Here is a 144,179-nt window from a genome sequence, read left to right as displayed (position 1 = left end):
AATGACCAATGTCTTGACGTCAGGAGAGTCACAAAGTCTAAGCTAATAGTCTGGGTGGAGAGAATACATTTGGGCATCGGTTAGGCCACACCCGGAATCAATTTGTCTTTTAGGAGGTCTAATCAGAAAGGTTATTAGGAAGACATAGATCGCAAGGAAAAAAAGCCCAAAAGTTATTTCAAACTATCAAGTTTCTAGACACTGCTTGCTCAAACCTGATTTATGTAAATTATTGCCTCCCCGCTACATACCATTGTGTTTTAGAGAGGGTAATAAGCAAGTGCCAGAAACCTTATCTGGCAGTGCGTGATATGAGTTTAGAAAAAGTAGTCTGTTTTTCTTGCCCCCCCAAGAACAGCAGCCACTCTTGATTCTTAAGGCCCCGTCTCACATAGCGAGATCGTTAGTGAGATCGCTGAAACGTCACAGATTTTGTGACGCAACAGCGACCTCGCTACATGTGACACATAGCGGCAACCGGCCCCCCGCTGTGATATCGCTGATCGTGCTCGAATGTCCTGGGCCATTTTTTGATCGTTGGTGTCTCGCTGGCCAGCGCGCATCGCTGTGTTTGACACCATAACGACGACAAGCAACCTCGTTGGCGACTCAGAACTCACGCTTATCGAGGTCTGAGTCGTCAGAATAGCTGCTGTGTGACAAGGTCCCAACGACCGCCGAGGTCGTTATACGGATCGCCGTATCGTTGCTGCGTTGTTGAATAGATCTGCCTGTTTGACAGCTTACTAGCGACCATGTAGTGACGCACCAGCAGCGATCCTTACCAGGTCGTATCGTTGTCGGGATCGCTGGAGCGTTGCTATGTGTAACAGGACCCTCAGGCTTTGTCTGAGATTGCAGTTCACCCGCATTGATGTAAATGGGGCAGATCTTCATTACCGGGCAAGGCCTAAGAACAAGAGTGGTGCAATTTCAGAGAAAAATAATGCAGGGAAAGGACTATTAGGGTTTGTAATTTTACATAATTGACAGTCGCTGTTTTTTATACCTACAGGTATGGAATGAATTGCTTGATCCAGTTTGAAGACTTTGCAAATGCCAATGCCTTCCGGCTGCTCAACAAATACCGCCACAAGTACTGCACCTTCAATGATGATATTCAAGGTAAGGAGGAGGTGCCTCGGATAGACGTGTAAGGACTGGAAAAAAGGGATGAATTTATTGCAATGTCTGTGTGGCAGATTCTCAAGAACATATTTCTAAGAGGGGTGGAGGCGTGACAACCTCATTTATTCTTCATTTCGGTAGTGGTTGTCACCAGTTATAAGCAGGACAGAGTGACCAATGGGAAGTCATTTCACTCTGCACTACGCAAAACAATGTGTACCTCTTCTTTCAAGTCAGGTAATCATAAGCACGCTGACGTGGGGCGGCTCTGCCAACGCTGACGTGTGGGACACTCAGTCCGACACTGACTTGTGGACGATGCTATTGTGGGCCCGGTGGGGCCGACGCTGACGTGGGGCTGCTCTGGCCGACGCTGACCTGGGGCCGCTGAAGTCACGTGAAGCATTAGGGCTGCTGCTCCACCCGCACAAGATCCAGAACATGTTGAAGATGGAGGTTTTTAGTTGCGGTGATCTTACAGCGCTGCCCACGACCGTCCAGTCCAGACCGAGAAAAGTAGGTTTTAAAAACTTTATTTGCAACACGTTTCAAAGCAGTTACTGCTCCTTCTTCAGGCAAGCGTAGCAAATAAAGCTTTAAAAACCTACTTTTCTCAGTCTGGACTGGACGGTCGTGGGCAGCGCTGTAAGATCACTGCAACTAAAAACCTCCATCTTGAGTTCTCCTAGGTAGTGATACAATATACCTCAGTGCAGTAGTATGCACTTATTGCTATTTATAGGATCATTTTTTATACTGATTTATCTGTTGTTATTGGATATATACTGTGAAAAAAGCGTGCTGGAAATCTGTCGCACGCAACTCCTGAAGTGCCAGGTGGGAAACACTTCCGCTCTTCAGCATGTAAAGACTCTGCTGCCCCCCATGGAAGGCTCGGTAACATGACTCGGCATACTCTGCAGCCCCCCAGTATGTTGTATTTTTCTTTTCTTTTCAGTAGAAGCGTTACATTTTCTTGCTGCAATTCCTCATTCTCCTGTACAAAATTATATTTCCTGGTAAAGCACAATTGTATGGGTTTTCCTGTAGTGATGATACGTAGCTGGCACAGTAGTTATTATAGTGTTACAATACCGCTGTGTGGACCGGAGTGTAATGTCCATACAGTTATGTCATTTTAAGAGAATCTGTCAGCAGGTTTTTGTTGTTTAATCTGAGAGAAGCCTGATTCCAGCGATGTGTCACTTACATGAGCTACTTGCTGTAGTTTTTCTAAAGTCATTGTTTTATCGGCAGGAATTTATTACAAGAGGACTACCTGGCCTGGTGCCATTACAAGGTTTATATAAAGCAGTAAATCACACTGCTCCTGTTATTCAGCCCTTGTGTTTTGATCAGCAGCTCATACAATATGAAGGGCCACAAAGCCAGTATTATGCCCTCACACAGCCCCTCATGCAGAATGATGGCCCCACACAGCTCACTTACACAGTATTATGCCCTCACACAGCCCCTCATGCAGAATGATGGCCCCCACACAGCCCACTTACACAGCATTATGTCCTCAGACAGCCCCCATGCAGAATGATGGCCCCACACAGCCCACTTACACAGTATTATGTCCTCACAGACAGCCCCCATGCAGATTGATGGCCCCCACACAGCCCACTTACACAGTATTATGTCCCCAGACAGCCCCTCAGGCAGAATGATGGCCCCCACACAGCCCACTTACACAGTATTATGTCCTCACAGACAGCCCCCATGCAGAATGACGGCCCCCCACACAGCCCACTTATACAGTATTATGTCCTCAGACAGCCCCCATGCAGAATGATGGCCCCCACACAGCCCACTTACACAGTATTATGCCCTCACACAGCCCCTCATGCAGATTGATGGCCCCCACACAGCCCACTTACACAGTATTATGCCCTCACACAGCCCCTCATGCAGAATGATGGCCCCCACACAGCCCACTTACACAGTATTATGTCCCCAGACAGCCTCCATGCAGAATGATGGCCCCCACACAGCCCACTTACACAGTATTATGTCCTCAGACAGCCCCCATGCAGAATGATGTCCCTACACAGCCCACTTACACAGTATTATGTCCTCAGACAGCCTCCATGCAGAATGATGGCCCCCACACAGCCCACTTACACAGTATTATGTCCTCAGACAGCCCCCATGCAGAATGATGGCCCCCACACAGCCCACTTACACAGTATTATGTCCTCAGACAGCCCCCATGCAGAATGATGGCCCCCACACAACCCACTTACACAGTATTATGCCCTCACACAGCCCCTCATGCAGAATGATGGCCCCCACACAGCCCACTTACACAGTATTATGTCCCCAGACAGCCTCCATGCAGATTGATGGCCCCCACAAAACCCACTTACACAGTATTATGCCCTCACACAGCCCCTCATGCAGAATGATGGCCCCCACACAGCCCACTTACACAGTATTATGTCCCCAGACAGCCTCCATGCAGAATGATGGCCCCCACACAGCCCAATTACACAGTATTATGTCCCCAGACAGCCCCTCATGCAGAATGATGGCCCCCACACAGCCCACTTACACAGTATTATGTCCCCAGAAAGCCCCCATGCAGAATGATGTTGCTACACAGCCCACTTACACAGTATTATGTCCCCAGACAGCCCCCATGCAGAATGATGGCCCCACACAGCCCACTTACACAGTATTATGCAGGGCTGTGGAGTCGGAGTCGGTGCTCATTTTGGTGGAGTCGGTGTTGAAGTCGGTATAAAATGGACCGACTCCGACTCCTAGAATATATAATAAATTGAGTACAGTAGTTCAATGCAGAATGTGCTGAATATTTTTTCATAGGAATTTGGGAAAGTTATGAAATGTCCTATAAATGACTGTTCTATTCCTGATCTAAGGCTACATTCACACACAGCATTTTTCCTGCGTTTTTTGAGGATACGTTTTTCAGTTGCAAAAGCAGATCAGCTTTTTAAAAAACCGCATCACCTGAAAGGTTTTTGAGCTCATAGATAATGTTTTCAATAGCAAAAGCAGATTAGAAATCTGCTCTATGTATATATCCAGATCTGTCTATCCATATCATATCTGTACCAAAAAGAATGAAAGCCGGATAGCACACAGACTAACACTCCTTTTTTTTAGCACCAGTCAGGTACACCTCATAGCTGCCCAAAAGGACGCCCAGGACAGGCATTGCTCGTCTTCAGTAACACATCAACATCAATTGATAGTTGGAATAAATAGACTGCATTCATCACCACATCTTCTTAAGGTGCAGGCTTTATTTTCAAGTGTAGGGGTGTGCAGTATGAGGTTCTGCAGCAGCTGAGGTGTGCAGTATGAAAATCTGCGGAACAGTATGAGATTCTGCCACCCCCCCCCAGGTTTGATCCTGGCAACGCCCATAGTGTGAATGTAGCCTGAGGATCTAGGCTTTATCTTAGCCGAGATAAGTCATAGTATGTGTGTATGTGTGTATGTATGTGTGTATATATATATATATATATATATATATATATATATATGTATATATACACACACAGTACAGACCAAAAGTTTGGACACACCTTCTCAATTCAAAGCGTTTTCTTTATTTTCATGACTATGAAAATTGTAGATTCACTCTGAAGGCATCAAAACTATGAATTAACACATGTGGAATTATATAATTAACAAAAAAGTGTGAAACAACTGAAAATACTGTATGTCTTATATTCAAGGTTCTTCAAAGTAGCCACCATTTGCTTTGATTTCTGCTTTGCACACTCTTGGCATTCTCTTGATGAGCTTCAAGAGGTAGTCACTGGAAATGGTTTTCACTTCACAGGTGTGTCTGTCAGGTTTAATAAGTGGGATTTTTTGCCATATAAATGGGGTTGGGACCATCAGTTGTCTTGTGCAGAAGTCTGGTGGATACACAGCTGATAGTCCTACTGAATAGACTGTTAGCTGCTTTTTTCTTGCCATAATACAAATTCTAAGTAAAGAAAAACGAGTGGCCATCATTACTTTAAGAAATGAAGGTTAGTCAGTCCGAAAAATTGGGAAAACTTTGAAAGTGTCCCCAAGTGCATTGGCAAAAACCATCAAGCGCTACAAAGAAACTGGCTCACATGAGGACCACCCCAAGAAAGGAAGACCAAGAGTCACCTCTGCTGCGGAGGATAAGTTCATCCGAGTCACCAGCCTCAGAAATCACAGGTTAACAGCAGCTCAGATTAGAGACCAGGTCAATGCCACACAGAGTTCTAGCAGCAGACACATCTCTACAACAACTGTTAAGAGGAGACTTTGTGCAGCAGGCCTTCATGGTAAAATAGCTGCTAGGAAACCACTGCTAAGGACAGGCAACAAGCAGAAGAGACCTGTTTGGGCTAGAGAACACAAGGAATGGACATTAGACCAGTGTAAATCTGTGCTTTGGTCTGATGAGTCCAAATTTGAGATCTTTGGTTCCAACCACCATGTCTTTGTGTGACGCAGAAAAGGTGAACGGATGGACTCTACATGCCTAGTTCCCACCGTGAAGCATGGAGGAGGAGGTGTGATGGTGTGGGGGTGCTTTTCTGGTGACACTGTTGGGGATTTATTCAAAATTGAAGGCTTACTGAACCAGCATGGCTACCACAGCATCTTGCAGCGGCATGCTATTCCATCCGGTTTGTGTTTAGTTGGACCATCATTTATTTTTCAACAGGACAATGGCCTCAAACACACCTCCAGGCTGTGTAAGGGCTATTTGACCAAGAAGGAGAGTGATGGGATGCTACTCCAGATGACCTGGCCTCCACAGTCACCAGACCTGAACCCAATCGAGATGGTTTGGGGTGAGCTGGACCGCAGAGTGAAGGCAAAAGGGCCAACAATTGCTAAGCATCTCTGGGAACTCCTTCAAGACTGTTGGAAGACCATTTCTGGTGACTACCACTTGAAGCTCTTAAATAGAATGCCAAGAGTGTGCAAAGCAGTAATCAAAGCAAAAGGTGGCTACTTTGAAGAATCTAGAATATAAGACATATTTTCAGTTGTTTCACACTTTAATTATATAATTCCACATGTGTTAATTCATAGTTTTGATGCCTTCAGAATGAATCTACAATTTTCATAGTCATGAAAATAAAGAAAACTCTTTGAATGAGAAGGTGTGTCCAAACTTTGGTCTGTACCGTATACATGTACATGTATACAGTGTATTACATATTTACAATTTATTACAGTTTTTTGTGTTCTAAAGTGGTATTCCAATAAACAGATATTATATTCTATCTAAATATCTTGATTATTGGATCATAGAAATGATTAAATGTCTGATGTTCACATTGTACTACAATAAATTTTTCACTTAAATATAAGCAATATATGTGGGAGTCGTGGAGTCGGAGTCGGAGTTGGAGTCGGTGTAAGGGAAATTGAGGAGTCGGAGTCGCAGGTTTGGCTTACCGACTCCACAGCCCTGGTATTATGTCCCCAGACAGCCCACATGCAGAATGATGGCCCTACACCGCCCATTTACACAGTATTATGTCCTTAGACAGCCCCCATGCAGAATGACGGCACCACACTGCCCACTTACACAGTATTATGTCCCCTGAAAGCCCCCATGCAGAATGATGTTGCCACACAGCTCACTTACACAGTATTATGTCCTCAGACAGCCCCCCATGCAGAATGATGGCCCCACACAGCCCACTTACACAGTATTATGTCCCCAGACAGCCCCCATGCAGAATGATGTTCCCACACAGCTCACTTACACAGTATTATGTCCTTAGACAGCCCCCATGCAGAATGACGGCCCCACACATCCCACTTACACAGTATTATGTCCCCAGACAGCCCACATGCAGAATGATGGCCCCACACAGCCCACTTACACAGTATTATGTCCTCAGACAGCCCCCATGCAGAATGATGGCCCCACATAGCCCACTTACAAAGTATTATGTCCTCAGACAGCCCCCATGCAGAATGATGGCCCTACACCGCCCACTTACACAGTATTATGTCCCCAGACAGCCCACATGTAGAATGACGGCCCCACACAGCCCACTTACACAGTATTATGTACCCAGACAGCCTCCATGCAGAATGATAGCCCCCACACAGCCCACTTACACAGTATTATGTACCCAGACAGCCTCCATGCAGAATGATAGCCCCCACACAGCCCACTTACACAGTATTATGTCCCCAGACAGCCCCCTATGCAGAATGACGGCCCCACACAGCACACTTACACAGTATTATGTCCCCAGACAGCCCCCATGCAGAATGATAGCCCCCACACAGCCCACTTACACAGTACTATGTCCCCAGACAGCCCACATGTAGAATGACGGCCCCACACAGCCCACTTACACAGTATTATGTACCCAGACAGCCTCCATGCAGAATCATAGCCCCCACACCACCCACTTGCACAGTATTATGTCCCCAGACAGCCCCCATGCAGAATGATGGCCCCACACAGCCCAGTTACACAGTATTATGTCCCCAGACAGCCCACATGTAGAATGACGGCCCCACACAGCCCACTTACACAGTATTATGTACCCAGATAGCCTCCATGCAGAATGATAGCCCCCACACCGCCCACTTACACAGTATTATGTCCCCATTCAGCCCCCATGCAGAATGATGGCCCCACACAGCCCACTTACACAGTATTATGTCCCCAGGCAGCCCCCATGCAGAATGATAGCCCCCACACAGCCCATTTACACAGTATTATGTCCTCAGACAGCCCCCATTCAGAATGAAGGCCCCACACAGCCCATTTACACAGTATTATGTCCCCAGACAGCCCCCATGCAGAATGAAGGCCCCACACAGCCCACTTACACAGTATTATGTCCTCAGACAGCCCCCATGCAGAATGATGGCCCCACACAGCCCACTTACACAGTATTATGTCCTCAGACAGCCCACATGCAGAATGATGGCCCCCACACAGCCCACTTACACAGTATTATGTCCTCAGACAGCCCCCATGCAGAATGATGGCCCCACACAGCCCACTTACACAGTATTATGTCCCCAGACAGCCCCCATGCAGAATGAAGGCCCCACACAGCCCATTTACACAGTATTATGTCCTCAGACAGCCCCCATGCAGAATGATAGCCACCACATAGCCCACTTACACAGTATTATGTCCCCAGACAGCCCCCATGCAGAATGATGGCCCTACACCGCCCACTTACACAGTATTATGTCCTCAGACAGCCCCCATGCAGAATGATGGCCCCCACACAGCCCACTTACACAGTATTATGTCCCCAGACAGCCCACATGTAGAATGACGGCCCCACACAGCCCACTTACACAGTATTATGTACCCAGACAGCCTCCATGCAGAATGATAGCCCCCACACCGCCCACTTACACAGTATTATGTCCCCAGACAGCCCCCATGCAGAATGATGGCCCCACACAGCCCACTTACACAGTATTATGTCCCCAGGCAGCCCCCATGCAGAATGATAGCCCCCACACAGCCCATTTACACAGTATTATGTCCTCAGACAGCCCCCATTCAGAATGAAGGCCCCACACAGCCCACTTACACAGTATTATATCCTCAGACAGTCCCCATGCAGAATGATGGCCCCACACAGCCCATTTACACAGTATTATGTCCCCAGCCAGCCCCCATGCAGAATGAAGGCCCCACACAGCCCACTTACACAGTATTATGTCCCCAGACAGCCCCATGCAGAATGATGGCCCTACACCGCCCACTTACACAGTATTATGTCCCCAGACAGCCCACATGTAGAATGACGGCCCCACACAGCCCACTTACACAGTATTATGTACCCAGACAGCCTCCATGCAGAATGATAGCCCCCACACAGCCCACTTACACAGTATTATGTCCCCAGACAGCCCCCCATGCAGAATGACGGCCCCACACAGCCCACTTACACAGTATTATGTACCCAGACAGCCTCCATGCAGAATGATAGCCCCCACACCGCCCACTTACAAAGTATTATGTCCCCAAACAGCCCCCATGCAGAATGATGGCCCCACACAGCCCACTTACACAGTATTATGTCCCCAGGCAGCCCCCATGCAGAATGATAGCTCCCACACAGCCCATTTACACAGTATTATGTCCTCAGACAGCCCCCATTCAGAATGAAGGCCCCACACAGCCCATTTACACAGTATTATGTCCCCAGACAGCCCCCATGCAGAATGAAGGCCCCACACAGCCCACTTACACAGGATTATGTCCTCAGACAGCCCCCATGCAGAATGATGGCCCCACACAGCCCACTTACACAGTATTATGTCCCCAGACAGCCCCCATTCAGAATGAAGGCCCCACACTGCCCATTTACACAGTATTATGTCCTCAGACAGCCCCCATGCAGAATGATGGCCCCCACACAGCCCACTTACACAGTATGCTGTCCTCAGACAGCCCCCATGCAGAATGATGGCCCCACACAGCCCACTTACACAGTATTATGTCCCCAGACAGCCCTCATGCAGAATGAAGGCCCCACACAGCCCATTTACACAGTATTATGTCCTCAGACAGCCCCCATGCAGAATGATGGCCCCCACACAGCCCACTTACACAGTATTATGTCCTCAGACAGCCCCCATGCAGAATGATGGCCCTACACAGCCCACTTACACAGTATTATGTCCCCAGACAGCCCCCATGCAAAATGAAGGCCCCACACAGCCCATTTACACAGTATTATGTCCTCAGACAGCCCCCATGCAGAATGATAGCCACCACATAGCCCACTTACACAGTATTATGTCCCCAGACAGCCCCCATGCAGAATGATGGCCCTACACCGCCCACTTACACAGTATTGTGTCCTCAGACAGCCCCCATGCAGAATAATGGCCCCCACACAGCCCACTTACACAGTATTATGTCCCCAGACATCCCACATGCAGAATGATAGCCCCCACACAGCCCATTTACACAGAATTATGTCCCCAGACAGCCCCCCATGCAGAATGATGGCCCTACACCGCCCACTTACACAGTATTATGTCCCCAGACAGCCCCCATGCAGAATGATGGCCCCACACAGCCCACTTACACAGTATTATGTCCCCAGACAGCCCCCATGCAGAATGATAGCCCCCACACAGCCCACTTACACAGTATTATGTCCCCAGGCAGCCCCCATGCAGAATGATAGCCCCCACACAGCCCACTTACACAGTATTATGTCCCCAGACAGCCCCCATGCAGAATAATGGCCCTACACAGCCTACTTACACAGTATTATGTCATCAGACAGCCCCCATTCAGACTGAAGGCCCCACACAGCCCACTTACACAGTATTATGTCCCCAGACAGCCCCCATGCAGAATGATGGCCCTACACCGCCCACTTACACAGTATTATGTCCTCAGACAGCCCCCATGCAGAATGATGGCCCCCACACAGCCCACTTACACAGTATTATGTCCCCAGACAGCCCACATGTAGAATGACGGCCCCACACAGCCCACTTACACAGTATTATGTACCCAGACAGCCCCCATGCAGAATGATAGCCCCCACACAGCCCATTTACACAGTATTATGTCCTCAGACAGCCCCCATTCAGAATGAAGGCCCCACACAGCCCACTTACACAGTATTATATCCTCAGACAGTCCCCATGCAGAATGATGGCCCCACACAGCCCATTTACACAGTATTATGTCCCCAGCCAGCCCCCATGCAGAATGAAGGCTCCACACAGCCCACTTACACAGTATTATGTCCCCAGACAGCCCCATGCAGAATGATGGCCCTACACCGCCCACTTACACAGTATTATGTCCCCAGACAGCCCACATGTAGAATGACGGCCCCACACAGCCCACTTACACAGTATTATGTACCCAGACAGCCTCCATGCAGAATGATAGCCCCCACACAGCCCACTTACACAGTATTATGTCCCCAGACAGCCCCCATGCAGAATGACGGCCCCACACAGCCCACTTACACAGTATTATGTACCCAGACAGCCTCCATGCAGAATGATAGCCCCCACACCGCCCACTTACAAAGTATTATGTCCCCAAACAGCCCCCATGCAGAATGATAGCTCCCACACAGCCCATTTACACAGTATTATGTCCTCAGACAGCCCCCATTCAGAATGAAGGCCCCACACAGCCCATTTACACAGTATTATGTCCCCAGACAGCCCCCATGCAGAATGAAGGCCCCACACAGCCCATTTACACAGTATTATGTCCTCAGACAGCCCCCATGCAGAATGATGGCCCCCACACAGCCCACTTACACAGTATGCTGTCCTCAGACAGCCCCCATGCAGAATGATGGCCCCACACAGCCCACTTACACAGTATTATGTCCCCAGACAGCCCTCATGCAGAATGAAGGCCCCACACAGCCCATTTACACAGTATTATGTCCTCAGACAGCCCCCATGCAGAATGATGGCCCCCACACAGCCCACTTACACAGTATTATGTCCTCAGACAGCCCCCATGCAGAATGATGGCCCTACACAGCCCACTTACACAGTATTATGTCCCCAGACAGCCCCCATGCAAAATGAAGGCCCCACACAGCCCATTTACACAGTATTATGTCCTCAGACAGCCCCCATGCAGAATGATAGCCACCACATAGCCCACTTACACAGTATTATGTCCCCAGACAGCCCCCATGCAGAATGATGGCCCTACACCGCCCACTTACACAGTATTGTGTCCTCAGACAGCCCCCATGCAGAATAATGGCCCCCACACAGCCCACTTACACAGTATTATGTCCCCAGACATCCCACATGTAGAATGACGGCCCCACACAGCCCACTTACACAGTATTATGTACCCAGACAGCCTCCATGCAGAATGATAGCCCCAACACAGCCCACTTACACAGTATTATGTCCCCAGACATCCCCCATGCAGAATGATGGCCCCACACAGCCCACTTACACAGTATTATGTCCCCAGACAACCCCCCATGCAGAATGACGGCCCCACACAGCCCACTTACACAGTATTATGTGCCCAGACAGCCCCCATGCAGAATGATAGCCCCCACACAGCCCATTTACACAGAATTATGTCCCCAGACAGCCCCCATGCAGAATGATGGCCCTACACCGCCCACTTACACAGTATTATGTCCCCAGACAACCCCCATGCAGAATGATGACCCCACACAGCCCACTTACACAGTATTATGTCCTCAGACAACCCCCATGCAGAATGATGGCTCCCATACAGCTGTCCATGCCTGATGATATCCCCACACAGACCCATTGCACTGAATAATGTCTGAACACAGACCCATGCAGAATTATGTCCCCACGGTGCCCTGCTTCACAGTATTATGTCCCCTCATAGCCACCCACTCAGAATAATGTCCCTACACCCCTCTTACACAGTATTATGTCACCACCCAACCCCCCTTGCTTAATGACGTCCCGAAACAGCCCCCTTACACAGTATTATGTCCCCACACAGTCACCCACTTTGGAATATTGTCCTTATATAGCCCCCTTACACAGTATTATGTCCCCCCCCCACAGCCCCCTTACACAGTATTATGTCCACACACAGTCACCCACTTGGAATATTGTCCCCACGCAACCACCTTACACAGTATTATGTCCCCACTCAGCCCTCTCCTCAGAATGTTGCCCTTTATACAGTAGAAGGACCTCCCTCCTATTCCCCCACAGAATGATGTAAAAAAATGAAATTAACCTTCTCATCTAACTCCGATCTGCGCTGTGTATCGAGGTTCTCCGATACACAAGCTGAATGATGGTAGAGGGAGCTAACGGCGCCATGTTCCATCATTATGTGCACCAATATTTGCACCCCAAGGATGCAGCTTTAAGTGAAAGTGAAACACCAGGCGGAGGTCAGCCACGTGGTGCGAGATACCACTGCATTAAAAGCTTTGATTGTTTTGATCCACGGGCTGCATCAGAAAATCCAAAGAGCCACGAGACCCTCGGGCCATACTTTGCAAGGTCTGGTCTTGACTTACTCCCAAGTAGCATCCAGGGCTAGAATACTAGGTTTGGATTCCTCTTCAGGTGGGGTCAAACTGCAAGTGAAAGATGACCCCTATAGGCACCAAGGATGGACACCCATGAGAACATTTAAAAAAAATAATTTAAAGGGTTCTCAAGGACTTTTCAAAGTTTCTGAGATCACGGTTATCCTATTACATCTAAATAAGTCTTACTTATTCCTCGTATGCTCTGCAGCTCCAGTGGGTTCTACCTGGACCACCAGTATTGTCGTTCTGTCCATCAGTCACATGATCACTTGGGTCAGCGATGCACCACAGGTTAAGACGACTATAGGATGGGACATCATCACTTACCGTCCAGCGGTCACCTGACTCCTGCAATCAATCACAGATCGCAGCGATCAGATGATTAATGGATGGGATGTCATCACTTCTAGTCCCGGTAGGGACCACCAAATCACCAACACTGTCAAGCGGTAATGAATGCTCATTTCTTTATTTAACTACCCTTCTGCTTTTCCAAATGTTGAAAAATCCTAAAAAAAATAATATGGATGTGTGTCTGGAGTACCTAGAGAGTACTGGAAATTGTCTCCAGTCAAGAATTACTGTAGATTTGATCATCGACATTAATGAATAATGGATGATTTGGAAATAAATAAACTCCGTCAAATATAATTGCTTAAAAAAACACTCGAAAAACATATGTACCGAAATTACAGATGGATAAAATATGCAAATAATTAAGAATAAATCGACATAAGGGAACGGAGATTAGCATATTAATGACCAGTTTCCATCGCCAAAAGGAAAATTTCATCTCTCTTCTATTATTTTCTCCTTTTACTCCATTTCATTTCCTGCTACATCTGTTCATACAGTACGATGGAAAGGAAACGGCAATCTGCAGAGATAATATCGCTCTTTATTAACAATAACAATGTCAGTAAGAGCCCCGTAAAGCTCGGGGATGTCACAGAAACCATAGGATGTGTGCTGGAAGCGTAGAAATCACACAAATGATGGATGCAGATGTTCCGTCTACACATCATCCAGAGGATCAGATGTCAAAACAGCCCGGCTGAAAAACACAAGCTGAAGAAATTCACAGAATATATTATTCTTTCTATCTCCTGTTTTTTTCTTATGAATCGACATTTGCGTGTAGGATGGTTTTCGGATATTCAAGTCTAATTTCCGTGATTGGAATATTTTGGTGAAACCTTCAGCTGTTACTCATTGCTGCTCTTTGTAAACCTATTGAGAATATGAAGTTCTTGGAGGAGGATCAAATATTTAACATGTTTTTGTTTTTACATTTTTGTGATGGTATTTTGGCTTTTATTTTACCCTCTCACCTTTCCCATAATTTGATATTTCCTCCACTTACACCATTTTACTTGACTCCAGCTGGTAGACCGTCTGTCCCCAACTCCAAGGCTATGACCATACATTGGGCTGCTACCCTGATCTATATATTAGAGCATACAGTATACGCATTATAGAATTGGACCCTCCCTGGAGAAGTCCTTCTGTGAGTAAGAGTAAAGAGCCGCTAACAAGCAGTGGTCTTTCCTTGGGTGGTCTCTCATGTACCACCTAAGCAGCTCTTCTGAAGATACATGATACTAATTTTTCCCGTAGAGATCCTATTATTAGGTACTCTGTACTGATGAGGAGCAGCAAAGCTCTAAAACGATAACTTTCATAAAGAAAGAAGAAATTGTCTCTTCAGATAGGAAGAGTAGTTGAACTCTGGTGCCGCCTATTGGAAAGAGCGATCCTAAAAGTCAATATCGACCGTTTACCAAGCCTTGCCATATAACTTAGGATAAAAGCCAAACCAGAATCTCAATTTTCAGACACGTGTTTTGGGGTGTTGCCCCTCCTTAGTGCAAAGCAAGAGATCTGATTTGGTTGTATGAGATTGAGGTCTCTGACTTTGGTCTAAGGTTTCTTTGTGGAGAATGACATGCCAGGGTAAGGAGATTTATAGACCCCATAAAGAAAGAAGAAAACTCTCAACACTTCATGCTTTAGAACGCAGTAGTCTTACCTATCGCTCTCGTTCATGTATTTTTTTTTTCTATTGACCCATCTCACTACTTACGACAAACCTTTCTTTTGGATCTACCATGAACATGCACGCTCTGCACCTTTTTTTTTACTGGTTAGAGTGGAATAAGCCAACACCTTTGGGGCAGCATTTTTTTCCTTTGGGGACACATACAACATGCCTAATTGCACTTTCTTCCACTTTTAAAGTGGCACTTCCACTTTTATCAGCAAGCTGATCCTACCTCTAGCTGGAAATTTGTCCAACATTTATCTATATTATCCCAAACGCTATAATTCATTCTTCTTTCATCTTTGCCTAAACCCCCCGTGATTACCATTTCGTTCTCAGAGTGACCATCTCTCCTTAATTCAGTTGACACTTTTAGCCCATCGTGGATTTCTTCTTCTCTACTGATGCAGTACCTGATGCTCTTATCCTTATCCTGATTCTGACCCCCGATTGTGACCCTGACTTCTTTTGTCCTGTAATCCCTGCTCACTCTGACCCTGGATAGCCTGACTTTGCTTTCATTGACCACTTTGTATATGACCCCAGATGTTTCCATAACTATGATTTAATCTACTAATCCAGTCCCTGGTTCTGTCCTTCCTCATACTGTCTCAACTAGTTTGACAATCCATGCTACAGGCTCACTCCTCCAGGCAGCAGCTACTCCATGGATGCAACCCGAGTGTCCCTTGTAAGTCCAGATCCCTGTATAAGACATTAAGGTTCCAGACCAGGGTTCCTCTTGGACCTAATAGATGGGGTTTCTAGCACCAAATCTGTCCAAGGTAGCCTTTCTGAGTTGTCATCTTTTCAGACTTCACATTACCCTTCTTACTTCTAGTCTTAAAACATCTTCTATTCTCATCTAGTCTTCTCAGAAGCCACGGCCTTCCAGCAAGGATCTGACTTACTTAGGATAATCATATCACCTGTTCAAAAATGTTTTTGTCTTTGCTACTTTTTTTTCATTGCTCCCTAGAATTACTTGTTATCATTCCTGTCATAGAGAAAAATTAAAATCCATAAAGACATCTCTGGAGAAAGCACATGTCACAAATTGAACATATTGTATAAATTATAACTGGGGAAATGAGAGAGGGCTGACACTTAAACCTCCACTAAAGTAGCAACTCCTACAGTGACCAGGTAATTATAACAGGAGATATGCTCTGAGAAAGACACCAAAGCTAGGATTTGTATATGCAGAGGCGGAGAACTACACTTATGAGACAAGAGCTGATCCTCTGTTCAAAGCGCTTGTCCCAGACTTTCTGGAGCTAGTGGTCAGTGATGAATATTGGGGTTTGCAACAATCCGATATTTTTGGGAGATAAATTTTCAGCGTCATAACGAAGCGACAAACATATTACATTCAATCACATCATCGTAAGGCCAGCTGAACATGTCCAACTTAATACTGGTCATATGGATGATACTATTCAGGCCATGTTTCATTCCTTTAGAAGGGTAAAATCGTGATAGGAAACATGACCATGATAACTCCCACCTGGGACCTCCAGGGGTGAAGATATCTTGAAAGTTGGGGTTCTCATAAATTTCTGCAAGGCCTCATGCATCCCACAACTAGCCCCATATGAGCTCACCAAGAGGAGATATGTGGGCATAACCTTGATCTAATAAAAATCAGAGTTTGGCTTTCTGTCATTGTTCATTTCTGGAGCACATAATTTGCTGTGAGAATGTTCCATTTTCCTAATCAGAGTGCTTCCCCCTATAAGAGCCATTCCTGCAACATCATGTTTAGTACTTTTCTATGGATATCCCTTATGTTATGTAGTTATATATACTGTATTATTTTGTTCACATTTTATATCATTTTGGCATATTTTTTTATAAACACTGCCTACCTTTCTGTCTTAAATATATAAACTTTAATAGCTCTGTTCCTCTTGCTCTGTGAACCCCACCCTTGAAGCCATACACTACCTGTAATGGGTGTCCAATAGGCCTTTATAAACTATTAGTGGTGGCAACGAGTACTTCCTTTACTTTTATATATACAGTACAGACCAAAAGTTTGGACACACCTTCTCATTCAAAAAGTTTTCTTTATTTTCATGACTATGAAAATTGTAGATTCACTCTGAAGGCATCAAAACTATGAATTAACACATGTGGAATTATATCATTAACAAAAAAGTGTGAAACAACTGAAAATATGTTATATTCTAGGTTCTTCAAAGTAGCCACCTTTTGCTTTGATTACTGCTTTGCAGACTCTTGGCATTCTTTTGATGAGCTTCAAGAGGTAGTCACCGGAAATGGTCTTCCAACAGTCTTGAAGGAGTTCCCAGAGATGCTTAGCACTTGCTGGCCCTTTTGCCTTCACTCTGCGGTCCAGCTCACCCCAAACCATCTCGATTGGGTTCAGGTCTGGTGACAGTGGAGGCGAGGTCATCTGGTGTAGCACCCCATCACGCTCCTTCTTGGTCAGATAGCCCTTACACAGCCTGGAGGTGTGTTTGTGGTCATTGTCCTGTTGAAAAATAAATGATAGTCTAACTAAACGCAAACCGCATGAAATAAATAGCATGCCACTGCAAGATGCTGTGGTAGCCATGCTGGTTCAGTATGCCTTCAATTTTGAATAAATCTCCAACAGTGTCACCAGCAAAGCACCCCCACACCATCACACCTCCTCCTCCATGCTTCACGGTGGGAACCAGGCATGTAGAGTCCGTCCGTTCACCTTTTCTGCGTCGCACAAAGACACGGTGGTTGTGACGACCAAGGAAGGCAACGTCCGAGAGTGGACCCTCTGGATCGCAGAACTGGAGCTCCCGGGGGCGAGCGCGCCAGGTGGAGCTGACCCCTATACAGGGACCGTTAGGGGCAGACCCTCGGAAGACAGATACCGCGACAGCTAGAACCAAGAGGGGCGGCTCAAAGGACCAGAGAACAACTGGGGGAACCAGAGCACAGGCAGGAACGGAGATACAGGGCAGAGTACAGAGTACAGGACAGAGTACGGAGTACAGGACGGAGTACGGAGTACAGGACGGGGTACGGGGTACAGTACGGAGTACAAGACAGAGTACAGGACTGAGTGAGGAGTACAGGACGGAGTACGGAGTACAGGACGGAGTACAGGACTGAGTACAGAGAACAGGACGGGGTACGGAGTACAGAGTACAAGACGGAGTACAGGACTGAGTACAGAAAGAAGTTGTAGGGGGGACCCCTACAACTCGGCCAGAATACCGCAAGGGTTAGCACATGATAATCAGGCGTCTCCACCATCTTGGAGACGCCTGATATACCATAGGCCACTGGATGATTGGGCGGCCAGGACCACTGGGCGGGCACTGCAGGGTTAAGAAACCTGCAGAGCGCGCTCCCCCGGCCTAGGGCGCCTGCGCGTGACAGCCACTCTCCGGGAGGACGGGAGTGAGGAGGAGGAGGCGGGCACAGCTCGACGAGCCATGGGCGGTTAAGTGGAGGCGGCGGCAGGCCCCGCCGCTGCTGGAACGGCGGCGGTCAGTGCCGACGTGACAGTGGTTGGAACCAAAGATCTCAAATTTGGACTCATCAGACCAAAGCACAGGTTTCCACTGGTCTAATGACCATTCCGTGTGTTCTTTAGCCCAAACAAGTCTCTTCTGCTTGTTGCCTGTCCTTAGCAGTGGTTTCCTAGCAGCTATTTTACCATGAAGGCCTGCTGCACAAAGTCTCCTCTTAACAGTTGTTATAGAGATGTGTCTGCTGCTCGAACTCTGTGTGACATTGACCTGGTCTCTAATCTGAGCTGCTGTTAACCTGCGATTTCTGAGGCCGGTGACTCGGATGAACTTATCCTCCACAGCAGAGGTGACTCTTGATCTTCCTTTCCTGGGGCGGTCCTCATGTGAGCCAGTTTCTTTGTAGCGCTTGATGGTTTTTGCCACTGTGATTGGGGACACTTTCAAAGTTTTCACAATTTTTCGGACTGACTGACCTTCATTTCTTAAAGTAATGATGGCCACTCGTTTTTCTTTACTTAGCTGCTTTTTTCTTGCCATAATACAAATTCTAACAGTCTATTCAGTAAGAGAAGCAATTTTTTTTTGTGCATCCAGACAAAAATAGACTCATATCATATGAACGTTTTCGGTCCAACAACGGACCTTCAAAAGAAAGGTTTTTTTGTTTCTTTTAGAGTAGACTATAAGTTACAAAAAAGTAAACAAGAGAACAAAACAATATGTCAGAACAATGCTATAGACATATAATACACTTTCACAATAATAAATAATAATCTGACGTCAGAAGCAGGATCTATGGAAAGTGACTGCAGACATTCATTCCATAAGTGTAGATGCAGTTTTCAGATTTCATCTGTGCCATAAATGAGGGTGAGAACATGGTTAAGGAAAACGGATTTATGAGTAACAGAACAATTTTTTCAGGGACCGAAGTCCACAACTATGGTGTAATGGCTATAAGTAAAAAGGATATCCATGTTCTCCCCGAGTGTTCATCACTAGAATAGAATAGAAATGTCCATACTGACGAATATGGATGGCAAGGAGGATATACCTGTAAGAGATACAGTAGGGTAAAAGATACCCTAAGGCAGGAATGAAATCCTATAATGCTGAAAATAAGAAAAAGAGCAAATAAGAGTGTGGTATGCAGCTGAATGATACACAGAGAATACCAAGGGGTTAATGATTAGCATGAGTGACCAAGATAATGTGGTTGAATAGTGAGCTGTAAACCTCAGTACCTGGTTATTTTGTAATGACTGGAGCTCGAGTCTATCAAAGGGGCTGGATACAATGTGACTACATAAGGAATAAAACACGGGGGTTAAATGATGCTAAAAAGGCAAAAACATCTTAATGGTGGCCAGAAGAGACCAATAAATAACGGCACTACGGTATGTACCTGGATGAAGCAGGCCTTAGGGAGAGAGAGGCAGCGCTGTCTGGAGCAGTATCTGCAAGGGGCTGCAGCGCTGTGACGAGGGAGGAGGGAAGATCAATGTGATCAAAGCGTCAGGCTGTTTCTCAAAATCTTACCTAAGAGGCCGCTGAACCAATCCAGGGTGCCGCCATGAGAGGAGGACGCTGTGTGAGCCATGCTTCCGGGTTAAATGCCCAGCTGTAGCTGTGTCATGAGAACGTCATCATGTATCCACCAGACTTCTGCACAACACAACTGATGGTCCCAACCCCATTTATAAGGCAAGAAATCCCACTTATTAAACCTGACAGGGCACACCTGTGAAGTGAAAACCATTTCCGGTGACTACCTCTTGAAGCTCATCAAGAGAATGCCAAGAGTGTGCAAAGCAGAAATCAAAGCAAGAGGTGGCTAATTGAAGAACCTAGAATATAAGACATATTTTCGGTTGTGTTAATTATATAATTCCACATGTGTTAAACTCTTTGAATGAGAAGGTGTGTCCAAACTTTTGGCCTGTACTGTATATATATATATATATATAATTTACATTACATGTGATGTAGTGGAAGCAGCTGCGGCCTCGTCCATCACTCGTCAGTCAAGTTGCGTAATTGTTCTGACGATTAAAGGCAGCAGAGTTGTGTCCCCTCACGAACTGGTGGCAGTGGTGGGATCTGCGCGACATTCCTCGGTGTCATCGATGATAAAATGGTGGCAGAGGTGGAATCTTTGTGATCGCTGTGTGTCATCCGAGACAATTCCCTTCATCATTCTTCTAGGTTTCTTTGCATTTGGTCCTTCGCTTTGTGCTATTGAATTTGCTCACGGGAGATGATTGACAAGGAATCCTGTGGAAACTTGACTTCCTTTCCAGTCTCATACACTCCGATTGCCCTTCCCACAACCCAGATCAACACGAAATATGACAGCAACATTTTTTATTTGTTTTTTATTGTGGGAAGATGTTTTAACTTTATCTCACTAGATTTTACATTTTTATCTCATATTAATTTTAAGCTTTATTCAATTTCTTAGTTTAAATTTTTTTTTTTTCCTTAGGCGTAATTCCAGCCAAGATAAACCTAAACAGGTCTAATATGAACGAAACCTATTTATTTTGGTTCTTGGACAGAATTTGTGGATTTGCTAAATTCCCAAGGGAATTACCGTCTTATTTTTTTTAATCGGTGATTCCGGACAGATAATTCTGTAGCGGGTTCCTCCTCCTCCTTTATCTGATTTTTAGACGTTATCGGGTTTTACTAAATTTAATCAAATAGACGAAAATATAAAATATTGCCTAGACTTTATAAAACCTCAGTGACATTTGTAAGGATTAATAGAAAGTCTGGGAGGACTCCGCTTTTCCGTTCGCCTCCTCTCAAACTTTCCAGCCGGGAGAGATCGGCACAGGTAATAGTTAACAACTGTAAGTTCTTAGCCCGAGAGAGAAAAATAAGCAAAGTCCCAGATAATCCCTTTAAAGAGTTGACTTCTCCTCTGCCTCCCAGTATCTCCTGGTTGCCAGAGGGCAGTACCATCCTGTTGATTGACAGTTCAGACCTGCGGTATCTTTGAGACGCTGACCGGACCTACGAGCTGAGGTAGCATTGGTGAAGCTCAGGATCCAGCAAATCCGGGCAAATTAAGAGCAGCACATGCAAGTTTTATTGCAAAGATCTTGCAAGCCGGCGCTCCTTGCCTACAAAATCAGACACCTCTGGTAGAGTTCAACGGTGGCTGGCAACAGAAGTGGCTGAAGGCAGCTCAGGTCATGCAAGTGCCCTACCCCTCCATTCTAAGTCTATGTCTTTGATAAAGGAGGCCGAGCGAAGTGTCTTGTGGGTAAGAGTTAAATGGAGTATGAGGGTAGACTCCCACATTGTAGGTCTCTAAATGGCTGCATAATCCTGATTACTAAAATGAGCATTTAATAAGTTAAGCTAAAGAGCGAGAAAGTTCATGACTCCCCAAGAATTTTGTCTCCACCTACCCAGCATGACAGATATTTAGTAACGTGCCCATCCACCATGACTGACAGCTACAGCTTATCCTGATCAGTGTAAGATCTCAGCAGCAGTAGGGTGGAGGGACACTGAGTAGCTGTCAATCAGGATAGGTGGGTGGATATTCAGCAGCAGAGAGAAGGGACACTGAGGAACTCTATCAGGCTAGGTGTGCGGAGCTTCAATTGCATGGAGTAGGGACACAGGAGCTATCGATCAGACTAGGTGAGCTTGAGCAGCAGAGGAGGGACACGAACTGTCAATCAGGCTAGGTCATTAAAGCTTCAGCAGCATGGAGGAGGGACACAGGAGCTGTCAATCAGACGACGTGAGCTTCAGCAGCAGAGGAGGGACACGGAGGAATGGTCTGCAATGCTAGGTGAGCAGAGCTTCAATGGCATGGAGGAGGGACACAGGAGTTGCCAATCAGACTAGGTGAGCTTCAGCAGTGGAGGAGGAACACTGAGGAAAGGTCTGTCATGCTACCTGAGCAGAGCTTCAACAGCATGGAGGAGGAACACAGGAACTATCAATCTGACTAGGTGAGCTTCAGCAGGAGAACAGGGTCACTGGGAAGCTGTCAATAAGGCTAGGTGGTTGGAGCTTCAGCAACATGGAGGAGGGACACAGGAGTTGTTAATCAGGCTAGTTAAGCTTTAGCAGCAGCATAGGAGGGACATTGAGGATCTGTTAATCAGGCTAGGTGAGCGGAGCATTAGCAGCAGAGAGGTGGGACGCAAGTTGTCAATCAGACTAGTCATACAGACACTGAGGAGCTGTTAATCAGGCTAGGTGGCTGGAGTTTCAGTAGCAGGTAGGAGGGACACTGAGGATCTATTAGTCAGGATACATGAGCTGATCTTTCTCAGCAGAGGAAGAAGGACACTGAGGAACTGTAAGTCATACTATGTGGGTGGAGATTTAGTAACTGAGGAGGGGCACAGTACCTGTCAGTCACAATAGGTGGGTGAAGATTCAGCAGCAAGGAGGAGGGATAGTGAGGAGCTGTCAATCTGGGTTGTGGTGTGGAAAATTATATTTCAAATTTCAAAAAGGATCATACAGCGATGCAGAGATGGGTTATCCCAGTTTGTACTCTATCACCATCATCAGGTTTAATTTTATTATTGTTTGTTTTTCTAAATAATCTATGCAGTTTGTATTGTGAAATCGTCCAGCAGGTCTGCTTTAAGGTAACGTAGTAGTGACCTGCCGTAACCTTTGTGCATTTCCAGTTTGGCAGCGGACACCAGATGTATATAATTTAATTGCAGGCTTCGGCTAAATGATTTATGTCGTTAATGAATCCCACATCCTATTTGCTGGTAATTGGCGTTCTTGCAAACATGCCGCTTCCAAACATATTCTCCAAGGCTCCAGAGGATGACCGAAGAGAATAATATCATGTCAGTCTGTGACGAGACTGTGTCATCCGCATAATACTTAGGCGAGAAATCTTCTTGTTGACACAGCTGCAGGAAGAAAAAAACGGAATCAGTAGTTATAACAAAATCTCCGAACGCAGAATAAGAAAACAAAGCCGGGATTGATTATCCGAGGAATAAGACGGATCCTCGGCGTCTTTGTACATCATGGTGGAAATGAATATAAAGCTCACATTCTGGATCGCTTGTGGTGGCATCAAACTCGTACAGTGCCTTGAAAAAGTATTCATACCCTGTGATCTTTTCCATATTTTTTGGATTTTTCTTATTTCTTACACCCAAAAAACTTAAATGTTTTTTATTGGGATTTTACCTGATGCCAAAACTAAGTAGCAAGTATTTGTGAAGTGTAAAGGAAATGATACTGCATTTTCAAAATATTTTGAAAAATATAAATCTGAAGATTATGCCATGCATTTGTTTTCAGCCCACCTGAGTCAAGACTTTGTAGGACAACCTTTTGCTGCAATAACTGCTGCAGTCTTTTGGAGTCCATCTCTACCAACCATCCATTGTAGCTCTGGCAGGATGTTTAGGGTTGCTGTCCTGTAAGTTGAACCTACGCCCCAGTCAACAAGTTTTCCTCCAAGATTGCCCTGTATTTAGCTCCATCCTTCTTCACATCAACTCTGACCAGCTTTTCTGCCCCTGCTGAAGAAAAGCCTCTCCACAGCATGATGCTGCCACCACCATGTGTGATGGTGGGGATGGTGTTTTCAGGGAGATGTGCAGTGTTACTTTTCCACTACACATAGTGTTTTGCATTTAGCCCCAAAAGTTCTACTTTGGTCTCATCTGACCAGACAACCTTCTTCCACATGCTCGCTGTGGAAGAAGTTGCTTGAATACATTTGTATGGACAGACATATGTCCAATACATGAGGCTGGACAGACATATGTCTGAGATGATTTAGTGAGTCCTGCATTGAGCAGGGGGTTGGACATTATGACCCTGGAGGTTCCTTCCAACTCTACCTTTCTATGATTCTATGAGTTATAAAAAAACCCCACAGTGACCACTGTGAAAATTGCCATTCATTTAGGCAATAAACCGTTAAAGAAGGTTTTGTGTTGATGACATCATCTCTTTAACATGCAAAAGCACATGATAAGGGCACAGCCATGAATTCCTTACAACTAATGTCGTCTTGAGTGTTTCTCCAAGGGTTACTTTAACTATGGGGGTGCAGAGGTAGCAGTCGCACCCAGGGTTTGAAGTCTGAGGGGCTCAAAGACCCTCCTGCCGCATAAGAAGTTACTAGAGTGCCAGCATAAAAACTAATAATAAGGGGCCCATCACAGATAATGCATTGGGTCGCCACGTGACCCTCTGCTGTTGTACATATGCCAGTGTCCCTTGGTATATTACTTATCTTTATGTTTTCTCTCTCTGCACTCGCCATCACCAAGCCAGTTACTTTTTTTCTGTGATATTGATGTACAAGTATAGTGCGGAGTATACATTTATATAAGGACATTGTGAGATGTTAATCATAGGAACGCGGCTTATTCTTCTCAGAAGTTTATTTTTCTGAATGTTCTGTGCTGGAGAGAAGATGTCAATGATTCCTCAGGTAACAAACATATTGTCTAGACAGGAAAACAAACAACGATACGTGAAACTGATGACTGATGTTCTGTATCTTGTATTAAACGAGATCAGTAATCCCCAAGGACGCAAAAGAAAATGGGTTTTATATAATGTGATATATTTATTTATATATACCGTGTGTTTGTACGGTCATGGCACTCTTTAAATTGTTCCAGAAAATGAACTATTTTTTTTTGCCAGAAAATTATTGCAATTATAAATATTTTGCAACAACACAAAAAAAAAACAGAGAAAAAAAAGGCAAAAATTTTCAACCTCAGCTTAATATTTGGTGGCACGCCCTTTGGAATAAATAACTGCAATCAATCGCTCACTAAAACCATCAACAACCTTCTGCTCCTATGTACAGAAATATACAGTAACTACTATAATACCGCTCCTATGTACAAGAATATGACTGCTATAATACTGCTCCCTATGTACAAGAATATAACTACTATAATACTGTCCTTATATACAAGAATATAACTACTATAATACTGCTCTCTATGTACAAGAATATAACTGCTATAATACTGTCCCCTATATACAAAAATATAACTACTATAATACTGCCCCTATGTACAAGAATATAACTACTATAATACTGCCCCCTATGTACAAGAATATAACTACTATAATACTGTCCTTATATACAAGAATATAACTACTATAATACTGCCCCTATGTACAATAATATAACTACTATAATACTGCTCCTATGTACAAGAATATAACTACTATAATACTGCCCCCTATGTACAAGAATATAACTACTATAATACTGCCCCTATGTACAAGAATATAACTACTATAATACTGCTCCCATGTACAAGAATATAACTGCTATAATACTGCCCCTATGTACAAGAATATAGCTACTATAATACTGCCCCTATGTACAAGAATATAACTACTATAATACTGCTCCCATGTACAAGAATATAACTGCTATAATACTGCCCCTATGTACAAGAATATAACTACTATAATACTGCCCCCTATGTACAAGAATATAACTACTATAATACTGCTCCTATGTACAAGAATATAACTACTATAATACTGCTCCTATGTACAAGAATATAACTACTATAATACTGCTCCTATGTACAAGAATATAACTACTATAATACTGCCCCCTGTGTACAAGAATATACGGTAACTACTATAATACCGCTCCTATGTACAAGAATATGACTGCTATAATACTGCTCCCTATGTACAAGAATATTACTACTATAATACTGCTCCTATGTACAAGAATATACGGTAACTACTATAATACCGCTCCTATGTACAAGAATATGACTGCTATAATACTGCTCCCTATGTACAAGAATATAACTACTATAATACTGCCCTCTATGTACAAGAATATAACTGCTATAATACTGCCCCTATGTACAAGAATATAACTACTATAATACTGCCCCCTATGTACAAGAATATAACTACTATAATACTGCTCCTATGTACAAGAATATGACTGCTATAATACTGCTCCCTATGTACAAGAATATAACTACTATAATACTGCCCTCTATGTACAAGAATATAACTGCTATAATACTGCCCCCTATGTACAAGAATATAACTACTATAATACTGCCCCTATGTACAAGAATATAACTACTATAATACTGCCCCTATGTACAAGTATATAACTACTATAATACTGCCCCCTATGTACAAGAATATAACTACTATAATACTGCTCCCATGTACAAGAATATAACTACTATAATACCGCTCCTATGTACAAGAATATGACTGCTATAATACTGCTCCCTATGTACAAGAATATAACTACTATAATACTGCCCTCTATGTACAAGAATATAACTGCTATAATACTGCCCCCTATGTACAAGAATATAACTACTATAATACTGCCCCTATGTACAAGAATATAACTACTATAATACTGCCCCTATGTACAAGAATATAACTACTATAATACTGCCCCCTATGTACAAGAATATAACTACTATAATACTGCTCCCATGTACAAGAATATAACTGCTATAATACTGCCCCTATGTACAAGAATATAGCTACTATAATACTGCTCCTATATACAAGAATATAACTACTATAATACTGCTCCCATGTACAAGAATATAACTACTATAATACTGCTCCTATGTACAAGAATATAACTACTATAATACTGCTCCTATGTACAAGAATATAACTACTATAATACTGCCCCCTATGTACAAGAATATAACTACTATAATACTGCTCTTATGTACAAGAATATAACTACTATAATACTGCTCCTATGTACAAGAATATAACTACTATAATACTGCCGCCTGTGTACAAGAGAATATAACTACTATAATACCGCTCCTATGTACAAGAATATGACTGCTATAATACTGCTCCCTATGTACAAGAATATAACTACTATAATACTGCCCTCTATGTACAAGAATATAACTGCTATAATACTGCCCCCTATGTACAAGAATATAACTACTATAATACTGCCCCTATGTACAAGAATATAACTACTATAATACTGCCCCTATGTACAAGAATATAACTACTATAATACTGCCCCCTATGTACAAGAATATAACTACTATAATACTGCTCCTATGTACAAGAATATAACTACTATAATACTGCTCCTATGTACAAGAATATAACTATTATAATACTGCCCCTATGTACAAGAATATCTACCATAATACTGCTCCTATGTACAAGAATATGACTGCTATAATACTGCCCCTATGTACAAGAATATAACTACTATAATACTGCTCCTATGCACAAGAATGTAACTACTATAATACTGCTCCTTATGTACAACAATATAACTGCTATAATACTGCTCCTTATGTACAAGAATATAACTACTATAATACTGCCCCCTATGTACCAGAATATAACTACTATAATACTGCTCCCTATATACAAGAATATAACTACTATAATACTGCCCCCTGTGTACAAGAGAATATAACTACTATAATACTGCTCCTATGTACAAGCATATAACTACTATAATACTGCCCCTATATACAAGAATATAACTACTATAATACTGCCCCTGTGTACAAGAGAATATAACGACTATAATACTGCTCCTATGTAAAAGAATATAACTACTATAATACTGCCCCTATGTACAAGAATATAACTGCTATAATACTGCCTCTATGTACAAGAATATAACTACTATAATGCTGCTCCCTATATACAAGAATATAACTACTATAATACTGCCCCCTGTGTACAAGAGAATATAACTACTATAATACTGCTCCTATGTACAAGAATATAACTACTATAATACTGCCCCCTATATACAAGAATATAACTACTATAATACTGCCCCTGTGTACAAGAGAATATAACTACTATAATACTGCCCCTATGTACAAGAATATAACTACTCTAATACTGCCCCTATGTACAAGAATATAACTACTATAATACTGCTCCCTATGTACAAGAATATAACTACTATAATACTGCCCCCTGTGTACAAGAGTATATAACTACTATAATACTGCTCCTATGTACAAGAATATAACTACTATAATACTGCCCCTATATACAAGAATATAACTACTATAATACTGCCCCTGTGTACAAGAGAATATAACGACTATAATACTGCTCCTATGTAAAAGAATATAACTACTATAATACTGCCCCTATGTACAAGAATATAACTGCTATAATACTGCCCCTATGTACAAGAATATAACTACTATAATGCTGCTCCCTATATACAAGAATATAACTACTATAATACTGCCCCCTGTGTACAAGAGTATATAACTACTATAATACTGCTCCTATGTACAAGAATATAACTACTATAATACTGCCCCTATATACAAGAATATAACTACTATAATACTGCCCCTGTGTACAAGAGAATATAACGACTATAATACTGCTCCTATGTAAAAGAATATAACTACTATAATACTGCTCCCATGTACAAGAATATAACTGCTATAATACTGCTCCTATGTACAAGAATATAACTACTATAATACTGCTCCCTATATACAAGAATATAACTACTATAATACTGCCCCCTGTGTACAAGAGAATATAACTACTATAATACTGCTCCTATGTACAAGAATATAACTACTATAATACTGCCCCCTATATACAAGAATATAACTACTATAATACTGCCCCTGTGTACAAGAGAATATAACTACTATAATACTGCCCCTATGTACAAGAATATAACTACTCTAATACTGCCCCTATGTACAAGAATATAACTACTATAATACTGCTCCCTATGTACAAGAATATAACTACTATAATACTGCCCCTATGTACAAGAATATAACTACTATAATACTGCCCCCTATGTACAAGAATATAACTACTATAATACTGCCCCTATATACAAGAATATAACTACTATAATACTGCCCCCTATGTACAAGAATATAACTACTATAATACTACCCCCTATGCACAAGAATATAACTACTATAATACTGCTCCTATGTACAAGAATATAACTACTATAACACTGCTGCTATGTACAAGAATATAACTACTATAATACTGCCTCTATGTACAAGAATATAACAACAATAATACTGCCCCTATGTACAAGAATATAGCTACTATAGTACTGTCCCTATGTACAAGAATATAACTACTAAGATACTGCCCCTATATACAAGAATATAACTACTATAATACTGCCCCTATATACAAGAATATAACTAATTTAATACTGCTCCTATGTACAAGAATATAACTACTATAATACTGCTGCTATGTACAAGAATATAACTACTATAATACTGCCCCCTATGTACAAGACTATAACTACTATAATACTGCCCCCTATGTACAAGACTATAACTACTATAATACTGCCTCTATGTACAAGAATATAACTACTATAATACTGCCCCTATGTACAAGAATATAGCTACTATAATACTGTCCCTATGTACAAGAATATAACTACTATAATACTGCCCCTATATACAAGAATATAACTACTATAATACTGCCCCTATATACAAGAATATAACTACTATAATACTGCTCCTATATACAAGAATATAACTGCTATAATACTGCCCCTATATACAAGAATATAACTACTATAATACTGCCCCTATATACAAGAATATAACTACTATAATACTGCCCCTATATACAAGAATATAACTGCTATAATACTGCCCCATATACAAGAATATAACTACTATAATACTGCTCCTATGTACAAGAATATAACTACTATAATACTGCCCCCTATGTACAAGAATATAACTACTATAATACTGCCCCTATATACAAGAATATAACTACTATAATACTGCCCCTATATACAAGAATATAACTACTATAATACTACCCCCTATGCACAAGAATATAACTACTATAATACTGCTCCTATGTACAAGAATATAACTACTATAATACTGCTGCTATGTACAAGAATATAACTACTATAATACTGCCTGTATGTACAAGAATATAACAACTATAATACTGCCCCTATGTACAAGAATATAGCTACTATAATACTGTCCCTATGTACAAGAATATAACTACTAAGATACTGCCCCTATATACAAGAATATAACTACTATAATACTGCCCCTATATACAAGAATATAACTAATTTAATACTGCTCCTATGTACAAGAATATAACTACTATAATACTGCTGCTATGTACAAGAATATAACTACTATAATACTGCCCCCTATGTACAAGACTATAACTACTGTAATACTGCCCCCTATGTACAAGACTATAACTACTATAATACTGCCTCTATGTACAAGAATATAACTACTATAATACTGCCCCTATGTACAAGAATATAGCTACTATAATACTGTCCATATGTACAAGAATATAACTACTATAATACTGCCCCTATATACAAGAATATAACTACTATAATACTGCCCCTATATACAAGAATATAACTACTATAATACTGCTCCTATATACAAGAATATAACTGCTATAATACTGCCCCTATATACAAGAATATAACTACTATAATACTGCCCCTATGTACAAGACTATAACTACTATAATACTGCTCCTATATACAAGAATATAACTACTATAATACTGCTCCTATATACAAGAATATAACTGCTATAATACTGCCCCTATATACAAGAATATAACTACTATAATACTGCCCCTATGTACAAGACTATAACTACTATAATACTGCCCCTATATACAAGAATATAACTACTATAATACTGCTCCTATATACAAGAATATAACTGCTATAATACTGCCCCTATATACAAGAATATAACTACTATAATACTGCCCCCTATGTACAAGACTATAACTACTGTAATACTGTCCCCTATGTACAAGACTATAACTACTATAATACTGCCTCTATGTACAAGAATATAACTACTATAATACTGCCCCTATGTACAAGAATATAGCTACTATAATACTGTCCATATGTACAAGAATATAACTACTATAATACTGCCCCTATATACAAGAATATAACTGCTATAATACTGCTCCCTATGTACAAGAATATAACTACTATAATACTGCTCCTATATACAAGAATATAACTGCTATAATACTGCCCCTATATACAAGAATATAACTACTATAATACTGCCCCTATATACAAGAATATAACTACTATAATACTGCCCCTATATACAAGAATATAACTGCTATAATACTGCTCCCTATATACAAGAATATAACTACTATAATACTGCCCCTATGTACAAAATATACAAGATCTGATGATTTTCTGGGCGTCTTGTCAGTCTTCCCATGAAAGGGCATTAGGCTACGTGCACACTAGGGTGACCACAAAAAATCGATGTCGGAATTTTGTCCGTCTGGAACCCACAAAACGATTCCCCTTTCCAGATATTGAGATAGCCAAAATTTGAGCTCGATCAAACGACGTTAACCCGTGCCACTCGTCGCTCAAAGTTTGAAAAAATCCAAATTGAGGTTTTTTAAGATTTAGGTATTTTGCATAGTCTGTTAGACTATAAAGAATGTGACAACAACATTGCAGAAATAGCCCTGACCAAATTTTCGAACCATTTGTGGTATTTGAATGCAGAGTTGGTGGGATTATCGTTTTTTGATCCCACCATTACAGACAATGAAAAGTTGTTAATGACTAATAAATTGCTCAGTAGCACAGATGAACCATCAGAGCACGCTAGGGTTGTAAATCCAAAAGTTAGGAAAGAAAAATTAAAAGAGGTAGGAAGTAACTGACTTTAACGACCTTCTGACAAAAGATGAAGAACAAAAGCAATATGTCCTGCAAGTTGTAAGCAAATGCCGAGCATTATATTCTGACGTTTCAAAAACTACTTTAACAAAAGCTCTAGAATAGATTAGATAACTATGTAAAATTATCAACTCATGTAGGTTAGCGTGCTCTGATGGTTCATCTGTGCTACTGAGCAATTTATTAGCCATTAACAACTTTTCATTGTCTGTAATGGTGGGATCAAAAAACGATAATCCCACCAACTCTGCATTCAAATACCACAAATGGTTCGAAAATTTGGTCAGGGCTATTTCTGCAATGTTGTTGTCACATTCTTTATAGTCTAACAGACTATGCAAAATACCTAAATCTTAAAATACCTCAATTTGGATTTTTTCAAACTTTGAGCGACGAGCGGCACGGGTTAACGTCGTTTGATCGAGCTCAAATTTTGGCTCTCTCAATATCTGGAAAGGGGAATCGTTTTGTGGGGTCCAGACGGACAAGATTCCAACATTTTTTTCCCCCCATATGAGATCCGGTCACCCTAGTGCACACGCTGCGGAATGGGGTGCAGATTTGGCCGCACGGATTTTGTAAAATCCTCAGGTAAATCTGCAGGTCAAAAGACCTGCGGATTGCTCTGCGGTTTTGCCCTGCGGTTTTTCATCTCCACAATGGAGGAGATGGCAAACCGCAGCGGAATCCGCAGAAAGAATTGACATGTCAATTCTTTCTGCGGTTTCAAAACCGCAGGAAAACCGCGTGGAAAAATCTGCACCATCTGCACTGCGGTTTTTTATTCCCGTAGGGAATAATGGTACTGTACACTGCGGACCCGCAGCAGAATCCGCAGCAGAATCCGCAGCGTGTGCACACACCCTTAAAGTCAAATCAAAATGTTTGATAACAGAGAGCAATAGGTTTATATTAACTGTGCTGTGATGAGAAATACATTTCATTTGCAGCGTTATTGTTTCTTGGCATTTCATGGTGGTGACGAAATAAAAGATAAAGTAAATCCTCCTAGAGGGAATCACAACAGAGCACTGATATCATGCATGCCGGTATACTGACACCTAGTGTTATGTTTTTGTACTTGCGTTCTTCCTATGTTGCATGTAATGAATATTGGCTGATTATTCCAGGTATCAGATAGTTGAATTCCCAGGATTACAAACATGCGTCTGTCAAACATCTATTACCAAAACTTACACCACTGAGGTGTCATTGGAGAGTCAAATATACAGTATGCTAGCCAGCCCTTACAATCGCATGCAGTCTTGACAGTCCTCTGTGAAATTAAAGGGAATCTGTAACTTGCCATAAATACTTTTTTTTTTTACCTGGTGTAAGTGCCGCAGTTCTCCTGAATCCGGAGCTGTTTTTCCTTTTTTCCTACGCCTCTCCGTTCTCGAGATACGGCTCCCTCTTACCTGTGAGTAATTTCAGCCTTTGTAGCCAGCTGGGTGTGGTCCTCAAGAAAATGTCCCCCCAGAGAAGAATGAGGACCACACCCACGTAGAGAAAAAGATTAGACTTCTGTGCAGGGAATAGGAGGCCATATCTCAGGAACTGAGGGTCCAGTTTCTCAGACTGAGAACAGGGGTCCCAAAGTCCCCGTTGTGAATGGAGCGGTAGTGAGCATGTGCGACCACTCCTATCTAGATAGTGAATGCAGCAATGGTCGCACATGCTCATTACTCCTCCAATCACACCACAGATTTTGGGCCCCCTGTTCTCGGGCTAGGTGGGGATCTCTGCAGCCAGACCCTCCAGACATCATATATATAAGTTGCTTATGGAACAATCCCTTTTGACATAACACTTTCTAATTTTCTGATTTGTGTTTCCACCCTCGTGTCACATATCACTGTGCTGTTTCCCATGACGTCACCCCCTGATGTCACCCATACTACTCAATGGGAATCCGGCCACGTGTCTATAATGGTTTCCCCATAAATGAGTGAAAATCTTCCTGACTCTCTAATCCTCCTAGATCCAGCGCAGCTACAAACCCGAGGCGTTAATTCCTCTGACGTTTTTCTCGGCCGTCTAACACCCCTGGTTATAATCCTCGCTGTGACGCCGGTCTCCACCCAGTGCTGGCTGTGTAGTTATAGCCTCATCTGGCGCCGCTTCTTGGCAAAATTTTCATCTACGAGGAAGCATCAATCGGAGATTCGGTCATTTTGTGTTGAGTGTGGGGTTGTGTCATTATAATTTTTTTTTTCTACCTAAGAAATGGAGGTTTGCCGATCACATGATGAGTGCACTAAATAGTGGTGAGTGAGCGTGCTCGGATATGGGGTTATCCGCCATGCTCGGGTGCTAATAGAGTTTCTTCGGCGTGCTCGAAAATTATGATCTAGTCGACGCAGCTGTATATCTCATGGCTGTTCGAAAGCTGCAACACTTGCCGGGATTGCCTGTTTGTTAGGCTAGCCGTGCATTTGTTGCGGCTCTCAAACAGCCGGGGCAACTCGAACATACTTTTCGAGCACACCGAAGACACTTTGAGTACACAAGAATGCTTGGATAACACCTTATCCGTGCACATTCGGTCATCACTAGAGCTAAACACTCGTTTGTGAAGGGAAATTATTTTTTTCTGCTGCACAAAAGGTCATCGCTCTCGGCAGCACATCGTCCTCTGTAAACAGGATTCGTGCTGTCGAGAACAACGGCAGACTATGTACACTGAGAGATCTAGTGTGTGTCGTTAAAGGCCCGATGCACCAGCGATCCCGACAACGATACGACCTTGTCAGGATCGCTGGTGTGTCGCTACATGATCGCTGGTGAGCTGCCAAGCAGGCAGCTTCACCAGCGATCAGCACCAGCGAGGACGATGGTTTCTAAGGTACACATCGGGTTACTAAGTGACGCGCGCCACTTTGTAACCCGATGTGTACCTTAGAAACCAGCGCGCCTGCTTAGAGCGCTGGGAGCCTCGCTGATCGTTGGTTCCCACTGCCACATGCAGCGATGCGCGCTGGCCAGCGGAAGACCAACGACCAAAAAATGGCCGTGCACGATCAGCAATACCCGGCAGGGGGGCCGGTCGCTGATCCCCGTCACACACAGCGATCTTGCTGGTGAGATCGCTCTGGCGTCACAAAATCAGCGATCTCTCTAGCGAGATTCCTGTGTGCGACGGGGCCTTAAGAGCCATCTGCCTGTGTAAACAGACTGTTAAATGACCACCGGCCAACAAGCAGGTTACTGATCGGCAGATGTTTAGTGCTTCGTGTAGTCGAACCTTAACTTGTTCATCCACAGCAGTGAAGCGCACTAGACTGAGGTCTTGTCCTGAGAGTTAACAGTAAATCAGCAAAATTCTTCATTGAATAAAGCCCAGATATGATTACTAATCATCGGTTATATGAATATCAGGATGTAAAATGATCCTTGCCTTATAATTTTTTTTTGTACTGTGCAAAAGTTTTAGGCAGGTGTGGGAAAAACATGCTGCAGAGAATGAATACTTTCACAAATTGAAATGTTAATATTGGAGAGCTAACCACACATCTCCTGTGGATGTAGGCCTGTGCAAATCTAAAGTTCATTGACAATGCATTTTGGTAATTGATAAAAATAAGCAATTAACACTTCTAGTTCTGAAATCCTCTTACTTTGCTGCGCTTTTTGACACATGCCTAATACTTTTGCACGGTTCTGCATATTGTACAGTATATTAGAGGGTATTCGTTATGACATGCAGTGATGTCTTGTCCTCTGTGCTGTGTTTCAGGGACGGCATCGGTGGCCGTGGCCGGAATTCTGGCGGCTCTCAGGATCACAAATAACAAGCTGTCTGACCATAAATTTGTTTTTCAAGGAGCTGGAGAGGTAAGAACAACACAACCGGCCAGTGTGGCAACAACCAAGATAAACCATGTCAATGTCCAACTGTGGTGGTGCTTTGACTCAGTTGGGCCACCTCTGTCCATATGATGATGTATTCCCCACCTTGGGAATCCCCTCCAGTCCCTTGGAAAGAAATGCCCCTACTCTATCCCAAACTCCTTAAAAACATAAACCATATATGTTATGGTGCCACCTCCGAGGGTTCACAAAATTCTTTATACAGGTGCAATGCTGTCATGCTGATGCAACGACCGGAATTGAAGATAACCCCGATCCTGGCAGTTGACTCACTTAGATGCAATGGTTAGTGGTGAGCGTGGCATCTAAGTGGTAAGATAGAAGGAAGGTCCCCTCTGTCATCCTATCAGTAAAATTACATTTTTCAATACCCTATATATACCCAATATACACTCACTGGCCACTTTATTAGGTACACCTGTCCAACTGTGTGTTAAGACTTAATTTCTAATCAGCCAATCACATGGCGGCAACTCAGTGCATTTAGGCATGTAGACATGGTCAAGACAATCTCCTGCAGTTCAAACCGAGCATCAGTATGGGGAAGAAAGGTGATTTGAGTGCCTTTGAATGTGGCATGATTGTTGGTGCCAGAAGGGCTGGTCTGAGTATTTCAGAAACTGCTGATCTACTGGGATTTTCACGCACAACCATCTCTAGGGTTTACAGAGAATGGTCCGAAAAAGAAAAAAAATCCAGTGAGCGGCAGTTTTGTGGCCGGAAATGCCTTGTTGATGCCAGAGGTCAGAGGAGAATGGGCAGACTGGTTCGAGCTGATAGAAAGGCAACAGTGACTCAAATTGCCACCCGTTACAACCAAGGTAGGCAGAAGAGCATCTCTGAACGCACAGTGCGTCGAACTTTGAGGCAGATGGGCTACAGCAGCAGAAGACCACACTGGGTACCACTCCTCTCAGCTAAGAACAGGAAACTGAGGCTACAATTTGCACAAGCTCATCGAAATTGGACAGTAGAAGATTGGAAAAACGTTGCCTGGTCTGATGAGTCTCGATTTCTGCTGCGACATTCGGATGGTAGGGTCAGAATTTGGCGTAAACAACATGAAAGCATGGATCCATCCTGCCTTGTATCAACGGTTCAGGCTGGTGGTGGTGGTGTCATGGTGTGGGGAATTTTTTCTTGGCACTCTTTGGGCCCCTTGGTACCAATTGAGCATCGTTGCAACGCCACAGCCTACCTGAGTATTGTTGCTGACCATGTCCATCCCTTTATGACCACAATGTACCCAACATCTGATGGCTACTTTCAGCAGGATAATGCGCCATGTCATAAAGCTCGAATCATCTCAGATTGGTTTCTTGAACATGACAATGAGTTCACTGTACTCAAATGGCCTCCTCAGTCACCAGATCTCAATCCAATAGAGCATCTTTGGGATGTGGTGGAACGGGAGATTCGCATCAGGGATGTGCAGCCGACAAATCTGCGCCAACTGTGTGATGCCATCATGTCAATATGGTCCAAAATCTCTGAGGAATGCTTCCAGCACCTTGTTGAATCTCTGCCACGAAGAATTGAGGCAGTTCTGAAGGCAAAAGGGGGTCCAACCCCTTACTAGCATGGTGTACCTAATAAAGTGGCCAGTGAGTGTATATGTGGCTTTAAAAAAAAAGAATTGTTGCGCAAAAAACAGGCTTTTATATACTGTAACCACATCGATAAAGGTGGAAGTTTACTGTTTCTTCTTACACATAAGTTGTGATTCGTCAATTCATAATTTCCAGAAAGTCACCTTCTTACAGAAAAATTACAGGTAAAATAAAATTAAAAATGTTTACAAAAAATTGATCGATTAGGATGAGAATCTCTGTGCCAGTAGCCTAACTTGTATCCTAACTTGAGTAGGTTCTGTCACATTCTGGAGCTCCAAGACCTTGTTATCGAAGACTTGTTGTGATTGTCAGGACAAAAGTAGAAATAGGAGACCACTGCTGGAGCTTCTGAGATTACCAAGACCCTCTTAAATTTGGATGAGAGAGATGATCTCGGGAAAGAGACCCTCACCAACTTGCGCGGAATTCCATATGTGACATTTCTAGAAGCCATTTTGGTTAAATTTCAACATACATTATGCTTGCCAAATTTTAGAAGAGGTGGTGGAATAGACTCCTAAATGTGGACATGCTAAAACCATTTTTGAAGGCCATGTTCCAATTTCCCACCACTTGATGTGGACATTAAGCCTTCCAACACCATAAGAAATCATTTAAAATCGCTGCCTTTTGGTGAGGTTTCTGGAATCATCGACAGAACCTGAATCTTCCGACAGGTTGGGAGCTTCCTAGACATTACCGGAGAGCTGACAAGCATGAGCTAAATATGGGACCTTATGTAAATTACTTTTGGACTGAGTATTTAGATTTTTTGTTTGCTTTTCCGGGCTATAACCTCTTTCTAAACACACGGCAATAAATCTCATCAATCAGTTGGTTTCCAAAATTCTTTTACAGGTTTCACTGAGCCGAAAATGGTCTGAATGTAAAAATATCTTTTCTTTGCAGCGAGACGTTAGTCAGTAAGTCAGACAAGGGCTTTCTGCTCTTATTAGGAAATTTCTAGGTCTCAAATTTTATTTTCTTAATATTCCTATATAAGGTGAATGCAAATCTTGATCCATCTAGATTATAAATACCTCAACTCAACGGGAAAATAATGTCCGCTATGAAGACCAACGATTTACAACACTCCTCGGTTAATTAGATTTTTTGTTATTAAGGTTGTGCTGGTATTGCATCACAATGTGTTTTGTTCTTGCTCTCATCTTAAACAAAGTTCAGATTTTTGATGTATGTTGACACTGTCAAGACTAGAACTACGGTAGGTTGATCTACTGGTCGCCTCGGAAATCTGTGGCCACCAGATCAGAACCCCTACGAGACTCTACCTTCTTACCAACTTCTATTCTGATTATTGGCACCAGCGTGACGTTTTAGTGCCTCCCGAGTGTAATGTCACCAGGCCTACTAATCAGAAGAGGTTCCAACAGGTAGGTGGCGGTTCTTAGGGCTCTGATCCAGCGGCCAACAGACAACCGATACGGCTACTGGACGCAGGTCCTGAGTATCATTTTGCTCAACTGTAGAACAAGGCAAATCGGCCAGGGACTTTGATGATAATCTGTGACAGAAATTCGAAGCTAAGATTAAATTTTGTGCCACAAATTGGCCAACCTTAACCTGGATAAACTCATTTGTGATTCAATAGAAGTAATCCGTGACTTTTTAGCACCTCACATGTGCCAATAATGACCATGATTCCCTTTTAAAGTTGAAGGATCCCAGCCCAATACATGAAAGGCTTCATTTATGGGGACACGCTTTTGGAGCACCAGGGATATTTGCTAACCCTTTTGTTAATTTGTGAGGTCTTGTCTTTCTCTGGGTCAAGTATGTTTAAAATCAGTAGATTGTTCTGTGCGCGCACTTTGCTCATTGTGTTTAGTAGAGCTGTAATCGCCATGACGGATCTCTTTTCAAATCCCATTAGATCGTATTGACTTTTTATGGGAACGTTGGGCTTTCCTTTGGAGTTCTGGACTTTTTGAGGAGAAGAATAGCACTATTGTAATCTTCTTGTCGATACCAGATGTCAAGATGATAACGGGCCTAAAGCCCTATGGTCCCTTAAATATTGTTGGGACTTTGGACATGTGGCTGTGCCTGGTAGTATGACACAGCCGTTATTTTGAGGACCAAGTTGACCATCAATGAATATTCCTGGAAAGCACCTCTACGCGCTACTGAAACATAAAAATCTGTAGACTCAATTTTTCACAATTTTTTTTTTAATTCGGCCTTACGCTTTTGAGTAGAGATTCACACTTTCTTGTCCTGACATCTAGTCTGGTCCTCCGTGACAGCCGATCCTCTTTTCTCAGCACAGCATTCTAGGTTCCTCACACATTTACTAGTTCTCCACAATGAATGTCATAACACCTCTGAGCCTGGCAAAAGGGCAAGAGGTGCCGAGGATGCCAGGCACGAGAGTGAAGTACGGTACTACAGGTAAACAGACTAGACGCCATAACAGCGCAGATTGAAACGCTCATTTCTTCTAAGTATTTCTCAAGATTCTAAACCACTGGTCCAATTTGATCTTCAATTTTGCAAATATTTTCAACTATTTCACAAATCTCGACTCAGTTTTTGTGCTATTTTTCTGCATCAAAATGGATCTGATTTGCATTTTGTTTTATAAACAAGAAATTGGGTCATACATTTAGAGCTATTTTGTGAAATTTTAGCAAAACCCTCATATTATTTTTCCATTTCATTCCAGTGATATCTCCTAATCCATGTCTATTTATTTTTGCATTTAATTATGTGTTTCCTCTACCAGACTTCAATTTTTCCTTTTTTTTTTTTTTTTTTCCTTTCCTGTATTAACTTTTCTATAGGACTTTAATGTTTGACTTTCGTAACTACAGGATATAAAAAAACACATTTTACAGTATTGTCTAGTACAGAAAAGAGGTTTTAAAATGCCTTGTTAGAGATGGGCTTCCTAGGACCTTCATCTATTAGCCAGAGTCGAAAGTGGCCCTCAAGAGTCTCTTCTTCAGGAGTTTTGGGATATCCATACTTTACATGACTACTAGTGATGAGCGATTGTGTTTGGATAAAGAGTTATGCTGGCTCAGGGACTCAAAAATTATATTTCTTGATGTGAAGTTTCAAGACTGTCACCAGCTGTAATATGAATCCAATTATTCAGCCGTGGAGCCCAGATATCAGAGCAAATGGAATGGAGCTTCTGGTGTCATGCTGACACACCAGTAGTGTTACACCGCCCTGTTATCACATCACTTACAGCCAGCGCATTGAGAAATTCTCACAGCCAACCTGTAGACCATATCTTTTCTCATTGAAGGCGTCTGTGATTTGGCTTTTTGGATGGAAATGTCCTAGGTAATTTTTAACCCCTTCCTGTATCTTCACATAGGTTCCGGAATAACCCAGGCACCTTTACTTAGTATAGTCACATTCTTGACTACAAAAAAAAAATTATAATTGAAGATATGTATTTGCTTTATTTAAAGATGTATTCCCACAATAGACATGTATCCTCAATCCACAGAATTGGTTATATATGTGATTGATGACTGCCCCACCACCCCGACTCCAAGGATCAGTAGTTAGAATTTTCCGAGTCTTCCATTCCGCCACGTGTCATGACAGGACACCCACCTTCGTTTTTCAGATAGGAGGGGATTTATTTTATGACTTATTCTGCCGCTAAAACAATTCGATCTCAGTGTGTCCATACAGAAGCTTCATGTGGATAACGTAAGCACTGGAGCAATGAAACCCTTCTATTAGACCGAATGTAGCGGAAACGCCGTTGATGATCGACCACTTATATTGTCTATGTACATCACAACATTGTCTGTATTCCGCAGGCTGCCTTGGGAATAGCACATCTTATTATCATGGCTATGGCGAAAGAAGGCATTCCTAGAGAAGAGGCCATCAAGAACATTTGGATGGTGGATTCAAAGGGACTTATAGTGAAGGTGAATATGTAAATCCCCACCCTACTGTACTTGGGTTGGAAAATGTTATCAAAATGAAACGCCATTTTATAGTTGGGGACAACAGACTATGCAGATCATGAGAGAAGACTTCTGCCTGAATCGAAGACCGAGACATGTTAATCTACTGTGAAGATGTTAAAACAACAAAACACCCCTGTGGAATTAACTAGTTTAATACTGCCCCCTATATACAAGAATATAACTACTATAATACTGCTCCTATGTACAAGAATATAACTACTATAATACTGCCCCCTATATACAAGAATATAACTACTATAATACTGCCCCCTATGTACAAGAGAATATAACTAATATAATACTGTCCCTGTGTACAAGAATATAACTACTATAATACTGCCCCTATGTACAAGAATATAACTATTATAATACTGCCCCCTATGTACAAGAATATAACTACTATAGTACTGCTCATATGTTCAAGAATATAACTACTATAAAACTGCCCCTATGTACAAGAATATAACTACTATACTACTGTCCCCTATGTACAAGAATATAACTCCTATAATACTGCCCCCCTATGTACAAGAATATAACTAATATAATACTGCCCCTATGTACAAGCATATAACTACTATAATGCTGCTCCATATGAACAAGAATATAACAACTATAATACTGCCCATATGAACAAGAATATAACAACTATAATACTGCCCATATGTACAAGAATATAACTACTATAATACTGCTCCCTATGTACAAGAATATAACTACTATAATACTGTCCATATGTACAAGAATATAACTGCTATGATACTGCCCCTATGTACAAGAATATAACTACTATAATACTGCCCCTATGTACAAGAATATAACTAATATAATACTGCCCCCTATGTACAAGAATATAACTACTATAATACTGCCTCTATGTACCAGAATATAACTACTATTATACTGCCCCCTATGTACAAGAATATAGCTACTATAATACTGCTCTTATGTACAAGAATATAACTACTATAATACCGTCCTTATGTGCAAGATATTAACTACTATAATACTGCACCCTATGTACAAGAATATAACTACTATAATACTGCCCCCTGTGTACAAAAATGTACTATAATACTGCCCCTATGTACAAGAATATAACTACTATAATACTGCCCCCTATGTACAAGAATCTAACTACTATAATACTGCCTCTATGTACAAGAATATAACTACTATAATACTGCTCTTATGTACATAACTACTATAATACTGCTCTTATGTACAAGAATATAACTACTATAATGCTGTCCTTATGTACAAGATATTAACTACTATAATACTGCTCCTATGTACAATAATATAACTACTATAATGCTGCCCCCTATGTACAAGAATATAACTACTATAATGCTGCCCCCTATGTACAAGAATATAACTACTATAATACTGCTCCATGTACAACAATATAACTACTATAATACTGCCCCCTATGTGCAAGAATAAAACTACTTTAATGCTGCTCCTATGTACAAGAATATAACTAATATAATACTGCCCCTATGTACAAGAATATAACTACTATGATACTGCTCCTATGTACAAGAATATAACTACTATAATACTGCCCCTATGTACAAGAATATAACTACTATAATACTTTCCCTATGTACTAGAATATAACTACTATAATACTGCTCCATGTACAACAATATAACTACTATAATACTGCCCCCTATGTGCAAGAATAAAACTACTTTAATGCTGCTCCTATGTACAAGAATATAACTAATATAATACTGCCCCTATGTACAAGAATATAACTACTATGATACTGCTCCTATGTACAAGAATATAACTACTATAATACTGCCCCTATGTACAAGAATATAACTACTATAATACTTTCCCCATGTACTAGAATATAACTACTATAATACTGCTCCATGTACAACAATATAACTACTATAATACTGCCCCCTATGTGCAAGAATAAAACTACTTTAATGCTGCTCCTATGTACAAGAATATAACTACTATAATACTGTCCCTATGTACAAGAATATAACTACTATAATACTGCCCCTATGTACAAGAATTTAACTACTAAAATACTGCCCCTATGTACAAGAATATAATGTAACTACTATAATACTTTCCCTATGTACTAGAATATAACTACTATAATACTGTCCCTATGTACAAGAATATAACTACTATAATACTGCCCCCTATGTACAAGAATATAACTAGTTTAATGCTGCTCCTATGTACAAGACTATAACTACTATAATACTGCCCCTATGTACAAGAATTTAGCTACTATAATACTGCTCCTATGTACAAGAATATAACTACTATAACACTTTCCCTATGTACAAGAATATAGCTACTATAATACTGCCCCTATGTACAAGAATATAACTACTATAATACTGCCCCCTATGTACAAGAATATAACTAGTTTAATGCTGCTCCTATGTACAAGACTATAACTACTATAATACTGCTCCTATGCACAAGAATGTAACTACTATAATATTGCTCCTATGTACAAGAATATAACTACTATAATACTGCCCCCTATGTACAAGAATATAACTAATATAATACTGCCCTTATGCACAAGAATATAACTACTATAATACTGCCCCCTATGTACAAGAATATAACTACTTTAATGCTGCTCCTATGTACAAGAATATAACTACTATAATACTGCCCCTATGTACAAGAATATAACTACTAAAATACTGCCCCTATGTACAAGAATATAACTACTATAATACTTTCCCTATGTACAAGAATATAACTACTATAACACTGTCCCTATGTACAAGAATATGACTACTATAATACTGCCCCCTATGTACAAGAATATAACTAGTTTAATGCTGCTCCTATGTACATGACTATAACTACTATAATACTGCCCCTATGTACAAGAATATAGCTACTATAATACTGCCTCCTATGTACAAGAATATAACTACTATAATACTTTCCCTATGTACAAGAATATAACTACTATAATACTGCCCCGTATGTGCAAGAATATAACTGCTATAATACTGCCCTTATGTACAAGAATATAACTACTATAATACTGCCCCCTATGTACAAGAATATAACTACTATAATACTGCTCCCATGTACAAGAATATAACTACTATAATACTGCCCCTATGTACAAGAATGTAACTACTATAATACTGCCCCTATGTACAAGAATATAACTACTATAATACTGCTGCTATGTACAAGAATGTAACTACTATAATATTGCTCCAATGTACAAGAATATAACTACTATAATACTGTCCCTATGTACAAGAATATAACTAGTTTAATGCTTCTCCTATGTACAAGACTATAACTAATATAATACTGCCCTTATGCACAAGAAAATAACTACTATAATACTGCCCCCTATGTACAAGAATATAACTACTATAGTACTTTCCCTATGTACAAGAATATAACGACTATAATACTGCCCCTATGTACAAGAATGTAACTACTATAATACTGCTCCTATGTACAAGAATATAACTACTATAATACTGCCCCATGTACAAGAATGTAACTACTATAATATTGCTCCTATGTACAAGAATATAACTACTATAATACTGCTCCTATGTACAAGAATATAATTACTATAATACAGCCCCTATGTACAAGAATATAACTACTATAATACTGCTCCTATGTACAAGAATATAATTACTATAATACAGCCCCTATGTACAAGAATATAACTACTATAATACTGCTCCTATATACAAGAATATAGCTAATATAATACTGCCCCCTATGTACAAGAATATAACTACTATAATACTGCCCCCTATGTACAAGAATATAACTACTATAATACTGCCCCCTACGTACAAGAATATAACTACTATAATACTGCTCCTATGTACAAGAATATAACTACTATAATACTGCTCCTATGTACAAGAATATAACTACTATAATACTGCTCCTATATACAAGAATATAACTACTATAATACTGCTCCCATGTACAAGAATATAACTACTATAATACTGCCCCTATGTACAAGAATGTAACTACTATAATACTGCTCCTATGTACAAGAATATAACTACTATAATACTGCCCCATGTACAAGAATGTAACTACTATAATATTGCTCCTATGTACAAGAATATAACTTCTATAATACTGTCCCTATGTACAAGAATATAACTACTATAATACTGATCCTATGTACAAGAATATAACTACTATAATACTGCTCCTATGTACAAGAATATAACTACTATAATACAGCCCCTATGTACAAGAATATAACTACTATATTACTGCTCCTATGTACAAGAATATAACTACTATAATACTGCTCCTATGTACAAGAATATAACTACTATAATACTGCTCCTATGTACAAGAATATAATTACTATAATACAGCCCCTATGTACAAGAATATAACTACTATAATACTGCTCCTATGTACAAGAATATAATTACTATAATACAGCCCCTATGTACAAGAATATAACTACTATAATACTGCCCCTATGTACAAGAATATAATTACTATAATACAGCCCCTATGTACAAAAATATAACTACTATAATACTGCTCCTATGTACAAGAATATAACTACTATAATACTGCTCCTATGTACAAGAATATAATTACTATAATACTGCTCCCTATGTACAAGAATATAGCTAATATAATACTGCTCCTATGTACAAGAATATAACTACTATAATACTGCCCCTATGTACAAGAATATAATTACTATAATACAGCCCCTATGTACAAAAATATAACTACTATAATACTGCTCCTATGTACAAGAATATAACTACTATAATACTGCTCCTATGTACAAGAATATAACTACTATAATACTGCTCCTATGTACAAGAATATAACTACTATAATACTGCCCCTATGTACAAGAATATAACTACTATAATACTGCTCCTATGTACAAGAATATAATTACTATAATACTGCTCCCTATGTACAAGAATTTAGCTAATATAATACTGCTCCTATGTACAAGAATATAACTACTATAATACTGCCCCTATGTACAAGAATATAATTACTATAATACAGCCCCTATGTACAAAAATATAACTACTATAATACTGCTCCTATGTACAAGAATATAACTACTATAATACTGCTCCTATGTACAAGAATATAATTACTATAATACTGCTCCCTATGTACAAGAATATAGCTAATATAATACTGCTCCTATGTACAAGAATATAACTACTATAATACTGCCCCTATGTACAAGAATATAATTACTATAATACAGCCCCTATGTACAAGAATATAACTACTATAATACTGCCCCTATGTACAAGAATATAACTACTATAATACTGCTGCTATGTACAAGAATGTAACTACTATAATATTGCTCCAATGTACAAGAATATAACTACTATAATACTGTCCCTATGTACAAGAATATAACTAGTTTAATGCTGCTCCTATGTACAAGACTATAACTAATATAATACTGCCCTTATGCACAAGAAAATAATTACTATAATACTGCCCCCTATGTACAAGAATATAACTACTATAGTACTTTCCCTATGTACAAGAATATAACGACTATAATACTGCCCCTATGTACAAGAATGTAACTACTATAATACTGCTCCTATGTACAAGAATATAACTACTATAATACTGCCCCATGTACAAGAATGTAACTACTATAATATTGCTCCTATGTACAAGAATATAACTACTATAATACTGCTCCTATGTACAAGAATATAATTACTATAATACAGCCCCTATGTGCAAGAATATAACTACTATAATACTGCTCCTATGTACAAGAATATAATTACTATAATACAGCCCCTATGTACAAGAATATAACTACTATAATACTGCTCCTATATACAAGAATATAGCTAATATAATACTGCCCCCTATGTACAAGAATATAACTACTATAATACTGCCCCCTATGTACAAGAATATAACTACTATAATACTGCCCCCTACGTACAAGAATATAACTACTATAATACTGCTCCTATGTACAAGAATATAACTACTATAATACTGCTCCTATGTACAAGAATATAACTACTATAATACTGCTCCTATATACAAGAATATAACTACTATAATACTGCTCCCATGTACAAGAATATAACTACTATAATACTGCCCCTATGTACAAGAATGTAACTACTATAATACTGCTCCTATGTACAAGAATATAACTACTATAATACTGCCCCATGTACAAGAATGTAACTACTATAATATTGCTCCTATGTACAAGAATATAACTTCTATAATACTGTCCCTATGTACAAGAATATAACTACTATAATACTGCTCCTATGTACAAGAATATAACTACTATAATACTGCTCCTATGTACAAGAATATAACTACTATAATACAGCCCCTATGTACAAGAATATAACTACTATATTACTGCTCCTATGTACAAGAATATAACTACTATAATACTGCTCCTATGTACAAGAATATAACTACTATAATACTGCTCCTATGTACAAGAATATAATTACTATAATACAGCCCCTATGTACAAGAATATAACTACTATAATACTGCTCCTATGTACAAGAATATAATTACTATAATACAGCCCCTATGTACAAGAATATAACTACTATAATACTGCCCCTATGTACAAGAATATAATTACTATAATACAGCCCCTATGTACAAAAATATAACTACTATAATACTGCTCCTATGTACAAGAATATAACTACTATAATACTGCTCCTATGTACAAGAATATAATTACTATAATACTGCTCCCTATGTACAAGAATATAGCTAATATAATACTGCTCCTATGTACAAGAATATAACTACTATAATACTGCCCCTATGTACAAGAATATAATTACTATAATACAGCCCCTATGTACAAAAATATAACTACTATAATACTGCTCCTATGTACAAGAATATAACTACTATAATACTGCTCCTATGTACAAGAATATAACTACTATAATACTGCTCCTATGTACAAGAATATAACTACTATAATACTGCCCCTATGTACAAGAATATAACTACTATAATACTGCTCCTATGTACAAGAATATAATTACTATAATACTGCTCCCTATGTACAAGAATTTAGCTAATATAATACTGCTCCTATGTACAAGAATATAACTACTATAATACTGCCCCTATGTACAAGAATATAATTACTATAATACAGCCCCTATGTACAAAAATATAACTACTATAATACTGCTCCTATGTACAAGAATATAACTACTATAATACTGCTCCTATGTACAAGAATATAATTACTATAATACTGCTCCCTATGTACAAGAATATAGCTAATATAATACTGCTCCTATGTACAAGAATATAACTACTATAATACTGCCCCTATGTACAAGAATATAATTACTATAATACAGCCCCTATGTACAAAAATATAACTACTATAATACTGCTCCTATGTACAAGAATATAACTACTATAATACTGCTCCTATGTACAAGAATATAATTACTATAATACTGCTCCCTATGTACAAGAATATAGCTAATATAATACTGCTCCTATGTACAAGAATATAACTACTATAATACTGCCCCTATGTACAAGAATATAATTACTATAATACAGCCCCTATGTACAAGAATATAACTACTATAATACTGCCCCTATGTACAAGAATATAACTACTATAATACTGCCCCTATGTACAAGAATGTAACTACTATAATATTGCTCCAATGTACAAGAATATAACTACTATAATACTGTCCCTATGTACAAGAATATAACTAGTTTAATGCTGCTCCTATGTACAAGACTATAACTAATATAATACTGCCCTTATGCACAAGAAAATAATTACTATAATACTGCCCCCTATGTACAAGAATATAACTACTATAGTACTTTCCCTATGTACAAGAATATAACGACTATAATACTGCCCCTATGTACAAGAATGTAACTACTATAATACTGCTCCTATGTACAAGAATATAACTACTATAATACTGCCCCATGTACAAGAATGTAACTACTATAATATTGCTCCTATGTACAAGAATATAACTACTATAATACTGCTCCTATGTACAAGAATATAATTACTATAATACAGCCCCTATGTGCAAGAATATAACTACTATAATACTGCTCCTATGTACAAGAATATAATTACTATAATACAGCCCCTATGTACAAGAATATAACTACTATAATACTGCTCCTATATACAAGAATATAGCTAATATAATACTGCCCCCTATGTACAAGAATATAACTACTATAATACTGCCCCCTATGTACAAGAATATAACTACTATAATACTGCCCCCTACGTACAAGAATATAACTACTATAATACTGCTCCTATGTACAAGAATATAACTACTATAATACTGCTCCTATGTACAAGAATATAACTACTATAATACTGCTCCTATATACAAGAATATAACTACTATAATACTGCTCCCATGTACAAGAATATAACTACTATAATACTGCCCCTATGTACAAGAATGTAACTACTATAATACTGCTCCTATGTACAAGAATATAACTACTATAATACTGCCCCATGTACAAGAATGTAACTACTATAATATTGCTCCTATGTACAAGAATATAACTTCTATAATACTGTCCCTATGTACAAGAATATAACTACTATAATACTGCTCCTATGTACAAGAATATAACTACTATAATACTGCTCCTATGTACAAGAATATAACTACTATAATACAGCCCCTATGTACAAGAATATAACTACTATATTACTGCTCCTATGTACAAGAATATAACTACTATAATACTGCTCCTATGTACAAGAATATAACTACTATAATACTGCTCCTATGTACAAGAATATAATTACTATAATACAGCCCCTATGTACAAGAATATAACTACTATAATACTGCTCCTATGTACAAGAATATAATTACTATAATACAGCCCCTATGAACAAGAATATAACTACTATAATACTGCCCCTATGTACAAGAATATAATTACTATAATACAGCCCCTATGTACAAAAATATAACTACTATAATACTGCTCCTATGTACAAGAATATAACTACTATAATACTGCTCCTATGTACAAGAATATAATTACTATAATACTGCTCCCTATGTACAAGAATATAGCTAATATAATACTGCTCCTATGTACAAGAATATAACTACTATAATACTGCCCCTATGTACAAGAATATAATTACTATAATACAGCCCCTATGTACAAAAATATAACTACTATAATACTGCTCCTATGTACAAGAATATAACTACTATAATACTGCTCCTATGTACAAGAATATAACTACTATAATACTGCTCCTATGTACAAGAATATAACTACTATAATACTGCCCCTATGTACAAGAATATAACTACTATAATACTGCTCCTATGTACAAGAATATAATTACTATAATACTGCTCCCTATGTACAAGAATATAGCTAATATAATACTGCTCCTATGTACAAGAATATAACTACTATAATACTGCCCCTATGTACAAGAATATAATTACTATAATACAGCCCCTATGTACAAAAATATAACTACTATAATACTGCTCCTATGTACAAGAATATAACTACTATAATACTGCCCCTATGTACAAGAATATAACTACTATAATACTGCTCCCTATGTACAAGAATATAGCTAATATAATACTGCTCCTATGTACAAGAATATATAACTACTATAATACTGTCCTGTGTGCTTCCCGAATTTAGCAATTTCATTCATCAAATGAATCCAGAACGGTTTTAATAGTTTTTGTCTTTTTAAGGGGCATTCCTTATTCAGGTGCGCTGCCAGTGGTGCGACGTGAGGTAATTTGTAATCTAGAGTAGACCTAACCTCCCTAGTAGATGCTCACAATTCATTTCTTGCACTAATACTCACAAAAGTTTGGATCTCTCTGATCTTAGTGATCATTCATCTACGGCCTCTTTGGTGACCTCACGCTTTGTTCACACCTTGCAGTTTTTTCATTGTTGCTGTAATGAGGTCTGGCTGGTAATGAGCCTCACCATATCAGTTGACAGGGAAACTTGCCTTTGGTTGCATAAATTAACGGAAATGTAATAATATATGTCAGTCATTCAAATGGAATACTGTGCCATAGGCTGTGTTTTAGGCCATTTTTTAGGGAGTGTTTCAGGGTGTGTTTTAGGCTGTGTTCACATGGGTCGCTTTTGTCACTGTGCTGTATTATACTTCGTTTGTTTTATATGTACTTCAAAATAATCATTTGTAAAAGTACAAGTTATTGCACAAAAGCAAAGGCTTATTGTCTTCCTCCAACCAAAAAAAAAGACAATTAAAAAATTTTTTGGGGGTGATTATAAAGGAAACTGATTCAATTTTCCTGCCACAGTTTGGCTTGTGACCGGGTTGGAGATTGGAAAAATTGCTCGTATTTGCTGGATTTTTCTGCCAGGAAATAAAGAAAACCATATTTTCGTTTCGCGCCAGGGATTCAGTCTGGGACAATGCAGTTTTGTCATTTTGTGGCCAGTGAATAATCCTAATAAAGTAAAACATTAATTGCTCAGTATTTCACCGGTCTGTAGTAGCGTTAGTGCCGTTCATCGTACACAGCAGATGGTCTCAAGCTCCATAAAGGTGTAATTGTTCTTCTCCACAAAAAATTCTAAGCCATCAGAGAAAACAAAAATGCAAATCTTTGAGCTTGCGTACCCTGCGTCCTGGTTATTCATCTTGTCGGGCACCAGAGCAATGGCACAGTAGCCAGGGACCTACCTAGAAATCATGGCGCCCATAGACAGAGTCCATAGTAGACCCCTTCATCGCCCCTCCCAAAAAATATTCGGCTGGTCAGGGCACATAAGTTGTAGAAGGGTATGCATCCAAACATTTAAGCACAGGGAGAGGGACTTGTATTTCAGCTTATAAACACATAAACAGCGCCCCTGCTAAAGCTTCTTAGTGTTCTCACACACGATCATACCCCTTTTATAGCTCCTATACAGTATGATGCCCACCACCACACACACACACAGTATGTTTCCACAACAGTAAATTCTTCCACAGAATTTGCCCCCACAGTACCCCCCACACTGTTCACCCCACAGTAGGATGTCCCCACAGGTCTTCATTACAGTGTGATGCCCTAGTAGTTACCCCCACATAGTATGAAGCCCCCATAGCCCATACACAGTATTATGACCTCCACATAACATCGTGATGTCGCCACAACTCCCCACACAGAATGATGGCCCTCGTAGCCTCCACACAGTATTATGATCCCCACAACCCTCCACGTAATATTATGTCTCCACAACTCCCCACACAGAATGATGTCCCCCCCCCGTAGCCTCCACACAGTATTATGATCCGAACAAAATATGATGTCCCCACAGCCCCCACTCATACAGTGTGACACATGTAGTATAATGGCTCCACAGCACCTTCCCCCAGTTTGATGGACCTCACAGACCCCTACATAGTATGAGGCCCAAAAGAGCCTTGACAAAAAAAAAACTCACCTAGCCCCGTTTCCCTGGCAAATTTTTCTGGTCTGTGCACTGTGTGGACTAAGGCACCGCACAGCAGGCACGATACAATGACATCATCATGCCAGCTGCACCGAGGTTCAGATGCGCGGCTGAATGGTGGCACGAGAGGCTCGCTGTTCCATCATTGTATTCAATTGTATCTACATTTTGGGGATGTAGATGCCTTTGATATTGAACTGCCAGCACCAGGTTCCCCCCCAGTTTGTGGACCCTACAGCTGCTATGAGCTATGCGCCGATTGCAACTACATTTAATTTTTAGACTCTAGATAATTTCACAATTATCTCTCTTCCTCCAATGCTTGAATAAATGAAAAATCAAGCAATTTCATAACAAGTCTTGATTCACAATTTCCATTTTCATGTGTTCGCTTCAGTGCTGACCTACATTTACATTAAAGCAGTCTTAAAGGAACTTCATGGGTGCCCAGCATTGGGAGCAAGGATTCTTAGGGAACCTCATGGGTGCCCAGCATTGGGAGCAAGGATTCTTGGGGAACCCTCATGGGTGCCTAACATGGAAGCAAGGATTCCTATGGAAGCCTCACGGGTTCCCAACATGGGAGCAAGGATTCTTGGGAAATCTCATGGGTGACAAAGCATGAGAGCAAGTAGTCTTGAGGAACCTCCTAGGTGCTCAGCTTGGGAGCAGTGATTTTTGGGTAACATTATTGGTGCCCAGCATGGGAGCAAGGATCATGGGGAACCGCATGGGTGTTAGAATTTTTGGATAACCTCAAGGGTACCTATCTTAGAAGCAAGGATTCTTGAGTAACCTCATGGATGTTTTGTACTGACATTGTGGAAATTTGTCAGCGAGATATTATCACTACAAATCAGCAAATCGATTTGCACAACCCTGTTATAGCTGCCATGTCAGGAGTCTGTGGCCGCTGGACATTTGCCTTCAAATCTTTGTTCATACCGAAATTCCCAAGAACCTGTTCTGATTAGTACAGTAGGCCCTACTTGACATCATACGTGTGACCCTCCGAACCGATGATGTACAAATCAGAAGAGGTGCCAGTGATTCCAGCAGGTAAGAGGCGGATCGCAAGGTTCAAATTCAGCGGCCACAGACTAACGACATGGCCGCTGAACAGAGTCCTGTGAATGTATTCCCTCGCCCCCAGAATCTCCTTTTGATTCTTGCAGATCATAACTTCTACTTCACATACGTCCTCCAGTCGTAGCGTCTTCTCTGTCGTACTGGCTTCCATTGTTATTAATAATGTTTCCGTTCTGTTAAAGGGACGAGGAAACCTGAACCATGAAAAAGAGATGTTTGCTCATGATCACCCTCCTGTGAAAACCTTAGAAGACGCTGTGGAGATATTAAGGCCTACAGCCATTATAGGTGGGTAGAAAACTATTCGTGTTGAAGCTTTGCTGATAATCAGTATTATATGTAAAACTAGATGGAGGCCCAATGCTATCGCATCGGGAGGGCGGTAATGTCACGATGGGGGCTGCTTTGCAGCATTGAGAATCTCTCCCCCCATGAGCTCACCCACCTATCCACTCTTCCCCATGTGCTGACTTCTCCCATCTGTGCTCTCTTCTTTGACCTATCTACCCCATGTGCTATCCCCCTTGTCTGCTGTCTCTCTCCTTCCTGTGCTGTGTTCTTCCTCCATGTGCTGTCCCGTTTGAGCTGTCTCCCCCCTGTGCTCTGTCTCTCACCCCTGTGTCTGACCGTGTACAGAACATACCACAGCTCCTGGGCAGGGGAGGAAGCAAAAAACAATACTGACATTACAGCAGGAGATCGCAAAGGATACATTTTGTGAGGTAAAATATTATTTAAAAACAGTCAGGTAAATATTTTACCTCACAAAATGAATCCTCTGTGATCCCCTACTGTAATGTCAGTATTGTCTTTTGCTTCCTCCCCTGCCCAGGAGAGGTGGTATGCTCCGTACACGGTCAGACACAGACAATTTTTAAAATGAACTTGCGTTCGTGGGAAAACCCCTTTAATGTGACCGGCTTCCTCTGCCTGTAAACATGTTGCGCATCTGACGCCGGGATCAGCCGAATGATTCACTGCGCCTGCTCGGAATTCGCGCAGGCGCAGTGCGACGGTGTTATGCTGGTGGTACTGCGCAAGAGGCTGCATGAGTGTGTGTGTGTGGTGCGACGGTGTAACACTGGTGGTACCGCGAAATGGGTTGGTACCAGCAGCAGTTTCCACATTGAGACACCCATCACTTGGGTGTCCCAATATGGTGGTCGGTGAACTTTCTCCGCTTGGAATTCTGGGATACGGTGACATCTGGACAGAACAGGAAATGAAAACATTACAAGGCAATTATATAAATAGAAGGGCAGCACAGAGAACTTCTCAGTCAGGCTCTACTTTAGGGTGGATTCTCCCTATGTAAAGCATTGCCTTCATCATAGGCTTTCATTGTAGCATTATGACTTCATGAAGGCTTTTATATCTGATATTTGCAGTTATATTTCTAAATGTCTATGACTGCACTTCCTGCCTGTGTGTCGTTGGTGCATATTATGGCATGACCTGGTCTACAGGAGGATTCTCTTGTACCCTGGTGGGCCAGGCTGGCCCTGCAAAAGAACTTGAAGAGGACATGTTGAAATCCCAGTCTACTTTGAAATCTTTGCATGGGAGAGACCTTGCTGATGAAGTATAACTACCTGATGTTTTGTTGCTGTGCTCTGTCTTGCCATGGTGTTTGACCTTGGATATGAAACTGTCTTCTACACCCTCACCTTTGCAGCTGAGTCTGAATTCAAGTCGCCTAAACATCTGTTTCTTTCTGTTAGTTTAATATAATTCCTGAAAGTACGGTAAAGAGAACCAAATATAACAAATCAGTCAAAAATATAGTTTTTATTTTTTATTTAATGCGGAAAGTTATCCAATATCACATGTCTGTGAATGGCAAATATACGTGAACCTTTATTTTCAAAATTTGGTGTGATCTCTTTATGCAGCAATAGCTGCAGCTAAATGTTTCTGGTAATTGTTGTTTAATCCTGCACATCAGCTTGGAGGAATTTTAGCCTGTTGCGCCCTACAAAACAGCTTCACATCTGTTATGTTGGTTTTCTCCCATGAACTGTTTGATTCAGGTCCTTCTACAATATTTCTATAGGATTAAGGTCAGGACTGAGACTTGGCCATTCCAAAACTTTATCTTTATTCTTCTTTCGTCATTCTTTTGTAGAACAACTTGTGCTCTTTGGTGTCATTCTCTTGCTGCATGACCTACCATCTCATGAGATTCGACTCATGCCCTGATGTCCGGACATTTTCCTTTAAAATTTAAAATTTGCTGATAAAATTCAGAATTCACTGTTGAATCGATGATGGCAGCTAACCTGGCTTAGATGCAGCAAAACAGGCCCCAACCATGACACTACCACCATCGTGTTTCACAGATGGTATGAGATTTTTATGCAGTGTTTTATATTTTTCTCCAAGCATCATTCTTCTCATTTAAACCAAAAAGCTCTATTTCGGTCTCCTCTGTCCACAAAACATTGTTCAAGTAGCTTTCTAACTTGTCAAGTGATCTTTAGCAACCTGCAGATGGGCAGTAGTGTTCTTTATGGAGAGCAGTGGTTTTCTTTGCGCAATCCTGCAATGCACACCATTGTTTAGCGTTCTACTGATGGTAAACTCATGAACATTAGTATTGGCTAACATGAGAGGCCTTTAGTTGCTTAGTGGTTACCTTGGGTGCCTTTGCAAGTATTATATGCCTTGCTTTTGGAGAGGTCTATGATGGTCGACCACTCTTGTAGATGGTAAATATGATCTTGCATTTCCTCCATCTGTCTGATTAATTGAGTTCATACTCTTTACAAATGATTTTGTAACCTTTTCGAGCCTGATGTGCATCAACAACTCTTCTTCTGAGGCTGTCAGAAATCTCCTTTGTTCATACCATGGTACACTTCCATAAACATGTGTTGTGTAGATTTAGTTTTAGATCAAATTTATGAAGAAATATGGAAAATTCTGGAAGATTCTGGAACTTTCAAGCACCCACTATATTTTTTGTTTCTTTTGTAATTGGACTTACAAGTCACATGTTCTGTTTGCATTTCATAGGTGTTGCTGCTATTGGAGGTGCATTTACAGAGAAGATTTTGAAAAACATGGCTGCTTTCAACCAACGACCAATTATATTTGCACTAAGTAATCCGACCAGCAAGGCAGAGTGTACGGCCGAGCAGTGCTACCAGCTGACAGAGGTATGGGACTCTTTCGCCTTGTTCCGGACTGTGTCCATGGGACCTCATCTGCCAATAGCTTTACCTGAGGCAAAGGAGAGAAAAAGGAGTAATGGATTCAAGAGTAAATATAAAAGTACAAAATTTATTATTTAGCACATGCAACTGTGGCTTTTTTGGTGCACCGCTTTTTATCCTTCCCCTTCTCGGTCTGTCCTGCTTGCGTCTTATGACTTTTGCAATTCTTTGCTATTGATATGTTATTTGTCTGTGCATGTGCTAAATAATAAATTTTGTACTTTTATATTTACTCTTGAATCCATTACTCCTTTTTCTCTCCTTTGGCTCAATTATGTATGGAGTGGAATCCTCTATGTAATGGCGGTTTATTTATCCAGGTTACCGCCTATTTTTTCATGCAGAGTATTGGGCGTCGTTTTGTGTCTCAATAGCTTTACCTGTAGACAGGGCTAGAGCCAATGGCAAACGCTGGAAGTCAGGTGATTGATACATCACTCTATGGGATTTTGCAAAAAGGGAAATATATTAGTAAAAGTTGACTCTCTTTTTCTACTATAAGTTAGGAAAATACTAAAATATGTGATCCTGGGAGTTACTAATGACTTAAGAACTCACATGTAACAATTATCATTTGGGCAATGGGGTACATTATGGAGGACAAAGGGCACCAGAGCAGCAATAAAAATTAGGGCTTTTTCAGGAGCTGATTGCCACCACCACACAATGACAAGATGTCCTCTTCCCCACTAAATAGGATGTGGCCAAGACCACCAGAGGGTGAGACTTCTTTCTCCAAGGATCCCATAATTACCAAATAATTAGAGTTCTGCCTGTTGATTGGTCGCTTAAAGTGTAACCACGTCGTATTGTTTATTCTATAAATCAATAGTACACCTGAAAATTAGAAACTTTGTAATGTATCTTATCAGAGAAATCTGCTTATTTCACCTCCTAGATTGATCTTTCACTTTCAATTTATGAGTAAAAGTCTGTAAAATCTGTCTTCAATGAAGACAGATTTTCTCCTTCGCCTCATTGGGGGACACAGATACTGTGGTGTATGCTTCTGCCGCTAGGAGGCTGACACTACATTAAGTGAAAAGAAGAGGTTACCTCCTCCTCCTTCGTATACACCCTCGCCCCTATTGCGGGCGGAACTCAGTTTTTTGCTTATTGTCCATGGAGGCACACACGTCTGGTTTTGCTCCTGACTTTTTCTTTTTTTTTTTCCTTTTCCCATGAAGATGAGACAGGGGCGATGGACCCTATTGAAAGGGTCCGATCTCCCCAAACCATCAACGGGCGAGCACGTGTTGAGTATCGTCTCCACGTATCCTCTCCCGCACCGTGGGACATATCTGGGCCGTTTTCCCCCACACCTTTTTTTATTTTATTTTTACCGTCTATGAAGATGAGACAGGGGCAACGGATCCTATTGAAAGGGTCCGATTTCCCCAAACCATCAACGAGCGAGCATGTGCGAGTGTCCCTCCACGTATCCTCTCCCGCGACGTGGGACACAGTGCCAGGCTTATCTCTGACCACCCCTAGGTATTGAAACCATGGGCTGTACAGAGGCACAAGACTAGTCCGTGCGGCCCCATTGCTCCACCAATGCTTAGACTGCGGTGCTGCAAGGCGGCGGAAAGTCCCTCTCCTCATCCCCTGAAGAGTTTAGATGGAGCTAGGGTGCCTGCACCGTCCTTATTTTGTCAAGGCCCCCTGACATACCTAAGCTGGGAAGCTGAAGAGGATCGTCAGTGAGGAGAGGGCCTGGGAGGGCTCCTGCAGCGAAGATCCGGTGCTGGAGCCCTTAGCTGACAGATGCCACCAGCCAGTGGCTGCAGAGCGGTGCGGAGAAGCCCGCGCCAGTAAGTAGCGCTATTTTTTTTGTGGCGCCATAGTTGCCCCCCCGTACCAAAACCCCCCGTCGCGGGCAGGGGATAAATTGAGGCCGCGGCTGTAACCGAAGCTAGGCCGCGTCCAGAAGTTCCGCCTCCGGGCCGCGTGTCACTTCCGGTGGCCCGCCCCCCAGGCCTGGGCGGCGGGGGATAAATTTAGTAGACCCAGAAGTACTGCCCCTGGACCAGTTTATATGCTGGCTGTCCGCCCCACAGCTGGTGGCACGCGATTTATGTGCGGAGGCGTCCAGGAACGGGGGGGGGGGGCACAGGACTGGGGTAAGTGCTGCCCGGGAGACCACAGGGAAAACGAGGTGCTACCTCCTTCCCCCTATCCCCAGCACCGGACAGATACAGCATGTCTGAAGAAGCAGCATGCATCTCTTGTCGGGCTGCGTTTCCGCAGTGATTATGATTAAGTGATTATGCAAAGCCGGCGACTCCAAACTCGCCCAGGAGCCCTCTCCTGCAACCGAACCCACAATGCTGGTGTGGGCAGACCGCAGAGGACAAGGCTCGGGATTCCCGCTGTGCAGCGCCCGGAACCTGACGCCTAACAGAACCTCAGTGTCCGTCCTCCCGTGACCGCGACCAATGGGCCAAGCCACCCAGAGTGGGTCCTATCACTGTCACAGTTCATGCAATTGAGTCCCTTCAGGCCTCAGATGGGGGCAGGGACAGTGGCTCGCCGGACTTAGAGGGGACCTCCACCTCACAAGAGCCTCGCGCCTGCAGGGGCCGCTCTCACTCCAGGCAGACCCGAAGGAAACGAATCCACACGGTGTCGCCCAGTCCATCCGGTGCCTTGGCATCCGTAAGTTCTGCTTCTCGCTCCCCGTCACCAGTGGTTGATAGCGAGCAGACCTCAGAATTCGACTCAGACGAGCCCCTTGACCTGGATACTCCAGCGTCACGTGAAACAGTGGACAGCCTCATAGAATCAATCAGGCCTTGGGGATAGAGGATGATCCCACAGCGGCTACGGGGCATGAAGTGGCATGTAAGCAAGTGAAGCGCCCGCACAGAATTTTTTCCTCTCACCCGGTGTTTGAGGACATAGTGCAGCGGCACAGAGAACGTCCATACAGGCGTTTCTCGGGTCAAAAGGCACTCTAAACAAGGTATCCGTTTGCTCTGGACCTCCGTAAAAAATGGATGGAATCCCCGATGGTGGATCCTCCGGTTTCATGCCTAGCCACTAAGACCCTGCTATCCGCCCCTAGTGTTTCCTCAATTAAGGATCCCACGGATCGCCTGATAGCTTAGCTCGCTCACTATATGAGGCATCAGGGTCAGAAACATTAAACAAGGTCGCGCAGGAGCAGGATTTACCTGCAGAGATTTCGGAGGTCGCAGGTCAGATGGTGATGGCCGGAGACTATGTAATCAATGCGCCTTTGGATGCGGACAATTGCTCGGCACTTGCTACCGCTAATGCAATTTCTATCAGAAGAGCCCTAAGGTTAAGGACATGGCGAGCCGATTCTACTTCTAAGAAGTCCTTGACTTCCCTGCCTTATCAGTGCAGCCACCTATTTGGACAACTTATCTCCAACTCCACAGGAGGAAGGAGCGGGTTTGTCCCTCAACAAAAGTTCAAAACGCTTTTTCGTCACCCGTTTTCAGGCATGTTTTCGGACCTTTCGCAACCCCGGGTGGACTACAGCGACCAATTCTGCCGCCTCAGGCCGCTCCAACCAGGATAGGGAGCGGCAGGTCTCATATAGAGCCAACCCATTGGGGAGAATGCATACTCAGCAGCCCAGATCGAGGGGATCCAGATCCCAAAGATCGTCGGCCAAATGACTCGAGGCCTCTACCAGACGACACCGGCAAGGTGGGCGGCCACCTACCCTGGTTTCACCACATCTGGGTCAATGTCGCTCACGACGCATGGGGAAAGGAATTGGTGGTCTCAGGTTTCAAAATAGAATTTGTCAGATATCCTCCAAGACGGTTTTTTCTTTCCCGGCTTCCCAGGGTGGATACCCAGGCAAGGGCTCTATTGGGAGCCATCAAATCGCTCCAGCACAACGGAGTCAGCTCAGGGGTTCTATTCCAACCTTTTTGCGGTTCCCAAAAAGGATGGGTCTGTCAGGCCTGTTTTGGACCTGAAGCTTCTGAACAAATTCATCAGGATTAGACATTTCCAGATGGAGTCTCTCCGTTCAGTCATATCGGCCATGGAGCAGTGAGAATACTTGGCCTCAATAGACATCCAGGACGCATATCTGCATATTCCCATTTTTTCCTCCTCATCAGAGGTTTCTACGCTTCACCATCGGCGATGAACATTTTCAGTTCGTAGCGCTACCCTTCGGGCTAGCCACGGCTCCCAGAGTGTTCACAAAGGTTATGGCAGTTGTCATGGCCACACTGCATTCTCGAGGCATAGTCGTCTTGCCTTATCTGGACGACCTCTTGGTCAAGGGCCCGTCAATACGGGCATGCGAGGTTTTCCTTTTGGTCAACATCACGCTAGATACTCTTGCCCGCTTAGGATGGTTGGCAATGCAAAGGAGTCATTCCTTGTGCCTGCTCAGAGGATCTCCTTCCTAGGAATGATCTTCGATACTTGCCGAGGGTTGGTAATTCTCCCTCAGGAAAGGGCGCCAGCTCTCCGGCAGGGTGTCCGGACACTTCACCAACCAGTCCCTCATACCATCCGATCCGGGATGAGGATTCTAGGGAAAATGGTGGCAGCAATGGAAGCGATACCTGTCGCCCAGTTCCAACTTCACCCCCTGCAGCACGCTGTTATGATTGAGTCACCGTAGGAGGCAAAAACAGAAATGCTAGCTAAGTCCAGAAAACCAGAGAAGTTGGCAGCTATCGGATTGCAGACCCCTGAACCTATCAACACAACTAGCAGTAGCTGTGGGGGGTTCCTACGATGCCCTAGACCCCTCGATCACAGCCGGAGAATTAAATAGGCCTAAAGAAAGAAAGGGGAAATCTAAACTGCCCCAGAGCAGACCCCAAAGCAATAGGCAGCCCCCAACATATAATGACGGTGAAGCAAGATGAAAATACTAACACAGACAGAAAGATAGACTGAGCAAAGAGGGGCCCAAGCTAGCTAGATAGAAAAGGACAGGAAGGCTGCTGTCTGCAATCCGTGAAAAACCCTATGAAAATAAGAGCCAACAGACTGACAGTGAAAAAGGCCCTGAAGACGCTAGGCTTCAAAAAAGCTAAGTCAGTACTCAGGAATATTCTGAAGACAGAGCTACAGGCAAAAGGAGATTCAGCTCACCCCAGCAGGGAATGGCAGAATACAGAAAAGCAAGGAAAACAAAAAACAAAACAAAAATGCTAACAGGCAAAACAGAAAACTTAGCTTTAGAGGAGCAGGAATCAGACTGGTGTCCTAGAAGTCCACAGAGAAATCACCCGCAGGGCAGAAGGGCGCCGGCAGCCTTATATCCAGTCCGTGACTCCACTCAGCCAATTATCCTCATTAGGCTCAGGTGCCTGATAATCAGGCTCACTACCTTCCTTCACCAGAATAGGGAGTTCACCAGACCTCAGTGACGAAGGGGAAAATGAACTCACAACAGCACGCCCTCTTGTCAGTCTGGGACAAGAATCCTTTCACGCTCGATCGGCGATGCCGACTGTCCTCTCAAGTCAGGCAGTCGCTCAGATGGTGGATAACCAGCTCCTCTCTGGCCCAGGGGAAACCGTTCCCCCCAGATCATTGGCTGGTAATGACAACCGACGCTAGTCTCCTCGGTGGGGGAGCGGTGTTTCACCACCACATAACCCAGGAACAGTGGTCGCCACAGGAGGCACGCCTCCCGATCAACTTATTGAAGATACGAGCAATTCGGCTGGCTCTGCAGAAGTTTCATCACTTTCTAGCAGGCCGCCCCGTCCAGATTCAATCGGACAACGCCACGGCGGTGGCTTACATAAATCATCAAGGGGGCACCCGCAGCAGAGCAACCATGCGCAAGGTGGGGTTCGTTCTTCAGTGGGCCAAAGCAAACCACTCGGTGATTTCAGCTGTCCACATTCCGGGACGTGGAAAATTGGGCGGCAGACTTTCTCAGCCAGCAGGGTCTTGCATCCGGAGAGTGGTCTCTACATCCCTAAGTTTTTCAGCAGATTTGTCAATGGTGGGGAGCTCCGGATGTGGACCTGATAGCTTCCAGAATAAATGCCAAGGTGCCCACATATGTCGCTCAGGCCAGGGACCCGCAGGCATTCGCGATGGACTCGTTGGTTCTGCCATGGAACCAGTTTCGCCTCCCATATCTATTTCCCCCACTGCCACTACTTCCGAGAGTCATCAAAAAGATCAAGACAGAAGGGGTGCCGGCGATTCTGCTGGCCCCGTCGAGCGTGGGACGCAGATCTAATGCAGCTGCTCGCCGATGTTCCTTGGCACCTGCCAGAGCGCCCAGATCTACTGTCTCAAGGGCCGATTTGCCACCCGAACTCAGGGACCCTGTGTTTGACGGTATGGCCATTGAATCTTGGATTCTAACCCAGGCAGGGTTCGGGAGCGAGATGGTCGCTACAATGATTAGCGCCCGGAAGCCTGCTTCAGCACAAATTTACCACCACACCTGGAAGGTGTTCTTTGCTTGGTGTCGAGGCCGCGGTGTTTCTCCGCTGAGATTCTCGATCCCCAACATCTTAGCTTTTCTCCAGTCAGGCTTAGAGAGCCCGGATAGCTCAGTCGGTAGAGCATTAGACTCGGGCTTTGCCCCAAGTTCCCTCAGGAGACAAATATCGGCCTTATCCATCCTGTTCCAGCGCAGAATTGCTACCAATTTGCAGGTGAAGACTTTTCATTCAGGGAGTCTCCCACTTGGTACCTCCCTATAAGGCGCCTATGGACGCCTGGGACCTTAACATGGTCCTAAGTGTTCTGCTGGAAGCTCCATTTGAACCGCTTCAGGATATCTCTTTGAGGTACCTTTCCTGGGACGCCTGGGACCTTAACATGGTCCTAAGTGTTCTGCTGGAAGCTCCATTTGAACCGCTTCAGGATATCTCTTTGAGGTACCTTTCCTGGAAAGTGGTTTCCTAGTGGCCATCATTCCATCAGGCGGGCTTCAGAGCTGGCGGCCCTATCCGGCCGAGATCCGCTCCTCACTTTCCATAAGGATAAGGTGGTCCTCAGACCAGCCCCTCCCTTTCTGCCAAAAGTCGGGTCCTCTTTTCACATTAAGGAAAATGTTGTTTTGCCTTCATTTTGTCCAGCACCGGTGCACCGTGTGGAAAGTGCTCTTCACACGTTAGACCTGGTAAGAGCCCTCTGGAGGTATGTGTTGTGGACAGCACCCTTTCGTCAGACGGACACACTGTTCGTGCTCCCCGAAGGGCGCAGGAAGGGATTCGCTGCCTCAAAATTGACCATAGCCAGATGGATTCGTTTGACTATTCAGGAGTCCTACTGCATTAGAGGCACGCCGATTACAGCAGGGATCACAGCACACTCTACCCGGGCAGTGGGCGCCTCTTGGGCGCTTCGACACCAGGCTTCGACGGAACAGGTTTGAAAGGCAACAACCTGGTCCAGCCTGCACACATTTGCCAAACATTATAATATCTATGCTCAGGCAACGGCGGATGCGAGCCGGGGTAGAAGGATTCTCCATGCAGCGGTGGCGCACCTTATAAACAAGAGGTGCATGTAGCTTGGATTGGTGAGTCTATTCTCCCATCCAGGGACTGCTTTAGGACGTCCCACAGTATCTGTGTCCCCCAATAAGGCGAAGGAGAAACATGGATTTTTGTGATAACTCACGGTAAAATCCTTTTCTCCGAGACGCTTATTGGGGAACACAACACCCACCCTATTAGCCAGTTGGCTCTGTTTTTGTTTAGTTAATACAGATTTATTTATGTGATTTAAGGGTGGTCCTTTTCTGGACATGTACCTGTATTAAGGCTGATTTTGTTGTCCTCCTACTGCTTTGGCACCAAACTGAGTTCCGCCCGCAATAGGGGCGAGGGTGTATACGACGGAGGAGCTAACCTCTTCTTTTCACTTAGTGTCATCCTCCTAGCGGCAGAAGCATACACCACAGTATCTGTGTCCCCCAATGAGCGTCTCGGAGAAAAGGATTTTACGGTGAGTTATCACAAAAATCCATGTTTCATATTGAGATGACAGGTAGTGTTTTTAAAGTTCTATGGAGGTGGAGGAGCTAGAGGCAAACAGACATTTTAGGGAGGAGCTAGAGGAACACAGACATTCTAGGGAAGAGCTAGAGGAACACACAGACATTCTAGGGAGGAGCTAGAGGAACACACAGACATTCTAGGGAGGAGCTAGAGGAACACACAGACATTCTAGGGAAGAGCTAGAGGAACACACAGACATTCTAGGGAGGAGCTAGAGGAACACACAGACATTCTAGGGAGGAGCTAGAGGAACACACAGACATTCTAGGGAGGAGCTAGGGGAACCCACAGTCATTGTAGGGAGGAGCTAGAGGAACACACAGACATTCTAGGGAGGAGCTAGAGGAACACACAGACATTCTAGGGAGGAGCTAGAGGAACACACAGACATTCTAGGGAGGAGCTAGAGGACCACACAGACATTCTAGGGAGGAGCTAGGGGAACCCACAGTCATTTTAGGTAGGAACTAGGGGAACATACAGAGATTCTAGGGAGGAACTAGAGGAACACAGACATTCTAGGAAGGAGCTAGAGGAACATACAGACATTCTAGGGAGGAGCTAGAGGAACACACATACATTCTAGGGAGGAGCTAGAGGAACACAGACATTCTAGGGAGGAGCTAGAGGAACATACAGACATTCTAGGGAGGAGTTAGAGGAACACACAGACATTTTAGGGAGGAGCTAGAGGAACACACAGACATTCTAGGGAGGAGCTAGAGGAACACAGACATTCTAGGGAGGAGCTAGAGGAACACACAGACATTTTAGGGAGGAGCTAGAGGAACACACAGACATTCTAGGGAGGAGCTAAAGGAACACAGACATTCTAAGGAGGAGCTAGAGGAACACACATAAACTCCAGGGAGGAGATAGAGGAACACACAGACGTTCTAGGGAGTAACTAGAGGAACCCATACACATTCTAGGGAGGAATTAGAAGAACACACAGAAATTCTAGGGAGGAGCTAGAGGAAAACACATACATTCTAGGGAGGAGCTAGAGGAACACAGACATTCTAGGGAGGCGCTAAAGGAACACACAGACATTATTGGGAGGACCTAGAGGAACACATATTCTGCTGCAAGTTTTGAAATAGCAGTTAGTTCTCTATAGAACCTTATGAGCACCAACGGTCATCTCCAAACTCAGTAATTCAAAGGTCTGTATTTACTGAAGATTGTGAATTGAGAAATTTGAGAACAAGTGTTCAGTTCAGGAGGAGAAAGAAGCAAATTTCTCAAATAAGTTATACAGTATTACATAGTTTCATATTTTCATGAGTTGTATTGATTTATGAAAATAAATGGATAAAATGAAAGTTAATTTTTAATCTGACTACTGTTTAACTTCCCGTGATCTTTACAAATATTTGTCTTCCTTGCACCAGGGCCGTGGAATTTTTGCCAGTGGAAGCCCCTTCTCTAAGGTGACTCTTCCAAACGGTCAGACCTTCTATCCAGGTCAAGGAAATAACGCGTATGTCTTTCCCGGCGTAGCTCTGGGGGTCATTGCATGTGGCGTCCGACATATCTCTGAAGACATCTTCCTGACCACGGCAGAGGTGCGTATTTCTAGCCTTGAATTGAAGTTAAGTTCCACCTCTCACTAATGTGGTCGGCAAGTAAAAAAACTTCACTTTTTGAGTGTGACTATGTGGAAACTGTCAAAAAGCTGCTGTTGACGGATCTTGTTTATGGTTTTGCAGCTGCCAAGCCTCGATAGCACCTGAATAATAATCGAACGATTATACGTATTACTATCTTCTCTTTTCTGTAATATTTATCTGATTCTAACACAAATTCTGTCTCCTCTTAGGCTATTGCAGAAGATGTGACCGCAGAAAATCTAGCGGAGGGCAGACTGTATCCTCCACTAAGCACCATCAGGGAAGTGTCCTTCAAAATTGCTGTGAGGGTAAGTGTCTGCGGTCCCATCATGGCTCTTCCCTTGATTTTGAGTAAAGTTCTTGAGTTGTCGTCTTCTTTTAAGTGATTCTAAATTATATCGGGCTGTTTCTTAACCCCTTCATGCACGAGCGATTTTTTTTAATTTTGTTTTTGCCCTTTCATTTTTCCTCCCCTTCTGCCAAGAGCTGCAATTTTTTTTTTTTTTTTTTTACGTCCACATTGCCACACGAGGGCTTGTTTTTACGCAGGACGAGTCGTAGATGTGAACGACACTTTTCAATCTACCAAATAATGTAGTGAAAAATTGGGAAAAGAATTCCAAGTGCGGTGAAATGGTGGCAATAAAACAAGCCCTGCAATTTTACCACTTTTGAGGTTCAATTTTATGGCTGTTAACGGTTTGGTATGAATTACTTTCTCCGGGTCCGTACGATGATGTCGATGTCAAATTTATATTTTTATTTATTTTACTGCTTGTGGTTTGTGTCGTGATAACTTTTTTATTTTTTCCATCAACAGAGTGTTTATTGATACCATTTTGGGGTAGATATGATATCAATATTTTGATCACTTTTTTAGCAATTTTTGGGGAACTGCGGGGATAAAAAAAAAAAAAACAGCAGTTGTCTCATTTATAGTTATTTTTCTTTACAGGGTTTATTGTATGGGTTACTTAAAGGGATTGTCCACTACTTTAACACTGATGGCCAATCCTTAGGATAGGTCATTAATATCTGATCGTCCGGAACCTGCCACCCCCGGGAATCAGCGGAGCTGGCCGTCTACCTGTAGTGGCCGAGGATTGTTACTGCACATCCGCCTACTATTGATTTGTGTAGGAGACGGATATGTATTACCCTGCAGCGGCCACAAGTAGACGGCAAGTAAATACCTCCAGCCAACAGCTGATCGGCGGGGGTGCCAGATCCTAGCCGATCAGACATTGATGGCCTATCCTAAGGCTAGGCCATCAATGTAAAAGCAGTGGACAACCTCTTTAATATTGCAATTTGATAGATCTGACTTTTATATTTTTTGGAATATTTTTGCTTTTCAACTTTATTTTTTAGTCCCCCCTAGGAGACTGTAAATTGTGATTGATCACTTGTACCATTTACTACAATACAATAATACTGCAGTGTACAGAAGAAATGAGGGTCTCCTGTGGCAAATTTACAGATTTTTTTTGTTTACCCCATATCTTACAAAAACAGAATAACAAAGGATTAAAATATCATATAAACCCCGAAATGGTACCAGTGAAAACAAAAACGTGCCTTGCCAAGACAAACCCATGTGGATCAATGGAAAAAATAAAAAAAAAAGTGATGGATCTTTGAATACAGTGACACAAAAACAAATAATTTTTATTGTGCAAAAAATGGTAAAACATAAAAAAAATCAATAAATTTGTATCGCGATAATAGTCAAAAATAATTGCTAAATATAGTTATGTGTCAATTATGCTGCACAATAAATACCATAAAAGCGAAACCCCCCACAAAATCAGTTGCGGAGATTCCAATGCAATGTTCCTGTAAAGTGGATGAAGGATTCTTACCTTCGTCTATAATCGTCTCTATAACCATTGTTCTTTTTACCATCTTCTTAGATCGTAGACTATGCGTACAAGAATAATTTGGCTTCCTGGTACCCAGAACCCCAGGACAAGGAGGCGTTTGTGAACTCCCTGGTCTACAGCCCGGACTACGACTCCTTCACCATAGACAATTACCTGTGGCCGGAGAATGCCATGGAGATACAAGACGTGTAGCCTGCGCCCCGTGATGGGCGTTGTAATGTCGGACTGCGAAACGTTCTACTTGGAGGACACGAAGAAAGCAGCTCAGATCAAAGCTTCCCATAATCCATAAATCATGAAGGAACCGGCACGTGGAAAACTATGAATGTAATATTAGCCTAGCATTACCGGATCAGTGGGTTTTATAAGAATCCATTACAGCGAACAACATATTTAATAATTATTCACCACCACGACATAACGGGAACCAACCCTAGTCCTGGGATGTGGACCTTTGGGCCATTACCCTTGTTGTATTACCATTGCCACCATGTTGGAATAGACGTGGCATCAGCGTGGTGGGTAAAGACCCCAATACCCCAATCTTCAGACCAGATTTGCAACCCATGGAGTAAGCAGTGTCACTGATTTTTCTTTTTTACTCAAAATGTGCGTTGGTGGGATACTTATTAGTGACCATTGGGGTCTGGCATGAAAGGGCCATGATGCATTCGGTGACACTCCCAACCAAGCGGCGTTTTAAGATTCGTAACCTAGTCCCAATACTGGGGTCTTTCCATAGGGATCCACAGGATAGATCTTTAAAGATCTGATCCCGATTATGGAGAGCCCACTGCTGTGACCCCTGAAGTCACTAGAACAAGGGTCCCAAACAGGGCCGTCTCGTTCAAAACAGTCACTGTGGGCTCCTCTTCACTTTCAATCTTTTTCCTTCTCCCCTTCTAAGAGCTCTTTTTTTTCAGTCAGTTTGATGGAATAGTATGTCCTATAATATTCAGAGAAATTGACTTTAAAATGAAAATAATGAACCAATATTTAACCAATAATCATAATAATTAATAATGAACCAATATAAAAGAAATATAAAAATTTTAAAAAATGTTGAAAAAAATAATACGAGTTTATATCACTTCCTTTTTCCCAGAACATAACTGAAATCTAAAGAAAAAAAAAACACATTTGGAATCAGGAAGTCGTGTGATGGTAAGAACTAGTAGCAGTAGTTCTTACCATCACATGACTTCCTGATACCAAATGTGTTTTTTATTTAATATCTTTTAGATTTCAGTTACGATCAGGGGGAAAAGGAAGTGATATAACATATATATAAATACCGGTATGTATATTTTTTTAATATTCGTCCCCCATGAGGTCCTGGATTTGTACCTGTGATCACTCAATCTTTTGTACTATACACTGTAATATTGCAGTGCATTGTAAAATTACAGATCTACTATGAGGCCACCGGCTACGTAGTTGTACAAATATGGCAGACACGGGGGACTTAAAAAAGGCCCTAATTCTGCTGTTACAATAACATTAACACCCCGCACCATGGTCCGCTATCAGACATTTCTCACCTTGGGTAGGTATTGTGGGAAAATCCTTATAAAGGGAACATGTCTGTCACGTGAGCAAAAAATGCTTGGAAAGGACTGTCGCTGGTTTAGAAAAAGACATTCCACTTTTGCAAGCATCATATCCTTTCATCCGAGTCATCATGGCCGGCCTTCAACCACTCGTTACACGTTGGATGACCTAGCTAATAAATGTGTCACCAATATTATGGGAAAACATAAAATTTATATTTTTGAAGGGCATCGACCTATTTAGATTCCTATTCCTCATAAGACTGATTTCATACATCCGACTTTTATGGTCCGTGTACAAGCCGCGATATCCGGACCGGTCACAGGTCTCCTGACACAAACGCCCGAGTGCAGGTCACAATATCCAGACTGCTAACAGGTCTCCTGACCCAAACGCCCGAGTGCAGGCCGCGATATCCGGACCACTAACAGGTCTCCTGACCCAAACGCCCGAGTGCAGGCCACAATATCCAGACCGCTAACAGGTCTCCTGACCCAAACACCCGAGTGCAGGCCACAATATCCAGACCGCTAACAGGTCTCTTGACCCAAACGACCGAGTGCAGGCCGCAGTGTCCGGACCGCTAACAGGTCTCCTGACCCAAACACCCGAGTGCAGGCCACAATATCCAGATCGCTAACAGATCTCTTGACCCAAACGACCGAGTGCAGGCCGCAGTGTCCGGACCGCTTACAGGTCTCTTGGCCCAAACGACTGAGTGCAGGCCACCATATCCGGACCGCTCATAGGTCTCCTGACCCAAACACTCGATTGTAGGCCGCAATATGCAGAATGGTCACAGGTTTCCTGACCTGAACGCCCTAGTGTAGGCTGCAATATCCAGAATGTTCACAGTTCTCCGGAGCCAAATGCCCTAAGTTGCAGGCTGCGATATCTGGACCGGTGATAGATTTCCTGACCCAAAAGCAACAGCTTCATATAGAAAGTTGAATTAATCCAGACATCGCGGTCTGCACATGGACTGTGAAACCGGCCCTAGGAAAAATGAAGCAGCACTAATTCCTTCAGCCACAATTGAGGGGGGGATCAAAATGGGTTCTGTTTCAAAAGCTAGGCTGCTGCTCATTATTGTATGCAGCCTTTATTATATATTTGCCCATTTTCATGGTAAACAAAACCCACATTAAAAAAAAAGAAACAAAATGTCTGCTTTTGGACGCTGGTGACACCAACAAAATGGCTGCTCCAATTGTATGCCAACAAAGCTTATAATATGTTGATGACGGTCAAGAACAGTTTGAACCCAATAAAATGGGTCTCGGCAACAATATTTTGCCCACATATAAGATACCGACAGAAAATGTGTAAGGAGGAAAACTAGGCCTCGTAACCAGGCAGGAATAGCAACCAATGCAGCTTTCATTTTCCCAGTGGAATCTGACTGGTTCCTGTGGACAACACAACCTTTTTCTGTTTGCCTCGGGTATTTATACACAAGGTTTTTAGTCAGATTCTCCCTTAAAATTATTAGTTTTATTTATTTTTCAAAATTCTATTTTTTTGTCAAAAATCACCATTCTGTTGTGGTACTTCAATGTTAAAGGGTTAGAAAAACGAGGCTGCTTCATTCCTGTACATGGGTCATGTCTGATTTTTTTTTAGCTCATCTCGGAAATGAATGGGTCTGACCGTTAATACCGCACCTGACCTGTGAACAGGAGTGGTGCTGTTATCATTTTTTCCAATCCTACACAACTTGTCAGCAGCTCCAGGCCGATCCTACAGGAGGTCATAGATGATGTCCCGTACATATCACCCCCAAGGCATTATTTACTGACATATTAATTTTGATATTTGAAAAAAAGTATATAGTTTCTTTTGTGGGGTAGCGGTGGGGATAAGAGGCCGCCAGACCCTGTTATCACCCCTTATCAATAGGGTAAATATTGAATCTGTGGTATCTGTGTGGTTCGCCTGTGGCTTAGTTGTACCCAACATTGTGTCACTTATTGTCCTCGGTCCTGTACATTGGAGGCCGAGTCTTTCCACATTTCTAATTGTGTACAAGGCTTTCGTCATTTCCTTATTATTATTTGCTGACCGTCCATCCATGGAGGACCCTCCCATATTGAAGTGTGTGAGTTTTGTCCTCGTTCTTGCTTGTCTTCAGGCTATTGGTGTAAAGTACTTTGTGCTCATAACCCGCCTCTCCACCATCTTTAAACTCCGCCTCTAATCTCTGCAGACTACTTAAAAGTCCTTAAAGGGGTTTTCCAAGAAAATAAAAAATGTCAAGAAATATAGAAAATATCATTATGAATAAATTCCTAACGAATTTATTAAGAAATCACATTTGTTCACATTCATCTAGGCAGGTAGTCACTACAGTATATTAAAATGGCCGCAGTCTATTGCACTCACAGAAACCTGAACTACTGTGGAATGAGAGGTGCTTGTGAGCATGTGCAGTAGGAGGGTCCACCCCTCCAATCATGTGTATGAAAGTGAAGTATTGAAGATACCAGGAGCACTGAAGTATGAATAGTCTGCTCACACTGCTGTGCACCCTGTCTATCTGATCTAATACTGGTGATGTCAGGGGTGTTGAGGTAATAAGAGACTGCTCACACTGCTGTCCACCCTGTGTATCTGACATAATACTGGTGATGTCAGGGGTGTTGAGGTAATAAGAGACTGCTCACACTGCTGTCCACCCTGTCTATCTGACCTAATAATGGAGATGCCAGGGGTGCTGAGGTAAGAAGAGGCTGCTCACATTGCTGTCCAACAGGTCTCTCTGATCTAATACTGGAGATATCATGGGTGGTGATGTAAGAAGAGGCTGCTCACTTGCTATCCAACCTATCTGATGGGTGGACATTGCTGTGAACAGCCTCTTCTTACCTCAGCACTTCTGGTATCTCCAGTATGAGATCAGATAAACAGGGTGGACAGCAGTGTGCGCAGCCTCTTACCTCAGCACCACTGCTATCTCCACTATGTGATCAGATAGACAGGGTGGACAGCAGTATGAGCAGCCCCTACTGTCCTTGACATTTCTGGTATCTCCAGTATGAGATCAGATAGACAGGGTGGACAGCAGTGTGAGCAGCCTCTACTGTCCTTGATAATACTGGTATCTCCAGTATTAAATCAGACAGACAGGGTGGACAGCAATGTGAGCAGCCTCTGCTTTCCTTGACATTCCTCATACCTCCAGTATGAGATAGATGATGTGGACAGCAGTAGGAGCAGCCTTTAATTGTCTCAGCGCCCCTGGTATCTCCAGTATGAGATCAGATAGACAGGATGGACAGCAGTGTGATCAGCCTCTCCTTATCTCAGCACCCCTGGTATCTCCAGTATAAGATCAGATAGACAGGGTGGACAGCAGTGTGAGCAGTCTCTACTATCCTTGACATTCCTGATATCTCCAGTATGAGATCAGATAGACGATGTGGACAGCAGTGTGAGCAGCCTCTTCTTACCTCATCACCCCTGGTATCTCCAGTATGAGATCAGATAGACAGGGCAGACAGCAGTGTGAGCAGCCTCTATTTACCTCAACACTCCTGATATCTCCAGTATTAGGTTACAATATTCTTCCATTTTCGAATACATAAAGGGATGGGATGAATCTTCTACTGCACATGCTCACAAGCACTTATCCAAGCATCCTAGGACAGGTTTCTCTTAGTGTAACAAGGCAGCGGCCATTTTCATTCTATAGTGATTACCTCCCTAGACAAAACAAATGTGATTTTCTAATTAAAGATATTTACAAATGTATTGATAATGCCATTTCCTTTATTTATTTTTCTGTTCTCAGAGAACCCCTTTAATTCAATGTCCGGATTCTTAGCCCTTGTGATGGTAACGTGTATAATGCACTGACTTCCTATGTGACGGAATGTTTCTCCGATACTCGGACCACCGGGAAACTTTTATACTTGTAACTCCTTTTGAAATAAACCTTCTTCTTTTAGATGACTCTCTGTACGGTGTCTGGGACCTTGTGTCTCCGTCACTGATGTCTTTTTGTGGTTTTCTATTTCGGCTCCCGATACATTTACAGCAAGTCGTACCTGTATAATGCTTTTTATATAAACCTGGTAAGAATACTTTCCGGCTGGCGTTTACATGTTAGTCCGAGGGATAGATTAAGGGTTCAGGCATTCGCTACAGAATCCCTATATATATATATATATATATATATATAACATTTTATCGGACACGTGGCAGGATCTTGTGTGTCGCACCAATAGGACCCACATGTACTTCTTGCCTTTGCTGAAAGACAGTAATTGAAGTTTGATTATTAAATTAATTAAATGACAACATCAGCTGCAGCCATGTTGTTTAGATGCGGTGTTCGGGGGCGTGCATTGAGGAGGGACGGCCCCAGAGCAAAATCATAACGGTCGTTATCCTCTAAGCCTTTGCTAACCAGTGACTTAGAGGGCGCTCATCTTACCAATCTCTACTTGGTGACATTGGTGGTCTCCGGAAGAACAGTTCTGATCGCTTCAAAGTGTCCCCTAAGTACAGGAATTTGGGAGTACTACCCAATCTGACCTGCTGAAGAACGCTGCACGGAGCAGAGCTTAGGCTTAGAATTTGGGGTAGATCTCGAGAATTCATGAATCCTATCCCAGGTTTTTTCATCAGCTCAGGCAGTCCGTACCTCTGTCGGAATCATTCGGAGGATTAGGCTTTGTACCGGTGGCACAGCTGCAGTTTGTTACAATGGGTCGGTGAAGGTGAGAACACGCGGCGCCAGGTCAGAGATTGGTGATACTGTATTTAGCTCAGAAAGGATTGCTAGGGGTCATAGCATGAATGCGCAGAATCTTTTCAAGTGTTTGACACTTTTTTTTTTTTTTTTTTTTAGACAATTTTTTTTCTGAAATTTCTGAAAAATCTCAGCAAAGATGACACTGACATGTAAATGAAGCCGAAAGCCGACTCCGCACCTAATGGGCAGTAGCTGTAGAACGCCTCTAGCTTAAAGGCGTATACTGTTGAGAAGTTAGCACCGATATGAAGAATGGGGCTTTATCATCTCCCTTAGGGCTCACTCACACTAGCGTATAATATGGCCGAGCACCGGCTGATGTTCTATCGGATAGCATCAGACCAATGTTTTACTATGGGGCAGTGCAGATCTGCGATTTTGTTTTTCTCGTGCTGCAAGAGCCTCCGATCAGACCAAACGCACCCATACAAGTCTATGAAGGAGTGCGAAACGTTGGACTGCACTCGGATGTACGTGCAAAGAGACAATGGAGAAGATGGAGAAATGAAGTTCTCCATCTTCACACCTGTGCTGCGATTCGAAAATCCGATCATACTAAGATGACGCTCAGATCAAATTCTGACAGGGTTTGAGCCGAGTGTCATTCACATCATCAGTCCCGATTCTCTTTCATGAGAGTATACGGCCCCTTAGAATGGAGATGGCAGTGCGCAGTCTCGACAGCTGCCCCATTCATTCCCTATGCGACTGCGGAGCTTTGTGCTTGGCTTTTTTCGGCAGTCCTGATAGAGAATTAATGGAGCGCTGGTAAGCGTGAGCGATGTGCTCCATTCTGAGATAACGGCCACGTTTTAGACATTCAGGTTCAATAAACGACTGTTATAAAGTGGAGTAAAGTGAATCCTCTGTTAATGAATAGGAGGGCTAATTGGATTTCTCCCCATTTTTCCTCTGAAAGGACTAATCTGCCTTCAGAACCACAATGTCTTTGGTGCCGCTGCAGATCCCATTAATTACATTTATTCTTGGCGCAGGCAGAGATGGAGTTGTAGGACGGACGGGTCTTTTTATTTGAGTTTTATAATAGACTATAATTAGTATGCAGACTTCCATCATTGTGAATAACTGCAACCGCACAAGGCACAGTCACAACTGTGGCTCCCAGGGAGCATCTGGACAGGGAGATGGTATCAAACCATGAGCCGGGATCCGGGGATATATCTGGACTCGCACCACACGTTGGTCTCTCCGCAGTTGGATGTGCGTCTCTTACACTGGAAGCAGCGACGGTACTTCTCAAACTGATCTAAAAGGAGCTCGTCTCGGGCCCTGGATGGAATAAGAAGACAGGTTACAACAGTGAGGCAGAGGTGTAACCTGACGCCCCTGGGGCCCTAATGCATATGTGGCACGAGGGCTTTTTAGACTCCTCATGTGAATGGTGAAATGTGCAGGTCAACCTCTTCATGTACTGTATATATAGATACCCTCAGAGGAAATATAACATGGGAACGTGCCATTAAAGGGTTTCTCTCATCTCCTCTTCTTCAGGAGCGCACTGCTCTCCGGCCTCCCAGCTCTCTCCTTACTGGGGACTGTGCGCTCCTGAAGATTGACAGTCCAAACTAAGCAGCAGCATGAGAGCAGTGTACTGGGTCCAGTCAATCCTGCAAGCGGCGTGCGTTCCTTCACTAGAAGACCGGCCACTCTTAGACCGCAGGGGTGGCAACAAGCTGCTGCAAAATAAACAAAAATCCCTCTGTTCTTGAGAACGGAGAGAAGTTTTAAAAAGAGGTAAATTATAAAGTTACTTGTTTTTACGAGCGCTCTGCTATTTTACCCATCTAATAAAATCAGGGGTTGCCTCGCTTCTGCTGATGAAGAGCAGGAGAGGGCGCCGCTGCTGCACTTACTGCAGGTAGAGCTCCTCCTTGTGTTCCTTCTGTCTCTTTATTTCGGAGTTCCTTGTCCAGTCTTCCTGTAACACCTTCTGTAATCTGTGAATCTTCTCAAACTCCGCTGCTCGATCTGACAATAACCTGAGGAAGAGGAGTAAGAAACAGCAGCGATGTCAGGAGATTTCTACCCGCTCTGCCTATGCAGGTACAAGAAAGTGTTACCGCCCTCTCACCGCCTGGAAGTGATGGCAGTACATGAAGTACGGATTCACTTTATCATCCTGCAAACACTGTCGGCACAGATAGTATTACCTCCTTCCCTCTGCTTGTAAATTATGCCGGTACAGATGGTACTGTGTCCCTGATCCACCATATAAATAAAGTGGATACAGATAGTGCTGCATTCCTTTCTCACCCTGATAATGCTGTAGTCACAGATAGTATTACCTCCCTTTCTAATCCTGTATTTGCTAGTATTACCTCCTTGCCTCTGCCTATAATTTATGCAGGTACAGATAGTACTGTGTCCCTGTCTCTCCATGTAAATTATGTAGGTACAAAAAAATCCAGCTTCCTTTACTCATTCTGTAAATGCTGCAGGCACAGATAGTATTTCCTTCCTTTCTAACCCTATAAAAGCTCAAGGCACAGACAGTATTAACTTCTTTTCTCACTCTGTAAATGCTGTACATTAACCCTGTAAATGTTGTAGGCACAGATAGTATTTCGTCCCTTTCTCACTCTTTAAGTACATTAGGCCCAGATAGTATTGCCTCCACTTTTCACCCTATAAATGCTATAGGCACAGATAGTATTTCCTCCCTTTCTCAACCGTTAAATTCTGGAGGCACAGATAGTATTACCTCTATTTCTCATTCTGTAAATGTTGTAGGCACAGATAGTATTTTCTCCCTAACTCACCCTTTAAATGCTCAAGGCACAGATAGTATTACCTTCCTTTCTCACTCTTTAAATACATTAGCCCAGTATTACCTCCCTTTTTCACCCTATAAATGCTATAGGCACAGATAGTATTACCTCCCTTTCTCACCCTTTAAATTATGTGTGCACAGATAGTATTACCTCCCTTTCTCACCCTTTAAATTATGTGTGCACAGATAGTATTACTTCCTTTCTCACTCTGTAAGTACATTAGTCACAGATCATACTAGCTCATTGCCTCTGCCTATAAATTATTAAGGTACAGATAGTACTCTCTCCTGGTCTTTCCATGTAAGTTATGCAGGTACAAATAATCCTGCTTCCCTTTTGCACTCTGGAAATGCCTCCCTGCAAATTACTGAGGCATACACTTTTCTTAAAATGCAGTCCCTACCTCCATTCCTACTTAAACAAGGTTGGTACGTAACTCATTGCACAATTCTTGGCTAATCTCTCTTTCTGCACACATTACGTCTGCATATACCGTTCTTTAGAGCGATGTAACATGTCGGCTTCCTTCCTCTGCTGCACCAGGTCGTTGAGCACGGCCAGGCGTTTCCGCTCTGCTGCGGCTTGTAGCTGGTGCTGGTACACCTCCTGTGCCCGCCGCTTCCTGTCCTCCAGTTTCTCATTGGTCATATCATTCTGGCCAAATACTGGTTCTGTGTTCTCCGTCGCAGGTGGCAGAGCAAAAACGGGCTTCATTTTCACCTACATTAACAGCAAATATGGATTTTTATTATCGGAAAGGACAACATGGGAGTGTGGAAAGGCCGTGTCTGAACCAGCTCCATGGGAATGGTGGAAAATTGAAGGTCAACTAGTACATGGGGCTTAGCTGCAATAACACACACAGCCTGACGACATGAGTGGCGCTGTTTCTGGAAGTCCGGCTGGCTTGGAAGATCGGCAGTCATGGGTGTAGGCCTACCTGCGAGTCCAGGGCGTTCTTGTAACACACAACCTGTTCAGCTTTCTCCCGTAAATATTTAGACCTCTGAGCGGCCAACCTAGAAGGTAAGACACAAAGCAATATGAGTGGCTGGTCCTACTAGTAACAGTCAGCCCAAATATCTCATTTGACCACCAGACAGATATTTCGTCTCTGGATATAAATCGCTTATAGCAAGCAGAGATCTTAAAAATAATACATCGAATTGCTGAACTTTTTCTGTTATATCGGTATAGAAATAGGTAAAAAAATGCAAAGGATTTCATGCTGTGCATTCGCTTATAGCGGTTTACGGTGCCAGATTTTAAGAAATCTCATGTACATGCTGCGAAATATATCCGCAATGTAAATTGGCCAGTGCTGGGGATGGTCAGTGTGTCACTGCCACAGCCATTGTCCCCACTCTGAAACGAAGCGTCATCAGTGACGTCTGTTTCAGGGGCTAGGCTAGTTAATGCTGTACTGAGCTTGCGTCGGTTGTCAATTCTGACGTATGCTCAGTACTAGTGCCCTTCGTAATGTGCATTATTCTTCACCGTGCACAGTGACAGTTCGCTCTTTTGTCTGCTCTAATTAGAAGCAGCGAGGTGGCAACAGAGCGCACTGTCAATGTTCATTGCAAGGAGAAAATGAGCTAATAGAGCCGCTCCAAAACAGATGCCACTTTAGGCAACAGAGATGATCTCTGCTCACCGCCTTCTTACCTTACAATGTGCATTGATATTGCGCTCTGTTGCTGGCTCATCTCTTCTAATTAGAGCCAGTGAGGGAGCGCACTGTCACTGTGCACTGCGAAGAATATTGCACATGAAGAAGGGAGCTTGTACTGAGCATATCTTGGACCGATGCATGCTCAGTACAGCAGGAACAAGCCTAGCCATGAAACGGACGTCGCTGATGTTGCTTTGTTTTAGGGTGGGAGCAGAGGCTGCGGCAGTGACCACAGTTTCTGACCCCTGATAACATCCCTTTTGAGCATCAGAGCATGGACTGGAGTTTCACAAACAAAGTGACGTCAAAACGGAAATTGGTTAAAACAAATAAAGCCCATTAGAGAGGGAAGGGTAGGGAGTTTTTAACTAAACCATATTAACAAAAAAAACTATTATATTATTAAAATAAATATAGAGACAATCAAGATGAAAATCAATATTAATTTTCGGACCACCCCTTTAAAGAGTGCCATCAGTGAATATCAGAGCCTCTCAAACAAATAGTGACATGCGCTTGTGTCTCTCCGTGCACATACTGCCATCTAGTGGCAGATTTGAGTAACGCAATTAAAAGTTTTGTCAAACAATCTTGAAGCTATAATATATACAGTGTCAATCATATGTAATAATATGGATTCTATAATGCTGAGTAACTTTGCTTTCTCATCTTGGACAGATATAGGGTTAAATCACGTTGTTTAGTCCGTTCACAGCCAGAGCTGGATTTAGAATTCTGCTAGATCCTCCTCGGTCGTATTCCCATCAACTTTTAACCAGTATTTGTATAGAAGATTTTAAGGGTAACTGTACGTTCAGGTCATTTTTCAGAATAAGCTGTTCTGTGTACATGAGGAATAACACTATTTCTGCCCACTACATGTCTCGTATCCCTCCATTTTCACCAGTTTTCCCCTCTGCAGCTGCCATCTCTTAATATGCTATTGACTCTGAGTTACTGGGAAGAGACTGCTATGAAATCACCTACACAGAGAGCGATTCCTGCTCTTCATTCACCTTAGCACATAGAGAGAAGCAGCAGCAGAGTGGGGGAATCAGTGTAGATGTGAATCCAGCTCTGGGGAGAGGTAAAAGACTTGTTAAAAAGCTCAGCACGATCTTTCCATGTCTCCCTTTGTCGGTTTCCTCACTCTTCCTCCCCTCCCTCATAGATCAGTCTCTCTCATTTTGAGTAATATTGAGTTGAGCTGTATTTTTCCAGAGGTGATTGTGATTTAAGGAGGAGGCAAGGGGGATGAGAAGTGGCTCATAAGTGGAGAAAGTCAGAATTCTCTGATAAGTTACATTACAGACTTTTTTTTTTATACGCACCTTTACCATTAATCTATGTATGGCTTGATGAAACCGTGGTTCACTTTTAATCTTAGGGCTGTGTTTAATAGTATAGTGTTAATAGATTTCAAGCAGAACTATGAATGCAGCTCTGGCTGTGAACAGGGTAGGTCACTTGATAAGTCTCAAGATCTGCACCAGATATTTTAAGAATTGCAAAGCTATCCATTACTGTGCTCACTTGATATTGTAAGACCGGGATAAAATAATCAGGTGAAGCTGTGAGATCTCAAGACCATAAAAGAAGATACAGATCTCGGAGCAGGAATCAGGATTCTATCAGATCTAGCAGGAACCTAAAGGCTCAGGGACATAGAAGATGCAGAAAAGCGACAAATGATGTAGTATGTCATATGCATCTGTTACAGGTGTAGCAGAGCTGACTTGGTGGTTTGGTGCAATGTGTTGTGACGTCATGATGTGTTACCTGGGGTTTTACACAGGACTGCATTATCAGAGCGTATGGAAGAGGCAGCTCCGCCACTCTGTATGCCAATTACATGTATAGACGTAGAAATTGGGAAAATAGACATTACTCTTCTGCAAGCTGGACTTGCTCGAGCCTGGCCAGTAAGTCCTGGTCCTGCTTCTCCTTCACTTCTTTGCCTCTTCTGTCGGCCATCTGCCTAGTCAGCGACTGGTAGTACTGCTCTTGTTTCACTAAAGCTGGAGGGGTCAGTGGCCGCCTCTGGAAAATGTAGGATCTCTGCAACAAGGAATATTAATCGTTTAAAGCCATTGTACACTTTTACTATCATTTATTTTTTCGTTAATGCATCAAAAACGAAGCAATTCTGCAGTCTTCATTAAAAAAAAAATATACCGTATTGTCTATCCCAATCCCATGCTGTCAGGAAGTTTTTTTCATGTTATCACCTCCCTTCCCACTCCCATGCTGTCAGGAACTTTTCTTCATGTTATCACCCCTCTTCCCAGTCCTATGCAGTCAAGAACTTTTCTTCATGTTATCACCCCTCTCTTCCTATTCCCATGCTGTCAGGAACTTTTCTTCATGTTATCACCCCTTTTCCCACTCCCATGCTGTCAGGAACTTTTCTTCATGTAATCACCCTTCTTCCTAATCCCATGCAGTCAGAAACTTTGCCTTATGTTATCACCCCTCTTCCTATTCCTATGCTGTCAGGAACTTTTCTTCATGTAATCACCCTTCTTCCTAATCCCATGCAGTCAGGAACTTTGCCTTATGTTATCACCCCTCTTCCTATTCCTATGCTGTCAGGAACTTTTCTTCATGTAATCACCCTTCTTCCTAATCCCATGCAGTCAGGAACTTTGCCTTATGTTATCACCCCTTTTCCCACTCCCATGCTGTCAGGAACTTTTGTTCATGTTATCACCCCTCTTCCTACTCCCATACAGTCAGGAACTTTTCATGTTTTCACCCCTCTTCCCAGTCCCATGTAGTCAGGAACATTTCTTCATGTTATCACCCCTTTTACCAGTCTCATCCTGTCAGGAACTTTTCTTCATATTATCAACCCTCTTCCCAATTCCTTGCTATCAGGCACTTTTCTTCATGTTATCACTAAGGATGAGCAACTAGCTTCAGATAATTCCTTATCTGAATAGCTATAGAACTTACCGAATAGCTGTATCGGGACACCAGATACCTGGAGCGCTCCCGATAATCAGCTGTTCGGTGCCGCAGCTGAATGTGGCGTGGGTGTGTGACAGTCACAACACATGCATGGAGAGCCTGTTTGTTGCGCTCTCCATGCATGTGTTTTGACTATTACACAGCTACAACTGATCAGCTGTCGTCATCTCTGCCGGTGACCGGAAGAAAACAAAGAACACAGTTGGATCAGCACAGTCCTGTTCCGAAAGCAGAGGACGTTGCAAAGATCTGCAGCTCCGCTCCTAATCACTAGATCATTAATATTATAAATCAGGACAGCCCCTTTAAAGGTGGCTCAAGATTTATTAAAGCTCTTACATAAAACTCAGCGCTCCTAGCATTCTGCCCGTTCCTGATGGCCTCTGCTACACCTCTGTTGTACGCTGCATCTTTCTCTCTCTGTTCTCGATTCACCTGAGCTTGTGCCTAATAAAAAGGCGGAGAAATAAAGTTTATTAGCGGAATTAATGTACATAAAGTTGAATTAATTCTTAAATTTATTACATTACTTACCTTAAGTTACATCCTGCATGATACTTCAGAGCTGCACTCACTATTCTGCTGGTGCAGTCACTGTGTACATACATTACATTACTGATCCTGAGTTACATCCTGTATTATACTCCAGAGCTGCACTCACTATTCTGCTGGTGGAGTCACTGTGTGCATACATTACATTACTGATCCTGAGTTACCTCCTGTATTATACTCCAGAGCTGCACTCACTACTCTGCTGGTGCACTCACTGTGTACATACATTACATTACTGATCCTGAGTTACCTCCTGTATTATACTCCAGAGCTGCACTCACTATTCTGCTGGTGCAGTCACTGTGTACATACATTACATTACTGATCCTGAGTTACACCCTACATTATATTCCAGAGCTGCACTCACTATTCTCCTGGTGCAGTCACTGTGTACATACATTACATTACTGATCCTGAGTTACATCCTGTATTATACTCCAGAGCTGCACTCACTATTCTGCTGGTGCAGTCACTGTGTACATACATTACAGTACTGATCCTGAGTTACATCCTGTATTATACCCCAGAGCTGCACTCACTATTCTGCTGGTGCAGACACTGTGTACATACATTACATTACTGATCCTGAGTTACATCCTGTATTATACCCCAGAGCTGCACTCACTATTCTGCTGGTGCAGTCACTGTGTACATACATTACATTAGTGATCCTGAGTTACACCCTGCATTATATTCCAGAGCTGCACTCACTATTCTGCTGGTGCAGTCACTGTGTACATACATTACATTACTGATCCTGAGTTACATCCTGTATTATACTCCAGAGCTGCGCTCACTATTCTGCTGGTGCAGTCACTGTGTACATACATTACATTACTGATCCTGAGTTACACCCTGCATTATATTCCAGAGCTGCGCTCACTATTCTGCTGGTGCAGTCACTGTGTACATACATTACATTACTGATCCTGAGTTACATCCTGTATTATACCCCAGAGCAATGGCGGATCTTAATAGGGGCGGATGGGGCGGTCGCCCCGGGCCCAAGGTTTTTTGGGGGCCCAGGGGCGGGCTGGGCCGGGTGTCAGAGAGGCAAATGCCCCCCGGGCCGCTCCCCCAGCACCTGTACAGTGCCGGCCGTGCCCTGTGCTGTGACGCCGCCGGCAGCAGACAGCCGCCCACGTCACATTCTATGAGGCCGGGGCCGGGAGCTGTGCACGGCCGTCACCTTGACGGCTGCTCAGCTCCGGCTCCCTCCGGCTGTACTTCCGGGTCAGATGTCGGGCGTGTGCGATGACGTCATCGTGCACGCGCCGACATGTCCCGGAGGATGCTGAAAGCAGAGGCACTGCTGGGAAGCGAGCCGGCTGTGAGGTAAGTATGGGGAACTTTTTTTATTTTTTTATTTATTAAATGAATTAAGTGGGGGAGGGGGTGAGTGGGGGCTGTACACAATGAAGGGGGGGTGACTGGGGCCTGTATATGATGACGGGGGGGTGAGTGGGGGCTGTATATGATGAAGGGGGGTGACTGGGGGCTGTATATAATGAAGGGGGGATGAGTGGGGGCTTCACAGGATGAAGGGGGGATGAGTGGGGGCTTCACATGATGAAGGGGGGTGAGTGGGGCTACACAGGCTGAAGGGGGGTTGAGTGGGGTTGTACAGGATGAAGGGGGGTGACTGGGGTTGTACAGGATGAAGGGGGGTGACTGGGGTTGTACAGGATGAAGGGGGGTGACTGGGGTTGTACAGGATGAAGGGCGGTGAGTGGGGCTGCACATGATGAAGGGGGGTGAGTGGGGCTGCATATGATGAAGGGGGGGTGAGTGGGGCTGAACATGATGAAGTGGGGGATAAGTGGGACTGCACATGATGAATTAAGGGGTAAGTGGGACTGCACATGATGAATTAAGGGGTAAGTGGGACTGCACATGATGAATTGGGGGTAAGGGGGACTGCACATGATGAATTGGGGGTAAGGGGGACTGCACATGATGAATTGGGGGTAAGGGGCACTGCACATGATGAATTGGGGGTAAGGGGGACTGCACATGATGTGGGGGTAAAATTAACTGCACATGATGATGGGGGAGTGGGGCTTCACATGAAGTTGGGGGGAAGGGGACTGCACATGATGAAATGGAAGGGGGGATAAGGGGCTGCAAATGATGAAGCGGCACTGCAGATGAAGTGAGTGGGTGATAGGGGACTGCAATGGATGAAGTAAGGGGACTTCAAATTAAAGTGGGGACATTAAAGTAGATCCCATATGGCCAGGATCACGTTGGGCGATTTTGTGCGTATTGGCCGTAGGCCTACAGCTTATGTGCAACGTCTTTTTAGGCCATGTCCACACGTGGTGGAATGGTGGCGGGTTTTCCGTATGGACCCGCAGCAAACCCAAGTGCTGCAGTCCGTACGGCTGTCAATTCCCGCACGGGGACCGCAGCGCTCAGGTGGGAAGGGGGGTACAGGTTTTATGAACAGCCCCGGGCCCATAGTCCACTTAATCCACCACTGCCCCAGAGCTGCACTCACTATTCTGCTGGTACAGTCACTGTGTACATACATTACATTACTGATCCTGAGTTACATCCTGTATTATACCCCAGAGCTGCACTCACTATTCTGCTGGTGCAGTCACTGTGTACATACACTACATTACTGATCCTGAGTTACACCCTGCATTATATTCCAGAGCTGCGCTCACTATTCTGCTGGTGCAGTCACTGTGTACATACATTACATTACTGATCCTGAGTTACATCCTGTATTATACCCCAGAGCTGCACTCACTATTCTGCTGGTGCAGTCACTGTGTACATACATTACATTACTGATCCTGAGTTACATCCTGTATTATACCCCAGAGCTGCACTCACTATTCTGCTGGTGCAGTCACTGTGTACATACGTTACATTACTGATCCTGAGTTACACCCTGCATTATATTCCAGAGCTGCGCTCACTATTCTGCTGGTGCAGTCACTGTGTACATACATTACATTATTGATCCTGAGTTATATTCAGTATTATACCCCAGAGCTGCACTTAATATTCTGTATATTAAGAACAATTCTATTCCATTAGCTATATTGGCTTATTTCTTCTTTCCTAGCTTTCCCTTTGGGGGAGCTGACGATAGATCTACCATATTTTCCGCTTTGTAAGACGCACTTTTTTTCCCCCAAATTTGGGGGTGAAATGGGGGTGCATCTTACAATGTGGATATACCGGTAACCGGGGGTGTCCGCTGCTGCTGCCCGCCGCCGCTGCTGCCTGCCGCCGCTGCCTGGGATGTCCGCTGCTGCTGCCTGGGGTGTCCGAGTCCGTTGCTGCCCGTGATGTCCGCCGCTGCGGGGGGCTCTGCCGACATTTTGTGAAAGGCCAGAGCCCCCCCCCGCAGTTCTGTGGTTTCCTCCTGGGGGGTGGACTCCAGTAATATGGCTGCCGGGAGGGAGATGAGATTTCAGTGCTAAGATCTCATCTCCCGAGATCTCCATGCTGAGATCTCTATCTGCGCATGCGTCGGCGGCCATTTTACTGGAGTCCACACGCACAGGCTGAAACTACGGAACTTCCAGGGGGCTCTGGTCTTTCAAGAAATGCCGACAGAGACCCCCGCAGCTGCGGATATCCCGGGCAGCGGCGGCGGGCAGCTGCAGCCGAAATCCCAGGCAGTGGCGGCCTCGGACACTCTGGGTAGCGGCGATGGGCAGCAGCAGACACCCTGGGCAGCAGCTGCGGACAGCGGCGGTGGGCAGCAGCAGCAGAGACCCCTGGCAGCAGCAGAGACCCCTGGCAGCAGCAGCAGACACCCCGGGCAGCAGCGCCGCTGGGGACACCCATAGCATCGGACACCCGCAGCGGTGCACTGCACATTGGCCACCCCCTCATCTCACCCTGCAGCAGCACTCCATTCCTGCCTCCTCCAGCAGCGACCATGGGACCCCGCTTCACCCCAGCCTCCACCCCTGGTAAGCAATAAGATGCATGGACTATAAGAAGCACCACCATTTTATTAAAAAAAATTTTTTTCTTTTTTTCTCCTCAAAATTTGGGGTGTGTCATATAATCCAGAGCGTCTTATAAAGCGAAAAATACGGTATATGACTATGTATACATATTACAGAAGTTACCGTGGTCCTCAGTATGGCCTCCTGGTCCTTCATGTGCTGGTAGTGCTGCAGCACCCGCTCCTCTTCCTTTTCCCGCTGCTTCCTCTCTTCTGTATAGTACACGGGGATGTTCTTCTGGGCACGCTGCAGGCACAGGTAGCAGAGTTCCTACAGAGATATACATAAAGCATTGGTGAGAACTGTGAGAATGCTACAAGCCCATTGGTAAAGATAGGTAAAGAGGCCTTCAGGGCACCCAAGATAGTCCAGCAAGTACCAGGACCGTCTCCTAAAGAAAAATCAGCTACAGGATTAGTTTTACACCAGTGCAGAGCTTGCTCAAAAACAGCAGCAGGCAGGTGTCAGTGCATCTGTACAAACAGTGAGCAGAAGTCTTTTGGAGGCAGACCGGGGCAAAGAAGAGCAGCAAATTAAGCCACTTATCTGTACGAAAAGCATCAAAGACCAACTGACATTCTGCAGGAAGTACAGGGATTGGGCTGGGGCAGGGGTACAATTATTTTCTCTGAAAAACCCCATTCAGACTGTTGGGACATCTGGAAGAATGATTGTCCGGAGAAGAAGAGGTGACGCTGCCATTAGTCCTATGTCTGATAACAGTAAAGCCTCTTGAGACCATTCATGTGTGGGGGCGTCTCTTCCAATGACGGGGAATCACTCACAGTTTCGCCTAATAACACTACCATGAATAAAGAATGAGATCGAAACCTCCTCGAGGAGCAACTGGAGCAATGTGGCGATTATGCTTTTTCCATTATGATGGAGACCATGTAACAAAGGAAACATAATAACTTAGTGACTGGGAGGAAAACATTGAAATTATGAGTGTTTGGCCAGGAAACACCCAGATCTCATCACATTGAGAACCTGTGGTCATTCCTGAAAAAGCGACAAACTCTGAGCACTGATTAGACAAGAATGGGGGACAATCAGTACAGATCTGGCCAGAAGATGATGTTCATATGCCGGGGAGAAGGGCAGAAGTCTGGAGAAATAAGGGAGAAGGCTGGAAATATTAAGGCTTTATATAAACTTGTTAAATAAAAGTTTAAAAACTTCTGACAAAAATATCTAAAAACACTGGAGAAGCGAAATGTGTGATAACTAAACTTTTGGCCACGACTGTAGACCATTAGGGATGTTAGATATCATTACTAACCTTTAAACCACTCACTTTCCCAGATACTAATATTACCCTAAAATATTACGACAACTAGGAATAATACATATTATTATTAACCATTACCCTACTCCAGACCACCATGGATAATACTACCTGTCACAGAAAACATTAAAATTCATAAAGTCAAAGAGGAGATTCCAGAATTTCCAGTAGGAAAAATAGCTGTCATTCTGAACTGAACCTCTTTTGATAGTAGAAACACATTTAACATATGGGAAGATAGTAAATTAGGTATAGCTAGGAGGTGAGGAAACTAATTAAGCTAGGAAGAGTTAAACACTAAAGTGTCCTTTGAAGTCAAGACTCCCTTACACAGTGCAGATAATTAGACAGGAAAGACCTTTTCTGGAGTTCAGATAACAAAAGGGACATGTGTTTACACATAGATAGAGAAGTGGAGAAGTCTCCTTTGTCCAAAGAACTCTTGAGTTAAAAGGAAACTTTTGTTCCATTCAGGGGATATGGGACACCTACAACAAGACAGTTGAGCACAGGTGGAAAGTTATGAATATTGGGGTTTGTATAGATCCGATATTGATGAGACATACATGTTCAACTTCAGGACTAATCTGGGAAAAATATGCATATTTTTCATAACTGTGATAGCTGCCTATAAGCCCCTTAACAATAGTGGCCTGATAGATGACAATAGCCATACCATGTTTACTATCTATGGAAAGGTAAAATCTCAATAAAAGAAATATAGTATCGATCTGGAACTTCTGCGATTGCCAGGAGTGAAGATATTGATAATGTAAGGAATTTCATAACATCTTGAATGGCTGAGAACATCCCACAACCCAGCCCACGTGAGGTCATCAAGGGGAAATGTGTGAGTGCAACTTAGGTGCTGATAAAAAGACAAGTCAAATTATGATCTACTGTATGTTCCTGCAGAGAGATACATATCAGTGTATGCACGATCCCATTCAATGGACGTTTCCAATTGCTCTTCTTTGCTAAACTGAGCCATCTCTGTGATCAGCGTAGTAAGTTTCTCTTGTTAATCCTGTTTATATTATGCAATTATATATGCTATATTGTTTTGTCTCCTTTGTAAAAATTTTTGTATATTTTTTATAAACATAAAATGTAATAGTTCTGTTCCTTTTGTTATGTAAACCACACTCCTGGAGGCCTTACGCTTCCAGAAATCAGGCATCGGGTCAGCCTGTATAAATGACTGGTGGTGGCAACAAGTAGTTCTTATCAGGTTATCGTGGAGTTAGCAGCGACCATACAGGGGTATACATATATATTCCATGAGTTGGAATCGGAGGTGTACTGTATATACAATATGCTCACTGTTAGTTCTCCAATATCTGGCCTGTTAGTGGAAACAGCCTGCGGCTTCCTCCGTTAATCGTCGGTCAATCGTGTAATTGTCCGGACGATAGGAGGCAGCAGAGAGCTGTTCGTGACAAAAAGATAACAGCGTGGGGGATTAAGCGTGACCCACCAGGCTCTGATCCTTAACACTAACTTTATAACTTTATTCCCCGTAAACTCCCTGGGATAACGCATATTATTTCTAGTCTAGATCACAAGGGATAATACATATTACCGCTAACATTTTTATCCCCTCTAGACTCCCTGGGATAATACATATTATTACTAACCCTTACCCTACTCTAGACCCTCAGGGGTAATGCATACAATACAATGCATTCACTTTCTAATATTTTATTCCCCCTAGACTCCCTGGGATAATATATATTATTACTAATCCTTACGCTATTCTAGACCACCAGGAATAATATACTACCACTAACATTGATTACCTGGGATAATACACATTATTACAAACCCTGACCCTACTCTAGACCAACAGGGATAATACATACAATACAATACATACAATCGCTAATATTTTATCCCCCTAGACTCCCTGGGATAATATATATTATTACTAACCCTTACACCAATTCAGATTTAAACCAACTCTAGACCACCAGGGATAATACTGAGTGGCATTTTATTATCTCCGCCATGGGTTTGTTTACTTATGTATGATCTCACACACGGCTCTCAATGTCATTCACTCCTCACGATCGTCTTACCTGTCCTGCACGACAGTGATCCATACATGTAGGGGATGATCTTACATGTAGCACATTGGTCTGATTGACTCCAGGATCCGCTCTTGGAATATTCTTAGAAGTTGACGATCCCAATCTAAACGATACACTGACATGTATAAGTTACTTATAATATGGATCCCCTGCGCCTTGTTACACGAGTGCCGCCATTTTTCCGCACAATTTTTCCTTCTGCTCCAGGTTAGGATTCCCTATTTCTCAGTTGCTTGTTGTTTTATTTTATTTATTTTTTTTGCAGGAATAATTGTAGTTTTTATTACCACTATTTTACAGTAGATACAATCTATTGGTCAACTTTTATAATTTTTTAGGGAGGGATAATTAGGAAAAAAATCACATTTCTGCTGCATTTTGCGCCTTTATTCTATGCCATAAATGGTGCAATGTCAATAATACGTTAACGTAATAATTAATACAATTCAGAAACTGTTTTATATGTGTACGTTATATAGACCGCATATTATGTTCTCTTCATAATTTTTTAATACTTGATTTCTCACCTTCACTTATTTTTAATTGAGAAAAAGAGAGGTGAATTTGTTGCATGCTGCAGGCTCAGTCCCTGAGCCCGCTCCATACACCTGCACCTTGTAGACATGTACGTAACATGCCAGTGGAAGAAGCCCACTATTAATCATATATAATTCACATGGCCATCCTATAAGCCAGAAGATCTGCTAATCCACCATCAATAATGAACCTGCAGATCTTCGTTTTTGGACTAAATATTGCATAAATCCGATCCGTTACACGGCTACGGAGCGCTTTCTGGATGTAGACCACTCTGTATCCATCCTGAACCCGGCGGTGTCCATTTACGCCACTGATCTGTGACCCCCGACATATCAGGTCTCCCGCTCTCCGGCTGCCGGCTCTCTATATAACTTTCAACATCTCGCCGACATCTGATACTTTTGAATAAAACTCACGTCGTCCTCTGAAACATTTCCCTCCCTTATAGGAACATTTATTCACTGCGATGAACTATTCATGAACCTCACAAGGAGGAAGAGAAGGAGCTGCTCGTAATACTGAGGACAGAAAGAAACGCCAAACGCCATGTCATAGCGAAGCTTCACCTAACGAGGAGAGAGGAATCAGGGGCACACGACCTGCCAGCCCCCGAGTACACTCTATATACAGTGCCTTGCGAAAGTATTCGCCCCCCCTGGAACTTTTCAACCTTTTCCAACATATCATGCTTCAAACATGAAGATGCCAAATGTAAATTTTTGGTGAAGAATCAACAAGTGGGACACAATTGTGAAGTTGAATGAAATTTATTGGTTATTTTAAATTTTTGTGGAAATTCAAAAACTGAAAAGTGGGGCGTGCAATATTATTCGGCCCCTTTAACGTAATACTTTGTTGCTCCACCTTTTGCTGCGATTACAGCTGAAAGTCACTTGGGGTATGTCTCTATCAATTTTGTACATCGAGAGACTGAAATTCTTGCCCATTCTCCCTTGGCAAACAGCACGAGCTCAGTGAGGTTGGATGGAGATCGTTTGTGAACAGCAGTTTTCAGCTCTTTCCACAGATTCTCGATTGGATTCAGGTCTGGACTGTGACTTGGCCATTCTAACACCTGGATACGTTTATTTGTGAACCATTCCATTGTAGATTTTGCTTTATGTTTGGGATCATTGTCTTGTTGGAAGACAAATCTCCGTCCCAGTCTCAGGTCTTTTTGTAGACTCCAACAGGTTTTCTTTAAGAATGGTCCTGTGTTTGGCTCCATCCATCTTCTCATCAATTTTAACCATCTTCCCTGTCTCTGCTGAAGAAAAGCAAGCCCAAACCATGATGCTGCCACCACCATGTTTGACAGTGGGGATGGTGTGTTAAGGGTGATGATCTGTGTTGCCTTTACACCAAGCATATCGTTTGGCATTGTTGCCAAAAAGTTCGATTTTGGTTTCATCTGACCAGAGCACCTTCTTCCACATGTTTGGTGTGTCTCCCAGGTGGCTTGTTGCAAACTTTAAATGACACTTTTTATGGATATATTTGAGAAATGTCTTTCTTCTTGCCACTCTTCTATAAAGGCCAGATTTGTGCAGTGTAGGACTGATTGTTGTCCTATGGACAGACTGTCCCACCTCAGCTGTAGATCTCTGCAGTTCATTGAGATGAAAGGTTAGAGGGATGGCCAGGTCTGGGTAGATTTGCAGCGGTATGATACTCCTTCCATTTCAATAAGATCGCTTGCACAGTGCTCCTTGGGATGTTTAAAGTTTTGGAAATCATTTTGTATCCAAATCCGGCTTTAAACGTCTCCACAACAGTATCACGGACCTGCCTGTTGTGTTCCTTGGTCTTCATGATGCTCTCTGTTCTTCAAACAGAACCCTGAGACTATCACAGAGCAGGTTATACGGAGACTTGATTACACACAGGTGGATTATATTTAGCATCATTAGTCATTAGGACAACATTGGATCATTCAGAGATCCACAATGAACTTCCCACTTTTCAGTTTTTGAATTTCCAAAAAGATTTAAAATAACCAATAAATTTCGTTCACCTTCACAATTGTGTCCCACTTGCTGTTGATTCTTCACCAAAAATTTACATTTGGTATCTTTATGTTTGAAGCATGATATGTGGGAAAAGGTTGAAAAGTTCCAGGGAGCCAAATACTTTCGCAAGGCACTGTACTCATAAGGGGACATCAAAACTACTATAATACTGCCCCCATATATAGGAATATAACTACTATAATACTGCCCCTATGTACAAGAATATAACTACTATAATACTGCCCCTAGATACAAGAATATAACGACTATAATACTGCCCCTATGTACCAGACTAAAACTACTATAATACTGCCCCTATGTACAAGAATATAACTACTATAATACTGCCCCCTATGTACAAGAATATAACTACTATAATACTGCTCCTATGTACAAGAATATAACTACTATAATACTGCCCCCTATGTACAGGAATATAACTACTATAATACTGCCCCTATGTACAAGAATATAACTACTATAATAGTGCTCCTATGTACAAGAATATAACTACTATAATACTGCCCCCTATGTACAAGAATATAACTACTATAATGCTGCCCCCTATGTACAAGAATGTAACTACTATAATACTGCTCCTATGTACAAGAATATAACTACTATAATACTGCTCCTATGTACAAGAATATAACTACTATAATACTGCCCCTATGTGCAGGAATATAACTACTATAATACCGCCCCTATGTACAAGAATATAACTACTATAATACTGCTCCTATGTACAAGAATATAACTACTATAATACTGCTCCTATATACAAGAATATAACTACTATAATACTGCCCCTATGTACAAGAATATAACTACTATAATACTGCTCCTATGTACAAGAATATAACTACTATAATACTGCCCCTATGTACAAGAATATAACTACTATAATACTGCTCCTATGTACAAGAATATAACTACTATAATGCTGCCCCTATATACAAGAATATAACTACTATAATACTGCCCCTATGTACAAGAATATAACTACTATAATACTGCCCCTATGTACAAGAATATAACTGCTATAATACTGCTCCTATATACAAGAATATAACTACTATAATACTGCCCCTATATACAAGAATATAACTACTATAATACTGCCCCTATGTACAAGAATATAACTACTATAATACTGCCCCTATGTACAAGAATATAACTGCTATAATACTGCTCCTATATACAAGAATATAACTACTATAATGCTTCCCCTATATACAAGAATATAACTACTATAATACTGCCCCTATATACAAGAATATGACTACTATAATACTGCCCCTATGTACAAGAATATAACTACTATAATACTGCCCCCTATGTACAAGAATATAACTACTATAATACTGCCCCCTATGTACAAGAATATAACTACTATAATACTGCCCCATATGTACAAGAATATAACTACTATAATACTGCCGCTCGTGTTCGGATCTCATAAGTTATCCACATAAGATGTTACACCAGTGGCAGTATTATATGGCAGCTGATGTCAGTGTTTTCCTTTATTCCCTCTCACCTTTCAGGAGCAGTTTTTGGCTTTGGGATTGTCTCCAGGTCTTCTCTCAGGCTGACGCCGGTGACTCTGGCAGGCACAATGTACTGTCTGTTCAGTAAACGTTTACCTGGGGAGTTATCTGTATACAGGATACATATGACTTATACAATGAGGTCCATACGTATTATAGCCATACATACACAGACAGGATGAGGCGGCATTACTTTTAAATGGAGTATCCCCTTCCGCATGAAAGTTGCATTAAGCAGAAAGTATCAAGCTGTAATAAAAAAGCTTAGAAACCAAAATGGTAAAAAAAGGATTTCCATGCAAAACCTAAAACACACCATGGCACTGATTCATCTTCACGTTTTATTTTTTTTAAACTAATTTTGTTTGCATCCAACTCATTCTTCAATTTGCATCTTTTGCCATTTTTGTGACTTAAAGAACAGTTCAATACAGGAAAAAAAATACTTTTTGACTTTGCACCAAATTCATAAGCCATTGCCCTGAAAGCTGCCATATTATTGTTCCTTCCCGGGGAAAGACCTGGCTAGTCATTGCTTGCGTTGAGAAACATGTGATGGTGTCTCCGCGGCTTGTGTTTTGCATGTTTTGCATATTTCCCATAAAGGATGGGGGCATTGCTCTAGAATCACTGCGTTGAGAAACATGTGATGGTGTCTCCGCAGTGTCGGATGTTTATCTCCATGAGTTCATTCATCCTCATTTTTCACATATTAGAGTCAATAGCATCAATGGGGGCGCCGTTGGTGCCCAAAACGTCCGTGGTCTGGCACTTCTGTTAATTTCAATAAGTGACCGCTCTCTGGTTCAGCAGTTGAGTTCCTATTGAAATGAATGGGAGCGAAGCTGCAGTACCTGAGAATGACCACTCCACAGTGTATGGCGCTGTTGTTTACGGGGTTCATACATTTGTTTCCAGGCCGCCACACAGATGATCGCTGTGGGTGTCTGCGTCAGAGCACCACTGATCTTATATTCATGACCTATCCTATGGATCTTCCATCGATACCATAGTCCTGGACGATCCTTTTAAATCTTAGCTGACTGTAGAAAACAGAAACCTGACTCAATACAAGTCATTTTACCTCTTCTGCCGGACACTGGTTCTTCTTTGCAATGTTCTTCCTCTTCTCTGTTCGGCTCCTCCAGGTTCCCCACCTCTCCATATTCTTCTGGTATCGTCTCCATTCCTATAGCTTGCTCTGTTTCTTTCGGTTGCAACCTGAGAAAAAAACCTGGCAGTAAGTGTTTCATTTCCCAGCAGCTCCCCCGCAGGGGAAGTGAAGCATTACACAGTCCTTATTCATATCGGTGGGTTATCTATCTAATGCAGGATGGGACAGGACCTTCAGTGGCATTTTAATGGAGCACACGCCGATGCTCACGTGGATCGGCTACTATCAACCCGATCAGTTACTCTGGCAGCCAGGGGTCTGTTGAGAGCCCCCGTCACTGCCATATTGGTCCTCCAGAGAAGATAAGCTATAGGCTGAGCTCCATAAGAAACCGAGATATGCGCTATGTCCCCTTATCCTTCTCACCCCCCAATAGGGGTGGTCTTTGTTGTCCTTTCTCATTCTCGGGTCCTCCTGGGAGTTTGAGGGTTCTGCGCAGGATCTTGGTTGTTCCCAGCATTGCGCTTTTCTGGACAGAGCTCAGATGTTGCTCCTGGGATCTGTTGTAGCCGTTCTTCCAACTTAGGGGTCACTGCTCCAAGTGCTCCTATCACCACTGGAATCACGGTTGCCTTCACCTTCCACATCTTCTCCGGTTCTCCTTTGAGGCCCTGGTATTCCTCCAGCTTCTCATATTCCTTCTTTCTGATGTTGCTGGCACTTGGCACTGCCTCATCTATTATCATTGCTGTCTTCTGGTCCTTGTCTATCACAATGTCTGGTTGGTTAGCCAACACCTGCTTATCCGTCTGGATCTTGAAGTCCCACAGGATTTTAGCCTTTTCATTCTCCACCACTTTCTCTGGGGTCTCCCACCCGGACTTAGGAGGACTTAGCCCATTTGCTGTGCAGATGTTCCTGTATACAATTCCCGCTACTTGGTTGTGGCGCTCAGTATACGCTGTTCGCCCTGCCATTTTATCCCCCATTAAAAAAAAAAAAAGAAATTAAAAAACACATAAAAAATAATCATTTGATATGTTTGTCGCATCATAGAAGTTCCGGCTTTTAAAATATCAATTTTTTTTAACCCGATAGGTAAATGCCGTCATGCGGATAAAAAAAAAACAACAACGCAGGATTGAAATTTTTAAACCACCCCTACTCACTAAAAAAAAAAAAAAAAAGTGCAATAAACAAAATATCATCTTTTTTTCTACACGTAAATGTGTTAAAAAAAAATCAAACTATACAAGTTTGGGAAAACCCTGAAAACCATTACTCAGAGTCATTTGTACCCCAGAAAAAAGGCCATGAAAAATAAATCCCCAAAACCAAGCCAGAATTGCGTTTTTTTTTTTACAATTTCACCGCATTTAGAATGTTGTATTTTCCAGCAAATTAAATGCTAAAATGAATGGTTACAAAACTACAATTATGTGGACGGAGAAATAGAAAAGTTATGGTTCTTGAGGGAAGGGGAAGAAAGAACGAGGCGGAAAACGAAAAATCACCCCTTAGGCTAGTTTCACATTAGCGTTTTTTTGCGCAGCGCATCAGGCGCATAAAAAACGCAAAACAAATGTCCGTTTTTTTTACGTCATGCGCACGCTGATGCGTCAAAAAAACGCAGCGTTGCTTGCGTTTTACATGTGTTTTTGCATGCGTATGCGTTTTTAGGTGTGACATTTTTTCCATTGTCTAGAGAACATTCTAGACTTGTTTAACTCAAAAACGCATGCGCAAAAAAACGCAAGCGTGCGCAAGACCATGCGCACGCATGCGTTCCCATAGACTTCAATGTGTTTTTTTTGCGCATTCCGTGCGCAAGCGTGCGCATGCGTTTTTTTGCCGAGACAGGGCGCACCAAAAAATGCAACATGCTGCGTCTGGCGCGCCTGGCGCGAAAGACAAAAAAACGCATGCGCACGAAAACGCAAGTGTGCGCAAGACCATGCGCACGTCATGTTAAACATAGGTGCGCAGTGCGCATGCGCACGGGTGCGCACGATGCGCTGCGCACAAAAGCGCTAATGTGAAACCAGCCTAAGAAACTGTTTTTGACAACTTTGCGAACATCTTGGACGGCAAGGAAGACACAGAAGTGGTTCCTTGACCAAATTGAGCTCAGTGCTCCACGAGGGACCAATCGCCATCTAGGTACGGACTCAGCATGCTAGAGAAAAATTGAAGGGTTTTGGAAACTTTTGAGAAGTTGGATGTTTGATCCGTGATGGCCGCACTGATGTGTTACAACAGGATCCATTGGAGAAATCAACTTTTGGAAGAGATGAAATAAAAATAGGAAAGTGACCAGAAACCTGAGGGATGAAAATAATCAAGGAGATCGTGAAGAAGCCCGAAGGCCGAGACATGGGAGCGCAGATCATAGACGGTCTCTATGACTTACCTCGGGAACAGAAGAGCGCTGCATGATCGAGGCCGCAGCGGGGGGTCTTCTACGGAGGACATGATAGAATCCGCTGTCCCCGGCCTCTGATAAAGAAGAATATTACAACATTTATGGATTCTCATACGAAGAAGCTAATACAATACCTGCCTGAAAAGTTTGCCCAAAATTAGAACATTTTTTTTTTCCGGAAATAGCGCCACTCTTGTGCATAAGTGGTGTCGGGTACTGCAGTTAAGCCGACTAGTAAAATACGCTTTCTTTCTTTCACAGTTATCACCACACATGTCTATAGGTTATTTCTTATATTGCAGCTTTGCTCCATGGAATCAGTAGTCAGGGGTGGCAGCCATGACTTTCTGATCCGTGATGACCCCTTTAATCCTCTCCTAACTATTTATTCAGTACTGTCTCATATTAAAATTAAACTAACAATTAAGAAATCTCCTTTGTGTGTCTCGGGAATCTGGTATATGCCTCCATCCTCCTCCTTACTGTCCTGTGTGTGGATCAGGGAGGACAGCCTGCAGCAGGAGCCTCTCCCCTCTGCTTTATTGTTTATTTTTATCCTTAATTGTTGAGGGTTTTTTTTTTCCTTTAAGGAGTGGAAAAAAGTTACCATCTAAACTGAGTGCATGGTGGTTGTACCGATCGGGCACTCAGCCTTAAAGAGGGTTATAGCAGATGAATGGGGGTCCGATGTAACAAGAGTGGACAGATAGAGACCATCGCTGCATTTTCTGTCTATAGTAGTGCTGGTCAGACATGAGCATTGCAGCTCCATTTACATGGAGAACAAGAGACCCCCATTCTCATGATTGGCGTAAGCCCCTAGAAATCCAGCATTTATGGTGAATGGTGGGACAATCCGTCCGCTGACTTACGTTGCAGAGGGATCTCACTAAGGTTCCGGTTCCGTCCATACTATTCACAAACTCCTTATAAAACTTCATCTTGACCTTCAGCTCCCGGATCAGCAGAGCTCCGATGCCTTTAAAGGTGAATTCTACGTGTTGTTTCGTAGCGACAGATCGCGAGAAAGCGCCGAGGGTCTCCCTGACGCACGCCTCGATGGTGTCTCTGTTGTAGGGACAGGAGAATGACAGGGCGATGAAATTCAGGGGGACGATCGGGATGTCACCTGGAATCGGAGGAAGGAGATACAGTTCACTAAGTTTTACATATGGCTTAAATACAATAGGACAACACGTGTCCCCCCAACCCCCTGGTGATAGACCACCACGTCCAGGACTGCACATATCTGCGCTATCAATGTCCAAGCTGGATACATCCCTTTAAGTGTGCACTAGTGGAATATCAAAAAGAGGTAACTGCTAACCTCGTCCACTGGGGGCCGACATGTCTAGAAGTTACAAAGCCGTTACAGGAAGGTATGTACAATACGTCAGGACATAAACCATCTGAGGCTGGTCAGCGGCCTGGGTCTAATAACATCCCGCCAGCGAATAATGAATTACATACTGTGCTCTACTGATCCCCAGCTGAACATAAACCAGGACACATAGCTATTACTGAGCTACATCCCGTATAATACTCCAGAGCTGCACTCACTATTCTGCTGGTGCAGTCACTGTGTACATACATTACATTACTGATCCTGAGTTACATCCTGTATTATACCCCAGAGCTGCACTCGATATTCTGCTGGTGCAGTCACTGTGTACATACATTACATTACTGATCCTGAGTTACCTCCTGTATTATACCCCAGAGCTGCACTCACTATTCTGCTGGTGCAGTCACTATGTACATACATTATATTACTGATCCTGAGTTACATCCTATATTATACTCCAGAGCTGCACACACTATTCTGCTGGTGCAGTCACGGTGTACATACATTACATTACCGATCCTGAGTTACATCCTGTATTATACTCCAGAGCTGCACTCACTATTCTGCTGGTGCAGTCACAGTGTACATACATTACATTAATAATGTAATGTATGTACACAGTGACTGCACCAGCAGAATAGTGAGTGCAGCTCTGGAGCATAGTACAGGATGTAACTCAGGATCGGTAATGTAATGTAAGTAACAGTAAGGTAATTCCTGAATGGATGATACTCACCTGTTGTGAATACCTTGTTGAACTTCAACCCATGGAGTTGGATGAGTTTTTCTGACAGCAGGAAGACCGGCCGTTGTATGACGATGAACTTGTTGTTGCCGACGTCCAGTTTCTGTCTGGAGAGAGTAAATGTCCCCAGTCCTGGAATCTGGACCCCCTAAACACACAGATAGGTATAAGAACCGCGTCCAGATATGGGGCACACTTTGTCCTGATAACATTACACCTATTAGCAGAGCGCTAAATATAACAACAGAACAACCCAAAGGAATGTGGAGCTGTCGGGAGGTCGTGTGGGATCCTGGACTCCTGTGCAAAAACGGCTGCCATGCCGTATACTAACAATGATGGCGTTAACATCACCTTCTGCAGAGACATCTGATGCTGCACGAAGTCCGAGACGGAAGCCCAAATGGCGCAAACATCTGCAAGAAACACATAGAGATAAATTCCCGGGAGCTGAGAGGATTTGATTTTCGTCATTTTTTATTTTTGTGCTGAATCCATTGTGACTTTTGCGCCATTTTGACACTTGTTTTTTGGGGTTTTTTTTTTTTTCAGTTGTCGTCATTTTTATGCCTTTACAGTATAAGCCAGGTTTTCAATATCCGGCTGTTTCCTGCTAATTCGCCAATTGGAATTTTTTAAAATGTTTGCAAAACTATTGACCCGATTCATTATTGCATTTGCACCTTCTTTTGGAAAATTATTAAAAGGATTGTGCTTCATTTTACCTTTAAAAGCTACAAAATAAAGTATATTTTAATTTGAAACAAATTTATTAAACATTGAAATTTTTAATTTTTTTTTGCAAAAAGTTGGTGTAAAAAACATAAAAGTCACATCATATACGTTGAAGATACAGAAAACCCCTGAAGAAGTTAATAACCCCTGAAGAAGTCGTAATCGAAGTATAAGGTCTAGGTGATACTACGGCGCCGTGCCAGAGAAGGAGCGCAGCGATCATCATCACGAGGGCAGCTGCGGATTTAATTAGCAGCTATTACGTTTCCCTCCATTCAGTGCTTTACACACGAGCAGCAGATTTATTACCTGGTAACACAATACGGCCATCTGCGAAACAATGGACCCGGCGAAACATTTAGTGTAATACTTTCCTACAGAGGAGCGTCGCTACTCATCAGAAGATGCAGCAACGCTCCTGGGGTCACATGGAGAATGAATAACAGGTCACAATACGGAGACCCCCCCCAAGCTCCGAATCATCAGATGTGTTTTTATTTATCTCTTTTCTTAAGTTATTTTTCTTGTCTTTCTGTTTTTTTCACCATATTCATCATGATTTTAGATCAACTTGGCGCACATTGAAAGATTTCTATATATGCGACCTTTTAGCATAAAATGACCTTTTATGTCCCTATAATTTGCATGACGACTTGTAGTTTTCAATGACAGCATGATATTTTCATACATCAGACTTTTACGGACATGGTGATACCAGATCTGCAGGCAGAGAACGCGTCAGAGTTGTTACTTCTGCCATTTCCCGTTCTATGGAGCGGCTTCTGGGCAGTTTTATATTTATATATATTTTTTTTCTTGTCTGTTTATTTGTCCTTACCGTCCTCTGTGAGTTTCGGGAGCATCTGAAAGCCGATTCTCCCAGAGTCCTGCAGAAAATCCAACATTTTTTAGACCTAAAAGACCAAAAAAAACAAAAGAATATATGACATAAAATGATGGATGGATGGATGGAGTTTTGCTAAAAAGGGTACATACCCCGGCAGAATTTTTTCTTTCTTGGCCTTTTTTCAGAGAATATGAGTGATAACACCAAAACTTATTCTCCACTCATGGTTAGTGGTTGGGTGAAGCCATTTATTGTCAAACTACTGTTTTCTCTTTTTAAATCATAATGACAACCCAAAACATCCAAATGACCCTGATCAAAAGTTCACGTACCCCATTTTTTAATACCGTGTATTGCCCCCTCTAACATCAATGACAGCTTGAAGTCTTTTGTGGTAGTTGTGGATGAGGTTCTTTATTTTCTCAGATGGTAAAGCTGCCCACTCTTTTTGGCAAAAAGCCTCCAGTTCCTGTAAATTCTTGGACTGTCTAGCATGAACTGCACGCCTGAGATCTCCCCAGAGGGGCTCAATGATACTGAGGTCAGGAGACTGAGATGGCCTCTGTGATGAAGGAGCAGCCGCCATCTTAGATATGGGGCCACATGTCTGAGCTTGGCATCCATTTTGGTCTAAGCTCAGGAATTACAGGCAGTTAACGGCTTCTATACCCTCAGGTGCTGTGTACTTAGTAAATACAAGCAGGATTTAGTGTTCCAATGCTAAATAGCCAGGGCCATTGGTGTGATAATGAGGATAGGCCCAAAACAGAGCTTCAAAGCTCAGGTACGGAGCCGTGCCAGCAGGGAGGAACGGGTCTGTGTGCGTTCCTCCACACTTGGTGGCAAGCGGTGGGATCAGAGTAATAGTGTGCGTGGGACTTCTACTCCCAGACACTAGAGACTACCAGCGGTAACTTTCACTGCTGGGGTCTTAAGGTCGGATCCAGCTTAAAATGTTAAGAGTAACAGAAGTTTAAAGTGATAGATACATTAAAAGTAGTATGGTTAACACTATGTATAGTTGGTGTAGAATGTTGGAAAATAAGAGAAATGTTCAACAGGTCCCGGGCACTGAAGTAAGAAAAATGCTGACCATGACTGATTACTGAAGGGAAAAAAAAAAAGCATGTGGAATTGAAACAGACAGCGGTCCATAGATCAGGTCCTGAGTACCACAAACACCCCAAAACAAAAGAGGGAAGCTTGTGGTGACCTGGTAGGCCAGAGCCTTGGTCATTGCGCTCTAAATTGCAAAATGTTGCTAAAAGTGAGAAAAGTGGGAGGTACGCACCCGTTGAGGAATTCAGGTGGTCCTACCCCAACCAAAGGGAAATTGTCAGTGGAGTATGCAGCGGCAAGTAGCCATAAGCTACCCGGAGCATGACGGCCCCCGGTCTTGTTTGGCTCCCCGTGTGTCAGGGGCTTTGCTGAATGACCGGTCAGACAAAAAGAAGGTGGGGAAGCTTCAGAAAGAAAAACAACGGAGACGAGATTGTCGAGGACGACAATGGTAAAAGGAAGGGTGTATGTAGGAGAAGTGGACTGACCTATGGACCTGTCTGCAGTAGGAAGGTAAATGTACAATGTGCTTGACGTGGACTGCTGTATATGAATGTGGGAGACAGTAGAGGATGGTGAAGTACTGTGTTTGGCCACTAGGGGGAAACCAAGGGCAGCAGGAAAAGAAGACGGTGTAGTACTGTAGTTTGGCCACAAGATGGAAGCAGGGAGCAGTGAGGAAAGGACTTAACATCAGCTTAAGGCTACAAACCGCAGTCATGGGGGGCGGAGTTACAGGAGCTCTAGCGGGGAATTCCCAGGGAGGGGAATATAAGAAGGGGTAGAGAGTTTCAGAAGAAAGCCAGTCCAGGGAGAGGAGCTCAAGAGAAGAGAAGACAGGAGGAAGAGACAGACAGAGAAGAAGCTCCGGTAGGGACTGAGAAGGAGAGAGACGGTCAGGTGGGTGGCCCTTACAGGAGAGTCACAGGACTGAGAAGGCCTGGGGGTATTAGACGGACGGACTCGTACGGGTGAAGCGTTGTGGTGGTAGGCCTAGGGCAGCCACAGTGAAAGAGCCGCGAGGGACGTCAATCAGGAAAAGGAAGAAAGTGAAAGGTACCCGGGCCTGTGTGCGGAGTTTGTTGTGCAGCTGCTGTGTGGTGCTGCGGTTGTCGAGAGGACGGCCAATAAAGAGGACCTGTTGAACGCACATCTGTATCTGTCTCAAGTCTGATCGCGGCGGAAAGAGGACCACCCCCCAGTCGGCGCACGTACCTACATATGGACTGTCTTCAGATTGATGGACTGTGTTACTCTTGTTCCTGGGTCCTCGCCAGGGAGGGAGAATAGATAATATATAGATATGGGATCCGAAGCGACAGGAGGACTGGAGCTTTGTGGGTATCAAAAAACTGGCCGTCACACCGAAACATAGATTAGGTCTGAACAGGTGCTTACCTAGAGTCGCCAACTCATATACAATCAAACACATAAAGCAGCACTCTGCAGTGCTATAGCATGCAAACATGAAACGTGAATTGCATTACTGCACTAGAAATATGAGAAAGCTTAGCGCATAGATTGGCTAATTCATGTGTACATGGCAGCCATGCGCTAAGCATTCTCATATTTCTAGTGCAGTAATGCAATTCATGTTTCATGTTTGCATGCTATAGCGCTGCAGAGTGCTGCTTTATGTGTTTAGCTTTGCCGGTGACGCGTGAAGCCAATGAATCGCTCTGATCGTCTCCACTATTAACAGTTCTCACCCACCATCAGTCTCCCCGCAGAGCCTCTCACCCTCCGTCAGTCTCCCCGCAGAGCTTCTCACCCTCCGTCAGTCTCCCCGCAGAGCCTCTCACCCTCCGTCAGTCTCCCCGCAGAGCTTCTCACCCTCCGTCAGTCTCCCCGCAGAGCCTCTCACCCTCCGTCAGTCTCCCCGCAGAGCCTCTCACCCTCCGTCAGTCTCCCCGCAGAGCTTCTCACCCTCCGTCAGTCTCCCCGCAGAGCTTCTCACCCTCCGTCAGTCTCCCGGCAGAGCCTCTCACCCTCCGTCAGTCTCCCGGCAGAGCCACTCACCCTCCGTCAGTCTCCCCGCAGATTTTCTCACCCTCCCCGCAGATTCTCTCACCCTCCGTCAGTCTCCCCGCAGATTCTCTCACCCTCCCCTGTGTATCAGGGGCTTTGCTGAATGACCGGTCAGACAAAAAGAAGGTGGGGAAGCTTCAGAAAGAAAAACAACGGAGACGAGATTGTCGAGGACGACAATGGTAAAAGGAAGGATGTATGTAGGGGAAGTGGACTGACCTATGGGCCTGTCTGCAGTAGGAAGGTAAATGTACAATGTGCTTGACAGCTGGAGACAGTAGAGGATGGTGAAGTACTGTGTTTGGCCACTAGGGGGAAACCAAGGGCAGCAGGAAAAGATCGCTCTGATCGTCACCACTATTAACAGTTCTCACCCACCATCAGTCTCCCCGCAAAGCTTCTCGCCCTCCGTCAGTCACCCCACAGAGCTTCTCACCCTCCGTCAGTCTCCCCGCAGAGCCTCTCACCCTCCGTCAGTCTCCCCGCAGAGCCTCTCGCCCTCCGTCAGTCTCCCCGCAGAGCCTCTCGCCCTCCGTCAGTCTCCCCGCAGAGCCTCTCGCCCTCCGTCAGTCTCCCCGCAGAGCCTCTCGCTCTCCGTCAGTCTCCCCGCAGAGCCTCTCGCCCTCCGTCAGTCTCCCCGCAGAGCCTCTCGCCCTCCGTCAGTCTCCCCCGCAGAGCCTCTCGCCCTCCGTCAGTCTCCCCCGCAGAGCCTCTCGCCCTCCGTCAGTCTCCCCCGCAGAGCCTCTCGCCCTCCGTCAGTCTCCCCCGCAGAGCCTCTCGCCCTCCGTCAGTCTCCCCGCAGAGCCTCTCGCCCTCCGTCAGTCTCCCCGCAGAGCCTCTCGCCCTCCGTCAGTCTCCCCGCAGAGCCTCTCGCCCTCCGTCAGTCTCCCCGCAGAGCCTCTCGCCCTCCGTCAGTCTCCCCGCAGAGCCTCTCGCCCTCCGTCAGTCTCCCCGCAGAGCCTCTCGCCCTCCGTCAGTCTCCCCGCAGAGCCTCTCGCCCTCCGTCAGTCTCCCCGCAGAGCCTCTCGCCCTCCGTCAGTCTCCCCGCAGCCTCTCGCCCTCCGTCAGTCTCCCCGCAGAGCTTCTCGCCCTCCGTCAGTCTCCCCGCAGAGCTTCTCGCCCTCCGTCAGTCTCCCCGCAGAGCTTCTCGCCCTCCGTCAGTCTCCCCGCAGAGCTTCTCGCCCTCCGTCAGTCTCCCCGCAGAGCCTCTCGCCCTCCGTCAGTCTCCCCGCAGAGCCTCTCGCCCTCCGTCAGTCTCTCCGCAGAGCCTCTCGCCCTCCGTCAGTCTCCCCGCAGAGCCTCTCGCCCTCCGTCAGTCTCCCCGCAGAGCTTCTCGCCCTCCGTCAGTCTCCCCGCAGAGCTTCTCGCCCTCCGTCAGTCTCCCCGCAGAGCCTCTCGCCCTCCGTCAGTCTCCCCGCAGAGCTTCTCGCCCTCCGTCAGTCTCCCCGCAGAGCTTCTCGCCCTCCGTCAGTCTCCCCGCAGAGCTTCTCGCCCTCCGTCAGTCTCCCCGCAGAGCTTCTCGCCCTCCGTCAGTCTCCCCGCAGAGCCTCTCGCCCTCCGTCAGTCTCCCCGCAGAGCTTCTCGCCCTCCGTCAGTCTCCCCGCAGAGCTTCTCGCCCTCCGTCAGTCTCCCCGCAGAGCTTCTCGCCCTCCGTCAGTCTCCCCGCAGAGCCTCTCACCCTCCGTCAGTCTCTCCGCAGAGCTTCTCACCCTCTCCGTCCTCCGGGCAGACGTCTCCTCTCCGCTTCTCTCTTCTCTCGGATTTATCCGTCTCTAGGACGCGCAGGGAGAACCCGGCTGTTGCTAGGGGTGACGTCATGGCGCCCCTCCGCAGACTCCGCCCAGGTGTACAGAGCGGGAACGTGCTGCGGAGAGACAACTACTGAGCATGCGCGGAAGGCACGGGGCCGGGCGACAGTGAGTGACAGTGTATAGTAATCACGGTGTAACCGGCCATGTGATCGTGTCCGTGATGCGTTACCGCGTGTGTGCAGCGACTTCAATGGCCGTGATAAGTCACACACACAAGAGCCGGGTACTAAACAGAGATTCCACGTCCATAATGATAGTGATGTCCCCAAAACTCCGTGCGGTGACCCCATAGACAGTGCCGGTGCCCCTACAAATAGTAATCCCTAGCAGCATGGTGCCAGTGTGGAGGCCCCATAGCATGCCACATACAGCTAGTAGTGTCATACAGAGAGCCCCCATAACCAGTGCCACTAGAATGCCCCCCATAAGCAGTGCTAGCTGTAGCACGCTCTCATAAATTGTGACAAAGTCCCCCCATATACAGTGTCACCAGAGCCAGCTGGAGTACATAACTGCGTCTGGGTGCCGCGGTACCACTGGCAGAGGGTCCTCATCTATAGAGCCACGTAGAGGCCCTCTATAATCAGTGCCTGATGCCCTAACAGTGGAGGATGGAGGATCAGCACTGTGGTCTTCTATGGCCGTGCCCCCATTATGGTTTCCTCCACAGCTGCAGTTCTCCAGTATGGCGGAGGTGATGGCAGATGAGCGTGCCTGTGCACCGGGCAGCCGGGGGGGGGGGGATCGGCCTGTGCATCGGGCAGCCAGGGGGGGGGGATCGGCCTGTGCATCGGGCAGCCGGGGGCGGGGGGGAATCGGCCTGTGCATCAGGCAGCCGGGGGGGGGGGGGGGGGGAAATCGGCCTGTGCATCGGGCAGCCAGGGGGGGGGGGGGGATCGGCCTGTGCACCGGGCAGCCAGGGGGGGGGGGATCGGCCTGTGCATCGGGCAGCCGGGGGGGGGGGGGATCGGCCTGTGCACCGGGCAGCCAGGGGGGGGGGAAATCGGCCTGTGCACCGGGCAGCCAGGGGGGGGGGGGGATCGGCCTGTGCACCGGGCAGCCAGGGGGGGGGATCGGCCTGTGCACCGGGCAGCCAGGGGGGGGGATCGGCCTGTGCACCGGGCAGCCAGGGGGGGGGAATCGGCCTGTGCACCGGGCAGCCAGGGGGGGGGGATCGGCCTGTGCACCGGGCAGCCGGGGGGGGGGGGATCGGCCTGTGCACCGGGCAGCCGGGGGGGGGGGGGATCGGCCTGTGCACCGGGCAGCCAGGGGGGGGGATCTGCCTGTGCATCGGGCAGCCGGGGGGGGGGGGGAATCTGCCTGTGCATCGGGCAGCCGGGGGGGGGAAGATCGGCCTGTGCATCGGGCAGCCAGGGGGGGGGGATCAGTTTGTGCATCGGGCAGCCAGGGGGGGGATCGGCCTGTGCATCGGGCAGCCGGGGGCGGGGGGGAATCGGCCTGTGCATCAGGCAGCCAGGGGGGGGGGGAAAATCGGCCTGTGCATCGGGCAGCCGGGGGGGGGGGGGGGGGGGAAATCGGCCTGTGCATCGGGCAGCCGGGGGGGGAGAAAATCGCTCGCCTTTTGGAATTCTTTGGGAGCAGACAAACTTGTATTAATGCGTGAAAACTCTACGGCCGCCATTCATGGTCGTCTTTGCGCCGTTTCCTGGGGTGAATTGCTTCTAATAATGACTTATGTTTGTGCCTCTTTTTTTTTTTTTTTCCCCTTGGTTTCATCTTTCTTTTCTTTTGGCACTCACTCCAGGAATATAAAGTCTGCCTAATAATAAAGCCCATGATTTTCTAACTGCCCAACCTGACTGCCCGCTGCAGCTTGTACTGAGCGGTGTGAGATCTATGCAGGCAGGAGGGACATGGAGGAGCTGCCAGGTTAGGTTGGTGGAGATTCAGTGGCAGGGGAGATGGGCAACAAGATGTCAGGCCAGGTTGGTGGAGAGTCCAGGATAGGGAGGAGGGGCGCTGAGGAGCCGTCAGGCTAGGTGAGTGGAGATTCAGTGGAAGGGAGTAGGGACAGTGAGAAGCGGGCAGGCTAGGTGGGCAGAGATTGAGCAGCAGGGAGGCGAGACAGGGGGGAGCTGTCAGGCTAAGCAGGTGGAGAATCGGTGGCAGAGAGAGGGACAGTGAGGAGCTGTCAGGGAGGAGGGGCAGTGAGGAGCTGTCAGGCTAGGCAGGTGGAGAATCAGTGTCAGGGAGGAGGGGCAGTGAGGAGCTGTCAATCAGGCCAGGTTGGTGGAGATTCAGCTTTCACTGCTTTAGACAGCCCCATCATCAGATTCACAGATAAAAATGAGCACCAAAGCCTGTGGCGAAACAGACTGAGGTGGAGGCTGATGTATGACCACAGCTGGGGCTGCTTAGTATCTTAGTTTCAGTCCCATTGTCTGTTTTCTATTTACAGTATATTTGTCCCACTTGTGTTTTGTCTTCTACCACCACCTAGTGGAGCATTAGACATATGACGTGTGCTGTAAGCTCATCCTTGCTGTCATTACTGTGATGTATAGCTTGAACATCGGCCTCCATCGCTTTTTAATTGATTTATAATGTGGTTTCTCTTTTGGCGTTAAACATTATTTTGCAATCTGTGCTTTTGGATCCCTTTTAGGCCGGGATCACACATGCAAAAAAAAAAAAAACACGTCTGAGTCTCGCATGTTAATACCCGGCACTCGGATGGGAGCGTGCGGCCGCATAGCAATACATGGAGCTACACGCTCCGCTCCCGAGTGCCTGGTATTGAGGAGCGAGACTTGCGAGTGTGATGCGAGAAACTCGCGCAAGTGTGACCCCGGCCTTAAAGGAATTTTCCACTTTCGGGGGGAAAAAAAAAACCCTGTTCCGTGTCAGCAGTTTGTTTAATAAGAACTGGAAAAAAAAAAAAAAAAAAACACCTCTTGCTTTCTCAGGGACAGTGCTACAGCGAACAACAGACTGGAGCAGCGGCAGAGACTCAGCGATGAGGGACAGTCACCAAGTAGAACATGTCTCTTAAAAGGGAACCTGCCAGTATGATTTCCCTACTGAAATTAGTGTTATGGCAGTATACGTCCTGGTAAAACAGTAAAAGTTACCCCAGTATTGTAGTAATCAGACATACTAGTCATGAAAAAATTAGCTTTGCAGTCTCATGCAAATTAGCCTGCAAGTGCATTGGGGGACATCAGTGTCCTGAGTCTAAGTACACCCCACAATGTTGCTTTACCCTTTACCAAATTTTTCACTGGACACAACATAATCGTAGCTGCAGAGCAGAATAAAATGTTTTTTTGTTTTTGTTTTTTTAAATTTAGTCTTTCCATCGCCATTGAAAGCTTGTACTTTCTATGCGCATTCTCTGCTGACAGAATCCCTTTAAACAGTTAAAATAAAAATTAAATCCAAGGAGGGCGTTACCAGAGAGATTTCACTGGGAGCGTGTGCTTCTTCCCTTCTCTGACACTGACCAATCATAAGCAGGTTGGGAAAAACACACCCCCAGTGGGAGCTCTCTGGTAATACCCACTTGCACTAAAGTATTTTATTTTTTTTTAACTGTTTAGGTGACCAATGATTTTTTTTATTTATATTAGAAAAAAAAAAAGTAAAAATCATTTTTTTTAATGTACTATAAAAACTTGATTTAAGTATTAGGTGATCTTGTGATGTCACATTGCTTTTAATACACAATAAGTTCTCTTGGTAATTTTTTATGGCACAAAAAAACTTTATTTAAAGCATAAAAAGTTATTGTAAAGCTCAAACTGTGATTTCACCGGATATAAACAGGTTTCGTCCGCATGGTAAAGTCACATAAACCTGCCATCAGCTGGGGAAGGAGAGGTCCAAGCCTCCACATACCGTATTTTTCGGACCATAAGAGGCACCTAGGTTTTAGGGGAGGAAATTAGGGGAAAAAACTGGAGCAAAAAATGTGGTCAATTCTGTACTTAATATCCCCTATCCTGGTTAATATGGTCCCTTCATTCCCATCCTGATACACATGGCTCCTATCCCTATCCTGGTATGCATGGTCCACCACATCCCTATGCTGGCAAGAATGATCGCCCTTATCCCTATCCTTGTATGCAGGGCCCCTCCATCTCGTCCTGGTATGCATGGCCCCATCCCGATCCTGGTATGATTGGCCCCATTAGAAAACATTTTAAAAAAAAAAAACATTACACTTACCTTCCCGGCGCTCCCTCGCAGCGTCCTGCTCCGACACCAGCAACTGCTTTATGCTTGTAAGCAGCGCATATAGCAGGGATGTCTTGCGCTGCTTGCAAGCCGAAGGGCAGCTGCCGGAATACTCAGTGCTCTGCACGCAGGGACTGTTTGCGCGCAAAGCAGCAAGTATTCATTGCTCTCTAGCAAGCAGTGTCAGCCGGAGCCTTCCTGCTGCTGCCGGCGGTCACATATACCAATACTTGCATGGAAGGGGGTGAATATTCAGGGAGCACCAGGAAGGTAAGTGTAATGATTTGTTTATTTAATGTTTTCTGATGGGACCATGCAAACCAGTATGGGGGAGGGGGCCAATCATACCAGGATGCCATTAAAGAGAAATTAATATTCATTGCCCTCCACACCCATGGGCGTGGAATGCAGTGAATATTAATTTCACTTTAGCAGCGGGCACAGGAGTTAGCCGCAGCAGCCGACTCCTGCTTCTGTGATCTGCTGCTCCACCGAAACCGCTCCCCCACCATAGCCAGAGCCGGTACATCCGGACTACAAGACACACCCCCCCCACCCCCATTTTCCTCCACATTTTGGGAGGAAAAAGTGGGGTGCGTCTTATAGTACAAATATAATATATATTAGAGTGCAGTATATTTGGCTTCATGGAGAGCGAAGTATAAAACACTACTACCCACAAAACTAAAACTTCTTACAGGTACTGGCAGCATATTAAATATACATTGCACAAACAGGGAGTTCAACATCGCCCCAAGCAAAAAACTACAACAAAGCAGCCTTGGGAATATCACAAAAAATAAAATATAAATACAATCGGAAATATTTTTTTTTAAAGAAGACATTTTTTTCCTTAAATCCTAAAAACGAATATGCCCTTATAAAAAATTTTTTTTTATAGAATTGTGAAACAAATCATTTCATTCATAAGACGCATCAATTTTTACTCGACAGCAAAAATAGCGCAAATTTCTCCAATTAGAGCACCTGGCAGAATACAATTGGCACAATCCACCGGGAAAGTCAGACACGTTCCTTTCAGGCTGATATTCAGCGCCCTAAAAAAAAAAAAAATAGCGACTATGGCTTTAATACGCTTTTTTTTTCTTGTTTTGTTTTATTAAGCCCGCGCTCCTTTTACTAAACGGTTTTGGATAAGCACGAAAAAGTGCAACAGAATTCTAGTTTATAAATAAATCTGCCCACAATTATAGCAAATTTGCCCAATTTTTTTCCACATTTCTTTTTTTTAATTTTTTGATCTTTCAGGGAAAAAAAAAAAAAAAAAAAAACCACAGGTTTTTCCATTGCAAATGGTGAAATACAGCACAATCATCTGGTGAAGAACCTTAGAACAGGTTTAAGTAATTTGAAGGAGACCAGGCCTGGTCACTACGGTATTAAAATCTTCCATAGCCTCATAGAGCAGCCGCCAAAGTCCACACAACCCCCCCCCCCCCAATATGTATCCTCGCCATCCAAAATAAATCTGCGGTGATGGCAGATACTGTGCCTGTGGGACTCACGACACTCTGCTGGGGAGACTGAAGGCCAGCAGATTAAGTGTTAAAGAGGAGGCACATAATGTTGTTCACAACGACGGTCGGTCTCCGCTTTACGTCTTCCAGAAGAAGGGGTTCTGGGCGAGACGCCGCTGAAAACTCTCATACCTAGGAGTGGAGAAGGGAAAGAGTCAACCATTGACGTACAGCGTTGAGAGTTCCAATAAGTGGCAGCACTACAGAGTCAGTGTCATGGCCAGAATGTAATTCTGCTGCAGACAGTTGCCCAACAGCCAGAGATACTGAAGGTTTGTGAAGAGGGAGAGGTTTCTGCTGCAGTCAGTTGCCCAACAGCCAGAGATAGGTCGGATCTAAGGTTTCTGAAAAATGAGGACAGGGAAAGACCGCTCTAGCTAATTTTTCATTTATTCATGCAGTTATGATCACAACTGGATAGGCTCATAGGAGAGAAACTTCATAAGAGCATTTCCTACTTACAGCTTTTATTTTTTTTTTCTACCTGGGCCCTTTGTTTGCCTGAAGTTTTAAAACAACTAAATAAAACAAACAAAAAAAACGCTATATCAGAGGTCTCAAACACCGCGGCCCACGGGCCGCATGCGGCCCCTGAGGCAGTGATCTGCGGCCCGCGGTGCACCACACGTCTCACTCCCTGAGGCAGGTAGAAGGTGGAAGGCACGCATTCAGGAGCGCGCGATGGCTGCTCTGTGTGCACAGGACCTGGGATGACGTTACAGGAGGGGAGGAGTCAGTGGTCACATGACTAGGGGCCTCCGTGTCTGCAGGACGCTGTGGTCTGTGCTGGATGCAGGTAAGTTTGTGTGTGGGGTCAAGAGGGATTTACAGGGTGGACGGGGCGGAGCCGCGCGTGTACAAGGCGGGCAGAGATGTGCATGTATTTTGGCATGGGGGCCCCCCCCATTTGAAAGTTCGCACCAGGGCCCATAACTTTGTAGTTACGCCACTGCTCACGCTAGAAGAGAGGAGTGCGTCGCTCCGTAGTGGCTGTGGCCCTGCGTGATGACATCCCTCTGGCGCTGTGTAATGACATCACGCCAGCGTGCAGAGAGCAGAGACGTGACTTTCCCCCCATTGCTGGATTTTGCAGGTGACTGTGGCTGTGCGTGTACAGCGAGATGATTGCACCGGCTCACATGCAGAGCCGACACTATCATCCGCTGAGGTAAGCTGTACATCACAGCTGACAACCTATTTGAACGACCACGATCGGTATTAGCACCGATCGCGGTCTTTTAACCCTTTAGATACCACAATCAATTGTGGCTGTATTAAGTTTGAAAGGAATGCGGCCCGCCAGCTTAAATTTTTTTTTTTTTTTTTTTTATGTGCAGCCCATTTACGCCGCAGAGTTTGAGACCCCTGCGCTACATGTAGCCCCCAAATCCCTGTTCTCACCATTTTACAACCACGTTTGATGGTATGAAGACCTCTGTTGGGTTTGGGGTCATCTGCGCCTGCGTCACGGCAAACGACGAAGCAAAGTTATAAAAGTTTTCCAGCATTTTTTGGGTGAACTGAAAAAAAAAAAAAAACCGTATTACAAATAAAGTTGCATTTAGGGAAGTTGTGACCTCACAGCGGCGCCATCCCACCGCCTAGTGGCTTTCACGTAAATAACGGCATGAAGCCTCTGGTGCTCATTAGATACGCAAGCGTTAGGCTTGGGATACACGGCGACACGTGTCGCAACGTGACATCGCATTTAACAATTGCCTTTGGTGTCAAATTGAGACCTACAACCTCCTGCGACACATTTCTTGCCACAGACTTCAATGCAAGAGATGTGACTCAGCAGCTCTAAAATAGTCGTGGGACACAAAGTGACAGGTTGCACAAGTGTTATACCGCGAGTTGCTGTTGCATGACATGTCGCCGTGCAGCTTCACACTAATGTTCGTGTAGTTTAGCGGTCATTAAAAGGATACTGGCCATTAACGTTCTTTCTGACAGGACCAATGAAGGACTTACCGTATTTTTTGGACTATAAGATACACTTATTTTCCTTCCAAAAAGGTGGAGGAAAATGGGGGGTACGTCTTATAGTCCAGATGTACTGGCTCCGACTATGGTGGGGGTACGGCATCAGTGGAGCAGCGGGTCACAGAGGCAGAATCCGGCTGCTGCGGCTATCTCCTGTGCCCGCTGCTAAAGAAAAATAAATATTCACAGCATTCCACGTCCATGGGCGTGAAGAGAAACAAATATTCATTTTTCTTTAATGGCGTCCTGGTATGATTGGTCCCATCCTTATCCTGGTATGATTGGCCCCCGCCCCCATCCTGGTATGCATGGCACCATCAGAAAACAGTAAAAAAACAAAACAAAAAAAAAACCACATTACTCTTGCCTTCCCGGCGCTCTCTCGCAGCGTCCTGCTCTGATGCCAGCAACGTCTCAATGCTTGCAAGCAGCGCGCGGCAGGGACGTCATGCGCTACTTGCAAGCCGAAGGGCATCTGCCGGAATACTCACTGCTCGGCACGCAGGGACTGTGGGTGCGCAAAGCACAGAGTATTAATTGCTCTCTAGCGAGCACAGTGTCAGCCGGAGCCTTCCTGCTGCTGCTAGCGGTCACGTGTGCCAATACTGGATAAATGAATATTCATGTAATGGGGTGAATATTAATTTCTTAAGTATCGGCACACTTAACAGCTCCGGCTGACACTGTGTTCGCTAGAGACCAATGAATACTCGCTTCTTTGCGCACACAGTTGCAGCATGCAGAGCATGAAGTATTTCAGCAGCTGCCATTCAGCTTTAAAGGAGCACGACGTCCCTGCCGTGCACTGCTTACAAGCATTAAGAAGCTACTGGCATCGGAGCAGGACGCTGCGAGGGAGCGCAGGAAGGTAAGTGTGATGGTTTGTTTCTTTAATGTTTTCTGATGGGGCCAATCATACCAGGATAGGGATGAGGGGGGCCCTGCATACCAAGGTAGGGGATATTAAGTACAGAATTGACCACATTTTTTGCTACAATTTTTTTTCCTAATTTCCTACTCTAAAGCCTAGGTGCGTCTTATAGTCAGAAAAATACGGTATGTGTCATCTACTGACCTGAGTGAAGGAGTCTACAGTTGACACGGCCGCGCTGGCTACTGGCGTCTGCTGTGCCAGCTGCTCTACCAGCTCCACCGAGATCCCGATCTGGGCTACTGAAGGTGTCTGCGGTAAACTCATAGCCCCAAATGGGTGCTGCGTCCCCTCTCCTGAAAGAGCCATAGCTACACATCATACCTGGATCATGGAAATTGTAAAGAAAATCATCTGCCCAATTATAGTAGTTATATTCTTGTACATAGGAGCAGTATTATAGTAGTTATATTCTTGTACATAGCAGTATTATAGTAGTTATATTCTTGTACATAGGGGCCAGTATTATAGTATATTCTTGTACATAGGGGCAGTATTATAGTAGTTATATTCTTGTACATAGGGGCAGTATTATAGTAGTTATATTCCGGTACATAGGGGCAGTATTATAGTAGTTATATTCTTGCACATAGGGGGCAGTATTATAGTAGTTACATTCTTGTACATAGGGGCAGTATTATAGTAGTTATATTCTTGTACATAGGAGAAGTATTATTGTAGTTATATTCTTGTACATAGAGGCAGTATTATAGTAGTTATATTCTTGTACGTAGGAGCAGTATTATAGTAGTTATATTCTTGTACATAGGGAGCAGTATTATAGTAGTTATATTCTTGTACATAGGAGCAGTATTATAGTAGTTATATTCTTGTACATAGCAGTATTATAGTAGTTATATTCTTGTACATAGGGGCCAGTATTATAGTATATTCTTGTACATAGGGGCAGTATTATAGTAGTTATATTCTTGTACATAGGGGCAGTATTATAGTAGTTATATTCCGGTACATAGGGGCAGTATTATAGTAGTTATATTCTTGCACATAGGGGGCAGTATTATAGTAGTTACATTCTTGTACATAGGGGCAGTATTATAGTAGTTATATTCTTGTACATAGGAGCAGTATTATTGTAGTTATATTCTTGTACATAGAGGCAGTATTATAGTAGTTATATTCTTGTACGTAGGAGCAGTATTATAGTAGTTATATTCTTGTACATAGGGGCAGTATTATAGTAGTTATATTCTTGTACATAGGAGCAGTATTATAGTAGTTATATTCTTGTACATAGGAGCAGTATTATAGTAGTTATATTCCTGTACATAGGAGCAGTATTATAGTAGTTATATTCTTGTACATAGGGAGCAGTATTATAGTAGTTATATTCTTGTACATAGGAGCAGTATTATAGTAGTTATATTCTTGTACATAGGTGCAGTATTATAGTAGTTATATTCTTGTACATAGGGACAGTATTATAGTAGTTATATTCTTGTACATAGGAGCAATATTATAGTAGTTATATTCTTGTACATAGGGAGCAGTATTATAGTAGTTATATTCTTGTACATAGGAGCAGTATTATAGTAGTTATATTCCTGTACATAGGAGCAGTATTATAGTAGTTACATTCTTGTACACAGGAGCAGTATTACAGTAGTTATATTTTTGTACATAGGAGCAGTATTACAGTAGTTATATTTTTGTGTATAGGAGCAGTATTAGGGTAAGTGCACACGCTGCGGATTCACCTGCGGAAACGCAGGTAAAACCGCAGGTAAAGTGACCTGCGGTTTGGCCTGCGGTTCCACACCTCTATGTTAAAGGTGTGAAACCGCAGCAGAATCCGCAGAAACAATTGACATGCTGCGGAAAAAAAACCTGCAGCTTTTCCGCAGGTAAAAAACCGCAGCGTGAGCACTGCGGTTTTGAAAACCCATAGGCTAACATGGTGAAGTACCATGTCTGCGGGGCCAAAACCGCAGCAGAACCGCAACGTGTGTACATGGCCTTATAGTAGGACCAGCAATTACCTGCAAAAAACATGGCCCTGTTAAATGCTTTTCACAGTAACATATTACACAATTCTCACCAGACTTCAGGCCGGATATTTTGAATATGGCGCTGGGCTTTTCATTAGTGATGAATCCGAGGAGCTGCCAGACGGGCATGCCGCTGTGATCAGGGTAGGAGATGTACACAGAACCCCCCATTCTCTCAGGGAAGGGGATAGTCCCCAGCATGAACACCACCACATGGTTGATGCTCTCATAGTCAGGCAGGTTAAAGACGAACTTATCCTCTGCTATCTGCTGGGCATCTGTCTGCACCTGCGGAGACAAGAGGAAACGCTTATTCGCCCCACGATCACCAATATCCAGGCGGCCCTGTGCAGTTACGGCTCACGGGAGGCAGTTTTGCAAAACTACTACTATAATGAGGGTATATCTCAGCAGACAAATCCGACACAGGAAAGCTGAACTAGTAATACCTGTGCAATACCCCCCACCTCGAGCCCTGCACCGGGTATAACAGTTACTATGTCTGCTCCTCTGTCCTTTCTCTGCCCCATCACCTCTGCCTTCATGCAGGCGGCATTGTGCGATATCGAAGATCACATCCGGTCACCCCGATACTAATATCCGCACGGCACCCGCAGGGCAACACCCTAAACCTACGGTAAGAAATAGCCCATTTATTGCAGGTAGCTGTCTATCCAGTGCAGCCGATGGGTCAGAGACTTGTCAGAACTCGACAATGTAAATCTCCGGATCCACAGAAACACTCGGAGCCGTCTACATGATAGGAGAAGATGGAGAGACGCCGGCAGTCATTGGTTTATTCAGAAAAACATGAAACTCCGATGGCAAAAACGGACACCGAGCAAACACCGATATCACACCGACATCTGAATGAGACCGACGGGAGGAGGCACTCAGCCAAATATGGAGGTAGCCGCCCCCTCCAAAACAGTCCAGCACCTCCCGACAGAATAAAGCAAGTGTGAACAGGTGCAAGAAGCTGCGACTGCAATGTACAAACAGGTGTGATGTTCACATTGTTCATGTGCTGTCACATAGCCCCCTGTACTGTCAGTCGCCCCCTGCGCTGTGTCACACTGCCCCCTGTACTGTCACATTGCCCCCTGCATTGTCAGTCGCCCCCTGCCGCTGTCACGCCGCCCCACACACTGTCACATTGCCTCCCGTACTGTCAGTCGCCCCCTGCACTGTGTCACATTGCCTCCTGTACTGTCAGTCACCCCCTGCACTGTATCACACTGCCCCCTGTACTGTCAAATTGCCCACTGTACTGTAAGTCGCCCCTTGTACTGTGTCACATTGCCTCCTGTATTGTCAGTCGCCCCCTGCACTGTGTCACATTGCCCCCTGTATTGTCAGTCGCCCCCTGCACTGTGTCACATTGCCTCCTGTATTGTCAGTCGCCCCCTGCACTGTGTCACATTGCCCCCTGTACTGTCAGTCGCCCCCTGCACTGTGTCACATTGCCCCCTGCTTTGTCAGTCGCCCCCTGCACTGTGTCACATTGCCCCCTGCACTGTCAGTCGCCCCCTGCACTGTGTCACATTGCCCCCTGCACTGTCAGTCGCCACCTGCACTCGCCCCTGTACTGTGTCACATTGCCCCCTGTACTGTCAGTCGCCCCCTGCACTGTGTCACATTGCCCCCTGTACTGTCAGTCGCCCCCTGCACTGTGTCACACTGCCCCCTGTACTGTCAGTCGCCCCCTGCACTGTGTCACACTGCCCCCTGTACTGTCAGTCGCCCCCTGCACTGTGTCACATTGCCCCCTGTACTGTCAGTCTCCCCCTGCACTGTGTCACATTGCCCCCTGCACTGTCAGTCGCCCCCTGCACTGTCACATTGCCCCCTGCACTGTGTGACACTGCCCCCTGCACTGTCAGTCGCCCCCCTGCACTGTGTCACATTGCCCCCTGTACTGTCAGTCGCCTCCTGCACTGTGTCACATTGCCCCCTGTACTGTCAGTCGCCCCCTGCACTGTGTCACATTGCCCCCTGTACTGTCAGTCGCCCCTTGCACTGTGTCACACTTCCCCTTGAACTGTCAGTCGCCCCCTGCACTATCAAATTGCCCCCTGTACTGTCAGTCGCCACCTGCAGTCACCCCCTGTACTGTCAGTCGCCCCCTGCACTGTGTCACATTGCCCCCTGCACTGTGTGACACTGCCCCCTGTACTGTCAGTCGCCCCCTGCACTGTGTCACATTGCCCCCTGCACTGTGTGACACTGCCCCCTGTACTGTCAGTCGCCCCCTGCACTGTGTCACATTGCCCCCTGCACTGTGTGACACTGCCCCCTGTACTGTCAGTCGCCCCCTGCACTGTGTCACATTGCCCCCTGTACTGTCAGTCTCCCCCTGCACTGTGTCACATTGCCCCCTGCACTGTCACATTGCCCCCTGCACTGTGTGACACTGCCCCCTGCACTGTCAGTCGCCCCCCTGCACTGTGTCACATTGCCCCCTGCACTGTCATTCGCCCCCTGCACTGTGTCACATTGCCCCCTGTACTGTCAGTCGCCCCCTGCACTGTGTCACATTGCCCCCTGTACTGTCAGTCGCCCCCTGCACTGTGTCACACTGCCCCCTGCACTGTGTCACACTGCCCCCTGCACTCAGTCGCCCCCTGCACTGTGTCACATTGCCCCCTGTACTGTCAGTCGCCCCCTGCACTGTGTCACATTGCCCCCTGTACTGTCAGTCACCCCCTGCACTGTGTCACATTGCCCCCTGTACTGTCAGTCGCCCCCTGTACTGTGTCACACTGCCCCCTGTACTGTCAGTCGCCACCTGCAGTCACCCCCTGCACTGTGTCACATTGCCCCCTGTACTGTCAGTCACCCCCTGTACTGTGTCACATTGCCCCCTGTACTGTCAGTCGCCCCCTGCACTGTGTCACACTTCCCCCTGTACTGTCAGTCACCCACTGCACTGTGTCACATTGCCCCCTGTACTGTCAGTCGCCCCTTGCACTGTCACATTGCCCCCTGCACTGTCAGTCGCCCCCTGCACTGTGTCACATTGCCCCCTGTACTGTCAGTCGCCCCTTGCACTGTGTCACATTGCCCACTGTACTGTCAGTCACCCCCTGCACTGTGTCACATTGCCCCCTGCACTGTCAGTCGCCCCCTGCACTGTGTCACATTGCCCCCTGTACTGTCAGTCGCCCCTTGCACTGTGTCACATTGCCCCCTGTACCGTCAGTCGCCCCTTGCACTGTGTCACATTGCCCCCTGCACTATCACATTGCCCCCTGTACTGTCAGTCACCCCCTGCACTGTCACATTGCCCCCTGTACTGTCAGTCACCCCCTGCACTGTGTCACATTGCCTCCTGTACTGTCAGTCGCCCCCTGCACTGTGTCACATTGCCCCCTGTACTGTTAGTCGCCCCCTGCACTGTGTCACATTGCCCCCCTGTACTGTCAGTCGCCCCCCTGTACTGTCAGTCGCCCCCCTGTACTGTCAGTCACCTCCTGCACTGTGTCACATTGCCCCCTGTACTGTCAGTCGCCCCCTGCACTGTGTCACATTGCCCCCTGTACTGTCAGTCGCCCCCTGTACTGTGTCACATTGCCCCCTGTACTGTCAGCCGCCCCCTGCACTGTCACATTGCCCCCTGTACTGTCAGTCGCCCCCCTGTACTGTGTCACATTGCCCCCTGCACTGTCAGTCGCCCCCTGCACTGTGTCACATTGCCCCCTGTACTGTCAGTCGCCCCCTGCACTAGGTCACATTGCCCCCTGTACTATCAGTCGCCCCCAGCACTGTCACATTGCCCCCTGTACTGTCAGTCGCCCCCTGCACTGTGTCACATTGCCCCCTGTACTGTCAGTCACCCCCTGCACTGTGTCACACTGCACCCTGTACTGTCAGTCGCCCCCTGCACTGTGTCACACTGCCCCCTGTACTGTCAGTCACCCCCTGCACTGTGTCACATTGCCCCCTGTACAGTGTCACATTGCCCCCTGTACTGTCAGTCGCCCCCTGCACTGTGTCACATTGCCCCCTGTACTGTCAGTCGCCCCCTGAACTGTGTCACATTGCCCCCTGTACTGTCAGTCGCCCCCTGCACTGTCACACTGCCCCCTGTACTGTCAGTCGCCCCCTGCACTGTGTCACATTGCCCCCTGTACTGTCAGTCACCCCCTGCACTGTGTCACATTGCCCCCTGTACTGTCAGTCACCCCTTGCACTGTGTCACACTGCCCCCTGTACTGTCAGTCGCCCCCTGCACTGTGTCACATTGCCCCCTGTACTGTCAGTCGCCCCCTGCACTGTGTCACATTGCCCCCTGCACTGTCAGTCGCCCCCTGCACTGTGTCACATTGCCCCCTGCACTGTCACACTGCCCCCTGTACTGTCAGTCGCCCCCTGCACTGTCACACTGCCCCCTGTACTGTGTCAAATTGCCCACTGTACTGTGTCAAATTGCCCACTGTACTGTAAGTCGCCCCTTGTACTGTGTCACATTGCCTTCTGTACTGTCAGTCGCCCCTTGCACTGTGTCACATTGCCTCCTGTATTGTCAGTCGCCCCCTGCACTGTCACACTGCCCCCTGTACTGTGTCAAATTGCCCACTGTACTGTGTCAAATTGCCCACTGTACTGTAAGTCGCCCCTTGTACTGTGTCACATTGCCTTCTGTACTGTCTGTCACCCCCTGCACTTTGTCACATTGCCCCCCTGCACTGTATCACACTGCCCCCTGTACTGTCAGTCACCCCCTGCACTGTGTCACATTGCCCCCTGTACTGTCAGTCACCCCCTGCACTGTGTCACATTGCCCCCTGTACTGTCAGTCGCCCCCTGTACTGTGTCACATTGCCCCCTGTACTGTCAGTCGCCCCCTGCACTGTGTCACATTGCCCCCTGTACTGTCAGTCGCCCCCTGCACTGTCACACTGCCCCCTGTACTGTCAGTCGCCCCCTGCACTGTGTCACATTGCCCCCTGCACTGTCAGTCGCCCCCTGCACTGTGTCACATTGCCCCCTGAATTGTCAGTCGCCCCCTGTACTGTGCTACATTGCCCCCTGTACTGTCAGTCGCCCCCTGCACTGTGTCACATTGCCCCCTGTACTGTCAGTCACCCCCTGCACTGTGTCACATTGCCCCCTGTACTGTCAGTCACCCCTTGCACTGTGCCACACTGCCCCCTGTACTGTCAGTCGCCCCCTGCACTGTGTCACATTGCCCCCTGTACTGTCAGTCGCCCCCCGTACTGTCAGTCGCCCCCCTGTACTGTCAGTCGCCCCCCTGTACTGTGTCACATTGCCCCCTGTACTGTCAGTCGCCCCCTGCACTGTGTCACATTGCCCCCTGTACTGTCAGTCGCCCCCTGCACTGTCACATTGCCCCCTGCTTTGTCAGTCGCCCCCTGCACTGTGTCACACTGCCCCCTGCACTGTCAGTCGCCCCCTGCACTGTCAGTCGCCACCTGCACTCGCCCCTGTACTGTGTCACATTGCCCCCTGTACTGTCAGTCGCCCCCTGCACTGTGTCACATTGCCCCCTGTACTGTCAGTCGCCCCCTGCACTGTGTCACACTGCCCCCTGTACTGTCAGTCGCCCCCTGCACTGTGTCACATTGCCCCCTGTACTGTCAGTCTCCCCCTGCACTGTGTCACATTGCCCGCTGCACTGTCAGTCGCCCCCTGCACTGTCACATTGCCCCCTGCACTGTGTGACACTGCCCCCTGCACTGTCAGTCGCCCCCTGCACTGTGTCACATTGCCCCCTGTACTGTCAGTCGCCCCCTGCACTGTGTCACATTGCCCCCTGTACTGTCAGTCGCCCCTTGCACTGTGTCACACTTCCCCCTGTACTGTCAGTCGCCACCTGCACTATCAAATTGCCCCCTGTACTGTCAGTCGCCACCTGCAGTCACCCCCTGTACTGTCAGTCGCCCCCTGCACTGTGTCACATTGCCCCCTGCACTGTGTGACACTGCCCCCTGCACTGTCAGTCGCCCCCTGCACTGTGTCACATTGCCCCCTGTACTGTCAGTCGCCCCCTGCACTGTGTCACATTGCCCCCTGTACTGTCAGTCGCCCCCTGCACTGTGTCACATTGCCCCCTGCACTGTGTGACACTGCCCCCTGCACTGTGTGACACTGCCCCCTGCACTGTGTCACACTGCCCCCTGCACTGTGTCACACTGCCCCCTGCACTGTGTCACACTGCCCCCTGCACTGTCAGTCGCCCCCTGCACTGTGTCACATTGCCCCCTGTACTGTCAGTCGCCCCCTGCACTGTGTCACATTGCCCCCTGTACTGTCAGTCACCCCCTGCACTGTGTCACATTGCCCCCTGTACTGTCAGTCGCCCCTTGCACTGTGTCACACTGCCCCGTGTACTGTCAGTCGCCACCTGCAGTCACCCCCTGCACTGTGTCACATTGCCCCCTGTACTGTCAGTCACCCCCTGTACTGTGTCACATTGCCCCCTGTACTGTCAGTCGCCCCCTGCACTGTGTCACACTTCCCCCTGTACTGTCAGTCACCCCCTGCACTGTGTCACATTGCCCCCTGTACTGTCAGTCGCCCCTTGCACTGTCACATTGCCCCCTGCACTGTCAGTCGCCCCCTGCACTGTGTCACATTGCCCCCTGTACTGTCAGTCACCCCCTGCACTGTGTCACATTGCCCCCTGCACTGTCAGTCGCCCCCTGCACTGTGTCACATTGCCCCCTGTACTGTCAGTCGCCCCTTGCACTGTGTCACATTGCCCCCTGTACCGTCAGTCGCCCCTTGCACTGTGTCACATTGCCCCCTGCACTGTGTGACACTGCCCCCTGCACTTTGTCACACTGCCCCCTGCACTGTGTCACACTGCCCCCTGCACTGTGTCACACTGCCCCCTGCACTGTGTCACACTGCCCCCTGCACTGTCAGTCGCCCCCTGCACTGTGTCACATTGCCCCCTGTACTGTCAGTCGCCCCCTGCACTGTGTCACATTGCCCCCTGTACTGTCAGTCACCCCCTGCACTGTGTCACATTGCCCCCTGTACTGTCAGTCGCCCCCTGCACTGTGTCACATTGCCCCCTGTACTGTCAGTCTCCCCCTGAACTGTGTCACATTGCCCCCTGTACTGTCAGTCGCCCCCTGCACTGTCACACTGCCCCCTGTACTGTCAGTCGCCCCCTGCACTGTGTCACATTGCCCCCTGCACTGTCAGTCCCCCCCTGCACTGTGTCACATTGCCCCCTGCATTGTCAGTCGCCCCCTGTACTGTGTCACATTGCCCCCTGTACTGTCAGTCGCCCCCTGCACTGTGTCACATTGCCCCCTGTACTGTCAGTCACCCCCTGCACTGTGTCACGTTGCCCCCTGTACTGTCAGTCACCCCTTGCACTGTGTCACACTGCCCCCTGTACTGTCAGTCGCCCCCTGCACTGTGTCACATTGCCCCCTGTACTGTCAGTCGCCCCCTGCACTGTGTCACATTGCCCCCTGCACTGTCAGTCGCCCCCTGCACTGTGTCACATTGCCCCCTGTACTGTCAGTCGCCCCCTGCACTGTCACACTGCCCCCTGTACTGTCAGTCGCCCCCTGTACTGTCAGTCGCCCCCCTGTACTGTGTCACATTGCCCCCTGTACTGTCAGTCGCCCCCTGCACTGTGTCACATTGCCCCCTGTACTGTCAGTCGCCCCCTGCACTGTCACACTGCCCCCTGTACTGTCAGTCGCCCCCTGTACTGTCAGTCGCCCCCTGCACTGTGTCACATTGCCCCCTGTACTGTCAGTCGCCCCCTGCACTGTCAGTCGCCCCATGCACTGTGTCACACTGCCCCCTGCACTGTGTCACACTGCCCCCTGCACTGTCAGTCGCCCCCTGCACTGTGTCACATTGCCCCCTGTACTGTCAGTCACCCCCTGCACTGTGTCACATTGCCCCCTGTACTGTCAGTCACCCCCTGCACTGTCACATTGCCCCCTGTACTGTCAGTCACCCCCTGCACTGTGTCACATTGCCCCCTGTACTGTCAGTCGCCCCCTGCACTGTCAGTCGCCCCCTGCACTGTGTCACACTGCCCCCTGCACTGTGTCACACTGCCCCCTGCACTGTGTCACACTGCCCCCTGCACTGTGTCACACTGCCCCCTGCACTGTGTCACACTGCCCCCTGCACTGTCAGTCGCCCCCTGCACTGTCAGTCGCCCCCTGCACTGTCAGTCGCCCCCTGCACTGTCAGTCGCCCCCTGCACTGTGTCACATTGCCCCCTGTACTGTCAGTCACCCCCTGCACTGTGTCACATTGCCCCCTGTACTGTCAGTCACCCCCTGCACTGTGTCACATTGCCCCCTGCACTGTCAGTCGCCCCCCTGTACTGTCAGTCGCCCCCCTGCACTGTGTCACATTGCCCCCTGCACTGTGTCACATTGCCCCCTGCACTGTCAGTCGCCCCCTGTACTGTCAGTCGCCCCCCTGCACTGTGTCACATTGCCCCCTGCACTGTCAGTCGCCCCCCTGTACTGTCAGTCGCCCCCTGCACTGTCACATTGCCCCCCTGCACTGTGTCACACTGCCCCCTGTACTGTCAGTCGCCCCCCTGTACTGTGTCACATTGCCCCCCTGCACTGTATCACACTGCCCCCTGTACTGTCAGTCACCCCCTGCACTGTGTCACATTGCCCCCTGTACTGTCAGTCACCCCCTGCACTGTGTCACATTGCCCCCTGTACTGTCAGTCGCCCCCTGTACTGTGTCACATTGCCCCCTGTACTGTCAGTCGCCCCCTGCACTGTGTCACATTGCCCCCTGTACTGTCAGTCGCCCCCTGCACTGTCACACTGCCCCCTGTACTGTCAGTCGCCCCCTGCACTGTGTCACATTGCCCCCTGCACTGTCAGTCGCCCCCTGCACTGTGTCACATTGCCCCCTGAATTGTCAGTCGCCCCCTGTACTGTGCTACATTGCCCCCTGTACTGTCAGTCGCCCCCTGCACTGTGTCACATTGCCCCCTGTACTGTCAGTCACCCCCTGCACTGTGTCACATTGCCCCCTGTACTGTCAGTCACCCCTTGCACTGTGCCACACTGCCCCCTGTACTGTCAGTCGCCCCCTGCACTGTGTCACATTGCCCCCTGTACTGTCAGTCGCCCCCCGTACTGTCAGTCGCCCCCCTGTACTGTCAGTCGCCCCCCTGTACTGTGTCACATTGCCCCCTGTACTGTCAGTCGCCCCCTGCACTGTGTCACATTGCCCCCTGTACTGTCAGTCGCCCCCTGCACTGTGTCACATTGCCCCCTGTACTGTCAGTCGCCCCCTGCACTGTCACATTGCCCCCTGCACTGTCAGTCACCCCCTGCACTGTGTCACATTGCCCCCTGTACTGTCACACTGCCCCTGTACTGTCAGTCGCCCCCTGTACTGTCAGTCGCCCCCTGCACTGTGTCACATTGCCCCCTGCATTTTCAGTCGCCCCCTGTACTGTGTCACATTGCCCCTGTACTGTCAGTCGCCCCCTGCACTGTGTCACATTGCCCCCTGTACTGTCAGTCACCCCCTGCACTGTGTCACATTGCCCCCTGTACTGTCAGTCACCCCTTGCACTGTGTCACACTGCCCCCTGTACTGTCAGTCGCCCCCTGCACTGTGTCACATTGCCCCCTGTACTGTGTCACATTGCCCCCTGTACTGTCAGTCGTCCCCTGCACTGTGTCACATTGCCCCCTGCACTGTGTCACATTGCCCCCTGTACTGTCAGTCACCCCCTGCACTGTGTCACATTGCCCCCTGTACTGTCAGTCGCCCCCTGTACTGTGTCACATTGCCCCCTGTACTGTCAGTCACCCCCTGTACTGTGTCACATTGCCCCCTGTACTGTCAGTCGCCCCCCTGTACTGTGTCACATTGCCCCCCTGCACTGTGTCACACTGCCCCCTGTACTGTCAGTCACCCCCTGCACTGTGTCACATTGCCCCCCTGCACTGTATCACACTGCCCCCTGTACTGTCAGTCACCCCCTGCACTGTGTCACATTGCCCCCTGTACTGTCAGTCACCCCCTGCACTGTGTCACATTGCCCCCTGTACTGTCAGTCGCCCCCTGTACTGTGTCACATTGCCCCCTGTACTGTCAGTCGCCCCCTGCACTGTGTCACATTGCCCCCTGTACTGTCAGTCGCCCCCTGCACTGTCACACTGCCCCCTGTACTGTCAGTCGCCCCCTGTACTGTCAGTCGCCCCCTGTACTGTCAGTCGCCCCCTGCACTGTGTCACATTGCCCCCTGCACTGTCAGTCGCCCCCTGCACTGTGTCACATTGCCCCCTGAATTGTCAGTCGCCCCCTGTACTGTGTCACATTGCCCCCTGTACTGTCAGTCGCCCCCTGCACTGTGTCACATTGCCCCCTGTACTGTCAGTCACCCCCTGCACTGTGTCACAATGCCCCCTGTACTGTCAGTCACCCCTTGCACTGTGCCACACTGCCCCCTGTACTGTCAGTCGCCCCCTGCACTGTGTCACATTGCCCCCTGTACTGTCAGTCGCCCCCCGTACTGTCAGTCGCCCCCCTGTACTGTCAGTCGCCCCCCTGTACTGTGTCACATTGCCCCCTGTACTGTCAGTCGCCCCCTGTACTGTGTCACATTGTCCCCTGTACTGTGTCACATTGCCCCCTGTACTGTCAGTCGCCCCCTGCACTGTGTCACATTGCCCCCTGTACTGTCAGTCGCCCCCTGCACTGTGTCACATTGCCCCCTGTACTGTCAGCCGCCCCCTGCACTGTGTCACATTGCCCCCTGCACTGTCAGTCGCCCCCTGCACTGTGTCACATTGCCCCCTGTACTGTCAGTCACCCCCTGCACTGTGTCACATTGCCCCCTGCACTGTCAGTCACCCCCTGCACTGTGTCACATTGCCCCCTGCACTGTCAGTCGCCCCCTGTACTGTCAGTCGCCCCCCTGTACTGTCAGTCGCCCCAACTGCACTGTCAGTCGCCCCAACTGCACTGTGTCACATTGCCCCCTGTACTGTCAGTCGCCCCCTGTACTGTCAGTCGCCCCCTGCACTGTGTCACATTGCCCCCTGCACTGTCAGTCGCCCCCCTGTACTGTGTCACATTGCCCCCTGCACTGTCAGTCGCCCCCCTGTACTGTCAGTCGCCCCCTGCACTGTGTCACATTGCCCCCCTGCACTGTGTCACACTGCCCCCTGTACTGTCAGTCGCCCCCCTGTACTGTCAGTCACCCCCTGCACTGTGTCACATTGCCCCCCTGCACTGTATCACACTGCCCCCTGTACTGTCAGTCACCCCCTGCACTGTGTCACATTGCCCCCTGTACTGTCAGTCACCCCCTGCACTGTGTCACATTGCCCCCTGTACTGTCAGTCGCCCCCTGCACTGTGTCACATTGCCCCCTGCACTGTCAGTCGCCCCTGCACTGTGTCACATTGCCCCCTGTACTGTCAGTCGCCCCCTGCACTGTGTCACATTGCCCCCTGTACTGTCAGTCGCCCCCTGCACTGTGTCACATTGCCCCCTGTACTGTCAGTCGCCCCCTGCACTGTGTCACATTGCCCCCTGTACTGTCAGTCACCCCCTGCACTGTGTCACATTGCCCCCTGCACTGTCAGTCACCCCCTGCACTGTGTCACATTGCCCCCTGCACTGTCAGTCGCCCCCTGTACTGTCAGTCGCCCCCTGTACTGTGTCACATTGCCCCCTGTACTGTCAGTCGCCCCCTGCAATGTGTCACATTGCCCCCTGTACTGTCAGTCGCCCCCTGCACTGTGTCACATTGCCCCCTGCACTGTCAGTCGCCCCCCTGTACTGTGTCACATTGCCCCCTGCACTGTCAGTCGCCCCCTGCACTGTGTCACATTGCCCCCTGCACTGTCAGTCGCCCCCTGCACTGTGTCACATTGCCCCCTGCACTGTCAGTCGCCCCCTGCACTGTGTCACATTGCCCCCTGTACTGTCAGTCGCCCCCTGCACTGTGTCACATTGCCCCCTGTACTGTCAGTCGCCCCCTGCACTGTGTCACATTGCCCCCTGTACTGTCAGTCGCCCCCTGCACTGTGTCACATTGCCCCCTGTACTGTCAGTCGCCCCCTGCACTGTGTCACATTGCCCCCTGTACTGTCAGTCGCCCCCTGCACTGTGTCACATTGCCCCCTGTACTGTCAGTCGCCCCCTGCACTGTGTCACATTGCCCCCTGTACTGTCAGTCGCCCCCTGCACTGTGTCACATTGCCCCCTGCACTGTCAGTCGCCCCCTGCACTGTGTCACATTGCCCCCTGTACTGTCAGTCGCCCCCTGCACTGTGTCACATTGCCCCCTGTACTGTCAGTCACCCCCTGCACTGTGTCACATTGCCCCCTGCACTGTGTCACATTGCCCCCTGCACTGTCAGTCACCCCCTGCACTGTGTCACATTGCCCCCTGCACTGTCAGTCGCCCCCTGTACTGTCAGTCGCCCCCTGCACTGTGTCACATTGCCCCCTGCACTGTCAGTCGCCCCCTGCACTGTGTCACATTGCCCCCTGCACTGTCAGTCGCCCCCTGTACTGTCAGTCGCCCCCTGTACTGTGTCACATTGCCCCCTGTACTGTCAGTCGCCCCCTGCACTGTGTCACATTGCCCCCTGTACTGTCAGTCGCCCCCTGCACTGTGTCACATTGCCCCCTGCACTGTCAGTCGCCCCCTGCACTGTGTCACATTGCCCCCTGCACTGTCAGTCGCCCCCTGTACTGTCAGTCGCCCCCTGCACTGTGTCACATTGCCCCCTGTACTGTCAGTCGCCCCTTGCACTGTGTCACATTGCCCCCTGTACTGTCAGTCGCCCCCTGCACTGTGTCACATTGCCCCCTGTACTGTCAGTCGCCCCCTGCACTGTGTCACATTGCCCCCTGCACTGTCAGTCGCCCCCTGCACTGTGTCACATTGCCCCCTGCACTGTGTCACATTGCCCCCTGCACTGTCAGTCGCCCCCTGCACTGTGTCACATTGCCCCCTGTACTGTCAGTCGCCCCTTGCACTGTGTCACACTGCCCCCTGTACTGTCAGTCGCCCCCTGCACTGTGTCACATTGCCCCCTGTACTGTCAGTCACCCCCTGCACTGTGTCACATTGCCCCCTGTACTGTCAGTCGCCCCCTGCACTGTGTCACATTGCCCCCTGCACTGTCAGTCGCCCCCTGTACTGTCAGTCGCCCCCTGTACTGTGTCACATTGCCCCCTGTACTGTCACTCGCCCCCTGCACTGTGTCACATTGCCCCCTGCACTGTCAGTCGCCCCCTGCACTGTGTCACATTGCCCCCTGTACTGTCAGTCGCCCCCTGCACTGTGTCACATTGCCCCCTGTACTGTCAGTCGCCCCCTGCACTGTGTCACATTGCCCCCTGCACTGTCAGTCGCCCCCCTGCACTGTGTCACATTGCCCCCTGCACTGTGTCACATTGCCCCCTGCACTGTGTCACATTGCCCCCTGCACTGTGTCACATTGCCCCCTGCACTGTCAGTCGCCCCCTGCACTGTGTCACATTGCCCCCTGCACTGTCAGTCGCCCCCTGCACTGTGTCACATTGCCCCCTGTACTGTCAGTCGCCCCCTGCACTGTGTCACATTGCCCCCTGTACTGTCAGTCGCCCCCTGCACTGTGTCACATTGCCCCCTGTACTGTCAGTCGCCCCCTGCACTGTGTCACATTGCCCCCTGTACTGTCAGTCGCCCCCTGCACTGTGTCACATTGCCCCCTGTACTGTCAGTCGCCCCCTGCACTGTGTCACATTGCCCCCTGTACTGTCAGTCGCCCCCTGCACTGTGTCACATTGCCCCCTGTACTGTCAGTCGCCCCTTGCACTGTGTCACATTGCCCCCTGTACTGTCACTCGCCCCCTGCACTGTGTCACATTGCCCCCTGTACTGTCAGTCGCCCCCTGCACTGTGTCACATTGCCCCCTGCACTGTCAGTCGCCCCCTGCACTGTGTCACATTGCCCCCTGCACTGTCAGTCGCCCCCTGTACTGTCAGTCGCCCCCTGCACTGTGTCACATTGCCCCCTGTACTGTCAGTCGCCCCTTGCACTGTGTCACATTGCCCCCTGTACTGTCAGTCGCCCCCTGCACTGTGTCACATTGCCCCCTGTACTGTCAGTCGCCCCCTGCACTGTGTCACATTGCCCCCTGCACTGTCAGTCGCCCCCTGCACGGTGTCACATTGCCCCCTGCACTGTCAGTCGCCCCCTGCACTGTGTCACATTGCCCCCTGCACTGTGTCACATTGCCCCCTGCACTGTCAGTCGCCCCTTGCACTGTGTCACATTGCCCCCTGCACTGTCAGTCGCCCCTTGCACTGTTTCACACTGCCCCCTGTACTGTCAGTCGCCCCCTGCACTGTGTCACATTGCCCCCTGCACTGTCAGTCGCCCCCTGTACTGTCAGTCGCCCCCTGCACTGTGTCACATTGCCCCCTGCACTGTGTCACATTGCCCCCTGTACTGTGTCACATTGCCCCCTGTACTGTCAGTCGCCCCCTGCACTGTGTCACGTCGCCCCCTGTACTGTCAGTCGCCCCCTGTACTGTCAGTCGCCCCCTGCACTGTCAGTCGCCCCCTGCACTGTCAGTCGCCCCCTGCACTGTGTCACATTGCCCCCTGTACTGTCAGTCGCCCCCTGCACTGTGTCACATTGCCCCCTGCACTGTCAGTCGCCCCTTGCACTGTGTCACATTGCCCCCTGTACTGTCAGTCGCCCCCTGCACTGTGTCACATTGCCCCCTGTACTGTCAGTCGCCCCCTGCACTGTGTCACATTGCCCCCTGCACTGTCAGTCGCCCCCTGCACTGTGTCACATTGCCCCCTGCACTGTCAGTCGCCCCCTGTACTGTGTCACATTGCCCCCTGCACTGTCAGTCGCCCCCTGCACTGTGTCACATTGCCCCCTGCACTGTCAGTCGCCCCTGTACTGTCAGTCGCCCCCTGCACTGTGTCACATTGCCCCCTGCACTGTGTCACATTGCCCCCTGCACTGTCAGTCGCCCCTTGCACTGTGTCACATTGCCCCCTGCACTGTCAGTCGCCCCTTGCACTGTGTCACACTGCCCCCTGTACTGTCAGTCGCCCCCTGCACTGTGTCACATTGCCCCCTGCACTGTCAGTCGCCCCCTGTACTGTCAGTCGCCCCCTGTACTGTCAGTCGCCCCCTGCACTGTCAGTCGCCCCCTGCACTGTGTCACATTGCCCCCTGCACTGTGTCACATTGCCCCCTGTACTGTCAGTCGCCCCCTGCACTGTGTCACATCGCCCCCTGTACTGTCAGTCGCCCCTTGCACTGTGTCACACTGCCCCCTGTACTGTCAGTCGCCCCCTGCACTGTGTCACATTGCCCCCTGTACTGTCAGTCACCCCCTGCACTGTGTCACATTGCCCCCTGTACTGTCAGTCGCCCCCTGCACTGTGTCACATTGCCCCCTGCACTGTCAGTCGCCCCCTGTACTGTCAGTCGCCCCCTGTACTGTGTCACATTGCCCCCTGTACTGTCACTCGCCCCCTGCACTGTGTCACATTGCCCCCTGCACTGTCAGTCGCCCCCTGCACTGTGTCACATTGCCCCCTGTACTGTCAGTCGCCCCCTGCACTGTGTCACATTGCCCCCTGTACTGTCAGTCGCCCCCTGCACTGTGTCACATTGCCCCCTGCACTGTCAGTCGCCCCCCTGTACTGTGTCACATTGCCCCCTGCACTGTCAGTCGCCCCCTGCACTGTGTCACATTGCCCCCTGCACTGTCAGTCGCCCCCTGCACTGTGTCACATTGCCCCCTGCACTGTCAGTCGCCCCCTGCACTGTGTCACATTGCCCCCTGTACTGTCAGTCGCCCCCTGCACTGTGTCACATTGCCCCCTGTACTGTCAGTCGCCCCCTGCACTGTGTCACATTGCCCCCTGTACTGTCAGTCGCCCCCTGCACTGTGTCACATTGCCCCCTGTACTGTCAGTCGCCCCCTGCACTGTGTCACATTGCCCCCTGTACTGTCAGTCGCCCCCTGCACTGTGTCACATTGCCCCCTGCACTGTGTCACATTGCCCCCTGTACTGTCAGTCGCCCCCTGCACTGTGTCACATTGCCCCCTGCACTGTCAGTCGCCCCCTGCACTGTCAGTCGCCCCCTGCACTGTCAGTCGCCCCCTGCACTGTGTCACATTGCCCCCTGCACTGTCAGTCGCCCCCTGCACTGTGTCACATTGCCCCCTGCACTGTCAGTCGCCCCCTGTACTGTGTCACATTGCCCCCTGTACTGTGTCACATTGCCCCCTGTACTGTCAGTCGCCCCCTGCACTGTGTCACATTGCCCCCTGCACTGTGTCACATTGCCCCCTGTACTGTCAGTCTCCCCCTGCACTGTGTCACATTGCCCCCTGTACTGTCAGTCGCCCCCTGCACTGTGTCACATTGCCCCCTGCACTGTCAGTCGCCCCCTGCACTGTGTCACATTGCCCCCTGCACTGTCAGTCGCCCCCTGTACTGTCAGTCGCCCCCTGCACTGTCAGTCGCCCCCTGCACTGTGTCACATTGCCCCCTGTACTGTCAGTCGCCCCTTGCACTGTGTCACATTGCCCCCTGTACTGTCAGTCGCCCCCTGCACTGTGTCACATTGCCCCCTGCACTGTCAGTCGCCCCCTGCACTGTGTCACATTGCCCCCTGCACTGTCAGTCGCCCCCTGTACTGTCAGTCGCCCCCTGCACTGTGTCACATTGCCCCCTGCACTGTGTCACATTGCCCCCTGCACTGTCAGTCGCCCCTTGCACTGTGTCACATTGCCCCCTGCACTGTCAGTCGCCCCTTGCACTGTGTCACACTGCCCCCTGTACTGTTAGTCGCCCCCTGCACTGTGTCACATTGCCCCCTGCACTGTCAGTCGCCCCCTGTACTGTCAGTCGCCCCCTGTACTGTCAGTCGCCCCCTGCACTGTGTCACATTGCCCCCTGCACTGTGTCACATTGCCCCCTGTACTGTCAGTCGCCCCCTGCACTGTGTCACATCGCCCCCTGTACTGTCAGTCGCCCCCTGCACTGTGTCACATTGCCCCCTGTACTGTCAGTCGCCCCCTGTACTGTCAGTCGCCCCCTGCACTGTGTCACATTGCCCCCTGTACTGTCAGTCGCCCCCTGCACTGTGTCACATTGCCCCCTGCACTGTCAGTCGCCCACTGTACTGTCAGTCGCCCCCTGTACTGTGTCACATTGCCCCCTGCACTGTGTCACATTGCCCCCTGCACTGTCAGTCGCCCCCTGTACTGTCAGTCGCCCCCTGCGCTGTGTCACACTGCCCCCTGTACTGTTACATTGCCCCCTGCATTGTCAGTCGCCCCCTGCCGCTGTCACGCCGCCCCACACACTGTCACATTGCCTCCTGTACTGTCAGTCACCCCCTGCACTGTATCACACTGCCCCCTGTACTGTCAAATTGCCCACTGTACTGTCAGTCGCCCCTTGCACTGTGTCACATTGCCCCCTGCACTGTCAGTCGCCCCCTGCACTGTGTCACACTGCCCCCTGTACTGTCAGTCGCCCCTTGCACTGTGTCACATTGCCCCCTGTACTGTCAGTCGCCCCCCATACTGAGCCTTTACTTTGGGGTTTAGGGAAACACCACAGGCTTACCCTTGGATGTGCAGATGCCGGAGTCTGTGCTGCAGGGGGCGCTCTGCCACTTTGCTATGGGGGCCTCATGGCTCTACAGGGGTCTGGCGCCCACCCGTGCTCTGTAGGAGGGGCCGCACCCAGCCCTGGGGACCAATGAGAATCTGCATAATTTGCATATTACAGGAGCACAATCTGCCCCCCTGCATTAGTCACATATAGGGTTACCCCAGCTGCGGAGAGGACTACTATTCCCAGCATGTCCCGGCAGGACGCAATGTGTCACTATGAGACACGTGACTCACCAGCCTCCCCGCCACCAGGCAGCCGAACATGTCTGCAGGCCGGCGCTGTCCGCAGCCTCCCGGGCTCTGCGTGTCCCCGCCCGCTCCAGTCCAGAAACTTCTAGAAATCCTGCGATTAGGCGGCGTGAGAGCTAAAAAAAAAAAAAACAATACACGCCTCAAGCCCCGCCCACCCGAGGCTCAGGGCGCCATATTGGAGACTGGCAGAGCACTAGACAGGAGTCAGCCGCTGGGGCGGACGCTGCGCGGTCACATGACCTGGCTAGAGTCCGCCATGTTGGTAAAGGGCAGAAAACAAAAGAGCTGATTCTTCTGCCCGGAGAACGAGGCATTTTTTTTTTTTACTCCAGATTTTCCTCAGTGATCAGATGTTGGCGACTTCGAGTCCCCCGAGGACATTAAAAAATAAAACAAAATAGTAATTTTTATAGTCACAATTAATGAACGCATTAAATAAATGTTTAATAAAAAAAAAAAGTAATGAACGCATTAAACTCTTTGTTCCTTGTAAACAGGGAAAGGGAAAAATTCAGCTCACCAATTTCAGCAGGAATCCAACCTCATACCAAGCACAGGGCGTCAGTCCCAGAGAATTGTAAAAGTGGCGCACGCACGGAGGAGCCTCCATCGGAGGACTCGTCCACAACGAGGAGAAGCGGGAAGAGGAGGAACGATCTCCAGCGGGAAGGCTTGGATAAAAGTTCAAACTTATTAAAAAAATGTTTAAAATAGACCTCCATAGTGATCCAGCAAATGGGCCGAGTCCCTGGTACAGCCCACGCGTTTCGACCCGTTGGGGTCTTAATCGAGGGATAAGCTGTGATGAGACGTTTATAACAAACACAATAACAGGTGCAATAATGAAAAGTCTCACAGCGAGACATCAGAGACATCATTAGATACAACCCAGGGTCTGTTAGACCAAGAAAAGGGGGGAAAACGTATTAACAAAGGACGACACTGTTAGAAAGCAAGAGCTGAATGATTTTTCTCTGTTCTCGTGCTTGTTCTGAGGTAATTTACGAGTTCCCTCGTTAGTACTAATTAGTTCTTGCTTTCTTACAGTGTCGTCCTTAGGCTTTGTGCACACATTGCGGATGTATTGCGGATCCGCAGCAAATTTTCCGGTGTGGATCCGCTATTAATCCGCAAGCGTGTATCAAAACAATGTTAACCTATGGAAAAAAATAATAATTTGCTGTGCCCATGCTGCAGAAAAAAAAACACGTGGATTCGTTTTATTTTCCGCAGCATGTCAATTCTTTTTTGCGGATCTGCAGCGTTTCTGCACCCATTGACATGCACTGAGTCAGGCACAGCCGCAGCAAAACCGCAGGTGTAACAAAGATCTATGGTTTTGCTGCAGATAAAATTCTGCAGATCAGGAAGGGGGGAAGTGTGTGGGCGGTGACTGTGTGCGTGTGTATGTGTGTGACGGTGTCTGCTGTCCGGGGGGTCTGCAGGGCTGTGAGGGGGTCTGCCCGGCTGTGCTGGGTCTGCAGGGGCTGTGCGGGGGTCCGCCGGAACTGTGCGGTGGGTCTGCGGGGCTGTCCAGGGAGTCTGAGGGGCTGTGCGGGGGTCTGCAGGGCTGTCCAGGGGGTCTGTGATGCTGTGTGGGGGTCTGCCGGGACTATGTGTGTGTGTATGCAGGCATCCTCCAATGGGACTACAAGTCTCATCCAGCTATGCCTGCTGCAGTGACAGTGAGTGACACATTAGCCAATGATAGGACAGTAGTAGTCTCATCATCCGGCTAATGTGTTGAATGTAAAAAAAAACACCACATATAGTTCATACTCACCATCTACAACTAATCCCCAAAGCCCTCGCTCACCTGCAAAAAAATAAAAAAAATAAATAAACAAACACTATACTCCCTGTGTCCGCCATGATCCAATTAATACGATTGTCCCACGATGATCTCCCATGGAGAACTGTCACATCAGCTGATGCAACCGCTCTCCAGGGGCTTCAGTGATACAATGACAGAGATAATCCTCCGCATTGTATCACTCCACTGCTGACAGGTCACCAGAGTTCACTTGTCACTTCGCGGCACTACAGCGTGAGAATTTTCTCACGCTGTAGTGCCGTAAAGCGAGTGACTTATCTCCGATGACTCACTGTGGAAGGGTTATCTTCGTTCAGTGTGTCATTGGAGGCCTATAGAGCGGTCACATCTGCTGATGTGACCGCTCTACAGGGGAGATCGATCGTGGGACAATCGTTATTAAAGAGGGACTGCGTCGGACAGGGAGTATACTGTTGGTTTGTTTGTTTTTTACAGGAGACGATGGCTTCACTTAGATTTAGGCGTGTTATAAAGATGAAAAAATGTGTCGTTTTATTTCATTAAAATACTTTTTTCTTGCTGTCTTTTTTCTTAACCCTTTGATACTATAAGATTAATAATGGATAGGCGTCTTATTTACGTCTCTCCATTATTAACCGGGCTTAATGTAGCCTTACAATAGCAAGGTGACATTAAGCCCTTATTACCCCATATGCCACGGCAGTGGGATGAGAGAGGCTAAGTGCAAAAATTGGCGCATCGTACAGATGCGCCATTTCTGGGGCGGCTGTGGGCCGGTATTTGTAGCCGGGGGGTGGGGGGGCAATATTCATGGCTCTTTCCAAGGCTATGAATGTCAGCCCACAGTTGTCTGCGTAGCCTTTCTGGCTATAAAATATAGGGGACCCCACATCATTTTTGGGGGTCCCCTGTTATGAATGGGTCACCGAGGAGGAGAGCAAGCCCAAGCTAAGCCACAGAAAACCAGAGAGGTTGGTAACTAAGCGGATTGCAGACCCCTGATCCTATCCACACAACTAGCAGTAGCCGTGGAGCGTACCTACGATGATCCTAGATGCCTCGGCACAGCCGGAGAGCTAACTAAGCCTAAAGCAAGAAAGGGGAAATCTAAACTGCCCCAGAGCAGACCCCAAAGGAATAGCTAGCCCCCAAACATATATCGTCGGTGAGACAAGATAAAACACAAACGCAGGTAGGAAAATAGACTGAGCAAACGATGGGGCCCACATTAAATAGACAGGACAGGAAAGGAAAGACACTGTCTACAATCACGGGCAAAACCCTGCAAAAAGGTCCAACACGTCTGATGCAAAAAACACTGAAGTCGCACGACTTCGCCCACTATATCAGCACTCTGGTATATTCTGAAAGCAGAGCAAAAAGAGGCCAATCTAATAAGGGACAAAAACAAACTGGCACAAGCAGTAACATATGGATGGTGATTCAGCACAGCCCCAGCCGGAGCTGGCTGAGCACACAAAACTGAAATAGACAAAACCAGATCAAATGTAAACAGAATAGCAAATGAACACTTAGCTGAAAATGCAGGGACTGAGCTGGACCTCAGGAGGCAGAAAGAAAATCACCAGCAGGGATAGAGGGAGTCAGCTGTCTTAAATCCCAGTCTGAAATCCCAGATCTCCAATCGTCATCCTCATTATCAGGTGGCAAGCCTCTGTTAATCAGATCAGCTCCATTACCTCCAGTAACCACCAGAGGGAGCTCAGAAAGAGAACTCGCAACCCTTCTGTAAATTTGACCAGCTCCACTACCTTCAGTAGTAACCAGAGGGAGGCCAGAAAGCGAATTCACAGCAGTCCCCCTCTATTTTAATATCCAGTAAAGGGTATGCAGACAGCTGAGGGCTGATATTCATAGCCTAGGAAAGGGCCATGGGTATTACCCCCTTCCAGAGGCTACAAATATTGGCTCCCGGCGGTCGGCTTTCCCTCTCTGGTGCAGAAAATTGCACGGGAGTCCACACCATTTTTTTCCTGTTTGTTTTTAAAAATTAAACATATTGTTCAATAATAGCCATCGGCCTTGCTATTATTTATCTATGTATCTATATCCATATCTATCTATCCATATATCTTTCTAACTATCCATTGATATATCTATCCATAGATATATCTCTCCGTAGATATATCTATCCATAGATGGACGGGATTAGTGACGCGCTTCCAGCGCAATCACATTACATGCTGGTGTCAGACATTGACAGCAGCATTTAACGGGTTAACAGCAGCAGGTTGATCGCAATTCCACCCGCGGCTGTTACAGGTACAAAACAGCTGACATGTGCCGGCAAAGTTGTAGGCTCAGCACCAGAGCCCACATCAATGGGGGGTCACGACATGCACCGTACTAGTACGACGCATGTCATGAAGGGATTAAAGCAGGGTTCCCCAACTCCAGTCCTCAAGACCCACCAACAGATCATGTTTTCAGGATTTCCTTAGTATTGCTCAGGTGATAATTGCTTCACTGTGCAATACAAAGGAAATACTGAAAACATGATCTGTTGGTGGGCCTTGAGGACTGGAGTTGGGGAACCCTGGATTAAAGTGCCCCTGTCAGCAGGATTGTGCACAGTAACCTACAGACAGTGTCAGGTCGGCGCCGTTATACTGATTACAATGATACCTGGTGATGAATTGAGTCTTGTGGTTGTTGTGTAATCTTTATTTTCAGTTTTGAGCTAATGATATGCTCGTGCTCCAAGGCGGCCTCTGAGGGGGGGGTCTTCATGTGGTCTCTGATTAGGTATTCATGTGTATGGCTTCTGATAGGTCACTGCTCCCTCACTGACCCCTAGTTTAAATAATGAATATATTTTTATTTTATTTTTTTACTCATTTATATAGTGCCATTAATTCCACAGCGCTTTACAGACATTATCACCACCAACTCCGATGGGGCTCACAATCTAGATTCCCTATCAGTATGTTTTTGGAATGTGGAAGGAAACCAGAGAACCTGTAGGAAACCCACGCAAACACGGGGAGAACATACAAACTCCTTGCAGATGTTGTCCTTGGTGGGATTTGAACCCAAGACTATGTTTAAGGCCGCGGTCACACTAGAGAGAAATACGGACGAGTGCTATGCAATAAAAAATTGCATAGCACTCGGACCAATGTTAATCTATGGGGCAGCTCCCATCATCTGATTTTTTTCTTGCCCATATTTCCACCGTATCTTGGCTGAGACTCGCCAATGCAAGTCTATGGGTGCGAGAAAAAAACGAATTACACATGGACCATACGTGTGACTGGGAGAAATACGCACCCGGTGTCCTTTAGAAAAGCCGGCAATTCAGTGCGCTATACTGTAAAATCACACTGACAGGTTAAAATAGAAAAGATAGAATACATGTATACATATAGTATAGGTATATATATATATATATATATATATGTCATTGACACATATATATACACTAGATGTGTGCCCGATGCTATCGCATCGGGAGGGCAGTAACATCACGATGGGGGTAGCTTTGCGGCACTGGGGGTGGTGACCCACCCACTTCTGTGCCGTCACAACCGGCAGTAAAGACGGTGTTTTGCGACCTGTGCTGGAGATGGTGTGCGGCGCCACCAGAGGGTGGCCGCACCCAATCCAAGCAGCGGCCGGGATCCCAGCACAGGCCTCAAGCCGCGGTCTTTCCTGCCAGCTGTGATTGCACGGAGGTGGGTGGGCAGGCAGCGGCGGGAACCGGCGCATGTAGTCAGGTGGTGGGTCCTGGCGGGGGTCAGGCGGCAGCATCCCTCTCATTACTCCCCCATTACACCCTCTCGTTACACCCCTCTCACAGCGTGCAGGAAAGACGGTGTTTTGCGGCCTGTGCTGGAGATGGTGTGCGGCGCCACCAGAGGGTGGCTGCACCCAATCCAAGCAGCGGCCGGGATCCCAGCAGCAGTCGGGATCGCAGCAGCAGTCTTGATCCGAGCAGCGGTTGGGATCGCAGCGGCGGTGTGGATCCGAGCGGCATCACTTGAGTGTTCCAAAATGGTGGTCGGCGTACTTCTGGTTCAGCGCGGTGGATTATGGGATTCGGGGACGTCCAGACGGAAGTGGATGACGGAAGATTTAAGGCAATTATGTATATAGATATTTATATTTCATAGAGCGCTAGATAGCAGAATGTCCGATAATTCAATTGTTGGCATCTGTAAAATCATTACAGAACCCGGCAGGATATGAGACATGGTTTACATACAGTAAACCATTGCACATCCATTAGATTTATATATGTCCCTCACTAATAATGTTAGTAGTGTGTGTGTGTAAAATTTTAGAGCTGTAGGTGTTAAAGGATTAATTCACAGAAAAAACTTTTGTGGGCTCCCCCCAAATTTCTCCACCAGAGAGGGCAAGCCAGTGCCTGAGGGCAGATATTAATAGCCTAGAGAGGGACCATTGTGTTTGAGCCCCCCTGGCTAAAAACATCTGCCCCCAGCCACCCCAGTAAAGGAGTATCTGTAAGATGCGCTAATTCTGCACTTACCCGCTTTCTTCCCACTGCCCTGTAGCGGGTGGCATATGGAGTAATAAGGGTCTACTGTCACCTTGCTATTGTAAGGTGACATTAAGCCTGGTTAATAATGGAGAGGTGTCAATAAGACACCTCTCCATTATTAATCCACTAGTCTGAAAGGGATAAAAAAGAAAAACACACATTAAGAATGAAGACTTTTAATGAAATAAACACACATTTTCATAATCTTTATTTCACTCCCAATCCAATCGAAGCCATCGTTCTCCTGTTAAAAAAAATCCAGAATAAAAAAGCAACAATATCCCATATCTATCCGCCATACAGTCATGTCACACGCTGCAATCCATCTCAAGGGGTTAAATAGTTTACAATCGGGAGCGGTGCTATTGCGACCAGCCCGGCTGTAAACCACGGAGGAATGAAGGAAAAGCTGCCTGTACAGCCTCCTCGCATGACCGGAGATGAACTGATTAGCGTGGGAAAGGTTCTGAACATTTTCCCACGCTGTCAGTTCACCGCGTGTCAGGTGGGGCGTCTGCACAACCTCAGTGACTACCACTGACGCCACTTAGGCTGCTGTTTTCCAGGTGCACAGATTATGAAGGCAATGTAAAGACTATAATAAATTAAGAAACTTCATAATTTACTTGCTATTAAAATTCAGCTCTGTTCCTGAGCTATCACAGCTCCTTCTAAGCACAGAGAGTAGAGCTCTCCAGTCTATGCTTTGAACAGCTCATCTCTGATTGGTGAAGTCATGGACGAGGTGTGGCTTGAGCTGACAAGTTTACAGTGACTGGGGATGTGCACAGGAATGGACAAAGTGTAAGGTAGCACATACTAGTTTGAAGTAAGAGGAATGGTTATAAGGCGATATGGATCTTCAGTTTATCCACCTTGAGACTGATTAGAAGTCTCAGGATGGTGCTTTGTAGGTGGAGTGGTTTGAGGAGTCATAACTGGTAGCGTCAGATCATTTTTAATATTTTTAGTGTGCCTGTTTAAGGCTTTCTTCACACTCTGCATATTAGATGTTAACCATTTAGATGCCACTGTCAATCTCTTAGCAGCAATCAGAGCTCAGCTATTAGTAGGCATCCATCATGTTAGGAGGGAGCTCAGCTTCCAAGTCCGCTCCACACATGTGGACAACCAAGCTTAGGACATACAGTTGCCCAAAAGGGTTAATAAGGTGTAGTCTAGTGGTATACAAACCCTGTAACGTGTACATTGTTCTCGTAACATCTAGCAAAGCAGTCTTTCTTTCGGTGAACAAACCGGTCTAATATGTCCTGGAACTGTCCCGATTCTCATGCTGTTACTCGTCAGCCACAATTAAATGGGAGGTCCCTTTTCATCAGCATTCTGCCAGCACTGTACGTGCTGGAACTTCTTTTTACTCACATGTCAACATGCTTTGCAGCTTCCACTGCCCATTGACTTAACTGCTCTGAAATAAAAGCCCACCTCTGCTATGCCTCATTGTAGTGTGACCGACAGGAAAGCAGGAGCAGAGACAAAAACGAACACTTCTGTAGCACTGTAAAGTGAAAATGACCCGAACCCACTTCCTATAGAGATGTCACACTCCCACTTCCTATAAAACTGTTAGGTTGAACAATAAATAATGTTCAATTATTGCCTGCCCCTGGCCCAATGGGCATTGATCAGTGGCCACTAAAAGAATCACACCACACATAGTCGGATGTAATATCTCTTTGATCAATCTATGGCATAGCTCCAAGAGGCGTAAGAGTGAGAGAGCGTTTATTGATTCAAACATAGGTTTATATATCCCCTGTAAGAGGGCTCGGTTAACTCTAGAATGGGAGTGTTCGGATGTATTCCATTGGTTAGTGGGTTGGGCAGTGAGCTAGTCCGGGCGGATCCATGAGGTCATCTGTCTGGGTTGGTCCAGGAGGTCATCACAGTGGGCGTCGTCATGGGTGGACCCTTGGAGCACATGGTGGTTTGGCTGAACTGGAAATTCCAGTTCCAATAGCACATGGCATGAGGCAAGCAGGACATGGCAGCCGGCTTTAGTGTCACACTTTGATCTGAAAAAGCTCATGTAAGGTGAAATGATACACTTGAGGTTAATTATTTGAACTTAAGGCTCTCCTCAACAGTCCCCCCTAAATACTTTATTAACCTTCTTTTCTTGATCCTACCGTGGAAACCCTAAACCAGCAATGTTAAGTGTCACTATGCAATTATGGGTACATCAAGAGGTATATAGGCTACGCACTGACTCAATCACTCCAAGGAACGCGCCCCTATA

General features: G+C 45.8%; 3 protein-coding genes across 8 annotated transcripts in view; 1 reads left to right on the top strand and 2 right to left on the bottom strand.

Annotated features, from left to right (window-relative positions):
* ME3 (malic enzyme 3) overlaps positions 1–74,682 on the top strand; it is a 241,663-nt gene extending 166,981 nt beyond the window's left edge. For both annotated transcript variants that reach the window (XM_073569246.1, XM_073569247.1), the window contains 8 exons: positions 1,016–1,125; positions 36,158–36,255; positions 41,711–41,824; positions 54,667–54,772; positions 57,500–57,642; positions 67,079–67,252; positions 67,507–67,605; positions 69,211–74,682. In XM_073569246.1, coding sequence (XP_073425347.1) covers positions 1,016–1,125; positions 36,158–36,255; positions 41,711–41,824; positions 54,667–54,772; positions 57,500–57,642; positions 67,079–67,252; positions 67,507–67,605; positions 69,211–69,372 — 1,006 coding nt within the window. In that variant the 3' untranslated portion in view covers positions 69,373–74,682. The remainder of the gene's footprint in view (positions 1–1,015; positions 1,126–36,157; positions 36,256–41,710; positions 41,825–54,666; positions 54,773–57,499; positions 57,643–67,078; positions 67,253–67,506; positions 67,606–69,210) is intronic.
* A 1,812-nt stretch (positions 74,683–76,494) lies between these two features.
* Positions 76,495–107,032, bottom strand: CCDC81 (coiled-coil domain containing 81). Of its 4 annotated transcripts, none has more exons than XM_073569243.1 (16): positions 106,932–107,032; positions 102,127–102,202; positions 100,908–100,969; positions 100,545–100,701; positions 99,336–99,592; positions 98,452–98,537; positions 96,012–96,148; positions 94,918–95,035; positions 90,817–90,931; positions 87,574–87,720; positions 83,261–83,368; positions 81,840–82,009; positions 79,220–79,298; positions 78,773–78,999; positions 77,362–77,487; positions 76,495–76,777 (listed from the first exon to the last, which is right to left on the bottom strand). In XM_073569243.1, the coding sequence occupies exons 2-16, from the start codon at positions 102,191–102,193 to the stop codon at positions 76,639–76,641; spliced, it is 1,995 nt and encodes a 664-aa protein (XP_073425344.1). In that variant the 5' UTR covers positions 102,194–102,202; positions 106,932–107,032; the 3' UTR covers positions 76,495–76,638. The 4 variants fall into 4 exon arrangements, with proteins under 4 accessions (XP_073425344.1, XP_073425342.1, XP_073425345.1 ...); XM_073569241.1 differs by having other exon boundaries at positions 106,901–107,001; XM_073569244.1 differs by lacking the exon at positions 106,932–107,032 and adding an exon at positions 104,410–104,598.
* A 3,704-nt stretch (positions 107,033–110,736) lies between these two features.
* Positions 110,737–135,729, bottom strand: HIKESHI (heat shock protein nuclear import factor hikeshi). Of its 2 annotated transcripts, none has more exons than XM_073569239.1 (5): positions 135,582–135,729; positions 117,742–117,979; positions 115,830–115,981; positions 114,170–114,288; positions 110,737–112,900 (listed from the first exon to the last, which is right to left on the bottom strand). In XM_073569239.1, exons 1-5 carry the CDS (start codon positions 135,609–135,611, stop codon positions 112,846–112,848), a joined length of 594 nt encoding a protein of 197 aa, XP_073425340.1. In that variant the 5' UTR covers positions 135,612–135,729; the 3' UTR covers positions 110,737–112,845. The 2 variants fall into 2 exon arrangements, with proteins under 2 accessions (XP_073425340.1, XP_073425341.1); XM_073569240.1 differs by lacking the exon at positions 135,582–135,729 and adding an exon at positions 135,298–135,487.
* Between the last annotated feature and the right edge of the window lie 8,450 nt (positions 135,730–144,179).

The sequence above is a fragment of the Dendrobates tinctorius genome, unplaced genomic scaffold, assembly GCF_039654945.1.
Source record: "Dendrobates tinctorius isolate UK_male_01 unplaced genomic scaffold, ASM3965494v1 ptg000023l, whole genome shotgun sequence".
NCBI lineage: Eukaryota > Metazoa > Chordata > Amphibia > Anura > Dendrobatidae > Dendrobates > Dendrobates tinctorius.
This window is presented reverse-complemented; position numbering and strand designations above follow the sequence as displayed.

Coding starts and splice junctions, on each gene's coding strand:
- HIKESHI (XM_073569239.1), bottom strand. CDS start 135,611: ATGTTCGGCTGCCTGGTGGCGGGGAGGCTG. Junction 114,289..115,829: donor CTGTAGACTCCTTCACTCAG/GTCAGTAGATGA, acceptor TTTTTTTTTCAG/TTCACCCAAAAAATGCTGGA. Junction 112,901..114,169: donor TCAAACGTGGTTGTAAAATG/GTGAGAACAGGG, acceptor CTCCACTCCTAG/GTATGAGAGTTTTCAGCGGC.
- CCDC81 (XM_073569243.1), bottom strand. CDS start 102,193: ATGTTGGATTTTCTGCAGGACTCTGGGAGAATCGGCTTTCAGATGCTC. Junction 100,702..100,907: donor ATCAGATGTCTCTGCAGAAG/GTGATGTTAACG, acceptor CTGTGTGTTTAG/GGGGTCCAGATTCCAGGACT. Junction 90,932..94,917: donor CCAAAAACTGCTCCTGAAAG/GTGAGAGGGAAT, acceptor TGTATCGTTTAG/ATTGGGATCGTCAACTTCTA.